Raw genomic sequence first — 144,179 nt, forward strand, 5'->3', positions numbered from 1 at the left:
TATCTGAGATCTTTCTTCCTTCTTTAGGAAGGACTGGATTACTGTATACTTTCCTCTTATGACCGCCTTTGCTGCGTCCCAGAGGTTTTGGGTTGTGGTGCTTTCATTTTCATTGGCTTCCATATACTTTTTAATTTCCTCTTTAACCGCTTGCTTATTAGCCCATTCATTCTTTAGTAGGATGTTCTTCAGTCTCCAAGTATTTGTTACCTTTCCAAATTTTTTCTTGTGGTTGATTTCAAGTTTCATAGCATTGTGGTCTGAGAATATGCATGGTATGATCTCGATCTTTTTGTACTTACTTAGGGCTGATTTGTGTCCCAGTACATGGTGTTTTCTGGAGAGTGTTCCATGTGCACTGGAGGAGAATGTATATTCTGCTGCTTTAGGATGAAATGTTCTGAATATATCTGTTAAGTCCATATGGGCCAATGTGTCATTCAAAGCCATTGTTTCCTTGTTGATTTTTTGATTAGATGATCTGTCCATTGCTGTGAATGGGGTGTTGAAGTCCCCTACTATTATGGTATTACTATCGATGAGTTTCTTCGTGTTTGTGATTAACTGATTTATATATTTGGGTGCTGCTACATATGGCTCATCAATGTTTACAATTGTTAGGTCTTCTTGGTCTATAGACCCCTTGATTATGATATAATGCCCTTCTGCATCTCTTGATACAGTCTTCAGTTTAAAGTCTAGATTGTCTGATATAAGTATGGTTACTCCGGCTTTCTTTTGTTGACCATTAGCATGATAGATGGTTCTCCATCCCCTTATATTCAATCTGTGTCTTTAGGTCTAAAGTGGGTCTCTTATAAACAGCATATAGATGGATCTTGTTTTCTTATCCATTCTGTTACCCTATGTCTTTTGATTGGAGCATTGAGTCCATTGATATTTAGAGTGAGTACTGAAAGATATGAATTTATTGCCATTATGATGCCTGTAGAGTTGGAGTTTCTGGTGGTGTTCTCTGGTCCTTTCTAATCTTTTGTTGCTTTTGGTATATATATATTAAGGGGGGACTCTGAGGAGAGAAAAGATGAAAATATATTTGTAAATATATAAATTAAAAATATATAAATAAATAAATTTAAAATATATAAATATATTTTCATCTTTTCTCTCCTCAGAGAGTCCCCTTTAAAATTTCTTGCAGGGCTGGTTTAGTGGTCACAAACTCCTTTAATTTTTGTTTGTCTGGGAAACTTTTAATCTCTTTTCTATTTTGAATGACAGCCTTGCTGGATAAAGAATTCTTGGCTGTGTATTTTTCTGATTTAGCACACTGAATATATCCTGCCACTCCTTTCTGGCCTGCCAAGTTTCTGTGGATAGGTCTGCTGCAAACCTGATCTGTCTGCCCTTGTATGTTAGGGACTTTTTTTTCCCCTTGCTGCTTTCATGATTCTCTCCTTGCTGGAGTATTTTGTGAATTTGACTACGATATGCCTTCTTGATGGTCGGTTTTTGTTGAATCTAATGGGAGTCCTCTGTGCTTTCTGGATTTTGATGTCTGTGTCTTTCCCCAGGTTAGGAAAGTTTTCCACTATGATTTGCTCACATAACCCTTCTACCCCTATTTCTCTCTCTTCCTCCTCTGGGACCCCTATGATTCTGATGTTGTTCCTTTTTAATAAGTCACTGATTTCTCTAATTCTTAAGTCATGCTCTTTTGCCTTAATCTCCCTCTTTTTTTCTGCTTCATTATTCTCTGTAAGTTTTTCCTCTATATCACTGATTCTCTGTTCTGCTGCATCCATCACTGCTGCTACTGCATCCATCCGTGATTGCAGCTCAGTTATAGCATTTTTAATGTCGTTCTGGCTATTTTTTACTTCTTTTATCTCTGCAGAAAGGGATTCTAACCTATTTTTGGCTCCAGCTAGTATTCTTATTATCGTGATTCTAAATTCTGGTTCAGACGTCTTGCTTGTATCTGTGTTGGTTAAATCCCTGGCTGTCGTTTCTTCGTGCTCTTTCTTTTGCGGTGAATTCCTTCGTTTTGTCATTTTGAAGGGAGAAAAGGAATTAATGAGGTAGAAAAATTGAAATTAAAAAAAATTAAAATTAAAAAAATACTAAAATTGAAAATTAAAAACACACAAACACAAAAATCAAATAGATGATGCTAGATCCTAGGTGTGTTTTGGTCTGGGTGTTGAAAGTGGCTTGACAGATTAGAGAAACGAAAAAAAAAGGGGGGAGGAACAAAAAAGGAAATCGTTTGAGGATTTGAAAAAATGAATACAGTAAAGTAGACTAAAATGAGATGATGTGGGTAAAATAGAATTTGAAAAAAATATACACAAAAGTAGACAGTAGAAAAAATTAAAGAAAAATATTTTTAATAAAATTAAAAAGAAATATGAATTTTTTCATTTTCTGTATTTAAGAAAAAAATGAAAAAGAAAAAAAATAAATGAAAAAAGAAAAGAAAAAAGAAATCGTTTGAAAATTTGAAAAAGTGAATGTAGTAGACTGAAATAAAATGATGGGAGTAAGATAGAATTTGAAAAAATTTACATAAAAGCAAAAAATATATCAATAAAAATTAAATAAAAATATTTTTAAAAGAAATTGAAAGTAAAAATGAAGTTATTCTTTCTGTATTCAAGAAAAAAAAGAAATTAAAAAGAGAAAAAAAAGGAAATTGTTTGAAAAATTGAAAAAGTAAGTACACTGAAGTAGACTAAAACAAAATGATGGAAGTAAAGTAGAATTTGAAAAAATTTACACAAAAGTGAAAAATACAGTAATAAAAATTAAAGACAGATATTTTTAATAAAAATTGAAAATAAAAATGAATTTTTTCTCTTTCTGTATTCAAGAAAAAGAAAATAATTATAAAAGAGAAAAAGGAAAAAGAGAAAAAAAATGAGTAGATGAACCTGCTAACAGATTGAAATAGGACTGAAATTGCTTCATTTTCCCTTAGAAGTCAGTCCATGTAGCACTTTATAGTCCATAAATTACGCCGGTGGTGAGGTTTGTGTTCTTGAAGAGCCAATTTGGCCCAGTTGGGCGGGGCTCAGTGTAACAGCTCTGCTCTCCACTAGGTGGCGCTGCTAGCCTACTGGGGTGGATTGTTGGGGTTCTCGTGCGCATGCCCGGGAGCGGTGAAAATGGCGCCACCCAGCCACCCAGTCTGTTCTCCCTGATCAGCAATCGCGCACTGGTCCTCCGTCTTCAGCTCTCATCCACTCCCTGCTTTTCCACTCTCCGTGACCAGGCCCCAGGCAGCACCTCTCTCCTGATTTTTGTCTCAGATGCGGCTGTTTTCCCCGGCCCCTTACTTCCGAAGGACTGCGGCTTTGACCCGTTCCACCCCTCTGTGGGAGGGTCTCACTGAGCAATGGCTGAGTGAGCAATGGCTGAATGTTGGCTGCACCCAGGATTGCCCGCTGGACCCTGCTGTTGCCTGTGCCCGAGACTGCGGCCAGGTGCCAGCCTGCCCCCGAAAAACATCGCAAGACAGTGTCGCATCAGCATTTCAGGGATTATGGTAAATCGCAACACAGCTGGCACCAGGCTTCACCCTTAACAACCTTGTTCCAGCACCAGCGAATGTGGCTGGCTTCTGGGGTCTGCTGGGACCAGGTGGCTTCAACAGTCTCTACCAATCGGCCTTCCAGCAGTGGAACCACTTTTCCCCGTGTGGCCTGAGAATCTCTCAGACCCCACTCAGTGTCTGGGGATTCACCTTTCCCACCAGAGCACCGCCAGGTATCGAGCTGCTGAGTTGCAGCCTTTGCACTCCCCTTGTTTACAGTCTTAATGGAATGTAAACCCTCTCCTTTCTCCTTTCTCCCTTTTTAGTTTAGTCCCTGTGGCTGTTTCCCATTTCCCACTTTCTCTCCAGCTGCTTTTGGGGAGGGGTGTTTTTCCTGTATTCTCACCCCACCCCTGCCCCAGTCTCTGTCCTCTCTCTGCTCACAAAAGCACCTCCCTTCCTGCGCCCTCTCGCTCCCCAAGTTCATCTCTCCACACCGCCTACCTGCTGAATTCTGTGGTTCAGGTTGTGCAGATTGTTGTGTGAATCATCCAATCAGTTTTCTAGGTGTGTAAGATGGTTTAGTGTTGGCCTGGCTGTATTTCATGGAGGCGAGACATACAAAAAGCTTCCATGCTGTTCAGCCATCTTGGCTCCTCTGAGAGAGAGAATCCCAAGCAGGTTCTGTGCTTACAGCATGGGGCTCAAACCCACTAACCATGAAACTATGACCTGAGCTGAAATGAAGAGTTGGACGTCTAAATTAACAATTTAGAAACAAAAATTTTATGTCATGTTATACATCTGAATAAATGCCATAATTGGTGAACAGATACACATAAAAATTAGATACTTAAACTTTTTTTAAATGTTTGTTTATTTTTGAGAGGGAGAGAGTGCACATGTGAGCAGGTGAGGGACAGGAAAGAGGGAGACACAGAATCGGAAACAGGCTCCAGGCTCCAAGCTGTCAGCACAGAGCCCGACGTGGGGCTCAAACTCACAGTCCCTGAGATCATGACCTGAGCTGAAGTCAGATTCTTAACCAACTGAGCCACTGAGGTGCCCCCAAAATTAGTTACTTTTGATCAAAAGGCATTTAATGTTGATTCAAACTCTGAAAGAGGGAAAAATATCTCAAAAGCTCTGTAGCAAAGACTGGAGTGAAAGATCTATTTCAAAACAAATAAGTTAAACAGTAAACATTATCATGGGAAAGTTTTACAGTAAATGTATCAAAAATAAATTATAAAAAATAATAGATTATCCTGTATTACCTATTCTATTCCAGTAAATGTTTCTAAACCATCTTATTTGACACTCAGTACTTTCACAATGTTGATTTTAGCATGCTATTGTATAAGTAAAGAATGTTTGTAAGCAAGGGATCTCACATCTCCTGTGTCTCACATAAGCAAGGAGTTTGATGGGATAGCCTGGTTCTATGGGACCATCTGCCTCAGTGGTCTGTCTCATTAGGATGCCATCCGAGGCTTGGTTGATGGCCATGGTGTGAATGCACTTCAGAGGCCTTTGTTTATTGGTGAGGAATCTTACCTTTCTGCTGCTGAATTCTTTGCAGCTGGCTCTGGAAATCTGAAAACGAGTCACCACTTCTTGGAAACCCTCCCAGGAAGAGAAGCTTGAGGGGTTGGGTGTCGGGAGATGTCCACAGGATCATAGCTGTGGTTCTGATCTCAGCCCTCAGATGTGCCTCCCACCACATCTTTCTACAAATACATATTCATACACGTACTTGGCTATCCTCATGGGCTCTCCTAGAGTTTCACAGCTTAAAAGTGAAACAAGGAAGAAGCAAACTTGGACTCATCTGGCTCTAGATTTCATATCCTTTACTATTGTACCTTGTATAAAACATTTACTAAATAGAATGCTACAGATAGTAAATAAAAATAGAAGAACATTTCATGAACAGTTACACAAGAAATGTCAGAAAAAATACATTTGAGTGGGCACACATACGTTATGTCATTAGTAACAGAGTAAACAAGATGTTTCTTTATTGAATAAATCTGACAGGTAACATTATGCAAATTTAAGGTGTATGTTGCTCTACTTTGATATCATACGTTATAATATGGTTGTGGTTGTAATGATATTTTATCACATTACATATTTATTACAACTTAGTACAAAATAGTACAATATTACTGGCCATGTTCAGTAAATGTGCATGAAATCTCTACAGCTATTTTAAGTTTATTTATTTTGAGAGAGAGTGTGTGTGTGCACAAGTGGGGGAGGGGCAGAGAGAATGGGAGGGAGAGAATCCCAAGCAGGCTCTGCACTGTCAGCGCTGATCCCAATGCCGGGCTCCATCTCATGAACTGCCAGATCATGGCCTGAGCCAAAATCAAGCCCAATTTATTGAGTCTTAATGGACTGAGCCACTCAAATGCCCTACAGCTATCCTAATACTTGTTACACCATTGTACCCTTAAGCACCACAAGTCTTATATCCCCACCCCATCTCCTGGTAACTACCATTTTATTCTTCATCTTTTTTTTTTTACATGTTTGATTTTTTTTATTCCACATATGAACAATATCATACTGTACTCATCTTTGACTGTTTTCATTTAGCATAATGTGCGTACGATCCATCCATGTTGTCATAAAAAGTAGGATATACTCCTTTCTCATGGGTAACTTACATTCCACTGTGTATCTATACCACATCTTTTTATCCATTGATGGGTATTTGGGTTATTTCTTCATTATGGCTACTGTGAACAGTTGCAATAAACAAAGGTGTGTGTGTATCTTATACTCAAAGGATATAAAAATAGGAATTTGACATTCCCACAAGTGAAATTGATGAATTGTATGGGAGGTCTATTTTTTAGCTTTTGAGGAACCTCCATAATGCTTGCCATGGTGGTTGGACTAATTTACATCACCACCACCGTGTAGAAGGGTTCCCTTTTCATCACATCCTCACTAGCACCTGTTGTGTCTTGTTTTCTTGATGATAGCCATGTGAGGTAACATCTCACTGTGGTTTTTATTTGTAGGTCCTTGATGATTAGTGATGAGCACTTTTTTAAAAATTTTTAAATTTTTTTTTTTTTTTGAGAGAGAGAGAGAGAGCGAGAGAGACACAGAGTGTTAGTGGAGGAGGGGCATAGAGAGAGAGGCAGACACAGAATCAGAGGCAGTCTCCAGGCTCTGAACTGTCAGCACAGAGCCTGATGCTGGGCTCAAACTCATGAACTGTGAGACCATGACCTGAGCTTGAAGTCTGACGCCTAACCAACTGAGCCACCCACCCAGGCACCCCAAGCGTTTTCTCATGTTCCTGTTGACCATTTTTATGTTCTTTTTGAAAAAATGTCTCTTTAGTTCTGCCTATTTTAAAAATCTGACTGTTGGATTTTTTGTTGTCATGGTCATTGTTCTTATTATGTTAGCCCTTAATATATTTTGGATATTAACCCCTTGTCTGATGTATGGCTTGCAAAATTTTTTCCCATTCCGTAGGCTCATTTTTCATTTTGTTCGTTCTTTCTTTTGCTGTGCAGAAGCTTCTGAGTTTGATGTAGCTTCACGTGTTGGTTTTTGCTTTTGTTGTTTGTGCTTTTGGTATTATGCCCCAAATATTGCCAAGGCCAATTTCAGTGAGCTGCTTCCGGAGATTTATAGTATCAAGTCTTAGGTCTACATCTTTGATGCATTTTGAGTTAATTTTTCTGAGTGGTGTGAGTTAGGGATCCAGTTTCATTTATTTGCTGTGCTTCTCCACACTGGCTATACGAAGCATATAGTTTGTAATTAGGAAGTGTGATACCTCTGGTTTTGTTCTTCTTTTTCTCAGAATTGCTTTAGGTATTTGGGGTCTTCAGTGGCTCCACACAACTTTTCTTCCATTTCCATCAAGAATCCTGTTGTTGTTTTGTTGGATATTGTATTGAATCTATAGATGGCTTCTGGTAGTATGGCCATTTTAACAGTATTCTTCCAACCCATGAACATGAAATGTTCTTTCCATTTGTTTGTGTTTTCATTGATTTCTTACAGCAAAGTCTTGTGATTTTCATTGTGCAGATGTTTCATTTCCCTGGTTAAATTTATTTCTAAGCATTCTATTGTTTTTATACTATTGTGAATGGAATATTTTTCTTTATTTGTAGTCTGATTCTTCATTATTAGTGTCAGTGTTGCTGGTTTCTGTAAGTTGATTTTATAACCTAATATATTGGAATAATTTCAACAATTTTTTTATTGATTCTGGGATTTTATGTATAAGATCATGTCATCAGCAAAGAGTGACAATTTTTCTTCCTTTTTTGGATGTCTTCTATTTCTTTGTCTTGCCTAATTGCTCTGACTAGGACTTTCAGTACTATATATTGAATGGGAGTGGTAAGAGGGGGTGACCCTGTCTTGTTCCTGATTTCAGGGGATATCTTTCTATTTTTCTCCATTGAGTATAATGTTAGCTGGGGGTTTAATGTTAGCTGTGGGTTTGTCTTATATGGCCTTTATTATGTTGAAATATGTTCCTTTTATATATTATCTGTTAAGGGTTTTTATCATAAAAGGATGCTGTATTTTTTTTTTTCAAATGCCATTACTGTGTCTGTTGGGACAATCATATAATTTCTAACTTTCATTTTGTTGATTTGATGAATTATATTTATTGAGTTGTGTATCTTTGAATCATCCTTTCATCCTAGAAATAAATTCCACGTGCTCATGGTGTATATGGTCTTTTTAATGTGTTCTTAAATTTGTTTTCTTGAGATTTTTTTGCATCTATATTCATCAGGGGTATTGGCCTACGGTTTTCTTGCCATATTCTTACTGGTTTTGGTATCAAGGTAATGCTGGCTTTGTGTGAGTTTGGAAGTGTGTGCTCAAGAATTTGAGGGAGATTGGTGTTAATTCTTTATTTGGTAGCATTTACCAGTTAAGTTGTCAGGCCCTAGTGTTTTCTGTCTTGGGAGATTTTTAATTACTGATTCAATCTCTTGACTCATTATTGGTCTGTTCAGATTTTCTATTTCTCCCAGTCTTGGTAGGTTGTATATTCCTAGAAATGTACCCATTTCTTCTAGCTTATATAATTTGTTGGCATGTAACTGTTCATAGTGGTCTTTTAAAATTCTCTGTATTTTTGTAGTATCAGTTTAATGTCACCTTTTTCATTTAAAATTTTATTTATCTGAGCCATCTTTTCTCTTAGTCTAGCTAAAGATTACTCAATTTTGTTTCATTTTTTAATCATTTTTTATATTGTGGTCTTATTTATCTCTATTATGATTTTTATTATTTGCTTTCTTCTGCTACCTTTGAGCTTATTCTTTCTAATTTCTTGAGGGGTTAAGAGGTATAAAGTTAGGTCGTTTGAGATCTAATTTAGTAATATATGACTTATTTCAATAAACTTTGCTCTCAGAACTGCTTTTGCTGTATTCCACAATATTCGATATGTTTTATTCTCCTTTTCTTTTGTTTTAAGATAATTTTTTAGGGGCGCCTGGGTGGCTCAGTTGGTTAAGCATCTGACTTTGGCTCAGATCATGATCTCATGGGTTCGTGGGTTCAAGCCTCGCATAGGGCTGTGTGCTGGCAGCTCAGAGCCTGGAACTTGCTTCAGATTCTGTGTCTCCTTCCCTCACTGCCCCTCCACTGCTCGCACTCTGTCTGTCTGTCTCTCTCAAAACAATAAGTCAATATTAAAAAAATTTTTTAAGATAATTTTTTATTTCCCTTATTATTTCTTCTTTGATCTTTTTGGTTTAGAAATGTGTTGTTTATTTTCCACGTATTTGTGGATTTATTCACTTTCCTCTTGATGTTGATTACTAATATCATAGCATTGTGGTTGATTGGTATGATCAATCATTGTGGTTGATTGGTTGAGTTGGTATGATTTTAATTTGCCTAAATTTGCTAATACTTATTTTGTGGCCTGTCATATGACCTATTCCAGAGGACGTTCTGTGTGCACTTAAAGAATTTGTATTCTGCTGTCGGATGGAATATTCTATAAATATCAAGTGTTTGTTCTGAAGTGTGGGTTCATTTCCAACATTTCCATGTTGATTTTCTGTCTTGGTGATCTACTCATTGCTGATAACGGGTTATTGAATTCCCTTGCTATTATTGTATTTTTGTCTATTTTCCCCTTAATATGTTAGTATTTGCTTAGTATACTTAAGTACTCAGATATATTGATATATCTTCTTGATGTGTTGATCTCATTATCATTATATAGTTACCTTTTTGTTTCATGTTACCATTTTTAGCTTGAAATGTATTTTCTCTGATAAAAGTGTGGCTACACACGCTTTGGTTTGCTTAAAGTATCTTCTACCCTTTTATTTTGAGCCTACATGTGTCTTAAGGCTGAAATGAGTTTCCTGAAGGCAGCATGTAGTTGGGTCTTGTTTTTTAATCCGTGCAGCCATGTGGTGCCTTTTGGTTGATGAGTGTAATCTATTTACACTTACATTTATTAATATGTGAGGACTTACTGCTAACATTTTATCTTTTGTGGTTGTTTTATATCTCCATTGTTTGTTTTTCTTATTGTTTCTGTCTGCTTTTTAAAGTTAGTTGTTTTTTATGATGATTTGCTCAGTTTTCCTTTTTTTTTTGTCTGGTGTCTCTGCTTTAAATTTTTGTTTTGTGGTTACCATGGGTTTTGCATAAGATGTTTCATAGATATAAGAATCTTTTTTTTTTTCTGATAGCAACTGATTCTCATTTGCCTATGCAGTTTCCATTGTTTCCTTCCTCCCCTTTTATATTTTCGTTTTCACAAATTATCCATTTTTATGCTGTCAGTTCATTACCAGATTGTAGTAGCTATAGTTTAATGTTTCTTTTTCCTTTAACCTTGGTGCCCTAAATGTTTAACAGTATATTCTAAAATAGTTACACTTTTCTGATTCTAATTATCACCTTACTCAGAGTTTTGTGTACTTTTGTCTCTTCATTTTAGGTAAAAGAGCTCCTTTTTTAAAACTTTATTTATTCTGAGAGAGAGAGAGAGAGAGAGAGAGAGAGAGAGAGAAGGTAGGGGAGGGGCAGAGAGACAGAGAGAAGGAGAGCAAGAATCCCCAGCTGGTTCTGTGCTGTTAGTACAGAGCCCAACACAGGGCTCCATCTCACAACCATGAGATCATGACCTGAGCTAAATCAAGTGTAGGATGCTCAACCAACTAAGCCACTCAGGCACCCCTGGAAGACTTCCTTTCTTATAACATTTCTTAGAAAGTGGGTCTAGTGCTGGTGAGCTACCTCAGCTTTTGTTTTCTAAAAAAGCCTGTATTTCTCCTTCATAACTGCAGGATAACTTAGCTGGATACTGTATTCTTGGCTGAAAATTTTTGTATTTTTAAATATTTTCAATGTGTCATTCTACTGTCTCCTGGCCTGTAGAGTTTTTGCTGAGAAATCTGCTGATAATCTCATGGAGGTTTCTTTGTAGGCTACTTACTTTTCTCCCCTGGCTGCCCTTACTACTTCTTTATCATTGCCTTCTGACAACTTCATTATAATGTGTCTTAGAGAAGGTCTTTTTGCATTAAGATAGTAAGATGATCTAGTAGTTTTATAGACTTCCATGTCCAGTTCTTTCTTCAGGTTTGGGAAATTCTCAGCTGAATTCTTTAAGCTCCCTTGCCCCCCTCTCTTTTCATTCTCCTATACCCATTATTATGTTGGCTTTTCCAATGGAGTCTCATAGCTCTTGTCAGATTTCTTTACTTTTTTACTTTTTTTTAAGTCTTAGTTTTCTCTATTCCTCCTAAATGATTTTTAGATTTTTAACTCTAGATTGCTTATTCTCTCTTCCCTTTGGTCTGCTGTATTACTACTGACTTCTATGCATTCTTCTTCATCTCAATTAACTGAGTTCTTAGGCCCTAGGATTTATGAGTTCTTTTTTTTTTTCTTTAAAATTTCTATTTCTTTGGTAAAGTATTCCTTCAGTAACTTTGTGAACTCAATGAACTGCTTTCCTGAGTTTTCTTGTAGCTCGTTGAACTTTTTTATAATAGCTATTTTGAATTCTCTGTCAGACGGCAATCTTCCATGAGTTTGAGTGGTTTCTGGAGGATTTTTTTTCCTCTTTCTTTCTTTCTTTCTTTCTTTCTTTCTTTCTTTCTTTCGCTACCATGTTACCATGATTTTTCGTGGTGTTTGAGATGTGCCTCTGCTGGAACATTTGAGTAGTGAACACGCCTTTCTTACTTAGGTGGAGTTTTATTGACTGATTCTAGCAGCCCAACAGGTTGTCAATTAGAGTCTGTTCTTTTGTTTTACAGCAGGTGGCTCTGTACCACAAGTTTTGGGTTTCTTTTCACTGAACTGCTTCATGGTAATATTTGGGAGCTCACATGAAGAAAAAGAAAAAAAATGGGGGGCAGATAGGTGGCAACAGAGTAGGGAACAGTGTGCGCAACAGGGTGTGCTTGACTTTTGGGGCTTTGAGTGTGCCCGTGCCCTGGTAGGGAAATCCTTTAGTGAGGGAGTCCTGGGTGGTCCTCTTGGTGAACTCCAGGGGCAGGCAGCAGGTAATGTTTCTCCCTGTCTCCTTCTCTTTCTTTTCCCTCCCCTTCTGCTGATGTCTCTGCTCAAAGCACCGGGCAGGGCTGAAGTGCGACAGGACCCTCCAGCTGCTGCCTGCGGAACTGCATAGACGTTTCCTTACCACTTTCCACCCCCCACCCCTCTGCCAGAGGGGTGCTAGTGCCTCTGCTGCCCCGTCCCCCGCAGGCCAGCAGCCTCCCCCTACTCCCACATCGCCAGCCTCCCCCCAGGTTGGCTTTAGTTGTACACGTGTGTGTATATCTCTGGTGTCCTGATGTGCTGTACAGAGGACCTTTGTTGGGTTATGGATATCTACTAATTATAAATGGAAGGGGATGTACAAAGGGAATGATTCACACCATCATGATGTTCAAGATAATGTTTCTTTTCAATACAGTTAAGTGACAGCATGTGTTCTCAAAATTCTGTCAATTATTTTTTGGAATTTGAATTACTTTTTAAATGTTAGAAGTATACTATTAAATATCTTCCTATTGATTGGCACTTTGATTCTTGGAATCAACCACAAAGGAAGAATAATACCAGATTTTCCCCTTGAATTTGTTAGTGATGACCTTCCTGAACTTACAATTGTATATAATTCAGCCATTTGAGACCATGTGGAAAATAGTAAGACTAGGGAACCCCATGGAAAATGTAAACAATAAAAGTACTTTCTTCTCCTTTCCAACGCTGAGGGAAATAAGTAAATAGATTGCAGAATAATTGCATCATAATTAAGGAATTAAATCCAGTATTTTCCGTTTACTACTGTCCCTTGCTACCTATAGTCGTTTTTGTTTAATGAAGATAATAGGCATATGAAGAGTTATTTTTCTGCCTGATCCTTCTAATAGAATTAGAAGAGAAGCCTTTGTATTGTATCTATACATGTCCATTTCTATGGCTCAGGCAGGGTGATCTAACAGTTTAATAGGCTGTGTGCATTTCGGATCTCTTCCTGGAATCCAGGTTTCAAATCTGACTTCATTTGACATAGTTTCTCCTAGAATATCTTAATCTTTTTTTGGTTCACAAATACCTTTGAGAATTTGAGAAATTCTTACTTCTTTGTCCACCAAACTAATATCTTACTATGGATAATGAATGGCCATGGCATGAGCTAAGGAATAGCTATGTCTATGAAACAGTTGTGTTATTGGACATAGTGTCAGAAGAACCATTGTTCTGTTTAGTGATGGTGCGAATTGGGCTGACTCACATATGGATCGTCCCACGGAAATTCCCATGGAATTTTTTTTTTTTTTTTACTGATTCTAATTTGTTAATTATATCAGCTAGGATAAGATAGGCTGTGTGTCAGGAAAAGAAGGCCAGTTACAGACTGTTGCAGGCAGGTGGCCTACATATGGAGACTCCTCATTCAGAGCTATTAAACTTACTGCAACACTGTAGCACCATGTTACAACAACTAGGAAGTGGAAGAAGGGAAGAAGATTATGTTCCGGCTCTTACACAGTTCAGCACAGAAATGAATAATGCCACTTCTCACATTTTGCTGGCCAGAGTCAGATACTTGGCCATGTCCAAATTCTAGAAGTTCAACTCTCACACTTAATGTTAGTAACACAGCTGCTTAAGTGCCAGTTACGGGAAATCTGATCAACAGAGCAGTGGTTTGTAGGAAAGCAAAGGAAGACAAAAGCTTAGTGGGTCATTTAAACATATTCGATATGAGTCAACAAGGCCTACTTAAAAACAGTAGAGAGGGGCACCTGGCTGGCTCAGTTGGTTCAGTGTCTAACTCCTGATTTTGGCTCAGGTCATGATCTTACACTTTGTGAGATCGAGCCCCACATCGGGCTGCACACTGACAACGTGGAGGCTGCTCTGGATTTCTCTCTCCAACTTTCTTTACCCCTCCCCCTTCTCTCTCTCAAAATAAATAAATAAGCATTAAAAAATAATAGGCAATTAGCTTCTATACAAGTAAAAGTGAATTATGAATAGTGCCATAATATTTTTAAAAGAATAAATAACAAAAGCTTGAGAAATACAACAAGAGTCTACCAGCAATATAACATAGTAATAGGTTAAATTAAAACCAAAAGCATGGGGCGCCTGGGTGGCTCAGTTGGTTAAGTGTCCGACTTCGGCTTAGGTCATGATCTCACAGTTCGTGAGTTCGAGCCCCTCGTCGGGCTCTGTGCTGACAGCTCAGAGCCTGGAACCTGCTTCACATTCTGTGTGTCCCTCTCTCTCTGCCCCTTCCCTGCTCATGCTGTGTCTCTCTCTGTCTCAAAAATAAATAAACATTAAAAATAGTAAAACTTAGAAGATATCTCTCACCAAAAATAGGCAATGAGGAAGCAACTTACCCTGAGTGGCACAAAATAGTTTGATTAAGACTGAGAAATGGAAGTTACATTAGCCTGAAATAAAGAAAAGGTGTCCAACAAAAGGATCAGGCATCTAGAAAAAGAAATTCTCTTTTCCAGTTTATTCCAGGAGGGACTCGGTGACTGTCAAGGAGCCTGCAGAAATGATCCTTACATCAGATGACTCTGTGAACCTCAAACACTTCTGTTAGCTCTAAATTATGCCATGCAGCCCTATGCCATCATTTTAAGTTATTCTCAGGGCCATATTATTTCTTGAGTGAATTGTTTTATTTACCTTTAAACATTTCATCCTGCCAGTGTCTTGTAGAATAAAATCTTTTCCCTTAACTCAGTTTATGGTTGTTAGTATTTATTTAACCTGAGTTCTCTGTTCCTCCCTTTTATTTCCTCTCAATCCTCTGCCTCCCCGGACCATCTGTCATTTGTCTTTTCCAAAGGAAAACACATTTTCATTTTGTGGATATAAAGATTTGGGGGTATAACTGGACTATGAAAGTGAAGGAGACAGATATTGTTTAATAGCTGTTTCTAGACCAGAAAAAGGACTCGGTTACTCTCCTTCTCCCTATAGATGTTTCTTCACTTAACTGACTTGATATTGTATATATATTTCATCTGAGGCAAAATTAGAAAGACCAAGAGACAGAGCAGAAATGATGCCTCTGCCAGTTCATCTTCACTTGGACTTTTTTCATCGAGCCTGTCAGATGCTACAGGGGAAAAGAGACAAAGCTCCAGTGTGACAAATAGGCCCCGTGATTATTTTCAACAAGCCACAGAAAAGTAGGACAAAATATCTTAATGTTTTCCTCTTTCCTTTCATCTTTCACTCAACAGAGATTTGCTGTCATTTATAAAGGTCATTGGGCCTGTAAGGAGTCAGACAGAGAAAAAGTTGGGTCCATTCCTCAAGTACACTTTAAATAGTGACTCTACTGAAATACTGTAAAGTAAGGGATTGGAGCCAGAGAGTATCTACATCTTTAAGGGGAATAGATTTTGTTAGGCCACCCACATTCTTCTCTCTACTTGGGGTTATTGTGAACATCAGATAATACAGCATTTTCATGTGGAAGAGATGGAAATGTTTAAAAACTCATTCTTCCTCTTGTTTGTCTGTAGAAATAGTAGATTGGTTTTGCACATGAAGTCCTAAAGAAAAAAAAAAGTTCACATGGGATACTATTTGGCACTTAATATATATATATATATATACTGATTTATTTAGTAACTTTTTTCTCCTCTTGGGAGGCATCTGGAAGTAATAGACTCCTCACACTATAAATGTGACTACAGCTAACATGAATAAAAGATGGACTAAAATGAATATCTATAGTCACTTAGCCACACTCACTTTGGTCTTGGAAATGGGCATCGTACCTGAAGGATTTATACTAATAGAAGAACTTTTAGAGCATGTATTCGATGCAGTGCCTCCAATTACTCCTGGGATAAGCCAGCACTGTACTTATACTAGGGAACTTGTCACTATAAATCTTATACAACAACAAGATGCAGCAGTGACAAAAAGAGACGGCTAATGACTGTTGATTGAATGCCTACTCTGTGAACGGCACTGAGGAGGGGGTGGCAGGGGGTCAGAAAACTGAAACTATTCCAGGAACCTGGAGCCATCAGTATTTCCATTAGTCATGATCTCAACTGATGCAGCGACGTTCGAAACTATTCCATACTTCTGGAAAACGTTCACTGGGCTTCCTTCCTACACAGCTCTCTTCATGCTTCTGTACTTCACTAGCTTCTCTTTCTCAGTTTCCTTGACTGGTTCTCTCTAACTGTTGGAGTTGCTCAAAGGATCCGTCTGGGATCTTGTTTTCTTTGCCCCTGCCTATTCTCCTCTGCCTACTGACGTCTCCCAAGTTCCTGTTTCCAGCCACGACCTCTGCCTTCAGCTCCATGTGTATGGCAGCCTGACTGATCCTCACTCCCTCGTAGAGGTAGAATAGGAATAGCCACGTAAACATTTTCAAAATGATTTGCCATTTGTCCCCCAAATCACTGCCCTTTCTTTCAGTCTCCCCCACTCCCTTTATAACTGGGTCTTCATCCTACTACTTTCTCAAATAATAACCTGGAAATAGCTTTGAAACTTTCCTTTACCCTCCTACTCTAATCCATTCCATCCAAAGGTTAGAACTTTGCCTTCAAATGATGTCAAAAGCCTTGGCCTTGATTCCCCTCTCCAGTACTGCTCTCAGTTGAGGTCTTCATCTGTTCTTGCCTGGTTACCTGCACAGCTGGATGGCTCCTGTCCTTCAGATTTCATCTCAGATATCCTTCCTCCCCTTAACTGTATGTTGCTGTATTAAATTTTTTTTAATGTTTATTTATTTTTTGATAGAGACAGCGTGAGCAGGGGAGGGGCAGAGAGACAGGGAGAAACAGAATCCAAAGCAGACTCCAGGCTCTGAGCTGTCAGCACAGAGCTCGATGCGGGGCTCGAACTCCCAAGCCACGAGCGCATGACCTGGGCTGAAGTCGGACACTCCACCGACTGAGCCACCCAAGCGCCCCTCCGTTGCTGTATTTAATATAGAGGGCTTCGTTAGTACTATTTGGCTCTGTTAATACAAGTTCCGTGAGGATAGGACCTTTTCTGTTTCATTCACTATTCTATTTCAATACACAAAGTAGGCCTTACATATTTCTGTTGAAGGAAAAGTTGAGTGATTTAATGAGAGCGTTATAACCATCAACTACTGGTGTAATACATGATCCAGGGATAGTGGTGCCAGAGTAGACAGGATCTTGATGGTGTTTCCCTTGATACAGGTGTGCCTCCTACTAAATGTTACACACAGGCCAAGGAGGAAACAGGCATTCTAAGAAGGGATGTGAAGAAAACCCGAGTTACAGAGGCTTAAAGTGCAAGGGCATTTGAGAATAGTGGATGGACGATTACAGTGTATTGAAGAGAGGAAATTAATGTCAGAATGTAAGTCAGGGTCAAATCATGGATAGCCTTAAAATCAAGCAGCATGAATTTTATTGTCTCAAAAGGCTTTAGGAAAAGTTTTAAACCAGAAGGCATTATGAAAGCCATATTTTAAGCTGTTTAATCTGGCTAGATGAGAGTGAGTCTGCTTTCAGTGAAACAAGCCAGTGCAAGCTAGGTCATAGTTGAGTGGGAAGTGGAAAGATACTAATCTGCGTATTGGTAGAGTAAAATGAAAAGGATGCAGGAGGCATTACAAACTAACAAATGAGTGTTTATCTAATAGGACTTCTAACAATTGGATGTAGCAAATAAAGGAAAGAGGCAATGCTTACAGTAAAATTTTAGACAACTAGACTTGGGAAGATGGCAGTCTGGTTAACAGAAGACAGGAACTGTGTGGGCAGTGGGCCTCGAACATGACTTCGAATTTTACGTGCTTTGAACTTGGGTAATTACAGAAAATAAGAAAATCTAGTCTCTGGCCCCTGAGTTAGAATGAATAAGCCTCAGATTGCTAATAGAAATAATGCTTTAAATACTGAGAATACATAAATTCTTTAGTAGAAGATTTAGAAAGCCAAGATTTGACTTATAACATCCCAGTTTTGAATGCTAAATCTATCGGGTTAACTAAATACAAAAAGGAAATGAGAAAAAGAGTGGTCAAAAAAAAAAAAGAAAAAAAAAAAAAGGATGGTTTGTGTAATGCCACAAAAAGTTGGAAAAGATTTTCAGGGAGGAAATGAAGAATACTACCAAATGGTGAAACATGAGCAAAGAATAAATGCTTTACAGAAAGTTTTTGTATTTGGAGTCTGTGGATCATAGCTAATATCCTGGTTTTTGGTATGCTATTCAGTGTTAGAGGAAATCAGTTTGATATAAGATCCTAAAAGCGAGAAAGTCATGACAAAACAAATGCAATAGATCTGATAAAATTTGCTAGAGAAATTTGTCAGTGAAAAGGACAGAATTAGGTGAGCTCAAGATACTTATCCAAAATTTGGAAATGGGAAAAAATAGGGATGACTTTTTAATTTAATCTTGTGCGTTATCTAACAAATCCTACTATAGGGCAACCCACATATAGGTCACCTGAGCCTAGAGATAAATAAATTTATTTGACTTGCTGTTTATTGTTGATTATACATATTTTCTTCTAATAGTCTTAGAAAATACATATTGTTGATACTTTGCAACTCTACAGAATTAGAGGTAAATTTATAAATAACTGATAAAATAGCTATTTTCTTTAACCTGATAGAAAAAATAATTCCCAAGAAGTATGTCTTTTTTTTTTTCCTCCCTGTAGGACATTAACCAGTTTTGTCTATCATAGTTATCTTACTTAAACATTTTCCCCCCACTGAATGTAAAATACAGCTTTTCTAAATTTCTGTTTGGACTGCATTTGTTTCTCTGCTATGCTCTCATTCATGAGTTACGTAAAAGTTGACTACATCTTTACTGCTCATTGACATGAAAATTATGTCTTGAAAATTCTACCATGACAGTATCAGGGTTTTAATTCTTATTTGATTCCTTTTTTTTTTTTTATTAATAAAGGGGGAACACCGTTTCACATTGAAATATGAGGGGGAAGCCAGGAGATGGCGGGAAGTTCTGTCTGGAACTGAGACCGCCTTGCCTTGTCATTGGCAGGAGGGTGAGTTGTGTTCTGTGAGGAGGTATTAAAGGTTGATGGTCCAAAAACAGGCCCACGAAAAGGTGTTCCATGGTTTAATGTTATTAAACAACTGAAGGAAGTCCAGGAGAAGTCGGAACCCTACATTTCAGGGTTTAGAAAGAAAAGTTACATTAGGGGTTCGCAAAACTTATGCAGGCATTGATTAAAAAAAAAGAATATAACCCTTTAAAACTCTTCCTATTCCCTATCTCCTGGTTTTTTACTCTTCCTTATTAGTTTGATTTCAGAATATTTGGACAAAGAAAAATCAGGAAGAAAGCAGAAAAATAATGGAACAAAGTATTAGAAGAACCCAGAGAAGATAAGATAAAGATTTCAGTGTGAAGGTTCTTTCTCTGTGGCAAAGACATGCATTCAGGAAGTAAGTCAGCAGATCAAAAACCTTGGCCTCAGTTTCCTCTTATATCAAATAAGGGCATTGGCATTACTATAATACTTTTGCCACTGTAAATTCAGTTTACTATCTTAACATGGTAGTAAGAACCTATGTATGGTTTTTGTTAAAAAATGTTTTTTATTTATTTTTGAGAAAGCGCAAGCAGGCAAGCAGCAGAGAGAGGGAGACAGAGGATATGAAATGGGTTCTGGGCTGGCAGTAAGCAGCAAACCTGATATGGGGCTTGAACTCACAAACCACGAGACCGTGACTTGAGCTGAAGTCGGACGCTCAACTGACTGAGCCACCCATGTGCCCCAATGTATGCTTTTTTAAATTCATCAAATACATATATTGCATCTAATATTGTATCCACCTTAAGAAATAGTACATATAAAAGATAGTCTCCAGAATTTGAGAAATCTACATTTATACATGAGAGAGTTTATTTAAGAATTGCCTTATCACTTAATGAATGGTTGTGAACCTCTCTACTCCGGCAAAGATGAGAGTCTGGAGCACTGTGGATAAAATCTGACAGTGTTTCTGTGTTTAATGAGCTTTTCTTTATCTAAACTGATATGAAACAGTGCTGGCACCTGGTAGGCACTCAGTACAGACCAGTTGAGTGAATGATTACCCAGATGAACAAATGGGTGAATAAAGTTAGGAGTAAATATTTATTGTGCACCCCATATTCCCAATTGAGAAAACATCAAATAGGTAAGCAAAAAAAGAAGTGGAAAAAAATACAGATACGGTAAGTGCTATGAAGGAGATAAACTGATGAGTTAGACTCACTGGAGGACTCCCCCAAATACACACCATCAACTATGACACATATATATATTACACGTGGTCAGAAAGCCAAGGAGATGGGGGCTCTTAACTTCTGCTTCATTCTGTTACTGGTTGAGGGCCTCTAGGGTGCGGGCAACAGATGTAAACTCCCAGGCGCTTCCAGGTCTCAGTCCACAGACAAAGAAACTCCTGTAGCCCATGGGAATTCTTCACAAGAAGCCTGTCAACTGCAGGGTTTGGGAGACAAAAGCTTTGTGACGCCAGGAAGAGGTACACAGAGTTAGTAAAGGGATCCGAGGGAATTTGGGCTGACGTTATCCATCCAAACGGGCAAACTTGTCCGTGAGTATCCTTTGTTGTCAGTTACTGCTAAGAGGATCCTGATAACTTGGTGAGATATTTTGGAAACACCATGACAGCCAAAGCTGTCCTTGGAATTTAATCACCAATAGAAAATTTCAAGAACTGGTCCAAATATTTAATCTGATCGTGAAATGAAAATAACTTTTTCTCTCCTGATTGAAGGCTGCTCTTCTGCACTGCAAAGTACTCTTTAAATCTTTTTTTTTTTTTCCCTTCGTGTTTATTTTTGAGAGAGAGACAGAGTGCAAGCTGGGGAGGGACAGAGAGACAGGGAGACACAGAATCCGAAGCAGGCTCCAGGCTCCGAGCTGTCAGTACAGAGCCCGACACAGGGCTTGAACTCAGAAACTGTGAGATCTTGATCTGAGCTGAAGTTGGGCACTTAACCGACTTAGCCACCCAGGCGCCCCTAGAGGTGGCATTTTTAAAGATGTTTAAAATGGGATATTTTGTGGGATTTTTTATATCTGTGGAGTTTTCTTCAGTGTTTTTGCTTTACCTTTGTTTTTCACTATAAAATACAGAGCCCTTAAAATTAAGATCACATCAAGTAAAATTTATGTTAATAAAAGTCACTTTAGTCTTAAGATGTAAGTTAGCATTTGGGTATATTTACTTTCTGAAGGTCTCTGGGTTTTAACTTCAATCGGGATAATTATATGTAAAGAGAATTATGAATCTGTTTGCCAGTGCTGCCTTAAGCAGACACTTTCCAAAGGTATTTCTTGAGTCTAATTACAAGGTAACATAATAAAGTTTTAAAAATCACTGGAAAATATGTTGATTTTAATCTTCTGTCCATGTGGAAGACTTACAAGATACTGAGTAAGATGCTAAAAATCTTGAATCATGGTTGAGATTTCTATAAAATGGAGATAATAGTGATAGCCTGATGAGCTTGTGAGCATTAACTGTGTAAGGCACATCACAATGCATGAGAACATAGGGAATACTTTATAAATGGTAATTATATCATTAGGAACAGTGTCAGCAGCAGCAGGAACAGTAGTGATAATGATTATAGTAATACTAATGGTAGCAGAAGTATGAGGAGGTAATCCCAGCAGTAATGACTAATAATAGTTTAAACTCTTTCTTTACCTGTACATCCCTGTGTGTTCAAATAGTTTTTGGTCTATTGCTACTTACATTGCAATTGACCCACCTCCACATTTTCTGACATATACCCTTCACTTTTTCTATTTCATTGTTCTCGTAACACCCATTACTCTAACATATCACATAGTTTGCTTATCTTTTTTATGTCTACTGCTTACTTTTTGTGTTTTTTCTACACCCATCCCACTGAGTATGCCAACCAATGCCCGCATGGTGCAGGCAGTGAGAAACTACACTTTTTGAGGCTGTCAGTGAATGAATGAGGTTTGACAGCATGCTGTTGGTTTCAGGGTGTATTTCTGATGGCCCTATAGGAAACGAAACAAGTATTTTAAGTGAGTTGTTTTGTCAGTTGGTTTTTATTTGAGGGAGGGAGGGAGAGAGCACAGGGCAGAGGGAGAGAGAATCTTAAGCAGGCTCCACACTCAGTGCAGAGCCCAATGTGGGCAGGGCTCGATCCCAGGACCCTGGGATCATGACCTGAGTTGAAACCAGGAGTCGGTCGCTCAACCCACTGAGCCACCCAGGCGCCCTGAAACAAATATTTAAAACATTTTTACAATTATGACTTTGCTTATTTTGAATTATATTTCAGATGTCTTATAATACATGTCTTCAAAAAATTTTCTCCAAGAGGGAACAGGACACATTTTGGGGGATCTTCCAGATAGGAAGATATTTTTGCTGCTTTTACATTGTCACTAGTGGACTACAGAACAAGCTGGGTCTAAAATTACTGGTCACCAAATTTTTCCTAAAAAGCTATAGGCGTTTGTTATATTGCCATCTGTAATTTAGTTTTGCTGAGAGGTCTAAGGCTAGTCAGTAAATCTATATATAGTGATACATATAGGATATATATAGTAATGTATATAAAATATTATAGATTTTATAAAATTATATATTATATATAATATATTCACATATAATAAATTATATATATTTTATATATAATAAATATATGATATATATTTATATATATTTATATATAATATATAAATATATAAATATATAAATTTATATTTATATAATTTATTTTTACATATTTATTATATATAAATTATATATTACATGAAAAATTATGCACCTTGATAAATAGAACTTAAATGTATTACATTTTGATTTAGGAGATGTTATTTTTTGACAATTGTGTTTAATAAGCCAGTTATGTAAACATACATAAACTATATATCTCTTGAAAAAGATAGATCTGTCTAGAAAGGTATTTGTTAACAAGTCAACCATATAGATTCCCTTGACTTGCTATTTCTTCACTGTAAAGATTTGGAGCTACACGCTGGGTCAATGTGCATAGGTATTACTTTTATTCCCAGAGAATGGCAGCCTTTAGTTGACTGGGGTTCTAGTCAGTTGAATCGTTTCTTAGACCACTTCCTGGCTTTTTGATACTCAAAAACAAACAAACAAACAACATTAAAACTTGTCTCTAGTATGCATTTCCACCAGGCATCTCTTCTGTCTTGACACTCTTACTGTGCTCTGTACTTGTGGGGATTAAATTGCAAGTATGTGGGGTGTCTGGATGGCTCAGTTGGTTAAATATCTGACTCTTGATTTCATCTCAGGTCAGGCTCAGGTCATGATCTCATGAACCTTGTGATCAAGCCCCTGTCAGGCTCTCCATGGTATCAAGCTTGCTCAGGTTTCTCTCTCTCTCTCTCTCTCTCTCTGTCGCTCCCCACTCATGCTTTTGTGCACACTCTCCCTCTCTCTCAAAATAAATAAATCAACTTAAAAAAAAAACCTGCAAGTATGTAACAATACATAGGTGCCCATTTATTTTGAGACAGATTGTATATGTGTGAAGGGGGTGGTGGTTGTCTTTTTCTGGATGTTGAAAAAGAGATATCATTATCAGATATAGAGGTATGTGGAAATAATTAGGCTGCCTTAAACCATAGCACCAGTATCATGGGTGGTGATTACTCAATTTTCTGATGTGAAGAAAAACCCCAGGTTGGCAAACCCAGGTAAGAGTGATAAACTATATTCCTTTATAGTATCGCGTACGTTCATCAGCAGTTACATTTCTTAATTTTGTTACAATAGGCCATATTTCAGAGAAAACCTTCCATATTTGAAAGGTAATGACTACATTTGTAATGGTGTTACAGGTTTTCATCTTTTCTTTGCCTTTATGTTTATTTTACTGTGATGTTGTGACAATTGCATCAAGCCAATGTTGCCAAATCAATTCAGAGGCTATATTTATCTTTTGATGTGATTCAAAAGATTCATGAAAAACTAGCTAACTATTTGAAGGTTGGAAACTGGTTTAAAAAAGAGACTAAGAAAAATCGGATGAATATTTTATTGCTTCTTTCTGTATAAAGTCCTTTTTTAAAGGTGATAAAAATGGGGCTCCTGGGTGGCTCATTCAGTTAAGCATCAGACTTCAGCTCAGGTCCTGATCTCATGGTTTGTGGGTTTGAGTCCCGTTTCTTGTGCTGACAGTGCAGAGCCTGCTTGGGATTCTCTCTCTCTGTCTTCGCCCCTTCTCTCTCCCTTTCTTTCAAAATAAATAAAATAAACTTTAAAAAAGAAGTGGTAAAAGTGTTTTACATTTTTACAGTAAGCAAATCATAAAGACTTATAAAAATAATAAAACAGTAAATAAAGACTGCTCAGCTATCGAGCCTGTTTGAAACTCAACTACATTAGTTGTTAGGACTTACAGTAGTACTAATAACAAATCAAAGAAAATAATTAAATAGAAAAAAAACAACAGGAAAAATAACTGATTATGGAAAGTAACCAATATCCATTTTGCTTATTGTTTTCCTAAGTATGAGGTCAAAATAGAGCATGGTGCTTTTAAAAATAATTTGTATTAAAGGTTTATGCCCACAGTGGATTTTCTTAAGTACTCATTTTATAAAAGGAGAAATGCATATTCATAACGAATTAGGAAGTGAAGTCTACAAGTCAGATATTCAAATAGCTCTTTTCACTGGAAACTCCCTCAGGCCATTGTGATTGATTACTCCTAATTTCCTTTTGGAGGAAAATGTCAGGCATAGATGCTTAACAGAATTTGAGCTTTAAGTGTTTTGAGAGATCAGTGACTAGAGCTAAAATAAAATCTCTAGAGTTTGCTACAGAAAAACATTTTAGGACCAGCTAAATTTTTTACCCAACGCTTCAGAAAATATTATAATAAAAATTATTTATTGGCAGCTTAAATGGCTTAAGGTTAAGTGTGTATTGGTAAGTTTGTGATTGTGTATAGGGGGAGGAGGAGAAAGGAAGGAGAAGTGAACTCTCCCAATTTATGGCTGATTTTCTGTGCTATCACATTGTGAAGAGCTGGTACATCACTAAGTGCTCCTTGGGAAAATAGACTTAAATAACGAAATTTCGATTTCAGTAGCCAATCTTCATTGAAAATCGTTTTGCATAAAAATGACAAAAATAGCATTTTTTCCATAAAAATAAGATGAAATGAAAGTTTTTTAAGGGTTGTTTAGAAGTCAAAAATCACATAAGAAGAATTCTGGCTTTGTGAGCTAACCACCCCCGTCCAGATTTAATAGTTTTATTTTTGCCTTCAGTGGAAATTAGCTCATGAATCTTTCATTTGAGTCTACTTCCTCAGATCTGTGTTCCATGCTGGTTCCCGATGAACTTGTCAATTCTCTGAACTTTTCTTTCCCTCTGCTTCTGGCCTCCCTGCCCCACTGCCCCCCTTTCATGACTGGCACTGCATATCCAACTCAGCCATTCTTGAAAGTTTCATTGCCTCTGCCTTTTATGTACTGACATTTTTCAAAAGTTGTGTCCTCGCATTAAATCCCCCAAATCTTACCATTAGGCCTCTGTAAGTACTTCAGCGTGAGGACTCCAGTTAGTACTGACAGTAGGACATCATCATCATCATCTTCATCATTATCTTTGTCAAAAAAAAACTTATCTGACTAAATTTTAAAGATCTTACTAGCTTTATTCAAGGACTCATGCATTGGCCAGCATCCGATCTAGCAGATACAATGAAGCTTCAAAAAGCTGTACAACACAAGAGATTTTGTAGGCAGAAAGGAGCAGGGACAAGGCAGTTAGACTAGGCTAAAAAGTGGTTGGGTTATTGCAAGGTTATTTTCCTTGTCCTGGGTGGAGGCATCGAGCAGGCAGATTAATAATGCAGATCAGGTGGTTCCCGAGAGTCTGTTTAAAATTCCATTTCTGGGGGAACTAAGCAGAAAGTAAGTTAAATCTCAGTTTGCCGGCATAGGCCTTAAAATAAGTGATTCCATTTAGGGCCTGATAACATCATCAGTGTTATCATTCCTATAATTTAGTGAGCTTAATATATGGCCAGCACCTTCTAAAATACTTTATATGTATTATTTAATTTAATGCTTAAAACACCCTAGGGAGGATTATTCTCATTTCACATATGAATGAAGATATTAAAGGGTGTTATTGCCCAGATAGGTAGAAAGCTGAAGTCAAATCTGAGCCTCTCTGTTGCAGAGCACAGACTTATCTGTGAGCATTGTGCTGTAGTTTCATGGCTTTTAAAAGTAATCGCTAATGTAAATGCTGAATTGGGATAAAAAGTGAAAATAGTAAAAATTTTAATCCTTAGTTTACCAGTGAATGAGTACCCAATTCTTTGCTAATAGTCGCTCAAGTAGGTTTTTCAGTATTTCGTCTTCTAGCTTACATTTTGCAAAAGCTATGTATTCCTTTTTTTAAAAAAATTTTTGAAATGTTTTTATTTATTTTTGAGACAGAGAGAGACAGAGCATGAGCAGGGGAGGGGCAGAGAGAGAGGGAGACACAGAATCTGAAGCAGGCTCCAGGCTCTGAGCGGTCAGCACAGAGCCCAACACGAGGCTCCAACTCACAGAGTATGAGATCATGACCTGAGCTGAAGTTGGACGCTTAACCAACTGAGCCACCCAGGTGCCCCAAAAGCTATGTATTCCAAAATAGTTTCCTATTCATAAGTTATAGAAACAAAATTTTAAAATAATCAAATAACAAACTATTAAATTAACTGATAGTTTCCTCTTACTTCTGTAACAAATTACCACAACCATAAAACACATATTATTGTATGGTTTTAGAAGTCAAATGCTTACAGTCAAGGTGCTGGCAGGGCTATATTCCTTCTGGAAGCTTCATGAAAGAATCCCTCTTCTTGTCTTTTTTAGCTTCTCGAGGCCACGTGATTGTTTGGCTTGTGATCCCTCCTTTCCTCTTCAAAGCCAGCAGCATGTAGCGTCTTCTATCTTCTCTGACCTTCTGCTTCCCTTTTATAAAGATGCTTGTAATTATACTGGGTCATTTTGGATAATCCAGGATAATCCCTCATCTCAAGATAATTATTAATCACATCTGAAAAGTTATTTTAAATTTAAGGCACTATGTGATGTGAAATGTTGGGTTTCGGGAGCGAATGTCCAAGAAAGAATTCTTGAGATGTCTTTGGTGCAAAAAAGGTGGTTTTATTAAAGCATGGGGACAAGACTCGTGGCCAGAGCTGTTGTGAGGTGTGATTGATTATATACCTTAAGTTGGGAGGGGGTTAGGGATAGTGAAAGTCTTTAAGGAATTTATTTGGAAGCAAGGTTTCCAGGACCTTCAGGGACTAGTAACACCTGTCTAGGTCTAGTAAACTGTTAGTCATGAGCCCCCTCAGATGTGTATCAGTGGTCCACGTGTTTAGAAGATGATTGCTAACATCGTATCTTGGGGGGGGAGGAGGGTAGAGATAAAGGAAGTTTCCAAAGGGATTTTTACATGTTAAAGCAGACTTACAGGATCCTGGAAGTCAGGCTAATGTCAAGCTAAGGTTGTCTTTTGCCTGTAGCAAAGTACTAACATCGAGGCAGTTGAGCTCCCTGAAGAAGGTCACTCTGCCTATCCCAAGTACTCGTCAATGGGCTTTAAGTTACAAGGAAGTTTAATTTTTTTCTGTCTTTCTTTTGTTTTCTTTGTTCTCCATGTCACTATGTTCACATGTTCCGGGGATTAGGATGCAGACCTCTTTGGAGACAGGCCCCCTACAAAAACATGATATAAACAATCCTTTAAAAAGATGATTTTGTTTTTATCACGTATGGTGTTGATGGTTGCTATTGTCTAAATCCCTCTTTGCATACCAGATAACAAGGTAACTGTATTTATGCCCATCATGAATGAATGAAGACTGAGGCACACTATAGAAAAATAAAGAATTCTGATATATTTGTCTTTTCTCTCTGCTACCTTATTGAATTTGAAAAATAAATCTAAAATATTTATAAGATTTCATATTTGCATTTAATTTTGAATTAGGCTGAGAATGTACTTGAAATAATATCAGCCATGCCAAATACTTTAATAAGTTCCCTCTTTCATTTAGTTTGTTATAGACATCTCAGAAGTATTTTTTCCCAAGAAACATATTCATGAATTAGTACCAATTATCCTGATGCATATTAAGATATATTTAACAGATTTTTTAGATATATTTAACAGATTTTTTTTAAGTTGGGAGAAGACAAATTACTGTGTGATAACCTGGAGGAGTAATATTAATAAAAGTAATATTAAAGTGTTCTGAAACTAATAAAATAATATTTTGTACATACCCAATATGGGCAGTAAAAAAAAAAAAGCAAAAATTAGTTTCTTCGTGCTTTTACTCTGCAAAGATTTGGAGATTATTTTTCTAGTACCTTAGACTGCTTATAAGGACAGTGTTGTTTCTGTTACAATAAGCTTTGTCACTGTTTCATAAAGAATATTGTTGTTTTATGTTTAGAAAAAAACCACTGAGTGGTTGGGAATGCAAATCAGATAACCTGCTTAGAAAAGTGTGGACATTCCAAATATTCTTCTCTGGAGAAAGTGAAGACAGTTTTCAAAGCTTTCAACATGGTATTTTCCTTGACACTAAAACTTAAAAATCCTACATTGTAAAGTAGGAACCATATAAAAGAATGTATAAATATTATCATAACTTCAGTAAATGATAGTGTTCTTATATGTTGTCTTAGTGAGACTAGACACTCTATTTCCATTATATTTAAAAATAAATTTTCTTTGGAGATAAATTCATTCACACAATAAGTCTACAACTGGAACTTTAAAGCACATTTTTTAAAAGCTCTTATTTCTGAATGGAATGTGTTTATTTTAAAAATAAGCCATTTTTATTTCTCTTAATCTTTATTCTTTCAAGATTATTTATAAAAGATATTTGTGTTTGTATATGTGATTATAAGAACCCAAAATTCGTTTCAAACTAGTTTTACTTTGAACAGTTGAAGAACAATTTCTTCAACAAAGTAAAATTTTCTCTAAATTGAGACTATGTCTGATGCTTAATTGAGAAAGGCATGGAAAATACCAACTATCATCTCACATGTCCAGGATTACAACTATGAAATCAATGCTAACAGAGTTCAGATTTATTCCTATCTGCTTACAAGCATTATTTTTTATTATCATTATTTTTTAAGCTTTTAATTTTAATTCTAATAGAGTTAAAATACAGCATTATTTTAGTTTCAGGCATACAGTATAGTGATTCAACAATTCTATACATTACTCAATGCTCATCATAAATGTACTGTTAATCCCCATTACCTATTTCACCCATTCCCCCATCCACCAACCCTGCTGGTAAACGTCAGTTCGTTCTTTATAGTTAAGCATCTGTTGTTTCATTACTGGTGTATAGAAATGCAACAGAATTCTGTAGACTGGTTTTATATCCTGCGACTTTACTAAATTTGTATATCAGTTCTAGCATATTTTTGGTGGAATCTTTCAGGTTTTCTTTCTTGCTATCTATCTATTTGTCTATTTATTTTAGAGAGAGTGGGGGAGGGGGGAAGAGAGAGGGAGAGAAGGAGAATCCCAAGCAGTCTCTACAGTGTCAGCATAGAGCCCAACGTGGTGCTCGAACCCATGAACCATGAGATCATGACCTGGGCTGAAATCAAGAGTTAGATGCTTAACCAACTAAGCTATCCAGGTGCCCTTGTGGTTCATGGGTTAGAGCCCCACATTGGGCTCTGCACTGACAGCTTGGAGCCTAGAGCCTTCTTTGGGTTCTGTCTCCCTCTCTCTCTGCCTCTTGCCCACTCATGCTCTGTTTGTCTCTCTCTCAAAGATAAATGAATAATAAAAAAAAATAAAAATAGAACTCTCTTACCCAGTAATTGGGCTACTAGGTGTTCACCCAAAGGATACAAAAATACTGAATTGAAGAGACACATGCACCCCAGTGTTTATAACAGCACTATCAGCAATAGCCAAGTTAAGTAAGGGCCCAAATGTCCCTCAACTAATGAATGAATAAAGAAGATATGACATATATATGTATATATATATATATATATATATATATATGTATATGTGTATGATATATAGTGTATATGTATATGATATGTATATGTATATTATATATATATGGGTGTATATATGCATATACATATGGGTGGATATATATATACACATATATACATATATATAATGGAATATTAGCCATGAAAAAATGAAATCTTTCCATTTGCAATGATGTGAGTGGAGGTAGAGTGTATTATTTTAATGGAAATAAGTCAGTCAGCAAAAGAAAAATACCATATGATTTCTCTCATACATGGAATTTAAGAGACAAAGCAGATGAACATAGGGGAAAGAAAAAAAAGATGGAGGCAAACCATTAGAGGCTCTTAACTATAGAGAACATATAGAGAGAGGGTTGCTGGACGGGAGATGGGTGGGAGGATGGGCTAAATGGGTGTGGGCATTAAGGAGGGCACTTGTGATGAGCACTGGGTGTTTTATGTAAGTGGTGAATCGCTAAATTCTCCCAAAACTAATATTACACTGTATGTTAACTATAATTTAAATAAAAACTTAGAACATAAAAAATAGAGTAAATATGAAAATTCCAATACTGTACTAATCAGTGTATTTGCTACTCTTTAGGTATACAAAATAAACTTGAAATGGTTTTAAAAAGAGCCCATTTCTTGGTTTGTCTGTCTCTTTTTTCCTTTTTTTTTTTTAAAAATTCTTAAATTCTACATATGAGTAAAATCATAAGGTATTTGTCATTCTCTGAATGACTTATTTTGCTTAGCATTGTATTCTCTAGCTCCATCCATGTTGTAGCTTTGGCAAGATTTCATTCTTTTTTATGGGTGAATAATATTCCATTGTATATATACCACTTACTCTTCATACATTCATATATAGATGGACATTTATGCTGATTCCATAATTTGCTATTGTAAATAATGCTGCAGTAAATATAAGGGTGCATGTATTCCTTTGAATCCATGTTTTGGTATTTTGGGGGTAAATACCTTGTAGTATGATTCCTAGGTCATAGGGTAGTTCTATTTTTAACTTTTTGAGGAACCTCCATAGTGTTTTCCAGAGTGGCTGCACCAGTTTGCATTCCCACCAACAGTGCAAGAGGGTTCCTTTTTCTTCACATCCTCACCAACATTTGTTGTTTCTTGTGGTTTTTATTTTAGCCATTCTGATAGATATGAGATAATATCTAATCTTTGATAGTTTCCTTTCCCGTGCTGAAGCTTTTTATTTTGATGTAGTCCCAATAGTTTATTTTTGCTTTTGTTTCCATAGCCTCATGATACCTATCTAGAAAAATGTTGCTATGGGTGATGTCAGAGAAATTACTGCATGTTTGCTCTTCAAGGATTTTTTATGGTTTCAGTTCTCACATTAGGTCCTTAATCCATTTTTTAGAATTTATTTATTTATCTTTTTTAGTAACCTCTAAACCCAACATGGGACTCGAAATCACAACCCCAAGATCAAGAGTCTCAGGCTCTTCTGACTGAGGCAGCCAGGCACGCCTAGGTCCTTAATCCATTTTGACTTTATTTTTGTGTATGATACAAGAAACTAGTACAGTTTCTTTTTTTTGTTGTTGGTTTTTGTTTTTTGCACGTAGCTGTCCACTTTTCCCACACCATTTGTTGAAGAGATTGTCTTTTTCCCATTGTATATTCTTTCCTGCTTTGTTGAAGATTAATTGGCCCTATAATTGTGGATTTTTTTATGGGTTTTCTGTTTCATTGATTTATATGTCTATTTTTGTGCCAGTACCATGCCGCTTTGATTACTACAGCCTTGTAATATAACTTGAAATCTGGAGTTGTGATACCTCCAGTTTTGTTTTTCTTTTCAAGATTGCTTTGGCTCTTTGTGGTTTTTTGCTGTTCCATACAAATTTTATGATTGTTCTAGTTCTGTGAGAAATGTTATTGACATTTATTAGGGATTGCATTAGATCCGTACATTAGTTTTGGTAGTAGGGACATTTTAACAATATTTGTTTTTCCAATCCATGAGCACTGAATAGCTTTCCATTTGTTTGTGTTGTCTTCAGTTTCTTTCATCAGTGTTTTATAGTTTTCAGAGTAAAGGTCTTTCACCTCCTTGGTTACGTTTATTCCTAAGTATTTTATTCTTTTTGGTGAAATTATAAATGGGATCATTCTCTGAATTTCTTTCTGCTGCTTCATTATTTGTATATAGAAATGCAACCAATTTCTTTACATAGATTTTGTATTCTGCAACGTTACCAAATTCACTTATCTCATGGTCTTTCTTTTCTGAGTCCCCTTTGATATTTCTTGTAGGACTGGTTTAGTGGTCATAAACCCCTTCAGTTTTTGTTTGTCTGAGAAACTCTTTATCCCTATCATTCTCTTTAGCGAATGATAGCCTCGCTAAATAGTTTTTGGCTGCATATTTTTCTTATTCAGCCCTTTGTGTCATGTCACTCCCTTCTGACTTGCCAAGTTTCTGCTGAAAAATCCACTTATGGCCCTATGGGGTTTCCCTTGCATGTAATTGTCTTCTTTTCTATTGCCACTTTAAATGTTTTATTTGTTTATCAGTACTTTGCCTTTTAATTACTATGTGTTGGTGTGGACTTGTTTTGGTTGATTTTGCTGGAAGATCTCTGTGTCTCCTTGATCTGAATATCTGTTTCCTTCCCCAGATGCAGGAAGTTTTCAGCTATTTCTTTAAATACGTTTTCTACCCCTTTTTCTCTTCTTCTTCTGGGGTCCCTATATTGCAAATACTCTTATGCTTGATGGAGTCACTGAGTTCCCTGAGTCTATTCTCATTATGCATAATTCTTTTTTTTTTTTCTCTGATTTGCTCACCTTGATTACCTTACATTACTCTGTCTTCCAGATCATTAACTGATTCCTCTGCTTACTCTAGCCTGCTACTGATTCCATGAAGAATATTTTTATTTCATTTATTGTGTTCTTGATCTCTGATTTGTTCTTTTTTTTAATCTTTTTGTTAAGGGTTTTACTGATATCCTCCAGTCCTTTCTCAAGTCAAATGACTATATTTATGTTCATTACTTTAAATTCTGTATCAGACATGTTATTTATATTAATTGTGTCTAGGTCTCTTGCTGTGATTTTGTTCTGTTCTTTCATTTGGGACATATTCTTCTGTCTCCTCACTTTATCTAACTCTCCATGTCTGTTTCTATGTGTTAGGAAAGTCAATTATATCTCTTGTTCTTGAAGGTAATGACCTTATGAAAAAGTTTCTGTGTTTCCAGCATAGGATCTTGCACTTCAGGAAGTGTTTCCTAGGTGTGTTGTGTTTGCTCTACTGTTTAGTCCTGGCCATTTTTTCCATCAGCCCCATGGTCTGCGGAGGGTTTTTTTTTTTTTTTTTTTTTTGCCTGTTGTGGGCAGTATTTCATCCTTGGCTGGGTGGGGCACATTTTAACATGGTATGAGACCACCCACTGCTGGCAGAATTGAGGCCCTGCAAACCATATGGGTCAGGGATGTGGTGTTGGTGCGATTTGTACCAGTTTTCTTGGGGAGGGGGCCCACAGCGCTGGGACTGAAGCACATGTGACGAGAAAGGTTGTATCTACCGAAGTGTAAGGGGGTAGGACTTGGGATAAGCAAGTTAGGTAGCAAGTGTTGGTGCTTTGCTGGTTCCTGCAGGTGGCTGTGAGTTTATGCTGGGAGGCAGGGAGGGAAATGGCGTATGCCAGCTTCTTTTTTTTCCAGGAGATCTCCCTGTGATCCCTGTCTCTCCAGAACACACTCTGAGGTAAGTAAATAACTCTCCCTCCCATTTGCCCCCAGTGTTTTACAAACTACTGTTTCCAGGCTGTATCTCTATCCAGATATCCATCTCTATCAGATGTTTGTCATTTCGTCTCTTTAAGGATAATGATCTTGCTTCTTAAGTCTTCCAGGCGCTCTGAGAGCTGAGCCTGCTGATTTTTGAAAGTCCAGAATTTAAATCCTGATGACTGTAAGAACTCATGAATTTTGGCCCTCTTGCTTTCAAAGCCAAATGTTACGGCATTCGTTTTACCCATGTGGGCTATCCAGTGCGAGTCTATTTCTTGCCCTTCTCTGCAACACTGCTTTCCTCCTGACCATGGATGGGTTTGTCTGTTTCACTCACAAACCACGTCTTTGCCCTTCCTACCTTCTTCATTGTGGTCTCTTCTCTAGCTTTAGTTGCGAAATTTGTTCTGCCAGACTTTGGATCATTTTCTGGGTTATTTACACTGATGTTACTTAGTTGTATCCATGGGGCTAGGTGAGCTCAGAGTTCTCTTACTCTGTCATCTTCCCAGAATCCTGATACAAGGATTATTTTAACATTATATAATCAGGTGGATATAAGAAGAAAGTAAAAAATGGTTCTTTGTTGGTGGAAACATTAATGTATTTTCTATTTAAATTTTCACCACCTAATCAGAAATTATTTAGCATTTCCCATTTTATACATTAGAAGAGCAAGGTACAGTGTTTAAGTTTGCAGAAGTAATAAGTGATAGGGCTGGTATTCAAAGTCTTACCCACTCAGTTGAAACTATTTTCACCACTCTGTAGTGACACAAACAAAAGCTTCAGTTTTGATTCCAGCCCTCCATTATACAAATAGACAAAAAAGAAAACAAAATGTCTAACAAGGCTGTGTGTCATATAATAGTTGGGTAAGTTGTTGGAACATCAGGGGTTTAGAGAAGTACTACTTTGGTATTTAATAGGTGAAAGTGTGAAGGGAAGATTCTTTTGACATCATTGGTTCTTGAGATGATCTCTAGGAGTTAGAGAGGAGTTGGATAGTCATTGAGGATGGTGGAAAGCATTATGGGAAAAGGGAATAGCTGAAACACAGTAAAATTGAGACCTGGATGTTTGAAATTAGAGGAAGCACCAATCTAACCACAGAAGATATTTGTTGAATTTAACTCTGGAAAGGAAAAATGGGCTCAGGCATGGTCAGTTACAGATGGAATAAAAATATAGGTAAACAGCCAAACTATTTATTACAGTAGAACTCTGACCCCAGTCTGCAGCAGTCACCTCTAGAAGCCACAACACAACCTCTGCAGCAATCAGCCCCAAAAGGCCAGGACTTGATCAATAACATCTCCCTAATTGTTGCCCCTGTTCTAACTCTGCGTCAACCAGAGAAGGCCAAATATCTTTCCCTAACCAATCACATAGGAGTCTCTACTTCTGGTTAACCCATGTCCACCTTCGCTATAGCAACGACCTGAATGAAGTCTTTCCTTTTTTCCTCTACAAAGTTTCCCCCCTTTGCATGATTTTGAGTCTCTTTCAAACACAAGTGATGGTGGCTGATTCTCTTGCTGTAGGAAGCTCTGAATAAATAGTTCTTGCCTGATCTCATTTGTGTGATCTTTGTTTCCACACCAGTTATGTTGGGTTGTAGGTAGTAGACAAAGGCATACTTTAGAAATACAGTGACCTGCAAGATTGTTATTATGGAAGGACGAATGCAAGGAGAGTGAAAAGTTTAGACTTAAGTGAAAACTGAACGATTGAAAAGCTATTGCAAAGTTTATGTATGAGATGAGAATCTGTGACTAGAGCAAAGAAATGGAAATAAAATAAAACAGAAAAATAAAATAGAATCATCAACAATCCATTCATTCATTAAAATTCATTCATTCATTAAAAAGGAACTATAACTGAATGAAGAACTTCAGATAGAAACTTTCTCTCTTAGTCCTGATCACAACTAAGAAGTCAAGATATCTGAGAACGAGTTCTAGGATATCACGGGTTGAATCATATCCTCCACAAGAAAAAAATGTCTTTAAAAAATGGGGGAGTTGTAGCTAATTTAAGACAATGTATACAAACTCTGGGAGCTATATGGTGCCTATATGCCAGGCTGGTGACTGGTTCTTTGACAATGAAGATGAATACTATAGTGTAATGGAAGTTAAGAGATTATAAGTCAGGACTGTGAAATGCAGTGATAAGAAGGGTCCTGAAAATTTCTCCAGTTAATAGTAAGTGGAGAAAAACATATGGATAAAGTGTTTGTCATTTTGGAAATATGTACTGAGCAGCAAATATTATTGGAGAATTCTTTCTCTCCAATGTGAGGGTCATATGTTAAATTTTTCACAAGAGAGGTCATTTGGAGAGGAGTTAAGATGTATTTAAGGCTCTTTGATTTAAAAAAAAAAGGGATAAAAGGAAAATTTGTTTAGGTTAGATGGAAATCTTCTCCCCAAAACTGTAGTGCTGTTCCACAAACCAAACAGAAGAAAGGAATAAATTGCAATATTTAGCAGAACAGAAAGAAAAAACCAGGAGAGGAAAATGGATGACTAAGGGATTTGAATTACTTTGTAGTAATTATGGGTGAAGGATAGAGCCTCCACTCTGTCTCATATCCACTATTAGTGAATCAACCCAAATACGCCATTTTACTTATAGAGTATTGACATGTGTGTAATCTTTATCTGTTGGACATGAAAAGAGGTACTCCTAGGTTAGAATAAGGAAATGAAATATTTCTGAAGATACAGTCAATAAACAGGCTTTAAGGAAAATGGATTAGTTCTCTTTATACCCATTTTTAAAAACTCATTTCTCTCTGCAATGATGATTTCCTTTTGAATATTTCTAATAGTATTGAATCTTTACTTGGGATTATAAGTACTTATTGCAAAAATATTGATGTTAAACTGAATATTATTAAGATATTTTGGATTCTTCTCCATTTTGTCTTCTTCTCTTAAGGAGTTTTTCTTTTTACTCACTTTCACTCAGTATCAGACTCCCTGTCATTTATCATGCTACATTTACTGTGAACTGAATTCTACCAGCCGGTTCTTGATGACTCCTTCTACCTGCAAGACAGTGCAATAAATCACAAGGAAAGCACTCTTATTAAATATATATTTTCTAGGGAATTTTGGAAAACCATAAATTAAGTTTTTTTAAGTTTTAAGGTTTATGGGCACAGGAGTTCCATTCCCAGATATCTCCCACTGAAAGAAACTTGACATAATGCATCGAACAGCTGTTTGAAGACACAGCATCACCAAGCTTGCTGTGAGTTTAGCATCACTTTTCCTTCCAGTATACCTTGTTCTGGACTCAAGCTCACCCAAAATCGGGAAGTTGGCATTGGCAGGACAGAAAGAGTTCCAGGAGAAGCCATCTAGTTCTGGCTCAGAAAAAAGGGGGGTGGGGGGTTCCACAGAAGGTGGGAAGATTCTCCCATATTTTACAGCTTTCAGCCAAAGAGAAATGATACCAATGAAAACGTTGGATGTCAAAGTGAAGAAGCAACTCAATTGTAAATATCTAGGTATGTTTCCACTTCTGCTGTAATCAAATCACTACAAACTTTGTGATTTAAACAACAGAAGTTTATTATCTCGTAGTTTCTATAGGTCAGAAGTCTGGCACAAAGTGGCATAGTCAAGACTGTTCAGAGTCTCACCAGGCTGTGATCAAGCTGTCACCTTTTGTTGTGACTCTGACCCTGAGGTTGGATCCTTCTCCTCCAAGTTCAGTGGTTGTGGACTGAACTCATTGCCTTCTCTTGTTTTCCATGTGGCCTCTTACATCTTCAAGTCAACAGTGTGTTAAGGTCTTGTGGTTCAAATCCCTCTGCTTCCCCTTTCAGAGAAAGACTTCTGCTTTTCAAGACCCATATGATTACACTGGGCTCACCTGGATAATCTCCTTATTAAGAATTTATTACCAACTTTGGGGTGCCTGGGTGGCTCAGTCGGTTGAGAGTCTGACTCTTGATTTTGGCTCATATCATGATCTCATGGTTTGTCAGTTTGAGTCCCGTGTTGGGCTCTGCAGTGACAGCACAGAGCCTGCTTGGGATTCTCTTTCTCTCCCTCTCCCTCTGCTCCTACCCCACTTGTGCTTGTGCTCTCTCTCTCTCTCAAAATAAATAAACTGTAAAAATATTAAAAAAGAGAATTTATCATTAACCTTAATCACATCTGAAAAGTCCCTTTGCCATGTAACACAACGTAAACATAGAAGTGACACCTGAGAGCCAAAATTATGAAGGCTAAAAGCCTGCTTACCACACTGGGTAAATAGGATAGATTATTCACCTTTTGAGTTATTAAAAATATATTTAAGAGTTGAAAACCAAGTATAGACAAAGTTTTGTGCCTCCTTTTATAGCAACTGCCTTTTATTCCTCATTGGAAATTGCCAATGGCTGAAGTTTCTCAGGATATTCACCTAGTATTGATCAGGACTCTTTATTACTTAATTGTAGTCATGAACGTATATAAAGGCTATTAATTCAGATTTTGTGTGTGGGGGGAGAGGGGAGAGGATGTAGCAGAAAACTGAGTAAAAAATGCGGTATGGAATATGAACATATATTTCACATGGCAATAGTTCAGGAGGTACATTATTTTAGGGTGAAATAATTCTGTGATTTAACTAAGACACCACACACTGGTGTGTATCTTTCTTCCCTTTGATGACCACACTATGATAATTATGTATGACAGTTGTTTTATATATTATTGTGTGGGTGGGTTATTAGACTCTTATTAGAAAATAGACTGTGAGGAAAGAGACTATGCCCGTCTTTTTTATCCTTGAATCTATGGTGCTTAGTATAATAGTGGCCTGCAGTAGTCATTAAATATATTTTTAACATCTATTTTTTAGATTTGTTGAATTAATGAATAACTGAATCTCTTCACTTTAATTCTGACAAATAGAAACTGAGAATTCTGTAAATATAGGTTTCTATCCTCTGATTTTAAAGACTAAGATGCTTATAACCAATGTAGATAATTTATTTTGCTCTTTCTCCTTTGGCCTGTTTTTATGTAAGAGGTTTATAATGCTCAGATCCTGGTGCTAGTTAGTGTTGGTAGGTTTCAGATTCATCAAATAATCGTAACTTGGATTCATGACTCTTAGTGATTTCTCTGTGCCACATACTCTATCTTAACTAAAAATAGGGATAAACATATATAGATATCAGGATACTAAGGGGATGAACAAATACAGATACTGAATAATAAGTGTTAAATAAAAGTACTCCCATGAAGAAGAATCAGTTAAGGAGTCATGAAAGGCTTCTGGGAGGAAGTAATATCTGAATTAAATTCAAAGAAGTAAAGTGGGGAAATAAACGTTTTAAATGGGAATGTTTTCTGTGTGCAGGTATGGAGGTATGACATATTCTTGTAAAATCATCCACTTAAATATGACTTGTTGGGTTCTAGGCAGGAGATATATAAATGACAAGATTTTAGGACGCTTTAGATTTTATTTTAAGTTAATATATGTAACATAATTTTCCTATACAAATTTCCTGCTTTTCCCTTCTCCAATGCCATTCTTTTCTTCTCTCCCCAGGTATTTTCATTCCCATGTCTGTTTTTATGTTATAAATGTGTTTATATTTACTATATATGTGTATACAGTGTATATAAAATGTATACATATATATTTAAAATAGTTTTGCACATTTAAAAATTGTATATCATCCTATATCATACTTATAATTTCCTAATTTTCTAATTCATGAGATCTATGTATTTTCATAAGTATTTTTATATTTTCTTTTAGTGCTTTATATAATACCATTAAATGAATATAGTATAATTTAATCTAATATCAGTGAAATTTTAGGCTTTTTTTTCTATTTTTATTCTTTTAAAACAGTACTTCTCTGTATATGTTTTAATGTGCATATGAACAGGATTTCTTTAGCAAACATGACTAGGAATGTAACTGAATGACTGATAGCCGCGATATGAACATGTCTTAATTCCCTAGACCTAAATGATATGTTTCTCAAATGTGTTGTTACAATTTCCATGCCTACTTACAGTTGCCATTTTCTTCATACTCTTGCCAAGAACTTCTATTTTCAGAGTTAAAAAAATTTTAAGTCAGGTATGAAACACTGTATCATTGGTCTTAAACTTGTACTTTTCATGCACTTTTCTGGTTATTAACCAGGGTTCAATAATTTGACTAGGGGGTATTTAGTATAAAAACCACTTTATCTAGGTAAAATGTGTTTAACAATAAAAAGGTAGGAAGGAGTTTGCTCCAGAGTGGCTATTCACCCTTGGATTGTGGGGGAAAGTTAACAAGAAAGGAACCCCGAAACTCAAAGGAGAGAGAACAACAAAACCGAGATTCACACCCCTAAAGGGAATATGGTTGCCACAGAAACATTCTTGCCACTGCTATGCCACAAGAGCAAGACCCACTGCAAATGTTGTGATGATAAAACCATTGGAAGAGTTTCAACTATTGAGCTGTGAGAGCCAGGAGTACCTGTCAGTGTGGTAACAAAGAAACTAACTTGTTGAGTGGACTTTCACACTAAAGTGCAAAATCAGCCTGCCACTATGGTAATCTTGCTGGGACTTTGGCATGCCTAGTCACTCAAAGTCACATGTGAAAATAGAATACTTAAAAGTCTGTTCTTCATTTTCTAGTTTGGCAATGTCCTTCTAGAGTTCTCTCTTGTGGAGCCAATATTGATCCAGCTGGAAAAAGGGTAATGTCGTTTCTAGCCCAATTCCAGTATCACAAAGCATGATACAGAAGAGTAGGTTTGAGGCTGAAAGGAAATGAACTATAATGGGCACAGTCCACCCCTTTGACTACTCAGCATTACCACATTGCATCATATATGAATATGGACTTCTCTACAACAACAAAACAACTGATTCCACCTAACAAGGTATACCTCTTCTTTATAGGAGTGATGGACTCAGCCTTTCCCCAAGATGAGAAGACACGTAGTTTCAAAATTTTTGTTGATGGCTGCCTCAAATGTAGTTACAGTCCCATCAAATATTTTCTTACCTAAAGACTAAATTGTCAAGTTAGCCACCCACAAATTTGTATAAAATAATAAATGTGTACTTTGCCTTAAAATGAAACCTAAACTGGTCAGGGTTTTCTACATAGTGGGTAATCCAAACATTCATTCTTGAAGAGTCAAAACCTTCAATGGTTCCTTCCTATTTTGACTACTAAAGTTTTCTGTGATACTTAACTAATGAGAAGGAACTGCTAGGAGTCACCCAGAGAGCCCTCTGGGCTCCAGACACAGTCTTTCTTCTCCTCTGTGTTAGTAGCAACCCAGTGTCTTCTCTTTTCCAGTTGGTTCACTGGAAAAAGGAAGCCCAGGATATTCAACCAACAGTGTTGAATGAAACCATTGTTGTATCCTTTGGTGAAAGCATTCTTCCCTTGGTAATAAAGATCTGTAACTGGGCATAGTTGAAAGTTGCTAGGGCCTGAAGTAAAAATTCTACAAATGACTTACTAGGTAATATTGTTAGAAATCACTTCCACTTCCATGCCTTGATTTTCAGACTCTTGTATTTCTGCTAGAGGGCAGATAGCATCTTAACATTGTCTCTGATGGGAAGCATATACCTCATCCTATAGGATGTCTGTCTTATCCCACTTTCATAGGTACTTTAACTGGTATCGTGACTCTATCTTCATTAAGTCATCTCATCTTGCAATTAGGACTGGAATTTCTTTGTGAGGGGTTATGTGGTAAGGCCATTTAATTACATAGCCGAGAGCCCATAATTGCACTTTCCTGAAATTGAATTCCCTGATCAGAATAAATGTATCAGTACTGTGGCATATATTCTGGGATATGAATTCTGGGATATTCTGGATATATTCTGGGATATGAATTTACCTTTCCTGTCTGTAATGTTCTGTCACTTCCACCATCCAGGGACTCATGGCATGCTCTATCTATCATCATGTATTATCCTTCCGTTAGGCTTTCTGGGCTACCCCTTGAGTGGAGAAGTCACACCCAAACTGTCCACTTTCAGGAGGCACCCGTATATCTTGCAGAACCAAGAATTTAGAAAATCAGAGGAAGGGGTGTCTCCATGCTGACAGTCACATCTCTGCGAAGAGAGTAAGCACGCATGCGTTGACTATTGATGAGATGAAGAACTTGGCCACCCTGTGCCACGAGAGCCCGGTCACCACCAGTGTGGCAAACATACTGGCTGGAAGGGTGCCAGTGACTACGCTGCAGTACATGGCGCCAGTGTCACACCCCCAGTCGGATTACTGCAGTCTAAAGGAATGAGGTGCAAGAAAAAGGAGTTCCTCTTCAGCTTCTGTCTTCATAGAGTCCCTCCGGTACCTGCTACGGGGGGTGTCAAACCAGCCAGCTTGCAAAGGAGATACACAGCCTACAGCTTCATGTTTCAGTATCTCTACTCAAGGGTCAAGAGGGTTGGTCTGTAGCTGAAAAGTAATAACTTAATAACTGGCACATCTGGATTATGACTTAAAACACCTTCATGATTTTCTTCTTGGATTTTCAACTTGCTTCTTTTTATTAGCTTTTCCCATTATCCGTTCTTTTCTTTTTCTTAATGATTTTTATTTCTCTGAAAACATGAATATTAGTCCTTCACCTGTTACATGAGTTGTGAGTATTTTCTCCCGAGTCTGTGTCTCGTTTCCTCATGGTTGGTAGGTATTTTTACTTATTTCCTTCTCTCAAATTACGGATACTAATTCTTCATCTGTAATAAAGTTTGCAAATATCCTTGTGTCTGTCTTGTATTTTTGTTCATATATGTGGCTCAGACATTAGAAATTTAATGTAGAATAAAGTTATTCTTTTGTGTTTTTTTAAATGAATGTTTTATTTTGGAATAATTTTAGATTCGCAGAGATTTGCACAGACAGTTTAGACAGTTTCAGTATAATACCTACCCAGTTTCTCCCATTGTTAATATCTTATTACCCAGGGGCATCTGTCAAAATTAAGAAATCAGCTCTGGTATATCGTTATAAACTAAACTTCAAACTTCATTTGGATTTAATCTATTAATGTCCTCATTCTGGTTCAAGATCTGACTCTGAGGACTACATTGCATTTAGTTTCCATGTTTCTTCAGTGCGCTCTGGTTGACAGTAGTTTTTACTTTATTCTTTTTTTTTTTAATAATTTTGATGACCTTCAAGAGTATCGGCCAGGTATCCTGTGGAATGTCCCCCAATCTGGGTTTTGTGTGATTTCTATCAGAATGAGTCTGCGATTACAGGGTTTTGGAGATAATATCACAGAGTTTAAATGTTCTTCTCTTTATATCATATCAGAAAGCACATCCTATCCATATGCCATTATCGGTGATTATTTTCCTCACTTGAGTAAGGCAACTTTAGCCAATTTCCTCAATGTAAAATAACCATTTTTTCCCTTTCCTTACTCTGTTCTTGAGAAATGAGTAAGCCTAACTCACCCACAAAAGGAAGGAAGGGCCAGGGATTTAACTTCACTGTTGGAATATTTACATGGGTTATTTGGAATTATTCTGTAAAGAAACTCTTTCCCCTTATTTGTTTGTTTTTTCAGTCATTATTCACATTAGTATGATTTAGGGGTATTTATTTTAGAATTTGGATGATAATCCTTTGCCACTTTATTATGTTGATAAACTTGTTCCAGCTTTGGACATTAGGACCTTCTGAGGTTAGTTCCTGTGTCCCTTTGGATTGCCTTTATTCATTCATTCATTAATTCATTCATTCATTCATTCAGCTTTGCTTTACTTCCTGATAAAATGTGATACTCAAGACTCATCTTGTGTTTTCCATGTCCTAGCCCTAGAATCAGCAGTCTATAAGGATTCCCATTCCTTCTATTTAAGAATAGTATTTGGAAACTAAGGTCTGGACTCTGGGTATGCTCATTGCTCTAGGGCCTTTCTGCAGTCAGTGCTAAGTAATATATGTATGAATACCAATCTGTATCTATAACTGCCTATTGGACTACCCTCTGTATTTATATTTTTGCACACACAAATATTTCATGTATGTATGCAGTTGAATGAATTCATTCTTTCTCCTATTATTACTAATGATCCTCTTTTTATATACTCAGATCTCATGCAGATATAACAAATATTTCACGTATGTATGCAGTTGAATGAATTCATTCTTTCTCCTATTATTACTAATGATCCTCTTTTTATATACTCAGATCTCATGCAGATATAGATATAGACAGATATAGAAATAGATGATGGTCTATTTTTATGCTTGCTTTTGAGTCCATTTATCTATTTGATTTTTCATGTACTGGTCCACAATCATAATTATTACATCTATGCAAAAATTAAGTATACAGCAATTAAAATTGCCACATACTATTATTCTAAATTTCAGAAAAGTCTTCTTGATCCTTTGCTCTTTCATATGAATTCTAGGATACGCTTTTTGAAGAAAACAAAAAACCAAATCTGTGGGACTCAATCAATTGAAATTCTGTTTACTTAGGGATTAATTTGAGGACAATAGCATTTCAATGTTCAGCATTCCCATCCATATTTCCATTCATCCAGGTCTTTTTAAGGTAATTTAAAAATACCTGTAATTGTCACAGTAAAGATCTTATACATGTTTTACGTAGAATCAAGATGCCATCCACTCAATTTATAATAGTAAGAAAAAATATAAGGAGATCCTTGACTTTTTTTTTTATTACTACTTTCTCATAAACAGATTATGATAATAATTGGGTCTCAAGGTTTAATTTTCCTTCATCTGCTTATATTTTTGAACTTATGAAATAAAATTGTCACCTGTTTGCAGATGTTAACAGTAAGTTTTGGTGTTGCTATCTCAGCTCTTTGTGTATTTTTATAGCACAATTTGGGAAGATTTAAAAATGATAGTAATAACTCCATTGTCACTGGTTCTACTGTGTTGGGTTAAGTGGGGCAGTATAAATATTAGTGCAGAAAATCCAGGTCATATTCTCTACACAGTGCTCGTGGTCAGTGATTTTGTCAAAGTTTTTAGACCTTCAAAGGAAAGCCTGCATGAAGTAGCATTGAAGAAACTATAGACTGACATGGTTCATGTCTGTAAAAGCCTGCCCTCCCTCACACTAGGATCCATTGTTTACCTCCGTGGTTTCAAAGGGGCAAAAGGTTGATTTTTTGCTACTCGCCTGGTAGCATCAACTTCTGCAGCCCTGTGAGAAATTTAAGAGGCGACTTCTTGAAAAAAAAAATCCCCTTAATTAAAATTAGACACCATCATTTTTTGATTTTTGCCAAAAAGAAAAATATCTTAGTTTTCTGCCTTTATTTCCTCACGCTAAAAGCCCTGTCTCTTATTGCACATCAATAATGATCACAGTGCCTGATAACTTAAGTAAAATTTGATCTCACGCATTTGTTGGTAATATTTAATTACATACTAGATACTTTGCAAAGTGCTTTGGATATAATAAGGAATAAGGAATAACATGCTACCTCTTATTTGATCAAAGAAAATATTAGGAGATAAATTACAAAAACCTATAAAGCATCAGGCCTGTAGTCACCGACATGCTTTTGCAAGTCTTTGCTCACTACTGATTTATTATGCAATGTCATGGGTTCCAAGTCTAACTTATGTCTGTGTTCAATGTCTGTACCTCTTACCCTAACCCAATAAATTGTAAGCTACATGAATCAGGGACTTAGTTATCTTTGTCTTTTACTAGTCCTAGCACAGGACTCAAGTATTCAGCGTCGGCTGGACTGTTCAATTAACGTAAAGGAAGCAGCAACATACAGGAGGAAAGATGACGGGGAACCAGAAGCAATGGGTCTTAATGTTAATTCTACCGTTAACTTTTTCTTAGGTTAACTCGTGTAGCACCTCTGAGGCTAAGCTTATATATCCATTAAAAAAAAACCCACAAAACTGTCTCTGAGAACCTTCTGTTACCATTATTTGACTTGCGTCATTACTGTTTTTTCATACTTGGGGAAACCTGGATGAAGTCACCAAAATCATCTTCATTTGATTGCTAAAATGAATTAGGAGAGAGAGTTAATAAAATAAATAAAAGCAATAATTAAGATAATTCAATTTTAGTTTTAGTGAAATAGCGAAATTATATATGTTTGAAATGTACAACATGATGATTTGATACATGTATATACTGGAAAATTACCAAATGAAGTTAATTAATATCACCTCACAAAGTTACTTTTTTTTTCCTGTGGTGAGAATGCTTAAGATCTACTCTCAAGATGCAGTGAATTTCAAGTAAACAATATAGTATTATCAACTATAGTCAGCATACTGTAAAAATAAATAGGATAAAATGTATTTGTGTAGTTTGATCCACATAAAAAAAAACCACATTTTACAAATATGGGTTCTGGGACAGATTAGAATTGCCAAAATTTTATGCTATAAAGAACATTTAATTATAAGGGACTGCAGACCTGTGTAACTCCAGAATTTGACTTTGCAGCTGAAAGTATTTCTTAGCCCCTATAATGAAGTAGGCACTTGCGAGGTGTTGAAGCACAACATTAGAAATCTGACATTCAAACAAGGGAAAAGAATGACTTACCTTGAAGTTTTTCTTTACTATTTTGGAAGGAGAGGGTTGTATTGACAAACTAAAAGTATGCTTCCTGGAAGGAATTGCTGGATGTATTTTTTATATATAAAACAAACAGATGAAGAATGGTAAGAAGAGAGGCAAAGTTTAAGTGAGGATTTAATTTAAGTCTTATTATTTGAGAGAGAGAGAGAGAGGGAGAGCGCCAGTGAGGGAAGGTCAGAGAGAGAGGAGAGAGCGAGAATCCCAAGCAGACTCCACCCCACCAGCATGGAGCCTGACATGGGACTGGAACCCACAACCGTGAGACCATGACCTGAGCTGAAGTCAGTCACTAACCTGACTGAGCCACCCAGGCACTGCAGTATTTAGTATTTTTAAATAATGTGTCATATAGAGGGAGAATAATTTGGTGTATTAATATTCTAGTAAGAAAGCTGTTCAGTGAATGCATCTTTAGGAAATCCTATTTCCACTATTGAGGATACAAAAAATAGAAAAGGGTGTATAATGAAATTTATCTTAATTAAATGTTTCTGGCAGGGTTTTAACAGCCATCTTGTATGAAAGGCTGCACTGTTGGTGATGACTCAGGTTCTCTCTGAAGTCCCTTTTATATTTCAGTCTCAATGATTATAGAATATCATCAATTTTTATTCTGCATACTTCTCTGACATTAAATGTTGCTTCATACATGAAAAGCCCATTAACAAATATATCTTCCAGGACAAAGAATATACATGGTAATATAGTATCCTTAATGCATAAAGTGGCCTTAATGTAGAGAGAACCTCACTAAAAATAGAAGAAAATTGCTGATTTTGTCTCCGAATGACATAAATACCAACACACATACAAGCACACAAACATGCACATATGGTTTCAATATTTTTCCCTCTGAAAACATCAGGAGACTATCTTCTCACTGTATTAGCTGGAGCTGTAGCACCATGGCTATACTTAAAGAATAGCGATAATTAATAATGACCTGGAAAGATATAACTTATTTTTATGAGGGTACACACAAGAGTAGCATCACATTACGTTTTTGTGCATTCCATGTTGATCACATTCAATCATCCTGAATAGGATTAACATATGCACACATTTCTATTAAAATTATTTTAACTTTCCAGCCAGGGATTATAGCTTACATACTCTTACAAGATATTTTGGCTATTTTTATTTCACTTGAGTAACTTTACGTTCTGTAAAATATTAAAAAGAACTTTAAGATAGCCATTGTTTATAGGAAGAAAAAATATAGAAGAAGATAAATGGAAGTTTAGAAAAACAATCAGATACATACAAGGAACACAGGACAAAGAATAATCTAGACTGTCAGAAAGCCAAGATATTGCCTTTTTGTTTCTCCTTGAGGATGAATACATTATCAAGGATTAGTAATGCTATAGAAATTAAATACGAGGGAAAATGTCACCAGTTCTTTGGCAATAACTACCTTTCAGAGCTGAACAATGTGAAATCTGGATTCTGTGTATATGTTGAAATGAGCTGTGGAAGGGGTATCACATCATTTGCTTTCTTTTTTGTGACTTAGTAAATTGACTCTGCCTGTAGTAACTGACTGTTGTTTTTAATTGAAAGAGGTATTCACTTGTGTTCATAAAACAGAGTAAATGTACATCTTGATTTTGTTAGCGTTGGACATCTCAAAAAAAATCTATTTTTAGTAATGGTTCCTGTTTACCTAAACATCTGCCAGGAAAGCTATAATTACTGCCCCCCAAAGCTTTAGCAAAACTGATTAACAAAACACTATCCCAGGTAGTTTAGTATGTCTTTAAATATCAACATAGTATCTGTCTTATGTTTTAAAAATATTTAGCATCCAACAATATACTTTTCTCTAAAACAATCTATTTGGAAAGAAAGAGCAGGAGAAAAAAACTGACAAGAAATAGCAGGTGTTGATGAGGATGTGGAAAAATTGGAAACTTTGCGCACTGTTTGTGGGAGTGTAAACTGGTGCAGCCATTTTGGAAAACAATATTGAGGTTCCCCAAAGAACTAAAGCTAGAGCGCTATGATCCAGCAATCTCACTTACGGGTATCTACCTTGGAGAGATACATGCATCTTATGTTCATTGTAGCATTACTTACAATAGGCAGGCTAGTAAAGCAACCTGTTTATCTGTTAATGGATGAATAGATTTAAAAAAATGTGTGTGTGTGTATATGTATGTGTATATGCATGTATATATATATATGTGTATATATATATGTGTGTGTGTGAATATTATTCAGCCTTTACAAGATAGAAATCCTGCCATTTGTAATAACATGGATGAATCTGGAGAACATTATATTAAGTGAAATAAGGCAGATGGAACGATAAATATTCCTTGATCTCATTTATATGAGAAATCTGAAATGTTCAAAATCATAGAAGAGACTGGAATGGTGGGTAACAGAGTTGGGTTGAGAGAAATGGGGAAATGTTGGAATTGTGTGGGATGAATAAATTCTGGAGATCTTACATACAGCATAGAGACTATAGTTAATAATACTGTATTGTATACTTCAAATATGCGCAGCAGTAGTTCTTTGGCATTCTCATCACACACACAAAAACATTGGTAACTATGTGATGTGATGGGTATGTTAATTAACTTGATTGTGGTGAACATTTCATAATTTATATGTATATGAAACATCAAGTTGTATATCTTAAATATGTACCATGTTCACCAATTATACCTCAGTAAAACTAAAAAATAAGTGTTAGGTGCAGCAGCTTACTCTATTTTAGGTATATATCAAATGTCAATATTGCATGTAGTTTTCATGTCTGTCTAATATTGCTATAAAATAATTTTTTTCATTGAATACTATTTTGCATGTTTTATTCAGCTGAAATTCATTTATAAAATTTATTATGGTAAGAATACTTAACATGACATCTGCCTTTAAAATTTTTAAGTGTATAATATTTTTAACTATAGGCATTGTGTTTTATAGCATATCTCGAGGATTAAATTTATTAAATAAGTTTTTATTTTTAACTGATACTACTTTTATGAAGTAATAGTACAGTTCAGAGTTGATTCATTTGATGAGACTGTGAATTGTCCCTTGAGTTTTCCAAGTGAACATAAATTCCATAGTTTCATAGATTTCATGCATTTAAAATTTTGAATAAGTATAAGATTTGTTAGGAACAATATAAAATATAAGAAAAATGACTTACTCTAGACTTATATAGGAGAGTTCATCTTCTTGCTTATGTCATCGTCTCCTGATTAAAAGAAAAACAAAACTTTTGCGCCAGAATCAGGTCTATCTTGCCACCCTGCATTTCATCTCCCCTTGGGATTCTTCGCTCTAATTACTCCTGCCTTCATCACATTGGTACCCAGAGGCTTGTTCATACTTTCAAAAAGTCTGAATTCAGGGTGGACACAAATATCTTACATTAGTTCTGTTAGAACAACTGAGTTGAAAATATGCTTTTCAATAAATTTAAATAGTAAGGAACAATAGGAAGAAAGTAAAGAAAATGCAAGAAACATTTAAACCATATACTTGGGCTTTTCAGTTTCCAGCCTGACTCTCAGAGAAAGATCAATCTTTCTACTTGTCTTGGAGAATTCCCTTCCTCTCCATCTGGGGCTCCATCTGCAACCTCAACACTGACCGAAGGCAAATGTTATTTCCAATACTGTTTATATAGGCTTCCTGACTCCAGTCTTAGAATCCCCTTGAATTCAGACCTGTTTGATAGCTCCATGCTAGAGCATATTTCTCTGTTTGGAAAGCCCTTTACCTCTGGTCTTCTTTGCTAAGTCCTACTCGCTCATCTTCAGTGTCGTTTTATTTTCACCTTCTGTGAGACCTTTTCTGAACCTGACGTAAGTCAGGATTATTTATTTTTCCATCCTTTATGTATCCAACATACGTTGAACACACTCTCTTATAGACTACATAGGCCAGTGACATAATATTTCTGCATTTTAGTTTTTCTCAGAGATTAAATGTGGATGCTAATAAAATCCATCTTATTGGGTTGTTTTAAAGATTGAACCATGAGAAGTCACATAAAGTGTTTCCACTTCTTTTTTTTTAATGTTTATCTTATTTTTGAGAGAGACAGACAGAGCTTGAGTGGGAGAGGGGAGGAGAGAGAGAGGGAGACATAGAATCTGAAGCAGGCTCCAGGCTCTGAGCTGTCAGCACAGAGCCCAATGTGGGGCTCAAACCCACGATCTGTGAGATCATGCCCTGAGCCAAAGTCAGCCGCTTAACTGACTGAGCCACCTAGGCACACCAAGTGTTTCCACGTCTTATTGCTGCTTATCTTACCTTTAAGGAAAAACCCATTAAAACCAAACCTAAGACACCTATACATAACAAAACCAAACCTAAGACACCTATACATATCAAACACATACAGGGATAAATTTAGTAGTCTTACACATGGAACGATTATGTTGCCCTCTACCCATGAAATCTAGCAAAAACAAAATATGTCAAGTTGTTAAGAGATTCTGATGGTTTATGAGGACAAGCACTGCATTTTTTTGTTGTTATTGTTGAGTGTGTCTTTTAAAATACCAAATAAGAGGTAATATGTAAAAGTTTCTCTTGCTTTTTTTCTCTCTTAAAATGTTGATGCCCGAGTGCCCTTTTGATCTATCTTTGGGGTATTTAAATACTGTATATTTCCATAAAAATACTAGGAGATTTATATATATAAAAGGTTTTAGCACACCTCTTCCCCATTGTCCAAGTAATGAAGGCCCACAATGTTCTTCATAATTTGATGGTATTGATAAATAGTAGAATGTGTATTTTGTGCAAGATTGAAGTACCAGGTGCCCTCTTCCTCTTCTTTTCAAGAACAAAACTGCTAATGGGAAGCAGGGGGATGTGATCACAGAGGCCAAAAGGAAGAAACGCCCTGAGGAAGAGAGAGGTCAGATTACCATGTGTGTATGTGAAGAGAAGCAAAACCAGAAAAAACCCATCTTCTTTACTCTGTTACTGAAGGTTGTGGCCAATTATTGTGTATCCAGCTCCTTCCCAAAGTGGAGGAGGCTTACGTGTGACATCACATTGCCTTGGGGGTATGGATGCTGCCCAGATGGTAGCCTTCCTATCACTTAGGATAAAGTTGTTTTAGGGATTGAGGACACCCATTAGTCATGGTAGACTAGACTGGGGAATGTCAGGAAAATTTTTTCTGATTTGAAAAGAGAAATTGGGCAGGGTCGAGGCTCAGATAACTGTATAATGTTTTGGTTTTGGTTTTTTTTAACCTTACTGACCTATAATCGATACACAAAACTGCACATATTTAATGTCTACACTTTGTTGAGTTTAGGTATGTGCATACACCCATGAAACCATTACCACAAGGCAGTAGACATACCCATCACATTCGGGAGTTTCTCTTTGTTGTTGTTGTTTTGTGTGACAAGAGGTTTAACATGAGATCTATTCTCCTAAGAGATTTTAAGTGTGCAATTCAGTATTGTTACCATTAGGCACTGTATCTGCACTCCCACATTTACTGCAGCATTATTCACAATTGCCAAGACCCAGAAACAACCTAAATGTCCATCAGTAGATGAATGAGAAAGAAAATGTGGTATATGCATATCATAGAATATTATTCAGCCTTTAAAAGGAGGAAGTCCTGCCATATGCACCAATATGGATAAATCTTGAGGACACTCTGCTAAGTGAAGTAATACAGTTATAGGAAGACAAATACTACATTACTTCCATTATTCAAGGTAACTGTAAACTTTTCAAATATTCTGGATCGTATTCTTAGATGAGTGGTTTTCTGATGCATCTACTAAATTTAATATATGCAAGAGTCTTGAGTTTTCATAGCACAAAAACAAATGAAGTGAATCAGTATAACAACCCTATTTATCTCAGATTTTTAAACAAAACTTCATTTGACACACTCCAGGGAGAATTTTTTTTTTTAATGGTGTCTCTGTCATCTTACTCAGGACTGCCAGCTATAATAAAGCCGCATTCAGTGGAAAGAATGTCTACAGACAGTTTCCTAAAACCAGATTTCATTCATTAATGAATATTCTATTTCTTGAGAAGGTTAGAATGACTCTGAAGCTCGGGTCAGAGCACATCCAGTCAGTGCCTGGTGACCAGCACACATGAAGCAAATCCTGATGTGCTGAACTTGCACAAGCCAGATGTAAGCTATTAGACACAATTAGTGATTCAGATTCCAAGGAGCTGCTTTCCATGCCCATGGCAAAAATGGAAGATATTAATTGCAACGCTTATAGTTTCAGCCTCTTCAGCTGAATGAGATGTTTTGTGATTTCCCCAGGAGCATAAGGCTTGAAGCTGAAATATATTTCGTGACAGATTGACAAATAGGGCAACTTTTTAAAACGTATTTTAGATTCTGGACTCTAAAACATGAACAAATAATTTTTAAAAAGGGCTTTATTTATTTTCTCTCCCCAATCCAACTAAATTATTTTCAAAGGTTTACTTTCCTCTTTTAACATTTCCATATTTTTTTTGCAAAAAAAGGGAATTTATTTTTCCTCTATTTTGCTTATCTATGGAAATACATTAATATATTCTATGAGAGTTGAGGCAATCAGCTATAAATTATACTTTGAGGGTATTCAGATGGAGGTAAGTATGGTAAATAGCCAAGTATTTTAGTTTATATGTTACTGTGTCTCCTCTCACCCCCCAAAAGATATCCACAAGCTAATCAGTGGAACCTGCGAAGGTGTTACATTTTGTGGCAAAAGGGACTTTGCAGATGTAATTAAGGTTATGGACCTTTAGATAGATTATCCTAGTTTATCTAGGAGGGCATGACCTAATCACATGAGCCCTTTAAAGCAAAGAAATTTCTTCGGCTGGAGGCAGAAGAGATGTGGTAGAGGAAGTCAGAAAGATTTCAAGAGTAGTAACAGTCGGAAAGACCATTGTTGTCTTTAGGAAGTAGAGGTCCAGGTGGCAGGACCACAGCTTGGCCTCTAGAGATTAAGTGTGACCCTCCCAGATGACAGCTGGCAAAGTAGTTTCTGCCAACAATATGCATGGGCTTGGAAGCTGATTTTTCTAGAGTCTCTTATAACAGCCCAGTGGTGTGGATGCCTTGATTTCCTATAACCTGTGTAACCACAAGTAGAGAAAACCAGCACAGCCACCCCTGGCTTCTGCCTCTAGGGCTGGGAACTAACGAATTAATGTTGTTTTGAGGTGTCAATATATTAACCTTGGAAAACTAATATACTAATTTATGTCCTAACTACTGTCAAAAAAATGATTTGAGGTAAATTTTAATATAAACAGAAGTACTAATATGTTATAATGAAATGTTTTAATAATTTAAGACTACTAGAATATTTAACATCTATGTAGTAAGGATTAATTTATTTAATGTAGAGTCGGCAATAAATCCGGATAACTGGAAGCATACCAGTTTTTCAGAAGAATATATTTTTTTCCTAGTTTGAAATTCCAAAAGGATAGATTTTATTAATTTTAATTATTTAATTTAATTAATTAATTTTAATACAGTTGTCAAAGAGCATCATAATGGGCTTTTCCTGTTTGTAAAATAACAGAAAATTCATAAAATGGTTGCTTCTTATAGTTTCTCAGTAAATTTAAGGAATGATAACCAAATTTTCAAAGATATTTCTTCATGATATGTAAAATAAATGAGTATGATGTGTATACTTTCCTAGAGACCCAGAAAAAGATAATAATGTAGAAACTGTTACCGAGTGCTTTTATCCAGAGTTTCCTATATAAACTGAACCAATTTAATAATTAAAAAATTCATAATTAAATAGGGAAACATACATACGATTATCATTTTTAGTGAAATAAGATGGTAAAAACAAGTTTTCATTGACTATAATTTTTCATGAACAAAAGAGATATTTTTAGCCCCAAAATGTAGAAAGGATATCCTAACATAAAGGTTAGTACTTTAATTTTCATAACTTTAAAATATTTGAATGTATATATTCTATTTATTTGTTTGTTTGTTTTTTGTTTAGGTAATATAAGCACATGATTAAAAAAAATAATATGACCTAAAAAGGTATAAACTGAAAGGTCTTCTCCCTCTCCTATATCCATACACCCCACTGTCCCTTTTCTTAGGGTGTAACCTCTTCACTGTTTTTCTGTGCAGACTGAGACAAGTACAAATATGCCACACGTACCTTCGTTTCCTCCTCTCCCATCTCTCACAGAAGACAGAACTCTAGAAACCTTCTGTACCTTGCCTTTTTCAGTTATCATTTATTTGTTTCATATAAGTATGCTATAGCTTTCTCAGGGGTGCTTGGGCAACACAGTTGGTTAAGCATCCAACTCTTGCTTTCGGCTCAGGTCACGATCTCAAGGTTTGTGGGTTTGAGCCCTGCATTTGGCTGTATGCTGACAGTGTGGAATCTGCTCAGGATTCTTGCTCTTCTTCTCTCTCTGCCCCTCCCCACTTCTCAAAATAAGTAAATAAATATTAAAAAAAACCAGCTTTCTCGGGTCTTTTCTAGAGCTGCATAGTATTTTACTATGTGGATGTACCTTAGTAATGAACAGGAGTTATTTTTAATCTTTTATCATTATAATCAAAACTAGAGCAACTATTTTGTATATATGTTAAGTTTTTTGTTTTTTTACTCATACTAGTATATCTGAAAGTTAAAGCCTTAGAATCAGGACTGGTGGGTCAAAAGATAATTGGATTTGTAATTTTGATACCAGCTTCTCCAGTTACCTCCAGAGGTGTTTATGTAGAAATGGTGCACTTCTACCAGCATTGCAATAGAGCATCTGACACACTTTATGTTGATATTGTCAAACTTACACAGTTTTCCCTCAGACTTGCGAGAAATAGTATCTCAGTTTTGTTTTAATTTCCGGTTTTCTCTATTATCAGTGAAGTTAATCAACCTTTCATATGTGAGAGAACTGTGCATTTTATAGTTTCTCTGTGATTTAAAAATTTTTTTGTTGAATTTTTTTATATTCAGAATACAAGTCCCTTCATATATGTGTATGTATATGTGTGTGTGTGTGTGTTAACATATACATATATATACAACGTAAATATGTCTATGTACATGTATATACATGTAAATATGTACATAATATATACAATATATATTCAAAACAAATAACATCTTCTCTGTGGCTTGTGTGTTGCGTAATTAACTTTTTTTTGTGGGTGGCTGAAATTTTTCTTCTAAATATCTAGGACGCTTTAAAAATTTACAATGCCACCATCCATGTACGAGAATTTTAATTGCTCCACAGCTTCACCAACACTTGTCATAGTTTTTTATCACTTTTTCTTATTTAGCTATTCTGTTGGGTATGTAGTGATGTCTCATTGTGGTTCTTATTGGCCTTCTTGTGATTAATAAAATTGAGATTCTTTCTTTATATGGTCAGTGACCATGTGGAAATTCTTTGTTATGAAGTACATCTTTCATCTATTTCTGTATCAGGTTGCTGGTCTTTTTCTCACTGGTTTGTAAGTGTTGTAAATGCAAAGACTTTGTCGGATTTAAGTACTACAAATATCTTCTTTCAGTTTGTAGCTTGACTTTTCACACTCTTAATACTGTCTTTTGGTCAACGGATGTTTTTCTAATGAGGCCCAACTTTTCAGTTTTCTTACCTATAATGTTAGCATATTTTCTGTGTATTGTTTCTACATAGAAATATAAAAGAATTTTGAATATTGACCATATATCCAAAGGTCTTGAACCCTTTTAGGTTTTTAATATTTATTTTCATTTGTTTTATCCTTTGTATGCACATAAGGTATACTGTATCAGAGAGATTTCTTATTAAATATCTAACATTGCATAAGTGTGTCAGTCTTCTTTTGTCTTAGAATTCACTCTTAGTGTGATGGGATGAAAGCCAGATCAATTTTTCTAACTGAGGAACTGGATACCCCATAATTAAGCAATTAAGGATAAGTGATTTTTCTCTCCTATAAAGGCAGTTGTCCCTATCCCCTTTGGTATGCAAATAAAATCTCTCCAGGAGTCAGTTAGCTCACCTTGTCTCAGTTTTTACAACTTAAAGATGTCTTCAAATTCTGGGTTTCATCTCTTTGACATGTGAATATCCAGGGAGATAGTATTGGAGTCTTCTACCACTATGGGGCTTCTGGTAGAGACGATATCAGGGTGTAACCATTTAGCCCTCTCAAAAAATAAGGTAAGTTTTATGATCCCTTAGATCAGAGCAATTAACTAACCAAAGGAGTGTATATCTTATTATCTTGGTATGTGAAGAGATTTAGGTGACTAGGACTTTTTGCCAGAGCACTAAGAAATCCAGGGAGATTTTCTTTTTCTACAGATTCAAGTATAAATTCTAAAAGTTTGTCTGTGGAAACTTAGCCTTTTTAGGAATTCAGTTATACTCTCTGTGTGAATAATTTCTATTTCAATCTTTCCAGTCCTATGTCTGATTTCTCTTCCTTGCTTTATTGTAACTTGTATTTAAAGTACAATATTGAATAAAAATGGTGACAGTGGTCATAATTTTCCTGATCACAGAAAACTTTCTGACAGTGCGTTGGAACTATTCTGTATCAATTTGAGAGTTTCCTTATTTTGCTAGTTTGCCGCAATTTATTGACCATTAATGAGTGTTGACGTTCATAAAAATTTTTACATCTATTGAGGCGAATCTATTTTATTTCTTCCTCTTCCTCCTCTTCTTTTTCTTCTCCTCCTTCTCCTTCTTTCTTCTTTCTTCTTCCTTTTTCTTTCTTCTTCTTTTCTCCTCCTTCTTGTTAATGTGGTGAATACTACAAATCAATTTTCAAATGTTAAATCTGGCATTACTGAAATAGAACCCATTGAATCAGATGTATTAGCATTGTTGCATTTCCCAAATTTAGTATAATATTTTTGAAGGAGTTATTATATCCACATTCATGAGCTAGATTGCTCTGTAATGTTCTTTTATTTCTGTCAAGTATTGGTGTAAGACACCAGTCTTCTGAAACACTTTGGAATTGGTCTCTGTTTTCTACATTATAAAACAGTTTGTGTATAATGTGTTATTTATTTTTTTAAATATTTGTAAGAAATCACTGGGTAAAGTCATATAGAATTTTCTCTTTATGAAAATATTAAAGAAATTCCATTTTTATTTTTATTTTTTTAATTTTTTTTTTTCAACGTTTATTTATTTTTGGGACAGAAAGAGACAGAGCATGAACGGGGGAGGGGCAGAGAGAGAGGGAGACAACAGAATCAGAAACAGGCTCCAAGCTCTGAGCCATCAGCCCAGAGCCCGACGCGGGGCTCGAACTCACGGACCGCGAGATCGTGACCTGGCTGAAGTCGGACGCTTAACCGACTGCGCCACCCAGGCGCCCCGAAATTCCATTTTTAAAGTAGGTATTGTACAATTCATTTTGGGAAAACTGTTCTAAAAAATTTGGACATTTCATGCAGTTTTTCAAGTAATTTAACACAAGTTGCTCACAGTATTTTCTTATTAACTGTATGATATTTAGGAACAATAGTGACATCCTTATTTTCATTCTCAATATTGGTAAATTATATTCACTTCTTTCTTGCTATAAAATCTTCAAGGATTGGGGCGCCTGGGTGGCGCAGTCGGTTAAGCGTCCGACTTCAGCCAGGTCATGATCTCGCGGTCCGTGAGTTCGAGCCCCGCGTCAGGCTCTGGGCTGATGGCTCAGGGCCTGGAGCCTGTTTCCGATTCTGTGTCTCCCTCTCTCTCTGTCCCTCCCTCCCCCGTTCATGCTCTGTCTCTCTCTGTCCCAAAAATAAATAAACGTTGAAAAAAAAAAAAAAATTTAAAATCTTCAAGGATTAATTGACTTTTTAAGAATAAACTATTTTTTCTCTTATATCTTTGATTTTCCTCCTATAATCTTAAAATAGGTCTCTACTGTTTAGCTTTTTATTTTCTAACATGCATTTAAAAAGACTTGTTTTCTTATTTCCTAGTTTTAGCAAGATCCATGAAGTGCAAATTGTTTATTTCTTAAGTTGTGATTTATTTTCCTATTTGACAAACATCCTTTACATTCTTTTACTTTCTTGCCTTCTTTTGGACTAATCAATGTCTTAATATTCTATTTTTCTCCTCTATTAGCTTGATGTTACTTATCTCATATGTTATTTTAGAGGCTTCTTAGAGATTCGAACATTAATCTTAGACTTCTTACAATCTAATACAAATTACTTCATTTGGCACAACTTTTCTATTTCCTGATGACAGTAGAGTTAGAAGACTACTTAATTATCGCCCTTTTTGGGAATAATTATGTATTTTTTAGTGTTCCATTTTATATTCACTCGTGGAAATTTAACTGTTTTTTTTTCTTTGTTGCTCCAGGGTTAAAATAAATATCTAATAATTTGTCATGGTCTAACTTCAAATTATATCACTTCATATAAAGTTAAACTCTTACAATAGTCATTTTATGATTCCTACCTCCTGTGCTTTGTGCTGCGTTTGTCATACTCCATATGCTCTAATTGTTATGTTATTAACATTTTTGCTTTAAATAGTCAATTATCTTCTGAGGAAATTTATGTGGGAACTCTTTTATTTACCACATTTGTCACTTTTCATTCCTTTGTATAGATCCAAGTTTTTTTTTGCAATATCTTTTTTCTAACCACAGGTCTATTGCTGATAAATTCTTTTAGTTATCTATGTCTAAAGAAGTCTTATTTGGTACTCATTTTTGGAGGATATTTTTCCTGGATAGAATTGCTGTCTGATTTGTTTTCTTCTTTCAATATAAAATTATTCTATTGATTTCTGGATTGCTTTTTTTCTGAAGAGTAGTCTGAGGTTTTTCTTCTTTCTTCCCTCAGATGAAATGAATCTTTTTTTTTTTCTCTTGTTGCTGTTTAGATGTCCTCTTTTTCACTGGTTTTTCTAATATACTTATCTTGTGCTTTAGTGTGTTTTTCTTTCTTTCTTTCTTTCTTTCTTTCTTTCTTTCTTTCTTTCTTTTTTGTGTGTGTGTTTTTCTCTGTGCTTATTTTGCTTAGGTATCCTTATCTTTCCCAAATTATGGGATGATAGTTTTAATTAAACTTGGTAATATTTTGTCCATTATTTCATCAGATTTTTTTCCTTCCTCTTTACTTTGGGACTTCAGTTTTAATGACATTACATCAGTTAACTTTTCCTACAGTTATTTGGGGCTTTTGTTTTGTTTTGCTTTGTTTTTGTTTTTGTTGTTGCAGAGCAGAGCCTGATGCAGGCCTCAAACTCACAGACCATGAAATCATGACCTGAGCTGAAATCAAGAGTAGGTTGCTTAACCAACTGAGCCACCCAGGTGCCCAGTGTTGTTGGTTTTGTTGTTGTTGTTGTTGTTTTCCTCTTATTCTCAGTTTGCACATATGCTGCTGTCTTTACAAATTTACTGAATTTTCCTTTCATGCATCATCAATTGTTAAGACCATTCAGTGAACTTGTCATTTTTGTTTATGTATTTTTAAGCTGTAGACTTTTCATTATATCATTTTCACATGATAATTCCATATTCAGATGATAATTCCATCATCTCTGATTTTTCAGAAATACTCAGAGTATGTTTTGTTGATTGTTTGCCTCGAGACATAGTTTTCTGCTTCACATATTTTGTGATTTTTTTTTTAATGCTGGCTATTATGAAGGTTATATTGTTGAATATTGGGATTTTGTTGTTGAGTTGGAAAAACTCTCCTGTGTTTCTCCTTTACTTCACATTACTGTAACAGTTCACATCTGATTACCAAATGTGTGGGTAGGACACCAGTTGGGCGTCCTACAATTTACCTTATTTCTGACTATTTCTCTGGAAATAGAATCAGATCCCACAGGTTAAAGGGCTCTGTTGCAGAAGAATTTACCCTGCCCCCACTCTAGATGGCATCCAGATTGTCACCTGGACTTCTGGATGACCAGCTATAAACTGGGGTTCCCACAACTTCCTCCTTGGGTTTGATAATTTGCTAGAATGGCTCACAGAACTCAGAGAAACAGTGACATTTACCAGTTATTACATAATAGAGGGTATGATCATGGATGCAGATAAACAGACACATAAAGAGATACGTAGGCTGAGGTCCAGAAAAGTCCCAAGTATAGGAGATTCTGGTCCATGGAGTTGGGATGTGCCATCGTCTCAGCACATAGATGTGTCCACCCATCTCAAAGCTCTTCTAACCCTGTACTTTTGGGATTTTATGGAGGGTTAGTAAACTAGATATGATCAATCATTCTAAGCCCTCTCCATTTCTCAGAGGATGGGGGTGGGGCCAAAAGTTCTAAGCTTCTAATTATGGTGTATTCATCCTGTCACTAGCCCTAATTTTAAAGGTATCCAGGAGCCAATCAAGGGTAGTTTCATTAGAACAAACACAGACCCACCACCCAGGACATTCCAAGGTATCAGAAACCTTGTGTCTCAGGAGCTAACACCAAAGACCAAATATTAAAACAAAAGATGATATTTGTGCTCTTATCACTTAGGAAATTACAAGGCTTTAGAAGCTCTGTAGTCAGAAATGGAGGCAGAGACCAATATATAGAATATATTTTGATTGTTTAAGGAGGTTTCTTAAAAGCATAGAACCCAAATGGACTGGCAGTTAAGATGGTTTACTAGTGGGTCAGTTTTATATTTTTCAGGCTTTTTATTAGTTTTGCTTTTTAAAGTTATGATGAGTCTGAGGTTACCTTTACTTTAGGACTTATTTAACCATACTACTCTCAAATAAAAAGAAAAAAAACCCAATAAGATTGTATTCAAAAAGAATAATGCAATGGGAGAGCACTCTCACCTCAGGATCTGTAAGCATCAGAAAATAAAATGGAGAAAGTATTTTCTTTTATAAAGGAGGTCTGCATTAGTTTCCTAGGGCTGCCATAAAAAAATTATCACACACTTGGTTGCTTAAAACTACAGAATTTTATGTTCAAAGTTTTGAAGCACAGAAGTTTGAAACCTAGCTTTTCAACCAGTATGTGCTCCCTCTGAAGGCTCCAGAGAAGATCTATCCTTTTCTCTTCCAGCTTCTGGTAACTGCAGGCATTCTTTGGCGTAGGTCTCTGCCCCTCTCCTAACATGGGCTTCTCCTCCTCTTTGTATCTTCTCTTCTGTTTCTTCTGAGGATGCGTGTCATTAGATTTAGGGTGTAACCGGATAATCCATGATGGATTAATCTCAAGATCCTGGATGTAATTACATCTGCAAAGACCCTTTTTCCAAAAAGGTAGCACTCACAGGTTCTGGAGGTTAAAACATGGGCTTATCTTTTGGGGAAGGGCAACATTCAACCCACTATAAGGAGTTAACAAGAGTAGAGGGACTGAGACAAGCAACTGGGAGTGAACAGAGAGCATCACTGAAGCGGATCCGCAGGACATGTTCTTTGTAGTCAGCCAATTTCCAGAATGATCTGATAAGGAGAGATGTTCTGCATGTTAGTACTTGCTTAAGCTTGAGGGTGAACCAAAGTTCAGGGGGTCTGTGGAAGAAGTTAGGTCAAGCCAAGTCATTGGATACATTGTGGGCAATTGTGGGCACATGGTGACTGCTAGACTATAGCACTTCTGGAGTCTCTCGCTGAATGCTCCGGATGTTCAGTAAGGTCTCTAGTTTGTCTGGTAAGAACTCAGCTATCTCCTGGTGTTGTGTGAGTTCTGGGGATTATTTTTTACATCTCCCTAGCAGTTTGTTCTCTGGCACCTTTCATCCTAAATATGTATAGCTTATTATTCGATAACACACTGAAGGGGAGCCTTTTGTAGGTTTTGGGATCTTTTTTTGTATGGTTCCTTTTTTTTTTCACAATTTTTCCCATCAGTTCTAGACACTTTCTCCTCTTTTAATTTGAGGATTGGGTTCCTCCACTCAGTCAAACACTATGTCTGTCTGTTTCTCTTCTACCTGTGCTACATTCTAAAAGTGCCTCTATGAAGAAATCCAGTGATCATAAATCTCACCTCATTTCTTTTGTATCATGGATCAAAATTGTGCAGTACCTCTCATCCAATGCCTTAAATAGTTTTTCCGTAAAGTTTTCCAGTTGATGAATTGTTTTGTTTTTTTTTACTATGTAATAAAATCATGTTTTTATTTTTTTTTTAATGAAATTTATTGACCAATTGGTTTCCATACAACACCCAGTGCTCATCCCAAAAGGTGCCCTCCTCAATACCCATCACCCACCCTCCCCTCCCTCCCACCCCCCATCAACCCTCAGTTTGTTCTCAGTTTTTAACAGTCTCTTATGCTTTGGCTCTCTCCCATTCTAACCTCTTTATTTTTTTTCCTTCCCCTCTGTGGGGGCTTCCCCTTCTGCCATGATGTGGTAATGACTACAGAACTTTCCCACCCACAGTAAACAATTCATCAACTGGATGAATTGTTTACTGTGGGTGGGAAAGTTCTGTAGTCATTACCACATCATGGCAGAAGGGGAAGCCCCCACAGCAGGGTAATTTTTAATTGGCACTTTCCACAGTTTCTTCACTGAAATCATTTTTACATCATCATACCCATCATACCCGCTACATCATACCCAGGACTTTGTTCGTGCTGTTGCCTTTTCCAAGGATGAAAAATGATGAATAGACTAGTTTTTGACATTTATATACACCTTTCCAAAATCTTGACAAACACATTCTTGAAGTAGCCAAAATATTTTATTGCCGTCATGATTAAAGTGTTCCATTGTCTACTGGGTAGAACAGAGACTTAGGTTCAATGGAATCGTGATGGCAAATGTTTTGACTATAAACATGAGGAAATAAGGAAATGTGGAAGAAATGGAAGCATTATATATCAACTATTGCTTTTATAAAATTTTTTACAAAAATGAAGGAGGGTGGTTCATCTTTATGGGATATTTGAAGTAACAGGATTGAAGAAAAAATGGTTTTGTTTGAGGTGAGAGGACGTGTATATGCTTTTAGACGGAGAGAATACATCATATGGAAGAAAGAGGTGAAGAAAATATTTGACAGAAAAGAACCCAGTAGAGTTAAAAAAAAAAAGATGGAATTACAGGAATAGGGGTTATGGGCGAAACTCACTTTGAAAGGAATAGGAATAGTGTTTTATCTAATTCAAGAGAAAGAAACACAGAAAAGGAAATATTTGTTGCCAAGATCTTATTATGTGTCAGACATGCTTACTAATTCATTCAATGCTCATGGGACGAACTAGGTAAACATTATTATTCCTATTTCAAATGTGAGAAATTGAGAGTTGGGAGTTTAAATAACTTGCACGTTCTCCAACAGCGGCCAGTGTGAGCCTTTTACAGCAAAATTATATTCAGGTCATTTTCTACTCAGTGTCTCCAGTGATTCCCCGTCCTCCACAATCTCACAGCGTGCTCTGGCTTACAAGGCCTGCGGTACCCAGCTTCCACGTACGAGTTTGCACTACTCTCCTGCCTCGTTTGCATGGCACACCCTGCTTCAGCCCCTTGACCAGTGCTTTCTTCTCTAAAGTCCCAGAGCTCACTCCCATTCCAGAGCCTTTGCATTCGTATTTCCCATACTAGGAATTACCATTAGCTTTCTTATGCTGTTATCTCAATCATGCCTCTGTTCACATGTTTTCAGAGAGCTTCTTTCTGCCCATTCTACTGAATATTATGCTTCTATTCTACCATGATACTCCAGTGCATACCTCTGTAGCTGCCCATCTAATGGCTTTGTTTAATTTGTCATATCCACTAGAATGTATATTCCATAGGCAAGGCACTCTGCTCTGTTTATTACTATTGTAGCCCCAGAATCTAGATGGGTACCTGTCACATGGTAGCTCCTTAATGAAAATTTGTTGGATGAATAAATGAATGAGAGAAGAACCATACGCCTAATAAATCACAAGAACCTTAGTTCCATTTTTCTCTGCTTATTTCAGATAAATAAGAGAAGATGAGGATTCTTATATCACATGGTTTTAAAGTTCGAAGTGGAGAGCAAAGTCAGGCGGAGAAGTTACTAAGGCAGATCTTGATGTCTTGACTTTTTAAAAATTTTTTGTGGTAATGAGAGTCACAGTGAAAGCTAAGCTTGATTGAAGTTCTCGTGTAGTGTGACCTTTAAAATGATAATTAATAGATACTCAAGAAAATATTAGCTTTAGGACTGGAAAAGAAGTAAATGAAGAGTAGAATCTAGTCTTCTAAATATAAAGGCTGTATTCTAAATTAATGCTGTGTAACATACAAAAATTATTTAGAATTTAATTAAAAACAATCAAAGCTTTTGTTTCAATAAACATATTTTTCAATTTGGTTAATTTGTGGTATTCTGAAGTCTATCTAGATTGCTTCATGCTTTTTTTTCTTTTTTCAGACATTTCTTTACACAGGAAGATACTGCTTTGCAGCATAATGTATTTTCCTAGATAGTGTTTATTACATTATTTGAGGGTTTATAGAGGACAGGTTAGGATTGACGAATAGAGGAGCTGGACTAGATTATACATTGGAAGAAATCAATACATGCATAAACAAAATCACCTTTAGAAACTAAGCAGATGCGTTGAACACTTTACCACTTAATTTACATTACAGCTTTTGTATGATGAAGTTTACCCTGTGGCACCAATTGTTTCAATAATCTTTTCTACTTCAGAAACAAAGAATTTGCTTGGCGGATGAAATAAAATTGTTTTACTTTTCATGTGCTGTGAATTTTTTTGAATTTGGGTCTTATTGATTATAGTAGATAAACATTGAGTCACAAAGCAGTTTATACACGGGCACAGTAATTCCTCATCCTGTTTATTGAGGGCAGGTTTGAAATTGAAATGCCATCCGCCATTATGAGGAACCGGTAGTTTATGCATGAGGGCAGCTTAGAATAGTTTGCTGGAACTAATGTCATGGAAACTCTTGGAAAAGCAAATGAAACTCTGAGGTTATTTGTAATTTTTCTCCTTACCGTTATTCTATATGCATTTTAAATCTTGATTTTTAAAATTTAAACTTAGGGTTAATCATAAATATGGTAATATTAGATTAATGGTAATTCCTGTTATTTCATAAAGTTAGCAAGATAAAGTTAACGCTCTATCTGTTGACTTCTTGGGCTCATAAAAAGTGATATTCATATAGCCATATAATCACCATAGATATCAGAAAAAGTTAAGTAAATCAAAAATGGGACTGAAGTCAATGCGATTTGATGGAAATTTTCCTTTGAAGTTTCAAAGGGTTTTTGATTTTACCTGACCTGGTTTACCAAAAAAGCTGATATGTTTCTCCATGCATAGGAGATTTGACATACATATGTATACATAAGACACCAAACTTCGGGAGGAAAATGTTGTTTCTAAATAATGTTCTTGTTTCTGGGATGCCTGGGTGACTCGGCCAGTTAAGCGCCTGACTTCAGCTCAGGTCATGATCTCACGGCTTGTGGGTTCGAGCCCTGCATTGGGCTCTGTGCTGACAGCAAGGAGCCTGCATGGGATTCTTTCTCCATCTCTCTTTGCTTTCCCTCCCCCACTCTCTCTCAAAATAAATAAATAACCTTTAAACAAACAAAAGTTTTTTCTTCAAGTAAATGACTATCCAAACTTAAGGAAAGGAGAGCAGGAATATGTGTTCATTAACATTAAGCTGAAAAGGAATCTTAGGTATTTAATTCCATCTGAGAAACAAAAAATTGTTAAAATTGAAATATAAACTCTAGTTTTCACTTGTTCAGGTCAAATTTGGTTTCTTCAGTGCTAGTCATCCTTTATTGAATCCACACTCAAAAAATTCTTTAAATTATTTTTTTAATGTTTATTTATTTTTTGAGAGAAAGAGAGAGTGTGTGAGCAAGAGAGAGGCAAAGAGAGAGGGAGACACGGAACCTGAAGCAGGCTCCATTCTCTGAACTGTCAGCACAGAGTCTGATGTGGGGCTTGAACCCACAAACTATGAGATCATGACCTGAACCCAAGTCGGACGCTTAACTGACTGAGCCTCCCAGCTGCCCCTCAAAAACATTTCTGAAACATAAAAGTGTATTCTATCTGCTTATGAATTGATTCTGACATCATATAGGTATTCTAAAAAGTTATATTAATTGGATTACGAGTGATAAGTCATAGGTATAAGCTTTATCAATAAATCCAGAGATAAGAGTTAGGAGACCAGGGATATAACCTCCTTTTATTTTTTTATTTCTGAGAATTACTTATTTTTCAATTTTAAGTATAATTGACATATAATATTATATTAGTTTCAGGTATATAACAGTGATTCAGCATTTATATACACTATGAAATGCTCACTGTGATAAGTGTATAACATTTTAAAAAATACTTGATTCCCTTTTCAAGAGCTTAGAAAAAAGTACTAAATGTCTCTATACCAGTGACCTCGTTTGAAAAATGTGTACAATAATATTTTTTCCATTTCAGTGAGATTTGTAGGAGAATAAAATGAACTTTTTCAGAAGTTGTAAGTGAATGATGAGTCTTGGAATGAGGACATAGCTAGAGCAATGCTGATACTGTGTGTAGTTTTGAAGGTGTTATTGCAGTGACAGCAGACAGACCTGTGGTCTTGAAAGAGAAGTTCCTGAAAGAGAACATGCTTCTAGAACAATGTCTGTTAGCCATGAGGAGGAAATGCGAACCTGAAAGGGTCAAAGCAGAAGAGAGAGAATTTAGTCAGGATGGAGGAAAGGAAGAAAACAGGAATGGGACAGTGGCTAGCAAATAAAAGAAGATCGTCCTTCTGAGGATGGTTGACTGAGGGAGAAGTGGGAAATAGAGCTCACACTTGGCAATGTTGATGAGCAACCAAGAGTCTGGGATCAGTTTTCTGAAAGAACTATGGTTGGTCTATGACCGTGATAAACTTGCCTTGTTTTGCATGATTCAGGCCACCACCGGCTTCTGCAGATCTTAAGTTGTTTCAGTGTCGGTAATGTCTGGATTACATCCCAACACACTGCAAATTAACATATTGAAATGGGCTTATAGACCCTAGGGTAAATCCAGGTGGTAGAAATAGTCTCAGGAGAAAAAGGGTCGAACTACAGACCTATGTTTTGTGGTAGAGTCCTAAGGGCAGACGGGGTGGAAGTGGGAAACTGTTATGTTTTGTCCTGGTTTTTGCATATATTACCTACTCTTTTGCATAAACACCTTAATCTCACTGAACCTCAGTCTTGCCATGTGTAAAATGAGATCGTGCTTTATGTGTTCTTTATAGGCAAAAAACATGACGTGTAGGCAAGTCCTTTGTAATCTATGGAACCCTAAATGCATATAAAATGACATCGCTTTTCCTGAAGGAACTTTGTGGTGCTTCTATGCAGAGGCCATACTAAAAAGATTTTCTTGATCTCTCCAGCATGAACTAGTTGCTATAGGACATTCATATAATGCCTTGAAAAAACAAAAGTGATGTTCTGATACTGTAGGAATTCCAGAGAAAAGATAAGAGTTTGAGATTTGAAATGGAGATTATATAGAGGAAAAGAGAATTCTGGAAAGTGGAGGAGGGAGTTAATCACCTGCCAGGTACAGTTCACATAAGCAGAGAAGGATTATAACTCTGTAGGGGACAAAGACATGCTGGAAGTGTGAGTCAAGAAATCATTTGAGTGTGAACGAACAGTCGAAAAAAGGTGTGGTGTGGAGGTCAAGGGCACAGCTGTGCTTTCAGTAAGAGAGACTTGCCTAACCTCTCTGAGAAAGGAGGAAGAGCATAAACAAAGTATTCAAAACTTTATTATAATTACCCTTTCTCTGAAAACGTCTCGTGTAATGGATTTCACTTCTCGAAGACCCTGTTTTAATTTACATTGGGCGGTATTAGCTATTAAACTAGGGGGCACCTTTCACTGAATTGCAAATTGGCCAACCAAATTGTAAGTGCCAACGACAATTTAATGTATTCGTCTTCGACTCTTAGTATCTGTTTCCACTGTGGGATACTTTAGGGCCATGAGTGCCAGGCCTGTGCAGAATTTAGGCAAGGCAATAGTCAGATGCGTATACCAACTTTTCCTCTGTTCTCTGTTCGATAAGAGTATAGGTGATGCCTTGTTTACATTTAGTGGGATCTCCAAGTATTTCTGTAATCTGAGTCTCAGTATTAATGCCATGAAGGTCAGCCAATTGATCTATTTTGGCAGATGTTAAAGTTAAGTCTGAACCTGTGTTTTAAAGATCCTTTTAAACTTTCATTGTATAACTTCTTTTAGTAAATTTTGGATATCTTAAACTGAATTGTGGCTCTCTCACGTTGTAATTTTCTGTTTGTTTTCTCCCTCTATACCCAGATTTCACGTCCTCCCACCCCACCCTGCCTTCTCTCTCTGTCTCTGTCCCTCCCTCTCTCTCTTCCTCTCTCTCTCTCTCTCACTCACTTTTTTTTTCTTTCTCTGTTGTGGTAATTAGATATACCTTAGGGGTGGGGATAGAGGTTCTCTGTAACCTGCTTACATTTAAATATTTATCCAGAGAGCTCCAAGTCAGTACCATCAGGGTTAGGGACCTCATGGCAATGGTAGTATTAACTCCTAGGGTGTTTTTTTTCCTAGAACTTTAAAAATCAGAATCTTCACTTTGACCAAGACATCAGCAGCATCAGTAGCAATGAGGACATTTTGTAGGGTCTACATACCAACCAGCAACCCTACTCTGATGTTTTCCACATGAAGAAGGTGAAAATATTGGTTCGCCTAAACATTTCTGTGCAAGTATTCTTCAGTATTTATATTAATAAAAAAGAAACTAGAAACACTGCAAATGTCCTTTAACTAGCAAAGGGACAAGCAAATTTGGCAAATGGGTATATTGCTACTATGGAATATTACTCAGCAAGAAAAGAGAAAATATTAGCCTTCACAAGAGTATGTCTAAGTTTTTAAACATTATGATAAATGGAAGTAATCACATGAAAGACCATGTCTTGTGTGATTCATTCATATGAACTTCTAGAAAACATTTGCTGAGGCAGAAAGCACATTGGTGGTTGACTGAGGCTGAGAGTTGAGAGAGGACATTATCTGCAAAAGACCATGAGAAAACTGGTAAGAACAATGGAACTGTTCACGTTTGCATGCTCTCTCTCTCTCTCTCTCTCTCTCTCTCTGTGTGTGTGTGTGTGTGTGTGTGTGTGTGTGTGTGTGTGTGTGAGATGGCAAGAGTTAAGCGTCAGGAACAATTACCAAAATTCTGCAAACTGTACTAAAATGGGGGAATACAATACAATTTAAACAGTTCAAAAATAGGGATAGAATCAGGTTCTAATTTTGACTTGGCTAGTGTTTACTCTTGTGGCTTCAAGCGAGTTCTGTACCTTTTCTGGTTTTTCTGTGTAAAATGGAGAATAACACCTACTTGGCACGGTTGTTGTTATGATTAGTGTAACAGATACAACACGCTCAGACTTGCTCAGGTCACATAGTTTATGGCGTAAGAGAAAATGAGACTGATTATTTTTATTAGTAGCAAAAAGACATCTTGAGTTAGAGGAGAAGACATTAAATTGTTTTGCATATCAAATTATTTGGTCATAAAATCCAAAGAATTTCCATATTCATGAATTAAATATGAAGATTGTTTAAATGCTCTTTAAAGTGTAATTATTTTTAAAAACTTAAATTCGACTGGGAGTTTTTTTAGACCAAATGCATTTGATGATTACCTATAAATTCATGGAGTATTTAAACTCCACGTGTAGTTGGGATGAGCACTGGGTATTGTATGGAAACCAATTTGACAATAAATTTTATAAAAAAAAAACCCTCCAAGTTTTTTGTTTGTTTCAACAAACAAAAGGTACAACTGAACGCTACCCAACAGAAAATTTGACGACACAGGAGTGCACAAATATGGGAGAGGTCATTTAGGCTGGTTTTCCATGGAAGCACCATCTCTAAGACAGTGATGGCAAAGCTTTTCAGTTTGTTTTTTTAGGTGCAGGATCTTAGAGTGGTTCTGTTTGTTAGATTATTTATCCAGGGGGCGCCTGGGTGGCTCAGTCGGTTAAGCCTCCGACCTCGGCTCAGGTCACGATCTCACAGTTCGTGAGTTCGAGCCCCACGTAGGGCTCTGTGCTGACAGCTCAGAGCCTGGCGCCTGCTTCACATTCTGTGTCTCCCTCTCTCTCTGCCCCTTCCCTGCTCATGCTGTGTCTCTCTCTGTCTCAAAAATAAACATTAAAAAAAATTTAGATTATTTTATCCAGGATTTTTTAACTCCAGTTCCAGGGGGAAAAAAAAATGTGTCTAATTGCATCACTCGGAAAGAATGTATCTTTGGCTAGATGTATCTGAAGGTAAATGATCAGTAACTTACAGAAAAGAGAAAATCGATGATCAAGAGAGAATAATAGTGATAAAGTAAGTAAGGGAAAGGGAAAAAGAATGAAGACATAGGGGATTACAAATGGAAATAAATGATACCATTAAAATGTGCTCAATTACTTGTTCTGTAATTAGTAGTGTTTCAATACTTTAAAAATAAGCCCTATAGCAGCCTTAATAATATATGTCTTGTCACAATTGATTATTTAAATGGACCTTATTACTTAGTATATGTGAATAACATAATATTTTCTGGTAGTTAAGGGGAAATCTCCATAAAATCCCTTACGATTACCCTCTTGTATGGAAGTGTTTTCCCTCTTTTTAGACAATGGAGCAAACTTTTTTTTTAAATATTAATATTACTACCCTTAATTTATCTCAGCTGCACGCTGGATAGGATTTTTTTTTTTCAATTCTGTGCTCACTCACAGATGCTGCAGTAAACTGTTAGTCATTCTGAAATCTTTTCTTTGCAAACATCTGCCTCTGCCCTTAATGCCTTCTTTTTCTTTCTGCTTTCTTGTCACTCTTTCTCTGGATGCCCCAGTAATTTTGAAGTTTTATTTTCTTAATTAAAAAAAATAAAGCTACTGTCTTCTTCCTTTGTTACTCCTTCTTTCCCCATAGCATAGTGTAGAATGGAGGGGAAAGAGTGGAAGTTATGGGGAAAATAGTTTATTTTTCACAGAAAATTCGTCCAATTTGGTGTTTGACTAAATAAAAAAATCACCCCATTCCCAAAACATATTATTCTACTTCCTGGGAAATAGACTTGGTTTGGGTCAGTGTTTGTTTTGAACAGTGTGTTTTTCTTTCTCATCAGTCACACAGTGATTTGGTGAAACTCCGTATTCCATAAACGCCAATTAAATGAAACTCTGTTTCTCATCAAAGCAATGGCAAATTATAAAATTCAGTGCTGGCAAGGGGGAGATGAGGTTTGCTCACTCATCTGCGGCTGTTAGAGACATAAAACATATAATAACGGTCCTATTGTTAATCCCAATTTATGGATACAAAATGGATGAGTGTGTTCTTTTTCCTGTTTCCCCTGCAATGTTATATTCATCTTTTAAAGTCTGCTAGTCAGATAAGTATAAAATGTAACTCATTATTTTAATTTATATTTCTTTCAGTCTTTTGTTTAAGTTTTCAGTTTTTATTTGCATTTACTCTTATACAAGTCACTCATTCATATATTCTAAACTTTCTTTTGTCTTTTTTTTTATGAAGTAATGAGGTTCTTCATATATTCTAGTCTTCAGCTTTTTGTTGGTCAAATTTACTACAAGTTTTTTTTCCGCACCCAGAATATCATTTACTGTGACCTCATTTATTGTGATTTGTGTATTCTGCCAAACTGTTGCACCAGAAAACACAAACAGCTATACTTTCTACAATTTCCTGGGCTACTGCTTTTTTAAGATACATTACAGACTGTGTCTGAGCTCTAACGAGTACAAAATGTAAACTCACCACACATGTAAATAGGTGCAGAGGAGGAGAAAGGAAAGTGATTGCCGTAGTTTCACAACAAAATTTGGGCCCTGGAGGACAAATAAAAAAACTTCGAAATATAAGTTAACGAATATACATACAAACAAATGTATATGTATATTTTATAGGTCTACGTATATATATATGCACATGTGCATAAAACACTTAGGGATTATCATATATGGCATGAATCTGAATTTCTGAAGTTAAAATTACTCTGTAATTTCCAAATGTAACACCTTGAAGTTTGAATAGAAATATCCTTTTATAATGAGCAAAAAATAGCAAATGATGAAAATCTTGTGCATAAGTTCAGAAGGCTTACACATGTATTCATTTGGGGAGAGAGTAAGAGAATAAAAAATGCATTCTCATGTGTGAGATATGTTTTTCCTTTTTATCAAATAGTAATTTGGTGAAACTCAGTATTCAACAAAGAAATACCAATTTAAAAAAGGAAACACTGTTTCTCATCAAAACAATAGGAAATTGTCAAATTCATTGCTGGCAAGGGTGAAATGGGGAGTGTTGGCCAATTTATATCTGTTAGGTACACACGGGAGAAGGAAATTCTATATGTATTTATGTCTCTAGAATTTTGTATCAAATTAATATATTGTTTAGCCAAAGGAATACAATGAAATTTAAGTCAAAAGCACTAGGTAAATCCATATGAATTCACACTCACGTTCAACCTAACTGAAAAGAGAGTGAAATCTTGCCATTGACAACAATGTAGATGAAGCTGGAGTGTGTTATGCTAAGTGAAATAAGTCAGTCAGAGAAGAGCAGATACCATATGATTTCACTCATATGTGGAATTGAAGAAATAAAACAGATGAGCGAAGGCGGGGGGGGGGGGGTGAAGAGAGAGGCAAACCAGGAAACAGACTCCTAATTACAGAGAACAAACTGATGGTTGCCAGAGAGGAGGTAGTGGTGGGAGGCGGGGAATGCATTAAACAGGTGATGGGGATGAAGGTTTGCACTTGTGATGAGCACCCGGTGTTGTATGGAAATGTTAAATTACTATATTGTACACCTGAAACTACTATTATATTGTATGTCAACTAACTTGAATTCAAATAAACTCTTAAAAAAACCAGCATGAGTAGATAATCTCAATATTGATAAACTAAACTCAATCATGTCAACATTTCCAAATGAGCATCCATTTAAATTCTCTTCAGATGAGAATATGCTTGAGAATTTTTCTTCAACTTGAACAGCACTTGGTGTGAGAGACTTTTGCTTTTTGACAGATGGGAAGGTTTGTAATATATCATTCATGGTTAGGCTTTGATATTTCTGCTTAATAATGTTAAGTACATTATCATATAACTATTAACCAATTGGATCCCTTGGTGAAATAGATGCTAGCTAATCATTGATTTTCTCTTTTATTACACCTATGTCTTACACTACTAGTCAAGGAAGCACTATATAATAATGTGACCCTACTGTGTAATCCAGAACTACACTCATAAAAACTCAACTTAGCAAAATCTGTGCCATCATATGTACCTTACAAGATGGTGGTGGCTGGGGACATAGGGTGAGTGGCAGATGGTGAGAAGTTGTTTGGTACTGGGTATATTTTGAGATAGTAGGTCAAGATTTGCTAAAGAAATTACATACATAATTTGAAAGCAAGCAGAATCTGTGATGAGTTCAAGATTTTGGACTGAGGGACTGAGTAATTGGAAGAATATGGTTGCTGAAATGGAGAATAAAGTTAACTGAAATGGAGAGGAACAAGCAGCATGTATGGAGTGAGAGCGGAAGAGGAGGAGTTCAGTTTTACAGATGTTAATTCTGAGATATTTATTAAACAATGTGATAGAGGCAGTTGCATATAGGAGACTGGTAATCGGTGGAAGGATATCAGCTGGACAAATAAATTTGAGAGTCCTCAGTGAGTGGATATAAAAATACACAATACCTGCTTTATGGATAAGTGTTTAGAACATTGTCTGAATTATTTTAGTGTGTGCTCTCATATATTAAGTAATTTCCTTAAGATTGTGGAGTTTTTATGAAGTGCTAGGACAAAATTCACTTCATTATAAAATGGAAAAACTATTTGCTTATATATAAAAATGGCATGGCTTTTATGGGGCGCCTGGGTGGCGCAGTCGGTTAAGCGTCCGACTTCAGCCAGGTCACGATCTCGCGGTCTGTGAGTTCGAGCCCCGCGTCGGGCTCTGGGCCTGGAGCCTGTTTCCGATTCTGTGTCTCCCTCTCTCTCTGCCCCTCCCCCGTTCATGCTCTGTCTCTCTCTGTCCCCAAAATAAATAAACATTGGGAAAAAAAATTTTAAAAAAATGGCATGGCTTTTAGAATGCTTTGATTGTTAAGATCTTATTGTGATCAAGAACAACCTAAAATTTTAGAAATTTATGAAGACTCTGTTACTTTCATTGAATTTAAAATTTCAGTTGTATTCAATTGAGTTACCAAAATTCATTTGGAAGCATTAGGCATTTGGCAGAGAAACTAATATTTACCAACTTAAAATACTGAAAATATAAGATACCTAACTAGATAGCCCATGAAAGCATTTTTTTAAAACTGTGTTTTATAATAGCTCATGCACCGGGAGTTTTTATAGGAATTTCAGTGCCTGTGAAAAACTCTAAGAGGAAGTTATAAATAAGAATGGCACTGAGTACAACTAAAGGGAGTGGGGCAGATTGAGCCCTGATAATACTTCATTTACTGTGTGACTGGGAATCCAGGGGATTCCACATATTACTTCTCTGTCTCAACAGTTTATAAAACAGGCTGTTACAACTCCAGTTAGTCTCCTACTTTCCAGAGCACATCTCTGAAGAAATTGTCAAATAAGAAGCTGCTTGTTTTGCTTGCCAAACACTGTGTGTTCATTTTTTTCCTACATGTAACATTAGAAAAGAGTAAAATTGACGTTTCGTATAATAATTGGGTTTGTAGAACTTGGAAAAGAAAGCTCATTTCTTAGTAATAATTTTAAATCACATTGGACACAGTTATACATCTAAAACAGTAGCTTCTCAGTTCCACTCGTGTCTAGCTATGACATCTGTCTATTTGAAATTCAAATCCTTATGAACACACATTTATATACTTAAAAATTTTTTTTAATGTTTGTTTATTTTTGAGAGAAAAAGAGAGCATGAGCAGGGGAGGGTCAGAGAGAGAGGGAGACAAGGAATCCAGAGCAGTCTTCAGGCTCCAAGCTGTCAGCACAGAGACCAATGCAGGGCTCAAGTGCACAAACCATGAGATCATGACCTGAGCCAAAGTCAGATGCTCAACCAACTCAGCCACCCAGGTGTCCCTATATACTTGTAAACATAGAACAATCTACTGTGTTTAGAGAAATAAAGAAGTTGACTTTATGGTTTTCACAAAGAGTTTGTAGTGTTTATGAACCAGTAGAAAGTAAATAAGAAAAGATGAACATGACAGTAGGAAGATATTGAGTATCATGAGCGTGATTAGGCAATGAAAAAAGAAGTCATTACTAAAATTTGAAAAATATTTGTGTAACATTTGAAATTGCTCATAGAGAATGAATTGCAACTTAATAGACAGGGTCAAAAGTTCTGAGAATATTCCACATGGGGGGAGAATCATGCATAAAAGTATGTGCATTAAATTGAATGTGGAACAACCAATAAACCAATTTGTCTGAAATGTAGTGTTATACAAGAATATAATGGTAAATAAGGATAAATGTAGGGTTTAATTGTGATTGACCTTGATTGCCAGTTTTTGTTGTTGTTTGTTTTTGTTTTTATCTTATGTTATATGTGTTGAGGAAGCACTGAAGTTTTTTTGGAACAAGAATGTAATGCCTATAAAGCAGGCTGAGGTAGTTTTATCTGGTATAAATTATAATCAGTGAGGTAGTAATTAGAGGCAAAAAAAAAATTAGAGACTTCTGGCAGAGGGTCTCCTGGGGAAATAAAGCCAACATTCAACTTGAATGGTCATGAAAATGCAGAGGGAGGGAACAAACAAAAATAGATTTAATATTGATAAGTGAGTGATTGAATGTGGAGAGAGGCATATCAGAGGTGAATCCAAGAGTATGACCCGGAGCAAAATGCCAATCTGACCACAAGAAATAGGCATTTGCAAACTTTACAAAATAACTAGTAATGAAAGGTTACTGCAGGTGTACATGGGAATGGGGGATAGCAAATGATGGCTCCTGTTGTCATGTTTATCTGGGACTATGTGCTGCTAGGATTGTGATGTATTGTGAACTTCATGGAAAACCAGAATGATTACACCTCATCTTCTGGAATACAACTTAAATTCCCTTGGTTTTAGCCAGATTTAGATGAAGCTAAAGAAAGTTGAGTTTCAGTGTCTCATATTTAAGCTCCTCTTTCATGAACCCTGCATCTAATTTCATGAGCCCACACCCTTCCCTCCCCACAGGATATTACCAATATTTGTGTTCACTCTTAGAAATTAAACTCTTTCCTCTCTGTTGACTTCTTAATAAAGCATTTAAAGATGTCAGTATATTCCTCACATACCCAAAAATTACTTTCGTTGTTTGTTCCACTAGCTACTTCCTTATGTTCCTTCTCTCCTAAGTCTTTTCTGAGGTTCACACCAGAGACCTCAAGGAAAGATTAATAGTTGCCACCTCAATTTCTGCACCTCCTGCTTCTAAACTCCCATCAATTGCTTTCAGGCTTAAGTCACTACCACTCCAGTGGACCACGCCATCCGGTGCTATTGATGACGTTACTATATACCAACTCCATTGGGAGTCTTTCCATGGCTCATCTTCTTTTAAGATCTGATCTGCATTGGTCAACAGTATTGACTTTTTTTTTCTCAACTACTTATTCTTTTGACTTTTGTAGATTGTTTAAAACAGGTTTCCTTTTTACTCTTACAATTGTTATTTGACAGTATTTTTGTAGGTCATTCATCCTCTGCCCACTGTTAGAAGTTGTGGTCTTCAAATTTCTCTTTTTATTTAAACTTTTTCCTTATTCTCCATATGTATTCAAACTGGGTGATCAGATTCAATAGCATGGAATTTTATTATAAAAATCTAAAAAGCTGTCCTTGACACGTGTCTCTTTGTATCGGCCTCACTTGAGATTGGCTTTCTTGTCCTTCATCCCAGATCCAGTTATGTCTACTGGTAACTCAGTTTTATTGATCTCTTTCCAAAATATTTTACCTATGGTTTTCCTCTGCTTTCTTACATGATACCCTCATTGTTTTCCGTGTAAAATAGCTTCATTTTATTTATCGTTGCCTTCAGTTATTTATCCCTTATACCATCTGTGTTGTAGCCATCTTTATCCCTGTGCTTGAAAAGCTTTTTTAAGTGTCCATGTCAGTTACACAATATGTCTTTAATATGATCCGGCAGTTTATACCCTTCACAGTTTGGTCCTAACATAAATTCGAAGATAGATTTGTGTGTGTTTCTGTAAATATAAATATAATACCCCCAACACACATAATCATTAATGCAATTTTGTGGTGTTAAGAACTCATTCAGGATAGATTCACAGAGTCATAGAATCTTACAGTGATAGAACATTAGGTCAGATGTTGAATACAATCAAGATGAAACACTAATGCTCAGAAATGTAACTTGGGTTGTCTAGGGCATGGAATTTGTTATTGACAGAACAGGAACAAAAATGTTAGTCTATCTCATTTGGATATTAGTCTCTTATTTGGCAGTGCAAATATCCTACTAGCCTATGGAACCATGGCATCACTGAGTAGCTATAGATATTCTAGGCAACAGAAACACAAATGTATATTGTTATCCTGGTTATATTGATCCGCTTGTTGCTCCTTGGCAATTGCTAACTCTGTTTTGTATGTCTGGCTTTGATCTAGATCCTCTCTGGGAATATGTGTAGTTAAAAATTCTCATGGATAGCAGCTTAGTTTTCAACTTTTAATGGAAAATGAGGTGTTTATATGATTGCAGTTTCATAGAAGGCACTGAATATTGACCAATATTAATATTTTAAGTAAGGGCAGTAAACAGAGAAATTCATGCTAATTATAAAATGTTTTAATATTAAAACAGAGTGAGGAAAAAAAGACAGAGATATTGTTTCTTCCTTCTCACCATTCTCTTCCAGCAAAGGACATAATGTCTTCAAGACAGAATTACCATAAATGTTCATATATTTTCCAAATGTGTTTACGTTTGTTCCCTTGTTTACTAGATAAGGGTTATGTGGTTGTGTTAACACAGAAAACCAAACTCATTAAGGCTTCTGGACATAAGAACCATTAGATACCTGATGACATGATCCTTTGGTTATAATGATAGAAGGAAGCATAGCTTAAAGATTTCTTAAGACTTTGTGATTGCTTTCTTATTTTGAATCAAGTTTGGGCAAGAGCCATCTCCTTATTTCCTTGGCCAAATAAATGGCATATGGCCAATACTATTTCCTAGTCTTATTCAAAACAATGTAATCCATTTGTAAAGTTATCTGTAGTTAATAGGTTTGGGGGGAAAGGCATATCCAGTCATCAGCGATAAACCATTCATCCATTTGAAAGACTTTTAAAAAATAGTTCTAGTAAACCCCATATTGAGTTTTGAAGCATCTCACAAAAAATAACTTCTCTTCCATCTCTCCTACTCGACTAAATCCTTTCTGATGTTCACGTCAGGGGCTTCTAGGAAAGATCAATAGTTGCTACCCCAATTTCTGCACCTCCTGCTTCTGAATTGCCATCAATTGCTCTGGCTTAAGTCACTATCACTCCAGTGGGACCACACCATCCAGTGCCACTGATGACTTGACTACTAATGCCATTGGCTTCTTTCCAGGACTTATTTCGTTTTCAGAGAAATAACCCCTCCCTCTCAGTTGCTTAGAGGGAGGGAAATTAGAATCTTTGTGCTTTGGATATTGGTATGTACCATAAGATTTGGTTAACAAAGCATTGGGAGTTAAAGAGTTCATTCTTTCTTCTGAATCAGTTAATAACTGATAGACATAGACTCAATGTGCTATTTTCCTTGCATGGATTATGCATTTTGGAACTCTTTGCTCTTTAATTTAGCATTCTAAATTAACTCGTATCATAGCTATTATCGAGGAAGATGACCACCTGCCACCCCCATATGTTCACCTTAATTATAAATATTTCCATTTGAAAGTCACAAAATTCCACACAATCTTCTGTTCTGTATAAGTTCAAACAAGGAGGACCACAATTTCATAAAATAATATCTTATTATAAGGATCCTCACATCAAAAAAAAAAAAAGAAGATAACCTATGAAAAAAGTAATGTCACAAACTAACAGATGGCTTTTGGTAAGAGATTTGTTAATCCAGTTACATGAAGCTTCAAAAATCTTTGACAACTAATAACATATGGGGTTGCTTTGTTTTGTTTTGTTTTTTGTTTTTGTTTTTTGTTTTGTTGTTCCTGCTGCTCACAGTAGCTCTAATATAGAGTTGCATTTCTGTTAGCTTAGCTTGGTTTGGGGTGATTCCTCCCCTCCCTTCCTTCTTGCTTTGCATGTTATATCAAGCAACAAATAGCCTTAAATAAAAGTTAGTTTTACACAAATTCTCTACATAAATTTATGATTGGCACTGGAATTTCTGGTTCCTTGTCAGCAACTATCAAGAAGCAACTATTTGCCTTCTGGTTCATTCTAGAGCAAGCATTTATTCTCCTTTTATGTTCCAGATATGTCATAGTTGCCATATATACAAAGCATATTGGAACATGGTGTTTTCGTTAATGACCTCTCAGGGTAGGACTGGGACAGACAAGTCAACATGTGATAAGTGTACAAATAACCTATATTGTTATCACTAGTGGGAAGAATTTCCCTACCTGGAAATAACAGGAAATTATTTTTAGCATGGATAATGTATGGGCAGCAATTTGCAGGATCCGTAAGAATTTACTAGGAGGAGTCATCCTGGTAGAGATGGGGAAGCGAAGGAAGAATTGTCAATTTCCTGAAGCTGACACTTCCCTGCATAACTTATCTCTGCCCCATTTTATGGGAAATCATTGTCATTTTTCTCAACTTAAATCTTAGCTAAGAAGCTTTTCTTAATCTTCCTCAAACGTATTTTTGTATACAGTGTCTTTCTTTGAAAACCGTAAGTCATCATATAAAAGAAAAATAGTTTCAGGGGTTGTAGAAAACAACATGTTAAAAAACTTACTAAAGTGTAAGCATTTTTCTTGTGCTATTTTATTTAAGCCTTTCTATACAATTATTATAGGTATTTGTTATAAATGAGTAAACTGAGAGGTCGGTCTAGCATGGCCCACATAAAGTAAGAGATTATGTCAGAGTTTGAAATTAAACCTCTATTACCTGCTTTACTAGAATGGAAGAACACAGTAGTGCATTGGCCTTTGATTCTGTTTTTTGTTGTTGTTGTTCTTTCATTCTTATTAAAATTCATCAGAACCTCCCAATTCTCTTTTTTATGTATGCTGTTCTCCCATCTCTGTCACTCAAATTGCTTCCGATACTTCAAGGCTCTGATCAAATGCTTTTTCTCTCTGAAATCTTTTCTGATTACTTACTACAAAATGTGAGTTTCTAAACGATTTGCCTCCTTTGCCTCATAACCATTATCAGGGCCTTGATTAGATGAATACTTTCGTGAATTCTAATTCCACAAATAAAAAAACTTGGAAATGTGGTTGTTATCTAATTTCAGTCAGTGTTTTCTGCACATTACAAATCCATAGCATTGCCTCCTTCATGGAACTGGAGACATCCAGCGTTCAAAGACATGACTTGTGTCGCCATATAGCTCGATGGACCTGGCTTCCTTAAGATAGCACTTGGCAGCAAATCTCCCGAACAACATCCAGTTCTCTTCGGAACAATCTTGGTTGCAGTTTCTAACATTGAGGTAGCCTCCACTCCTACTCATTTAAATTTGATAATCAGTTCTTTGTCCCACCCTCTCAACTAAGGCAACATGGCCCTTCTTGTACTAAGTATATGCTGCTATAGCTGATTCTCTACTTGACTGAATATCCTTTCATATTCCAATTCCAAAAGGAGTTGAGAACTGAAAAATTTCCACTGCTGATCATCACATCGAAATACCTTCTTGACTAACCTATCCTTGGATGCCTGCCTTGTATCAGTGTGATCCCGGTTAAGCATTACATCAACCACAGCTTAGTGGCAGGAAATCGAAACCTCTTTATTTTAAACATAAATGGATGTGGGAGTCTGCCACTGAAATTACTGTCATAGCTATAATCCAGGATCTGCGACTGCTCCTTCACACCCTTGTTATATCGACTGGATACTTAACAGTGACAAAATTTTTTCGCTGGCATGTTGGTCTGCAGTTCTCACAGGAATACGGCATTGTTTTTGCTTTACTCTTTTGCTAGGGAGAGACAATTTCAGAAACTTCCACTTGGATCTTTCTATCAAATTATCCATGGATCAGGGTTCTGATATTTACCCAAGTATGTCTTTTTACAACTAAACTTTCAGGAGCTGGGAAACGAATTGCAGAATAAGTTTGTGGACCCATTGTTTCAACGCGTTCTTACTTCTTCGCCTTTGAGACACGAGACTTAAATGGAGGAAACTCACATACAAAATTATGTCCTTTTAGTCCCACAGAAAGCTGAGGACCTTTCACATTCTTTTTTATTTTTTTGTTTGGCAACTCTTTATTGAGATATAATTGGCATATTAGTTTCAGATGTACAACACGACATGGTATGTGTACGTGTTACAAAATGATCACAGTAAATCTAATTAACAGCCATCACCATGCACAGTGAAAACTGTTTTTCTAATGATGAGAAATTTTAAGATTTACCCTCTTAGAAACTTTCAGATATGCAATACTGTATTATTAACTACAGTCACCAGTCTGTACATTACATTCCCAGGATTTATTTATGACAGGAAATTTGTACATTTTGACAAGTTTGATCCATTTCACATCCCCAACCCTCCCTTTAGCAACCACCAATCTGCTCTCCGTATCTATGAATTTGCTTTGGTTTTAAAAATTGTTTAGATCTTTTCAATTTATTTTTGAGAGAGACAGAGTGCGAGCAGGTGAGGAACAGAGGGAGGGAGGCACAGAATACAAAGCAAGCTCCAGACTCTGAGCTGCCAGCACAGAGCCTGATGCAGGGCTCAACCCAAGAACCATGACATCATGACCTGCGCCAAAGACAGATGATTAAGCAACTGAGCTACCCAGGCACCTCTGAATTTGTTTTTAAATTCAACATAAGTGTTATCACAAAGTATGTGTCTTTCTTTGTCTGACTTATTTCACTTAGCATAGTACCCTCAAAGTCCATCCATGTTGTTGCAAGAGATAAGATTTCCTTCCTTTTTATGGCTGAATTATAATCCATTGTGTGTATATATACCCTCTTTTCCTTTCCCAATTTCATTGAGATCTAATTGACATATAGCATTGTGTAAGGTTAAGGTTACAGCATCATAATTTGACTTACATATATTGTGAAATGATCAACAGCATTTAGTTAACATCCAGCATCTCATACAGTTCCAAAAAAAAGGAAAAGAAAAAGAAATAAGCGTTTTCTCCTTGTGATGAGACTTCTGTGGACCCCTCTCTTAACACCTGTCAGCTATGTCAGAAAGTGGTGTTAACTTTAATCATCATGTCATACATTACATTCCTAGTACTTATTTATCTTAAAATTGCAAGTTTGTACCTTTTGCCACCTTCATCCAATTCCCCCACCTTCTACTCTGATAACCACAAATCTGATCACTTTTTCTGTGAGTGTTGTTACATTTTTTATTCCACGTATTAGTGATACATAGCATTTGTGTTTCTGTGTCTGGCTTATTTTCTTAGCAAAATATTACCCCAGTCCATCCATGTTGTTGCAAATGGTTGAATTTCCTTTTTTTTATGGCTCAGTAATATTCACCTATTTGTCTCATAACTTCTTTATCCATTCATTTGTCAATGGACACTTAAGTTGTTTCTATGTCTTAGCTATTGTAAATAATGTGCTATGTACGTGGAGGTGAAGATATTTCTTTGACATGGTGTTTTTTATTCCTTTATATATAGTCCCTACGGTGGAATTGTTGGTTCATCTAAAAGTTCTGTTTTTAAATTTTTGAGAAACCTCTATCCTGTTGTCTATAGTGGCTATGCCAGTTTGAAATCTTACCAGTGTGCAAGGAACCCCTTTCTCCATGTTCTTACTAGCATTTGTTATCTCTTGTCTTTGTGATGATAGCTATTCTAACAGGCATAAGGTGCTATCTTGTGGTTTTGATTTGGATTTCCCTTATGATTAGTAATGGTGAGCATTTTTTTCATGTGCCTGTTGACTATATTTCTTCTTTGGGAAAACATCCATTCAGGTCCTTTGTCCATTTTTTAATTGAATTGTTTGGTTGGTTGGTTTTCTTTTGTTTTGCATTTGTTTGTGGGGTTTTTTTCCTGTTGCGTGAGTTCTTTATAATATTAACCCCTTATTAGATATATCATTTGTAAATATTTTTCCCAGCTCATAGGTTGCATTTCATTATGTTGATTATTTTGTTTGATGTAGTCCAACTTGTTTACTTTTTATTTTATTGCTGTGCTTTAAGTGTCATATCCAAAAAAATCATTGCCAGAAGTCATGACAAGGAGTTTTTTTTCTTGTTTTCATCTAGGGCTTTTGTAGTTTTTGGTGTTATATAAGCCCTTAATCCATTTTGAGTTAATTTTTATGAGTGGTATATGAGTCTAGTTAGATTCTTTTACATATAAATATTCAGTTTTCTCAATACCATTTATTAAAGAAATTTTCTTTTTTTTTTTTCAACGTTTATTTATTTTTGGGACAGAGAGAGACAGAGCATGAATGGGGGAGGGGCAGAGAGAGAGGGAGACACAGAATCGGAAACAGGCTCCAGGCTCTGAGCCATCAGCCCAGAGCCTGATGCGGGGCTCGAACTCACGGACGGTGAGATCGCGACCTGGCTGAAGTCGGACGCTTAACCGACTGCGCCACCCAGGCGCCCCAAAACTGTCTTTTTTAATTGAGTATTTTTGGCCCCCTTATCAAATATTAAATATATATATATATATATATATATATATATATATATATATATATGGATTTACTTTTGGGATCTTGATTCCGTTTCATTGGTCTATGTGTCTGTTTTTATGCTAATACTATACTGCTTTGATTACTATCACTTTGTAATATAGCTTGAAATCAGGAGATGTAACGTTTCTGCTTTGTTCTTCTTTCCCAGGATTGCTTTGTCTATTCAGGATCTTCTGTGGTTCCATAATAAAATTTAGGATTTTTAGAAAAAAATATTCTATGAAAATGCCATTGGAATCTTTATAGGAATTTCATTAAGTCTCTTTGGACATTTTCACAATATTATCTAATCCATAAACATGGGATACCTTTTCATTTATCTGAGTCTTTAAAATCTGTCATCATTGTCTTGTAGTTTTCAGAGACTTTTTGCCTCTTTGGTTAAATTTATTTCTAAGTGCTGTATTGTTTTTGATGTTATTGTAAATGGGATCATTTCTTTTATTTCTCAGGGAATTCAGTGTTATTTTATTAAAATATTACTAAATTGTGTACATTAATTTTGTATCCTGCAACTTTATTGAGTTTCTTAATTATATCTGACAGATTTTTAGTGGAGTCTTTAGGAATTTCTGTATATAAAAGCATGTAATCTGCGAATAAAGACAATTTTACTTTTTCCTTTTAGATTCCTTTTAGGTAGTGTTTTTTCTTTCATTTATATTAAAAAAATTTTTTTTTTGCCTGATTGCTTTTGACTGTATTTCCAATACATGTTGAATAGGAGTGGTACAATGGGTACCCTTGTCTTGTTCCTGATCTTAGAGGAAAAGCTTTCAATATTGAGTATGATGTTAGTTGTGGGCTTATCATCTATGGCTTTTTTATGTTGCAGTACGTTCCTTCTAATTTCTTAAGAGTCATTATGAATAGATAATGGAATTTTGTTGAATTCTTTTTCTTTGTCCATTGAGATAATCATATAATTTCTTTTCTTATATTCTATTAATCTCTTAACACATTTTTTGATTGGCATGTTGACCTATGCTTGCATCCCAGAGATGAATCCAACTTGATCATGGTCAATGATCCATTTAATGTGCTACTGAATTTGGTTTGCTAGTACTTTATTGAGAATTTTTACCTGTATATTCATCAGGAATATTAGCCTGTAGTTTTCTTGTAGTGTACTTTTCTGGCTTTGGTATTAGGGTAATATTTTTCTCATAAAATGACGTTTAGAGTTTTACTTCCTCTGTAATTTTTGGGAAGAGTTTGAGAAGAATTAGTATTCTTCTTTATATGTTTGGTAAAAATTCACCAGTGAAGCTATTTGAGCTTGTCTTCATTGGGATAATTTTGATTACTGACTTGATCTTTTTACTAATAACTGGTGTATTCACATTCTATTTCTTCCTGATTCAGTGTTGATAGGTTGTATGTTTCTAAAAATTTTCCCATCTCTTCTAGAATTTCTAGGGTTTTTTTTTGGGGGGGGGATCAATAGTTGTTCATAGTAGCCTCTTACAATTCTTTGTATTTCCATGGTGTCAGTGTAATGTTTCCTTTTTCGTTTATATGTTTGTTGATTTAGGTCCTCTTTTTTCCTTCTTTGTTAGTCTAGCCAAGGACATGTCAATATTTTTATCTTTTCAAAGAACCAACTCTTGTTTTTGCTTTCTATTTCACTTTTGCTGTTATCATCATTATTTGTTTTCTTCTTCTAACTTTGGGATTAGTTTGTTCTTTTTCAAGTTCCTTAAGGCATAGAGTTAGGTTGTTTATTTGAGATCTTTCTCATTTTTTGATGTAAGCCTTTATTGCTATGAACTTTCCTCAGGACTCCTTTTGCTGTGTCCATACAATTTAGTATGTCATGTTTCCATTTTTATTTGTCTCAAGATACTTTTTATGCCCCCTTTAGTCCTTTGGTTGTTCAGGAGAGTGTTGTTCAATTTCCATGTATATGTGAATTTTCCAGGTTTCCTCTTGTTAATGATTTCTAGTTTCATCCCATTGTGGTCAGACAAAATGTCTGATAATGTCATCTTAAATTTAATAATACTTGTTTTGTGGCCTAACATAGGATCTATTCTAGAAAATGTTTCACATGTGCTAGAGAAATGTGTATTCTGCTGTTGTCAGAATGTTCTGTATATGTTTGTTAAGACAATTTGGTCTATATTTTTTTGCACTATTTTCTTATTTATTCTATAGGGGTCTATCCATAGTTATGAGTGAAATATTAAAGTCCCCAACTATTAGTGCACTGCTGTTTCTTTTTCTTTTCTTTTCTTTTTCTTTTTTTTTTTTAGTTATTTTAATTTTTGCTTCATATATTTAGGTGCTCTGATGTCAGGCACATCAATATTTATAATTGTTATATCTTCCTAATGTATCAACCTTTTATCATTATATAGTGACTTTCTTTGCCTCATTTTTAATTTAAAGTCTACTTTTTCTAATATAAGTCCTCTTATATTAGCAAACCTGATTTGTGTCATTATTGTTACCATGTGCTTGAAATATCTTTTTCTGTTCTTTTACTCTATGTGTGTCTTTCAGGCTAATGTGAGTCTTTTGTAGGTAACAAATTGTTGCATTTTATTTTTGTTCAGGCATTTTATATTTTGACTGGAGAATTTAGTCCATTTACATTTAATATAATTATTGATAGATAATGACTTACTAGTGCCATTTTGTTAATTGTTTTCTGGCAGTTTTGTAGATCCATTGTTCCTCATTTCTTACCTTGATGTCTCTTTTTCTATTATGATATCTTTTGGTATCACTATTCTTTGGCTTCTTCATCGTGTTATTTTATAGATTTACTGTGTGTTTTCCCTTATGATTTCCATGAGTTTTATTTACATAAAACATCTTAAAATTATTACACCCTATTTTAAACTAATAACAACTTAACTTAAAATTTTTTTAATGTTTTATTTATTATTGAGAGAGAGAGAGAGAGAGAGAGAGAGAGAGCGAGCAGGGGAGGGGCAGAGAGAGAGGTAGACACTGAATCTGAAGCAGGCTCCAGACTCTGAGCTGTCAGCATAGAGCTTGAGACAGGTTCAAACTCACGAACTGTGAGATCATGACCTGAGCTGAAGTCAGACGCTTTACCCTCTGAGCCACCCAGGTGCCCCAATAACTTAACTTTGATAGCATTCCTAAACTTTAAATTTTTACTCTTCCTCCTCCTTCATATTTTAGGTTATTGATATTACAGTGCATGTGTTTTTTTATATTTGTATCCAGTAACAGATTTTCATTGCTAAGGTTACTTTATGTTGTATTTTAACTTTTTAGTTTTTAAACTAGAGTTGTAAATTGATTATAAACCATCATTACCTTCCTATACAATCCTAACTTAGATTGTATATTTATCATCACCAGTTTTATGCTACCTTCTTATGTTCTTACAATAAATTAATGTACTTTTACTTCCACTCAAAGAACTCCCTTTAGTATTTCCTTTAAATCAGCTCTAGTAGTGACAAACTACCTCAGATTTTGTTCTGTAAAGCCTCTTTTCTAGTTGATTTCTGAAGGAAAGCTTTACCGGTTATAGAACTTTTGGTTGGAAGTGTTGTTCTTTAAATATTTTGAATGTATCATTTCATTATCTCCTGGCCTGAAAACTTACTATTGAGTAATGGGTGTTTCCTTGTACATAACTTCTCCCTTTTATCTAGCTACTTGAAATGTCATTATTTGAGTTTGATTTTTACACTTTTATATGTATCTTGATTTAACCTTATTCAAGTTCCATCTGTTTGAGGTTCTTTAGATTTCATGGATCTGGATTTCTATTTTTCTTTCCAGGTTTACATTTTCAGCCACTATTGTTTTAAATATACTTTTTGTTTCTTTCTCTTTCTGGAATACCCCTAATACAGATGTTCTTTCATTTGGTTGTGGACCATAGCTCCTGTTGCTTTCTTAACTCTTTTTCACTTTATTTTTTCTTTTCATTCCTCTTACTAGATAATTTTAAATGTTCTGTCTTCTTGGTCATTGATTCTTTATTCTGTTTGATTAAGTCTGCTTTGAATCTCTCCACTGAGTTTTTCCAGCTCAGTTATGTATTTTTCAACTTTAGAATTTTTTATGTTTTCTGTTTCATTATTGAACTTCTTTGCTTTGTTCATGCATTGGTTTCTTAATTTCATTCAGTTGTGTGTGTGTTCTTGAGTTCACTTAACTTCCTTAAGAGAATTACTTTGAATTCTTTGATAGTTAATAGATCTCCATTTCTTTTTTTAAAAAAAATTTTTAATGTTTATTTTTGAGGAAGGGAGATAGAGTGTGAGTGGGGAGGGGCAGAGAGAGAGAGGGAGACAGAGAATCTGAAGCAGGCTCTAGGCTCTGAGCTGTCAGCACAGAGCCCAATGTGGGGTTCAAACTCCTGGACCAGGAGATCATGACCTGAGCTGAAGTCAGACGCCCAACTGACTGAACCACTCAGGTGCCCCGTAGATCTCCATTTCTTAAGTGTCAGTTAATATTGGAATTTTATTCATTTCCTTTGGTGGTGTCATGTTTACCTGACTTTTCATGATCCTTGGGTCCTTATGTTGGCATTTACACATTTGAGTAAGCAGTCTCCTCTTCTAGACCTGACAGGTTTGCTTAGGCAGACACAGCTCTTCATCACTAAGCTCAGTTTGGCTTTCTGGATATCCACTGGTAATATCTTTGGGCAAGGGGGGCTTGCTGTCATAGTCTGTTTTTGAGAGATGTCCCTGCCTGAGCTCTGAGGTCAGAAGGGGGTTGTTGCTGTCTGAGAACAGTTGGATAGGACTGCTGGCTTGGTTCCCTAGACAAGTGAGGCTGTAGGATGGGCTCTACAGTTGCCTGGGTTCTTTGGTCAGGCTTACCAGATGGTTGGGACTGGGTACTACACTCAGTATTAGGAGGGGCTTTGAAATAGTTTTCCTACTCTGGTAGGGCAGTAGATCAGGGCCTGCACAGCTCATTGTTTGGGACCTAAATCATAAAAGATTATGCACTGAATTTCCTGGCCAGATGGGGCCATCAGTTTTGCTCTGTAGACAGAGAAATCCACAGGCTGTGCTTCTGTTTAAGTGCCACTGTAAGCAGGACTGTTGGATAGGCTACAAAACTTCCTGTGTAATCTGGTTAGGTTCCCAGGTCAAGAGGGTTGAAAGCTGTATTCAGTAATGGGCAAACTATAAATTAGTTTCCCTGCCAGAAAAGATCAGAAAGACTGTGTTTTTTTAAAGTTTGTTTTATGTTTATTTATTTTGAGAGAGAGAGAGAGAGAGAGAGAGAGAGCGAGCACAAGCAGGGTAGGGGCAGAGAGAGAGAGGGAGACAGAATCCCAAGCAGGCCCACAGTGTCAGCATAGAGCCCAATGTAGGGCTCAAACTCACAAACTGTGAGATAATGACCTGAGCCAAAATCAAGAATTGGGCGCTTAACCAACTGAGCCATCCAGGCAACCCCAACTGTTTGTGGTTTTGATTCAAGCTGACCATGTGACCATGGCACAAGTTCCCTGGACAAATAGTGCCACTGATGACTCAAATAATTGACTCTGGCTGCTGTACTCTCTGCTTGAGCATCGTTGAGCTACTACTAATCTTTCAGCTGTCTGGCCAATCTTTTTGTTCACATAGGGCTGAGAGCTACAGTCAACAAGAGGCAAGGTGTGCTTCAGTTCCCTTGCCATGGTGGGGTTAGATCAGGTTCCAGTGCTAGAAAGGCACTTTTCATTGGAGACCCACACCCCACCAACTTCCTCTGTCAGGTTGTGCTACCATCTTGGCTCTGTGCATAAGCAAACCCATGGTTTGAATTATCACTTGAGCCCTTCAGGTAGGAAATCTGTCTGCCAAGATCGAGGTGCTGGTGTTGCAACCCCATACCCACTTTTCTTTCACACTCAGATTCCCTCTGGTCAATCCCTGTAGGATGAAGCCAGAGTGGAGACTCCCAAGAAGTTACCCACAACAATTACATGAACTGGATGTCCACCATGGGACCTTAGGCTCAAGGGAGAGTTCTGGCCTCTTGGCATGGTGCTCTGGCCAGAAATGAGGTGGGGACAATTCAGTCAGTAAATAGCTCCCCATCTTATCCTTCTAAGGTTTTGTGTCTTGGCCTTGGTACAGGCCTGGGGGCGGGAGCTTCAGCCTCACCTCCATTTTATAAGATTTTCTCAGTGGTATCTTGTCCATGAATAGTTGTTAATTATTGTTCTTCTGAGAGAGTAAAGTCAGAAAATGACCTATGTCACCATCTTGATGATGTGGCTTTCAGTTTTGGTTTTCTTTTGCTCTAACAATAAAACCTTTGTCACTTTGATTAAGTCCTTGACATTTCTCCTCTTCTAATGTCTCATATATAGAGTAAGGGAAGTGATCTGGATGACCTCTGATGTTCCTTCTAACTTGAACATGATGCTCTCTCTTCTTATATTTACTTCTCAGTGCATCCTCACATTAAATTAACATACTTTGTCCAGTTTTCCCTGCACAGGCCTATTCTTTCCCCATTATAATATAGGCTCCATGAAGATAAAGAAGATAAATGTTTTGCTTGTTGATAAATATCCACAATGCTTTTTAACAAATATTTATTATGTAAAATGATTAATACTTGATTATGCATTCACACTATTCTGCTATATTTTCTTTTCATTCATTCATCCATTCATCATGTACAAGTTCCTTAGCAAATATTTATGATCATCTTCTTTTTGATTCTCTCAATCCTTTTTGCCTCCCAAGCCAACTGAGCTTCAGTTTGTCCACTAAACTCTGCTAAACTTTTCATCTATAACCAATCTCTATTTTACTTGAATTCCTACCACATACACAGTGTTTATCATATTATAATGAACCTGAAAATATAATCTCTAGAGACTTATTAACATGGTATTTGTTGATACTATGCTACATATTAACATACTGTCCTTGAATGGTTCTGACTTGCTAGGTCTGTGATATTTCCAAGACAGGGATGTTATGTTTTCTAAAATTTATCCATGGCATGTAATACCATCTAAATATAGAATCTGAAAACTGTAATTTAACATATTATCTCCCCCTGCCCCTTTTCTCTATCCAGTAACACATGTGCAAACACACACATATACACACAAAATCCTGAATGGCCCTTCACTATCCATGTATGTATTCTGGTAGAAATTGAAATAGGAAAAAGGGGTGGAAGTGATACATCCTCCAGGAAATGGCCACTGAATTTTGTCTCATTTATGGGGATAATGCTCAATCCATAATTACTTGAAGTGTAAGTGTATCATCCCACTTCCTAGTTGTGCCCATGAGGTGGAAATGCTCTTTCTTTTCTTGTCTTTGTCACCATTTCTTGTTTTGTTATGAGAGAAGCCAAGTAGTCTGAAGTTATGCTGGTGCACAAAGCATTCTAAAATAGCCTTCATTTATGAGCAATCATCTATGAAGGACTAACATTTAGGGAACCTTGCTGTGTCCTTTTTTGAGATTATAGCTTCTGTATAAGTGACAAATATATTTAGATGGAGCATGAAGTGTTCTCTGTACAGTTTTCGATTTGTAGAGTTAGCATTTGTATCTTTTAGGATAAAATGCCCAATGGGAAAATGTTGAAGAATACTAATAACTACTAATAAATAACTAAAATAGATGTTGTCCCAGAAGGGCAACAGCAGGCTATACTTCAAGGGAATAAATTTGGGTAAATGATTTATGATTCTTTTCTGAGGATATATTGTTAATAGTTTTTCTGATTGTACGTTTCCCTTATTCATGCCAAAAATTCAGAAAGAGATGACAGAGGAGAGAAAAAGAAAAAGAGAGAGATATTTCTAATTGTTAGGCTTATATTTACTTCTATGTGTGAGAGATCTCACAAGAAAAATAAATTTATGGTAATCCATCAATAATTCCTTATTTTATATATTTCTTCTGGCCAAAGCCCCACTGATCCAATAAACCTCTGATAAAAAGAACATTACATAAATTATTCCTAATTAAGAGGGTTACAAATACAGAATTATGTACAATATATATAGTTTCTTGTCTAGGAGAAAGTGTCTTGTTTAAAAGTCTGCTATATGACATCTGTTAAAAATGTAGACCAATGGCAAAACTAGAAATAATAATTATTGCCTTAAGCATAAGAGATTGCTGAATATTGAAGATGGAGCATGAGAAAAAACGATTAGTGCTAAATAGAGACTTAGAAATCATCCTGTGACTCATTTTATTGGTGATGATACTGAAACCCAGGCAGGTGCCAGCCGGAGACAACGACCTAAGAATCTAGAATCCAGATTTCCTCATTCTGAGGATTTACAGTGTCCTTTTCTTTGTATGTTTAAATTGATAAGTTGAAGTACAGTAGGTATTTAAAAGTATGGATATTTTTCTTAATAAAAATATTATATTCCTTTTTTAAAACAATTGAAAAGTAAATTAAATGGTAAATTTAGTGCACCCGCTCAAAGTTCACCAAAAATAAACTCCTGATACAGCTTTTGTCTTGTGTTTTATTGGTGGTGTTGTAATAAAATATACATAACAGAAAATCTTCCATTTTAGCCATTTTCATGTGTACAGTTCTGAGATATGGAGTACATTCACATCGCTGTGCAGCCATCACCACAGTCTCCAGAACTTTCTCATCTTCCCAATTGAAACGTTGTACTCATGACACCAGCTTCCCATTTGTATCTCCTCCCAGTCACTGGAAACCATAATTCTTTCTATTTCTATAAATTTAACTGCTCCAGGAACCCTACATAAGTGGAATCATACAACCTCAGTCCTTTTGTGACTGGCTTATTTCACATAACATAATGTATTCAAGATTCATCCCTGTTGTAGCCAATATATATATATATATATATATATATATATATATATATATATATATATTCATTTACATAATATATAAATATAAAAATTATATAAATATATATATATATAAATAACACATCTCTTGATTTCCCACCTTTCAGAAGGATAACTGACAGATGAAAACTGTATATATTTAAGGTATACAACTCCATGTTTTGATATATGTATACATTGTAAAATAATCACTATGAACAAGATAATTAAAATAGCCATCACCTTGCATGGGTTACCATTTTCTTTTCTCTTTCTTTTTTGTTTTTGTAGTGGCAACACTTAAGATCTATCCTCTTAGCAAATTTTAAGTATTTTTTGCTGTAGTCCTATTGCTGTACATTAGATATCCAGAACTTACAAATCTTGCATAACTGAAACTTTGTACTCCTTCACCAGTATCTCCTCATTTCATTTCTTTTGGATATATATCCAGAAGTGGGATTGCGGGGTCATTTGAGAAGTCTATTTTTAGTTTTGTGAGAAATGCCCATACTCTTTTACCATAATGGCTATACCAGATTACATTCCTATCAACAGTATCAAGGGTTCTTTACTCCACATCTTTGCCAACATTGTTGTTTTCTTTTTGATAATTGTCATGCTAATAGGTGTGAAGTGCTAGGTAATTGTGATTTGATTTGCATTCCTCTAATGATTAGTGATGTTGAATTCTTTTCATATGTATTAGCCATTTGTATGTCCTCTTTGAAGAAATGTCTATTCAGATCATTTGCCCATTTTTTCACTTAGATTATTTGGCTATTGAGATTTTTTTGCTATGGAGTTGTATGAGTTCCTTGTTTATTTTTGGATGTTAACTTCTTTTTTTTTTCCATATGGAAGTAATGTACTGAGATTTTATTTTATTATTTTTTTCAATATATGAAATTTATTGTCAAATTGGTTTCTATACAACACCCAGTGCTCATCCCAAAAGGTGCCCTCCTCAATACCCATCACCCACCCTCCCCACCCTCCCACCCCCATCAACCCTCAGTTTGTTCTCAGTTTTTAAGAGTCTCTTCTGCTTTGGCTCTCTCCCACTCTAACCTCTTTTTTTTTTTTCCTTCCCCTCCCCCATGGGTTTCTGTTAAGTTTCTCAGGATCCACATAAGAGTGACTATATGGTATCTGTCTTTCTCTGTATGGCTTATTTCATTTAATATCACACTCTCGAGTTCCATCCACATTGCTACAAAGAGCCATAATTCGTTCTTTCTCATTGCCATGTAGTACTCCATTGTGTATATAAACCACAATTTCTTTATCCATTTGTCAGTGGATGGACACTTAGGCTCTTTCCATAATTTGGCTATTGTTGAGAGTGCTGCTATAAACATTGGGGTACAAGTGCCCCTATGCATCAGCACTCCTGTATCCCTTGGGTAAATTCCTAGCAGTGCTATTGCTGGGTCATAGGGTAGGTCTATTTTTAATTTTCTGAGGAACCTCCACACTGTTTTCCAGAGTGGCTGCACTAGTTTGCATTCCCACCAACAGTGCAAGAGGGTTCCCGTTTCTCCACATCCTCTCCAACATCTATAGTCTCCTGATTTGTTCATTTTGGCCACTCTGACTGGCGTGAGGTGATATCTGAGTGTGGTTTTGATTTGTATTTCCCTGATAAGGAGCGACGTTGAGCATCTTTTCATGTGCCTATTGGCCATCCGGATGTCTTCTTTAGAGAAGTGTCTATTCATGTTTTCTGCCCATTTCTTCACTGGGTTATTTGTTTTTCGGGTGTGGAGTTTGGTGAGCTCTTTATAGACTTTGGATACTAGCCCTTTGTCTGATATGTCATTGGCAATTATCTTTTCCCATTCCGTTGGTTGCCTTTTAGTTTTGTTGGTTGTTTCCTTTGCTGTGCAGAAGCTTTTTATCTTCATAAGGTCCCAGTAATTCATTTTTGCTTTTAATTCCCTTGCCTTTGGGGATGTGTCAAGTAAGAGATTGCTACGGCTGAGGTCAGAGAGGTCTTTTCCTGCTTTCTCCTCTAAATTTGATGGTTTCCTGTCTCACATTCAGGTCCTTTGTCCATTTTGAGTTGATTTTTGTGAATGGTGTGAGAAAGTGGTCTAGTTTCAACCTTCTGCATGTTGCTGTCCAGTTCTCTCAGCACCATCTGTTAAAGAGACTGTCTTTTTTCCATTGGATGTTCTTTCCTGCTTTCTCAAAGATGAGTTGGCCATACGTTTGTGGGTCTAGTTCTGGGGTTTCTATTCTATTCCATTGGTCTATGTGTCTGTTTTTGTGCCAATACCATGCTGTCTTGATGATTACAGCTTTGTAGTAGAGGCTCAAGTCTGGGATTGTGATGCCTCCTGCTTTGGTCTTCTTCTTCAAAATTACTTTGGCTATTCGGGGCCTTTTGTGGTTCCATATGAATTTTAGAATTGCTTGTTCTAGTTTCCCAGAAGAATGCTGGTGCAATTTTGATTGGGATTGCATTGAATGTGTAGATAGCTTTGGGTAGTATTGACATTTTGACAATATTTATTCTTCCAATCCATGAGCATGGAATGTTTTTCCATTTCTTTGTGTGTTCTTCAATTTCCTTCATAAGCTTTCTATAGTTTTCAGCATACAGATCTTTTACATCTTTGGTTAGATTTATTCCTAGGTATTTTATGCTTCTTGGTGCAATTGTGAATGGGATCAGTTTCTTTATTTGTCTTTCTGTTGCTTCATTGTTAGTGTATAAGAATGCAACTGATTTCTGTACATTGGTTTTGTATCCTGCAACTTTGCTGAATTCATGTATCGGTTCTAGCAGACTTTTGGTGGAGTCTATCGGATTTTCCATGTATAATATCATGTCATCTGCAAAAAGCGAAAGCTTGACTTCATCTTTGCCAATTTTGATGCCTTTGATTTCCTTTTGTTGTCTGATTGCTGATGCTAGAACTTCCAACACTATGTTAAACAACAGCGGTGAGAGTGGGCATCCCTGTCGTGTTCCTGATCTCAGGGAAAAAGCTCTCAGTTTTTCCCCATTGAGGATGATGTTAGCTGTGGGCTTTTCTAAAATGGCTTTGATGATGTTTAAGTATGTTCCTTCTATCCCGACTTTCTCAAGGGTTTTTATTAAGAAAGGGTGCTGGATTTTGTCAAAGGCCTTTTCTGCATCGATTGACAGGATCATATGGTTCTTTTCTTTTCTTTTATTAATGTGATGTATCACGTTGATTGATTTGTGAATGTTGAACCACGCCTGCATCCCAGGAATGAATCCCACTTGATCATGGTGAATAATTCTTTTTATATGCTGTTGAATTCGATTTGCTAGTATCTTATTGAGAATTTTTGCATCCATATTCATCAGGGATATTGGCCTGTAGTTCTCTTTTTTTACTGGGTCTCTGTCTGGTTTAGGAATCAAAGTAATACTGGCTTCATAGAATGAGTCTGGAAGTTTTCCTTCCCTTTTGATTTTTTGGAATAGGTTGAGAAGGATAGGTATTATCTCTGCTTTAAACGTCTGGTAGAACTCCCCTGGGAAGCCATCTGGTCCTGGACTCTTATTTGTTGGGAGATTTTTGATGACTGATTCAATTTCTTCGCTGGTTATGGGTCTGTTCAAGCTTTCTATATCCTCCTGATTGAGTTTTGGAAGCGTGTGGGTGTTTAGGAATTTGTCCATTTCTTCCAGGTTGTCCAATTTGTTGGCGTATAATTTTTCATAGTATTCCCTGATAATTGTTTGTATCTCTGAGGGATTGGTTGTAATAATTCCATTTTCATTCATGATTTTATCTATTTGGGCCATCTCCCTTTTCTTTTTGAGAAGCCTGGCTAGAGGTTTGTCAATTTTGTTTATTTTTTCAAGAAACCAACTCTTGGTTTCGTTGATCTGCTCTACCGTTTTTTTAGATTCTGTATTGTTTATTTCTGCTCTGATCTTTATTATTTCTCTTCTTCTGCTGGGTTTAGGCTGCCTTTGCTGTTCTGCTTCTATTTCCTTTAGGTGTGCTGTTAGATTTTGTATTTGGGATTTTTCTTGTTTCTTGAGATAGGCCTGGATTGCAATGTATTTTCCCCTCAGGACTGCCTTTGCTGTGTCCCAAAGCGTTTGGATTGTTGTATTTTCATTTTCGTTTGTTTCCATATATTTTTTAATTTCTTCTCGAATTGCCTGGTTGACCCACTCATTCTTTCGTAGGGTGTTCTTCAACCTCCATGCTTTTGGAGGTTTTCCAGACTTTTTCCTGTGGTTGATTTCAAGCTTCATACCATTGTGGTCTGAAAGTATGCATGGTATAATTTCAATTCTTGTATACTTATGAAGGGCTGTTTTGTGACCCAGTATATGATCTATCTTGGAGAATGTTCCATGTGCACTCGAGAAGAAAGTATATTCTGTTGCTTTGCGATGCAGAGTTCTAAATATATCTGTCAAGTCCATCTGATCCAATGTCTCATTCAGGGCCCTTGTTTCTTTATGGACCGTGTGTCTAGATGATCTATCCATTTCTGTAAGTGGGGTGTTAAAGTCCCCTGCAATTACCACATTCTTATCAATAAGGTTGCTTGTGTTTATGAGTAATTGTTTTATATATTTGGGGGCTCCGGCATTCGGCGCATAGACATTTATAATTGTTAGCTCTTCCTGATGGATAGACCCTGTAATTATTATATAATGCCCTTCTTTATCTCTTGTTACAGACTTTAATTTAAAGTCTAGTTTGTCTGATATAAGTATGGCTACTCCAGCTTTCTTTTGGCTTCCAGTCACATGATAAATAGTTCTCCATCCCCTCACTCTCAATCTAAAGGTGTCCTCAGATCTAAAATGAGTCTCTTGTAGACAGCAAATAGATGGGTCTTGTTTTTTTATCCATTCTGATACCCTATGTCTTTTGGTTGGCGCATTTAATCCATTTACATTCAGTGTTATTATAGAAAGATACGGGTTTAGAGTCATTGTGATGTCTGTATGTTTTATGCTTGTAGCGATGTCTCTGGTACTTTGTCTCACAGGATTCCCCTTAGGATCTCTTGTAGGGCTGGTTTGGTGGTGACAAATTCCTTCAGTTTTTGTTTGTTCGGGAAGACCTTTATCTCTCCTTCTCTTCTAAATGACAGACTTGCTGGATAAAGGATTCTCGGCTGCATATTTTTTCTGTTCAACACATTGAAGATCTCGTGCCAATCCTTTCTGGCCTGCCAAGTTTCAAAAGAGAGATCAGTCACGAGTCTTATAGGTCTCCCTTTATATGTTAGGGCACGTTTATCCCTCGCTGCTTTCAGAATTTTCTCTTTATCCTTGTATTTTGCCAGTTTCACTATGATATGTCGTGCAGAAGATCGATTCAAGTTACGTCTGAAGGGAGTTCTCTGTGCCTCTTGGATTTCAATGCCTTTTTCCTTCCCCAGTTCAGGGAAGTTCTCAGCTATTATTTCTTCAAGTACCCCTTCAGCACCTTTCCCTCTCTCTTCCTCCTCTGGGATACCAATTATGCGTATATTATTTCTTTTTAGTGTATCACTTAGTTCTCTAATTTTCCCCTCATACTCCTGGATTTTTTTGTCTCTCTTTTTCTCAGCTTCCTCTTTTTCCATAACTTTATCTTCTAGTTCACCTGTTCTCTCCTCTGCCTCTTCAATCCGAGCTGTCGTCATTTCCATTTTGTTTTGCATTTAGTTTAAAGCGTTTTTCAGCTCCTCGTGACTGTTCCTTTGTCCCTTGATCTCTGAAGCAAGAGATTCTCTGCTGTCCTCTATACTGTTTTCAAGCCCAGCGATTAATTTTTTTACTATTATTTTAAATTCACTTTGTGTTATATTATTTAAATCCTTTTGATCAGTTCATTAGCTGTTGTTATTTCCTGGAGATTCTTCTGAGGGGAATTCTTCCATTTCGTCATTTTGGATAGTCCCTGGAGTGGTGCGGGACTGCGGGGCACTTCCCCTGTGCTGTCTTGAATAACTTGCGTTGGTGGGCGGGGCCGCAGTCAGACCTGATGTCTGCCCCAACCCACCGCTGGGGCCACAGTCAGTCTGGTGTGTGCCTTCTCTTCCCCTCTCCTAGGGGCGGGATTCACTGTGGGGTGGCGTGGCCCGTCTGGGCTACTTGCACATTGCCAGGCTTGTGGTGCTGGGGATCTGGCCTATGAGCTGGGGTGGGTGGGCAAGGTGCACAGGGGCAGACGGGGCAGGCTTAGCTCACTTCTCCTTAGGTTATCCACTTCAGGAGGGGCCCTTGGCAGCGGGAGGGAGTCAGACCTGCTGCTGGAGGGTTGGCCCCGCAGAAGCACAGCATTGGGTGTTTGCGCGGAGGGAGCAAGTTCCCTGGCAGGGACTGGTTCCCTTTGGGATTTTGGCTGGGGGATGGGCGAGAGAGATGGCACTGGCGAGCACCTTTGTTCCCCAACAAACTGAGCTCTGTCCTCCCGGGGCTCAGCAACTCTCCCTCCCTTTGTCCTCCAGCCTTCCCGCTTTCTGAGCAGAGCTGTTAACTTATGACCTCCCAGATGCTAAGTCCCGCTTGCTGTCGGAATACCCTCCGTCTGGCCCCTCCGCTTTTGCCAGCCAGACTCAGCCAGCTCTGTTTGGCCGGCAGGCTGCCCCTCCGCCCTGGCTCCCTCCCGCCAGTCAGTGCAGCACGCACTGCCTTTCCACCCTTCCTACTCTTTTCCGTGGGCCTCTCGTCTGCACTTGGCTGCGGAGACTCCATTCTGCTAGTCTTCTGGTGGTTTTCTGGGTTAGTTAGGCAGGTGTAGGTGGAATCTAAGTGATCAGCAGGACACGCGGTGAGCCCAGCATCCTCCTACGCCACCATCTTGGAAGTTAACTTCTTATCAGATAGGTGGTTTGCAAATATTTTCCTCCATGTTTCCATGATTTTCTCCATTTCTCCCATGGATTGTCTTTTCACCCTGTTGATTATTTCCTTTGCTTTGCAGAGAGTTTTTAGTTTGATGCAAGCTCACTTTTCTATTTTGTCTTTTGTTGCCTGTGCCTTTGGTGTTTATCTGAAAAAGCAAGTCTAGACCAATGTCAAGAATCCTTTTCCCTATGTTGTTTTCTAGTAATTTTAAGGTTTCAGGCTTGTGTGTAAGTCTTTAATCCATTTTGTGTTGAATTTCGTGTATGAGAGATAAGGGTCCAGCTTCATTCTTCCACATATAAATATCCAGTTTTGCTAACACCATTTACTGAAAAGACTGTCCTTTTACTGATGTCCTAAAGAGTCTGAGGTTTTATATTGCTTAGAAGCTAACAAGCTGGTTTGTTAAAGTCACAGGGATGTTGGTGGAAGACACTAGAATCCTGAGATGGAGATAAAGGAACTGCAGAACTGCTTACTCTTGGCACAGTAGGCACATGAGTATCATGTTTGCAGCACCCTTGCCTCTCAAGACCCACAAATTCAATGTGAAGGTATAGATGTATTGCATGCACATGGTTATGCATTACAGCGGAGGAACCCTGAACTTAGGAAATCCAAACTTTTTTTCCTGACGGCCCACAAGCAAACTTGCTTATTGCCCTGAAAGGAGATACCTTGTTTTACTGGACTGTAAGTAAATCTGTCCTTTGTTTTTCTGAGATCTCAATTTTCCAAGACTATTCAATATACAAACATCCTTAAGAAGATAGTAGAAAAAGAGGGGTAAGGGGCATTCAGTGTTTCACTCACAAGACATGCAGCAGTGGGATAGAAATGGAAACTGTACCCAAAAACCTTTTATTAATTGATTTTTTTCTTCACTTACTAATGCAATTATTCATTTAGTCATTCATTCTTCTATTTACTTTTTCTACTATTTATTCAGTGAACATCCCATCTCTTTGCAAGAGACTGTTCTAGTCTTCCATAACTCTCCATTTCAATCAAATGGCATAGATCTTTCTACTTTCAATCAATCAGTCAATCAGTCAATCAACCAATCAATCCATGGACTTTCCTAACACAGTGACATTTTTTTAATGCTCTTCCTTCTACTCAGAAAATTGTCTAACTTATTTCTACTAATTGAAATCCTTTGTTTCCCTCAAGAAAAAACCATATTCTTTATCATTATTTTCTGATTCCTAGGATTACAACTAAAGCATCTACTTTGGTTGAGCCCTTTTACAATGGCAGCTTATATTTGTATGACTCTTTTTGAATTCTTGATTTCTTTGACATTTGCTAGAGTTACTCACATTTAGTTCTAACTCCCTATCTTGGGGTGCAAGTTCCAAGGAAAGAGAGTCTCCTTCAGCCTCACTTTTTTGTTATACCTATAGTGCCTTTTCACTCTCTTGCTTATAGTTACAAACTGCATATTAATTAAAATTGACATTTTTAAAACTTGGTCTGTGTTGCAGCTGGGCTTTTATTTGGTATGCAAAATTATAGTGATTAACAAAGTAGTTACATCATTTAATCCACTTTTTTTCAATGCATTTGTACTTACATAGAATGAATATATATACATATATATGTATATGTATGTATATATATTTATATGTATATAAAATCACCATATGAAGCACATATGAGGCATACACATAAAATTCAGAGACCAAGTTTTGCCTACTATCTATTGATTGGTTACAGTTAGAAAAACAGGTATATTGCCTCACAAGAAAAACAAAACCTCACAACAACATGTTAGAAATGAGGCTCAGAGGCAAAGTGACTAAAAGTATAATAACTAAAAATGCCAAGTATTTTCAAAGATGTTGAGCAGCTGGAACTCACATTGTTGGAGAGAGTCAATCAGGGCTAAATATACATATTTCTGTGACCAGCAATTACTCTCTTAGCTATATACCACCTCCCACTACATAAATGCATATGCCCACCAAAAAGCATGTACAAGAATGTCCATAGCATGTTTATCTGTAATAAAAATACCAATGGAAATCAAACATACACCAACAGAATTGATGGACTATAATATTCATACAATGGAATACTCTACAGAAATTAAATTTTGCTACACATAACAGTATTGATGGATTTTATAACACAGATTGTTGAGTGAAGAAGCCAGATTCAAAGAGTGTTTCGTATCATTAGTATCTTTCCATTATGAGAAATTCAAAACCAAGCAAATAGAAATAAGAATAGCATTTATGTTTGTGGAGTATTAACTATTAAGGGGGCTGCTGGCATGTGATAAATTTTCTGTACTTTGATAATGTGGTATTTGTGTGTGTATGTGTTCATATGTGTACACATATATAGCATGTGTATATTGCGTGCTTACGGTGTGTATGTACATTGTGTATATATAGTATGTATATATGTGTGTGTGTGTATGTATATATATATATATGTATACATTCGCACTGCACAGTTAAGATTACCGTTTTTCATAGATAACGTTTTGAAGGAGGAGGATCAGGAAATGAAATTATGTTATTGGTAAAATAAAGAAGGCCTGATATCTGGGACTTAGAGAATGAAAAAAAATCTATGTTTATAGAACATATTTTTGCTTGTTGCCCAAGGTAACAGGTGGGATACAGAATGGGAAAGTACCGGAGAGCTATGATTTACATTATAAATGGTAGAGAGCTATTCACAGGAAAATAGAATATATCCTAACTCTAAGGGTGATAAAAGATATAAGGTAAAAAATACTGGAATATATTTTTGTGCAATTCAGGGAAATAGATGTGTGTGCTAAAATAATGGAATAAAAATTCTCATATGAATCTCTGAGTTTAGACTAAAAATAGAACTCTCATTAGCAAAAATGAAAACCAGCAGATAAAGGACTAGTATCTTCAATAATTAGATAATGCAAGTCAACCTAGAATTTCATATGGAATAAAATTACCAAGATATTTTCAGAAAACAAACGGTAATTAAGTTTACCATTAATTGTTCATTTAAAAAATACAAAGAATACATTAAGAAATGAGATCATAAATGGAAAATCAGAGACACAAAAAATGGCGAGCAAAAGAAATGATAAACAAGTAAAAAGTCTGAGCAAGTATTAATGAATTTTGGTTATATAAAATAATAAATTATGTCTAAATCATGGTATTGATAACAGCAGACATAAAACATAGTTTGAAAGTAGGAAGGACTATAATAAAATTTAAAGCATTCTAAATTTCTTGTATTTTTAAGGAGGAGAGTAAAAGGTTGATTAACATTTCATCATATGTAATGTGAATATTAAACTGAAATAAAATAACCATTTAATAGATTAAGTTCCAGTGATGGTGTAGACATTTAATAATACAAGAAAAATAATTTTACCCTAAACAAAGTAAAATGAAAATGAAATGAGAAACAGGATAAAATAGGACAAAAAGAAACATATATCATAAGAGATATAGGTTTCAATATATTACCAATCACAATAAATGTAAATAGATAAAACTCTCCCATTAAAAAATCTATTCAGGTTGGTTCAATAAAAAGCACACAAATTTCTAAACACCTCATGAATCAAAGATGAAACATAATTGTCAATAGAAAATACTTAGAAATAAATATATATAAATGATCATTTATTAAATCTCATAGATAAAGCCAAACCATTTTATACAGGGAAATATTTAGCATTAAATACTTACCCTTAAAATGGCTTATAGTTAATCAGGTGATATGTCATATTATGATATTAGGGGAACAGATAGGAAAAAACGGTCTAAAATGGAAAATACAAATAATAGGAATAAAAAAAAAACAGCATAGAGAAAACCAACCAAATGTTATGCTAGTACTTTGAAAAGATTAATAAAAGAGGTGAAAATACTAATAAATAAAAAAGAGAGAAAGAACATAGCTACATTTTATTCTGTAAAAGATAGTAGCTACAGATGTTGAAGAGAGAGAAAAGTCAAAAAAGTTACAATGTATACCAATAAATGTAATTATGAGAAAAAAATTAAAGCCTTGTAAAATAAAACTTGTCTAAACTGATTCTAGATAAAATAGAAAACACACAATCTCTAGCTACCAATAAAATTTATTATTTCAAAATGTTATCTCAAGAAAATCATAAGGCTAAGAAATGTTATTTCTATGAGCCATTCTTGAAAGTTAAAATTAAAATCCTAAATAAGTTATTCCAGATGGTAGAAAAGGGGGAAACATTCTCCAATTTGTTTTAAAAAGCTAAGATAACCTTGAGCAAAATTTAAATAGGACAGTACAATAAAGGAACAAAATGGATGAGTTACAAAAACCTAAACCAAAAAAGTAAATAAACCAAATTACCTACCATAAAAAAAGGAAGTACCTCTTGACCACTTTGGGTTAACTTTGATTTAGTACTGGATAATCAATTTATGTAATCAACCACATTAAATGATTAGGTGAAAAAGTCAAATGATCATACTAAAATAGAGAAGTGTTCAACAAATTCAAAATGAATTTAAAAGTTAAAAATTTAGCAATTTAATAAAACAAGGGAAGTTTCTCAGTCTGATAAAAGGAATCTATAACAAATTAGAGCAAATATGATATCTAATGGGAAAATATAGCAGCCTCCTTTTGGTCATCAAGAAGACAAATAATGCATCGACCCACTTCTATTTAACATTGTATTGACTTAAAGAGGAAAACAATAATGGCATAGAGAAAATATAACATGATACAATCAAATATGGCTTCAGAGAGAAGAATCTAATGAATTATATGCAAGTGATATAATTGTTGATGGAGAAACGCAAAGAGATTGAAATATTTTTTAATTAGTAAAAGCTCACCATGATAGCTGGGTGCAAAATCAATATACTAAAAATTGAATTTTTATGTAGAAGAAAAAAAAAAGCGAAGCCAGAAACTCTAATGAAAAAGGTGCCGTTTAAAATAATAGATTGTGGGGGTGGGGACATCAAATGGGAAACCCAGTTGTGTTTTGTTTTGTTTTTTCCATTTCAGAAACTCAAATGCCCACCCCCCAAAAAAGTAAAATAAAAGCACTAAGAAGTTTGTTTGGGTTAATGGCCTCTGGTGGACTTTCCCCCACAAACGGGGAAGGAACAAGTGATAGGTAGACATTTCTCTTTGGACAGAATGCCGTTGGAATAATAAATCTTATGTGGTGAAAAAAAATAATAGATGATTTAAATTACCTGAAAAAAATTTTTGACAAAAGATGTTAATACCTTTATAGAAAATCTAAAATTCTATTTTATGAAAAAGACTTTAATAGATTAAGAAACAGAAGGTCATACATAGATGGGTATATTCCATATCATGACAATATAATTCTCCCCAAGTTCATCTACAGATACTGCATTTTATTTAATGTCCCAATTTTATTTGTGATTTTGAGGCTGACAAGGGTGCTGAAAATTCACATGTTCATTCCTAGATCTATGTAGAAAAGCAAACAGCCAAGTATCTGAGGAACCCATAGGATAAAAACAAAATTTGGGGGATTTCTCTTAAAGACTACAAAAGTTTTCAGAGGTTTTAGTAAATAAGACAGATGTCGTTAGGGGAATTGACAAATAGACTACTGAAACAGATTTGAGAGCAGGGAAACAGATCACACAATGAGAGTCCAGGAATAATTGATAACAGAGCTAGATCACATGGCCAATCAATGAAGTAATGGGCTTTTCAATAATAGATGGTCCTGGGTCAAAAGACTATGTACATATGCAAATATGCACGCAGTTTCAATTTCATAAGATGAAAGGAGTTTGGGAATTGTTGGCACAACATGAATGAGCTTAACCTTACTGAACTGTGCACTTAAATGGGTCAAGTTGGTAAATCTTATGTGTAGTTTACCACAATTAAACATTCTTTTTAATTTAAAAATCAAGAAAATCATTAATATTAAATTCAGGACAGCACTTACCTTGAGGAGGGGCATGTTCCAAAGTAAAGATAATTTTCTATTTCCTAATCATCTATGACTATTATTATTCATTAAACTGTGGAAATCTATCATGTGAAATATTACATAATAGAGGTTTTTTAAAAATTTTTTTAAATGTTTATTTATTTTTGAGACAGAGCCAGAGCATGAGCCGAGGAGGGGTAGAGACAGAGAGGGAGACACAGAATCCAAAGCAGGCTCCAGGCTCTGAGCTGTCAGCACAGAGCCCGATGCAGGGCTCGAACTCACGAGCTGTGAGATCATGACCTGAGCCGAAGTTGGACACCTAACCCACTGAGCCACCCAGGCACCCCTAATTAATAGAGTCTTAAAAATAGTTGAAGATGAGGTGTCTCGGTGGCTCAGGGGGTTAAGTGTCTGACTTCAGCTCAGGCCATGGTCTCCTGGTCCGTGGTTTTGAGCCCTGTGTCAAGCTCTGTGCTGACAGGTCAGAGCCTGGAGCCTCCTTTGGATTCTGTGTCTTCCTCCCCATCTGCCCCTCCCTAACTCACGCTGTGTCTCTCTCCATCTCTCAAAAATGAATAAATGTTTAAAAAATTAAAAATAAATAGTTGAAGATAGAAATTGGTAAGCTGCACCTGCCTCCCTGGAATTTGCTCCAGGTAATTTTTGGCTACTTTTTTGAGATGTTTATTTACATTGTTTCTGGAACAGTCATACCATACTGAAAGGGACTCTGCAGTTGGATATACCTGGATCAGTTTACCTCATTTTCTAGTCATGCAATCTGGAAAAGTTACTTAATCTCTTTGTACCGCAGGTTTTTCAAAAGCGGAATGAGAAAAATAATACCCATTCTTACATGACTGATTTCATAACAGTCACTTAAGAGGACTGACAAGAACTGTAGTAACTTTAGGTGTGAGGGAGTTGCCACGCGTATCTCAAATATCTGTATTGCTTGTATTCCCTTCCCTTTATGACTTTGGAATATCATGTTTACTAGTGCTTCATATTTTCTTATAATATCCAGAATTCTCTTTCCTGCAGCACGTTTATATGGTCTCCTGTCTTCATGGGGTATTATCTACCTGCTTGTTAAGCAGCAGATCACTGACTTTAGTGCCTGTGACTAGTGATGGTTCCACATGGTTCTGAGCTCAGGGCTTCTGGCTACCTTGATCCGTATTGAAGCATCGGAGACTTCGTGGCCAGAGATGCTATGAAAGCACCAATGGTAAATGCTCTGAGGGAGGGATGATGGTGATGTGTGGGGCAAATCTCTAGACGTGTTCCCTCATCTCTCCAGAGACACGGTTGACCCTCTTGGGGTGGTTAGGGTTCTCATAGTACTGAGAGGTCGGTGAACTGCGGAAAATGGCAGAAGTTAGAGGAGTTTGGTGAGAGGCTTAACCTGTGGACGTTTTTGTGGAATCACACTTCTATGGGAAGTGCTGGAGATTTTATATTTTCTCCTCACAGAAGCTAGAATCTTAGATCAATAAAGTCACTGGAGGTTCTGCAAGAGAAGCCACACGTGTTCATTATCTTTCCCATGCAACTCCGCAGAGCTCACTCCTGCTAAAGAAATCTTGATAATAAGAACTTTCCCAGTGTTGGGAGAGTCAGATAAGATAAAACACGCGAAGATCGCTCTCAGAGCCGTCTTGCACTCGGTACTCATTTTCCCTTGTTATAAGATGAAATCCAATTATTTTAACCTAATGTATGATCTATGGAAACAGAATGCTGAGCTATTGGCAAAACACTTTTATTTTTCCCTTTCAGTCCTCACAAAGCCCCATGACATGGCCACACATTCCTTGTGTCTGGAGAGGGCAGAAGTTAGTGATTATAAGTGGCTCAGCGAAGTCATTATAAAAAATAGGAAAAAAAATCAAAGCTCCTAATGCTGCAATCTTTTGTAATCTTATAGTTGTATTAAGGGATGGAGACTATACAGGTGCAATGCACATCCTGATAAGATGCAATAATGCATTTGCACACACACACAAAACATTTTTGTCATTGAAGGAAATAAATCCAACATACTTTGGCTTTCTTGAAATCTTTATATTCTCTAGCCCCCCAAATGGTTTTCAGCCGAAGATCATTTGACTCTGAAATCCCATCCATCAGTCATCTCCCTCTGCTTAGAATTACACCAGGGGTGGGTAGTACCATGCAACTGTTCAGAGATCAGTGTCTGGACAAAGACTCACCAGGTCGCCTGGGTCATGCTCTGTGTTCTAGTAGCATATGACACGGGGTGAACCCCTTTACCTCTGTCTTCAGCCCATCATCTGTAAAATAATAATGATAAGAGCAACTTCTGCACAGGGCAGTCTTGAGAACAAAGAGACAGTGTGAATAGAGCCCACGGTGTGTGTTCCATCCATTTCCCTATTCCTATTACTCGGTGCACAGAAACGTTGGGCAAGCTCTAGGAAGAGCCTTTCTCATTACAGCTGCAATCTTGTTCCCATAACTTCTCTAGTTCCTCAAGTCACTTCGGTTGAGGGTATTAATCTATTTCAATTGATTGACAATTGCACAGTAGTCAGTTAGTTGATTTATAATTTGCACCAGGTTATTGAATTTATAATTTGGACTGAGCTCTAAATGCGTTTTTGATTTATGTGTGTCCCCCACGCAGTTACAACAAATCATTGATGGTTGAGCAACATTTACTGTAAGACACACACATTTGGCAGTTGGATTTTAAAGGGCAAAGAAATTTATATTTCTTCATGTAAATGTAGAGAATCAATGCTTCAAATAATTGCAAAAGAAGCCATGTGATCAAGTGAGGAAAGCCATACCACTTAATAACCAGAAGAAAAAAAAAACACATTCTGTTTATAATGTTGTCTCTGTCTGGGCTGCATTACAGACTGAGAGTTATGTCAGACATCAGTGAACATCTACTTCAGCAGTTTACTTTCCACACAAGAGGGCTAAAGTGCTCGAGGCCATCAAGTTGTTAGTGGCTAAGCTGGAAATTTAACCAGCTTTCCTGACTCTTGTCTAGGCAACTTTCCACTGTATCTTACAGTTTTTCTGTGATTCATTTCTTTCTCTAAAAATGCAAGGATAATAATATAATGTTTGCTTCTCAGTGGAGTATGTTTTTCCTTAAATACATGAGACAATAGACTTGAAAGACATTTACAGCATAAAAGTATTGTACAAACTTCCACCTACATCCCAGCCTTGGTTTCTTAGGCATGGAGTAAACATAAGAGTCAAGTGTACCCATTTATCAAGGGGCCACTGTGAGCAGAGGGACTCTATCACCCACATATTTTTAGCTTTAATCCTCAATAACCCCTGTTATTTTCAGATGATAAAACTGAGGGTCAGAGCAGTTAAAGAAATATTCGAGCCAGGATTTCAAATACCCACGGCCTGTGTATGTGTCACTGCTGCTGGGCACACTAAAATAGGATCTCCCAGGTTCCTTAATGCAAGACTGTGAATTTAATATTTTCTGGCAAAGGAAAAACACCTGCCTCTTTAAGATTTGACCCTAATTGTAAAACAGTTTTCTTCTTGCTGCAGTATTAGGTGTCATATTAATCTTTCTTTCTGACCTCATTCTGGCAAATCGTCTTGGAGAGAGGAATAAATAATGTTCTTGTAAATTGATTTATATGAACTCTAGAGATATAGCACTAGCAAAAAATACCAGGCCACGTCTGGGCCCCAGTCAGTAGATCAAAGGTGTCTCTGCCTTATTATTTGCTCCATATCAAGTTCAGAATGATTACTGAAATGCCCATTTTCCTAATGTCACACCTCCCGTCAAGTATTCTGAACTTTGACCTCCACTGATCTAGTCTCAAACGTAATGCAATAACTTCTTGCAATGGCCAGGAAACTGGTTGTAGGAATCTGAACCTGCAGTGGAGGGTCAGGCCGGTGCTAAAAAGATGAGCAATCAGAACAAAGAGGAGATACCATTAGACTTCCAAGCACTAAAATGAACCCTGCAAAAATACTGTTTTAGAGCATCTCAGGGCCTTATCCTTTTCACTCTGAGCTGGATGATTAAATCCTGATGATTTGTTTTCACTTTTAAACTCCCCTTTGATTATTACGGAATGCAACTTTCATTCAGCACAGCAGATACGCAAAGCAGGGGAAATGGCTGTGCCCATACCCTCCCACACTAGTTCAATCGTTTCCTTCTCAGTGGAAATTGACACAGTTTATTCTAAGAGGTCATTATCATTCAATTCCAAACATGCTTATTGAATGCCTGCAATTTGATTAGCACTCAAAAAAAAAAACAAACCAGGACCTATTTACTGACCTCAAAAATATTCATATTTTCATTGCTTTAAAAAATGAAATGCTGTATATGATTGCATCTTAAAGTGGTTGTAAACAGGGTAACTCCGATAGAAGAGTAATTGCAAAGAGGATGAGAAAGTACAGGAGAGCATCCAAGAGATGAACTTTGCGTGAGAGCTTGACAGGGTAATCACAGCAGAAGAGGAAAGATATATAAGACACAGAAGTAGCATGGCCAAAGTGACGGAGATAAACATATTTGGAGTGAGGCACTAACTTGGAGAATCAGTGGAACAGCAGTTGAACAGAAACATATCCCCTGGTGACAAGGTGCCTGGAAATTAAGCTGAGAAATTTGGACTTGATCATGAGTGGACTGGAGAGCAACAGAAAATTCCAGAGTTCCAGAGGACACGATAAAAGGCTTCAGAGGACAAGCACAAATATGTCCAGTGACAAACCGGAGACAGGGAGCGTATGTACCAAAGGCACTGCAGGGGTGACAATATAAATAGAAAGGACCAAGCAAAGTAGCAAAGGGAAGGATGTGAGGGAAAGAGGACAGAAGAAAAACATGAAGCAGAAACCTTTGGGGAAGCCTAATGCAGCCTTGGGAATAGTTTTCTGGTTGTTCCATCAAACATAGCATGGAAAAATACCAGAGGCCCAGTTGCCTTTGATTTCCAAGTAAATGATTAATATAGTTTCCATACAGGTATGACCCACATATGTATAATTACACTAAAAGTTATTCATTATTTATTTGAAATTCAAATTTATCTATGTATCTAGTAATTTTTTCTTTTTTCTGTCAGCCCTATCTGGGACATGTACCTGTACCAATATTTACCTTACATTTTGGAAACAAAGAACATTTGTTCTTGTGCTACAGAAATATGTGGATTCCTAATATTTGTGTAATGTCAGAAGTACAGACATGTTTCCGTGAAAAAAATGTTACTTAGATAATAAATACTGTGTCTTGAGACTAAATTTAGTTCGGGAAAGTTGTAGCATTAATCTGGGTAGGACTTTCATGAAAAACACACATTTGACCAGGAGTTCTGAGGGGAAAAAAGTGAAAACTGTAGAGTTTTAAAGGGAGAATATGCAATTACCTAGAACTTGTAGTTTCAAAATTATAATGAAACATTTTAGTGTTTTGAGGAGACTATATGAATTAGAGCAAACAGCATACTTGGATGAATTGCTATACCATATGATGCCAATTTGATGAAAATTTAAAGCTGGCCAAGTAAGGAAGAAAATAATTTGTCATACAGTTCTCCTATTTTTGGAAAAGGAATGATGATTAAATACAGGCATTAGGGTAACAGGTACTTAAGACTCGCTTGAAAACTAAGATTACACTAACACATCTAAGAAGCTCAAGAATTTATGTCAAATGTTAAAAAGTGGTCATAGAAGCAAACAAAAGCATTGAACTACTTTTTTTTAACCTTCAGAAAGTTTTACTTTATTTATTTATTTTTGAGAGAGAGAGAGAGAGAGAGAGAGAGAGACAGAGACAGAGACAGAGAGACAGAGCACAAGTGGGGGAGGGGCAGAGAGAGAAGGAGACACAGAATCCGAAGCAGGCTCCAGGCTCCGAGCCGTCAGCACAGAGCCCGATGGGCTCGAACTCACAAACCGTGAAATCATAGACCTGAGCTGAAGGCGGATGCTTAACCGACTGAGCCACCCAGGCTCCCCAAAAGCATTGAACTTCTGATCAAAGCGCTGGATAGAAGAAGAAAAAGATTACATAGATTTTGTATGATTTATATAAAATCGAGGAACAGAGGAAAACCAATAAAATACGACATGTAGAAGATGCACGATGAGAAGAGTGGCTGGTGGCAGAATGTATGGTTGGTATTAGGGGTTCGCTTAGAAGGGCTTGAAAAGTCCTTGACAGATTTGGTTGTACCTATGAAATGTCAACATCTGTATTTCCTTACCCCCTTCAGCATAACCAAATTCTACTCACTCAAAGCACCATCTTCTCATCATGTAGACTTTCTAGATTGCTCTCACTACCGTTTCTCCCTCCTTCAAAAACCCTTGTAACCTATTTGAATCATTTTTTTCCTCATGACGATACACGAGTGTGGAGGCTTCGTTTTTTCTACATCTTCTCCCACCTTCATGAGAACAGATGTAATGACTTTATTTTCTGTATGTGTTTCTAAACACATAACAGGTGCTCAGTAAATACTCCATAAATTCAACGGAAACATGTAAAAGAAAACATCATACAGCCTTGAATAGGAAGACAGTTCTGATTGACAGACTAAATACAAAGCTCATTTGTTGGCTGGCTTGCAACATGGAGGCTTGATTTGGCCGCAGATTGTCCACGTAGACTTCTTAGAGTACAAAGCATTCGGGGGGTTCATGAAGAAAGGGTCTCACCTAGTGAAAAGCAATATGAAACAAATGGTTTGAGATCCTACTCCTTGTCTCTTTGTCAAGGCAGTTTTTAAAAATCTAGAATGACTGCCATATCTGAAGTTCAAATGAAGGACATTTCACCTTGATTGTTGTCAATTATTTAATATCTATCACTTTCATAAAAGGAAACAATAGACTAGTGGTAGCAGTTAGAGCTTTATGTGAAATAAAGTCTGTTACCAGGAAGAACCCAATCGTTCTTTTATATCTCTAATATTCAGAATCATTTGAAACAGACAAAAACGACAGATTTCCAGGATCTGCTGGTCATAACATGTGTGAGTGTGTGTGTGTGTGTGTGTGTGTGTGTGTGTGTGTGTGTATGTTTAAAATCTCACTGTTCCTACCTAGGAATGTAATATAACTTAATGTAACTTCCCTAATTGCATTTTAGTCTCAATACACAGTATTTTATTTATATGTATTATTTTTCATTCAACTCTATATTTTTGATATTAGGTAAACATTAAGAATTCCTATTTTTCGGGGCGCCTGGGTGGCGCAGTCGGTTAAGCGTCCGACTTCAGCCAGGTCACGATCTCGCGGTCCGGGAGTTCGAGCCCCGCGTCAGGCTCTGGGCTGATGGCTCAGAGCCTGGAGCCTGTTTCTGATTCTGTGTCTCCCTCTCTCTCTGCCCCTCCCCCATTCATGCTCTGTCTCTCTCTGTCCCAAAAATAAATAAACGTTGAAAAAAAATTAAAAAAAAAAAAAGAATTCCTATTTTTCTGTAGCACCAAGCTACTTGTTCCTTGGCTGTCTCTATTTTGTAAAGTAATCGTTGGCATAAGGAAATTCCCTAGATGTGGTTGCCAGATTCATTAAGTCTGGGGTGGAGTCCAGGAATCTAAAATTAAAAGAAAAAAAAAACTGAAGGTGATTCTGTTCATCAGTTTTATTTGGGAATCACAAATCTATTCTATTGTCATGACTTCATATTTAAACAGATTGAGGTCTCAGAAGGTTAAAAGAGGCTTCTGGGTGTCATAAAGCTTTTTATTGTTGAAACAGGAAGAGCTCAGATGTGCAATTTCAGTGTACTGGACGTTGTGTGTCTACACTTCTATTGTGGTCATCTCCTTGACAGTCCAGGTCCCTTTTATGTAAGTATGCCTGGGACTTAATTTGAGGAAAACCATGGCAATCTGCCCCTGGAAACTATATTTTTGAAAACTGAGAAATTCAAAGGAATACTGGAAATCAGGCATCAAAGAGAGTCATTTAAGTGTGAGATGAATATTAACCTCTTTCAACAATTTTATAGAAGAGAAATGGGCAATATTTTCTCACAATGTCAGATCAAAATCCTGTACCCCGACTAAGGGTTCACTTTATAAAGCTAAAAGCATTGATAATAAACTAATATAAACTAATATATATATAAAACTAATATATATACAAGACATAGATATTAATATATATTAAACTAATATATATATAACTAATATATATATTAAACTAATATATATATATTAAACTAACATATATATACATACATATATATATATTCATTCATTCTCAGTGGAGTATTTTTTATCATTGATTAATTCCAGAATGTAATAGAACCCTATGATTAAAAAATATCCCCCCAAAACAAAAAAGATTGTTCCTACAACACTATGGTGTATCATGTTCATTTCACAGACAGGGAAATTCAAGGGCAGGGATAGGTAGCACAGTGAGTAATAGATCCAAGAGTAAAATTTATTTTTGTGTCTTGCTATCTCTAATATTTTACTTGTTGCTTCATTTTGTGTTTTCTTCTTTAACAAAATTGGGTAAACTCATATATATGTGAATATAGAAATGAATATATATATATATATATATATGTTCTGAAAAGTCTAAAGTATGTACATGCAAATTTTAAAAATCCGGTTTAGGTGGCCAGTATTTGACTACAAAGTGCACTAAGTGTTTTGTCTGGGCTGGAGCTGATAATCAAAATACACCATTAAAAGAGATAGGTAACCTAAGCATGGTTCCTTCCGATATTCTGTACCAAATCAACCAAAGCAAAAACAAACAGACCAAAATATAACAGCAAAAAAGCAAACAAAGGAGGGGGAACCCTTCTTAATTTTCACATAGGAAGACAGATGTTTCATTATATTTTCTTATGGAGGGCTCAGAAATCCCGAGGAAGAGAACTTGATTGTATCCAAGATACAGATTCAGACATATACACAAATAATTGACGAACCTGACATAGAGATTAACATGGGAAAAAAATTATTTCTCTTAGACCAACATTTGCACATAGAAGGAAGGAGTTCTGTATAGTGGGCAACTTTGTTTTAAGTTTTTATTTAAATTCCACTGAAGTTAACATACTCTGTAATATTAGTTTCAGGTGCGCAATATAATGATTCAACACTTCCATGTATCACCTGCTGCTTATCACAAGTGTACTCCTTAATCCCGGTCACTTAGTTAACCCATACCCCCACCCACCTCCCCTTTGGTGCACATCAGTGTTCTCTATAGCTTGGCATCTGTTTCTTGGTTGATGTCTCTCTCTCTCTCTCTCCCCCCCGCCCTCTCTCTTTTTCCTCCATTTCTCATTTATTTTGTTTCTTAAGTTCCATATGAGTAAAATCATATGGTATTTGTTTTTCTCTGATTTATTACACTTAGCAAAACACTCTCTAGCTCCATTTATATCATTGCAAATGGCAAGATTTCATTTTTTTATGGCTGAATAATTGTTCCATTGTATATATACACCACTGCTTCTCTATCCATTCATCAGTTGATGAACACTTGGGCTGTTTCCGTAATTTGGTTATTGTGGATAATGCTGCTATAAGTATTGGAGTACATGTATCCCTTTGAATTAGTATTTTTGTATCCTTTGGGTAAATACCTAGTATTGCAATTGCTGGATTATAGGGTAATTCTATTTTTAACTTTTTGAGGAAACTTCATACTGTTTTCCAGAATGGCTGCACCAGTTTGCATTGCCACCAGCAGTATAAGAGAGTTTCCCTTTCTCTAAATCTTCATCCACACCTGTTGTTTCTTGTGTTGTTGATTTTAGCCATTCTGACTGGTGTGAGTTGACATATCCTTATACTTTTGATTTGTATTTCCTGGATCATTGATGTTGAGCGCTATTTCATTATAGTGGGCAAATTTACAGACAGGAAGTAAGTATTGGGTAGAACAATGCTTCTGAGTTGTACTAATTCTTCCTAAATATACTTCACACCTATCACTGCCATCATCCACACACCCACTCCTGGAAAGGAGAGAGCTATATGGTAAAAGGAATAATTCTTTTTTCTAAGTTATACCACCCCTAAAGAAGTGAAAAGAGAAATGAATGTTTATTGATATTAGAGACAGAAGCACAGAAGAGCAAGAGGAAAATTGATGATAAAGAATTGCTAACTGTAGAAGCTGACTCAGGGAGGTACTCACTCAGCTGCAGACTGAAGGCCTGAGCCATGGAGAGTGCCACCCAGAGGCAGAGGATACCGGTGAAGAAGGGACCCAAGTGATTGCAGAGCTAGAGTCAAACAGAATTATTTGCAATGCAAGTCCCTTTTGCATACCTTCACCTTTGCAAAGGTGAGAAGGCCACCTGGAACAGACCTAGAGATCTAAGAGTTGGCAAATAAGATTACCCTGTTAAATTTCAATTTTATATAAACAGCTTTTAAAAGAATTCCATTATAGTTAGCATACAGTGTCAAATTAGTTTTGGCTTACTATATAGTGATTCATCAATTTGATAAATTACTTGGTGCTCATCAGGATAAATATACTCTGAATTCCCCTTCACCTATTTCATCCGTTCCCCCTACCCACCTCCCCTCTGGTAAGCATCAGTTTGTTCTCTATAGTATAGAGTCTGTTTTTTCATTTGTCCCTTTCCCCCCTTTGTTTTGTTTCTTAAATTCCACATATAAGTGAAATCATATGGTATTTGTCTCTCTATGTTTTTCTTAACCTTATACTCTCTAGTGCCATCCATGTTGTTGCAAATAGCAAGATTTCATTGTTTTTTTATGGAAGAATATTATTCCATTGCGCACACACACACACACACATATAATTCCATTGCATGCATATATCTCTATACATTTATTTGTTGATGGACACTGGGCTACTTGTATAAACTGACTTTTGTAAATAATGCTGCAGTAAACATAGGGTTGTATATATACTTTTGCATTAATGTTTTCATATTCTTTGGGTAAATATCCAGTAGTGCAATTCCTGGATTATAGGGTAGTTCTATTTTTAATTTTTTAAGGAGCCTCCATAGTGTTTTGCACAGTGACTGCAATAGTTTGCATTTACACTCACAGTGCACATGGGTTCTTTTTTCTCCACATCCTCACCACCCCTTTTTGTTTCTTGTGTTTTTAATTTTGGCCATTTTGACAGGTGTGAGGTGATATCTGATTGTAGTTTTGATTTGCATTTCCCTGATGGTGAGTGATGAGCATCTTTTCATGTGTCTGTTGGCAATCCGTATGTCTTCTTTGGAGAAATGTCTGTTCATGTCTTCTGCCCATTTTTAAATAGGATTATTTGTCTTTTGGTGTGTGTTGAGTTGTATCAGTTCTTTATATATTTTGAATTCTAACCTTTTATCATATATGTTATTTACAAATATCATCTCCCATTTAGTAGGTTGTCTTTTAGTTTTATTGTTTCCATTGCTGTGCGTATGCTTTTTATTTTAATGTAGTCTCAGTAGTTTATTTTTGGTTTTGTTTCCCCTGTCTCAGGAGATATATCTGGAAATATGTTGCTATCTCCGGTACCAAGGAAATTACTGTGTGTGCTCTCTTCTAGTATTTTTATGGTTTAAGATCTCACATTTAGGTCCTTAATCCATTTTGAGTTTATTTTTGTGTATGGAGTGAAAAAGTGGTCAAGTTTGATATTTTACATGTAGCTGTCCAGTTTTCCCAACACCATATGTTAAAGAGATTATCTTTTTCCCATTGCATATTCTTGCCCTATTCATCAAGACCATAAAATCTTTAATTGACCATAAAATCTTGGTTTATTTCTGAACTCTCTTTTCTGTTCTTTAGATCTACATGTCTATTTTTTTGCCAGTATCATACTGTTTTGATGACTACAGCTTTGTAATATAACTTCAGATCTGGAATTGTGATCCCTCTAGCTTTGTTTTTCTTTCTGAAGATTGCTTTGGCTCTTCAGGGTTTTTTTTTTAGGATTATTTGTTCTAATTCTGTAAGAAATGCTATTGGTATTGTGATAGGGACTGCATTATATGTGTAGATTGCTCTGGGTAGTATATACATTTCAATGATATTTGTTCTCCCAGTCCATGAGCATGGAATATTTTTCCATTTGTTTGTGTCATCTTCAGTGTCTTTCATCATTGTCTTATAGTTTTTAGTGCATAGGTCTTTTACCTCCTTGGCTAAGTTTATTCCTAAGTATTATATTAGTTTTGGCACAGTTTTATGGGATTATTTTCTCAGGGTTTTTTTTTTCTGCTGCTTCATTAGTAGTGTGTAAAAAAATGCATCTCATGAATAAATTTCACTTCATCATGGTGAATCATTTTTATAATGTATTGTTGGATTTGTTTTGCTAATATAGTGTTGGGGATTTTTGCATCTAAGTTCATCAGAGATACTGGTCTGTAGCTCTTTTTTTTTGTACTATTTATCTAGTTTTGGTATCAGTGTAATGCTGGTCTCATAGAATGAATTTGGAAGCCTACTTTTCTCTTCCATTGTTTTGGAATAGTTTCAGAAGAAGAGGTATATTAACTCTTTAAATGTTTGGTAGAATTTGTGAAGCCATCTGGTTTTGGACTTTGTTGGAAGTTTTTGATTACTGATTCAACTTTTTTGCTAGTAATTGATCTGTTCAAATTTTCTATTCCTTCCTGATTCTGTTTTGGGAGGTTATCTCTTTCTAGGAATTTATCCATTTCTTCTAGATTGTCCAATTTGTTGGCATATAATTTTTCACACTATTTTCTTACAATCCTTTGGTTGTTATTTCTCCTCTTTCATTTCTGATTTTGTTTGAGCCCTGTTTGTCTCTCTTTTTATTTATTTATATATTTTTTAGAAAAATCTTTTAGAGTTTATTTATTTTGTGAAACCGAGAAAGAGAGAGCACGAGCAGGGGAGGGGCAAAGAGAGAGGGACAGAGAGAATCCCAACCAGGCTCCATGCTGTCAGCACAGAGCCCAATGTGGTGCTCAATCTCATGAACTGTGACATCCTGACCTGGAAATCAAGGCTGGCCACTCAACCAACTGAGCCACCCAGGCGGCTCGCTCTATCTATCTATTTATCTATATCTATCTATCTAAAGTCTGGCTAAAGGTTTGACAATTTTGTTGATCATTTCAAAGAACCAGATCCTGGTTTCATTGATTTGATTTGTTCTATTGCCCCCCCCCGCCCTTTTTTTTGGTCCCTTTGTTTTCCATATCATTTCTTTCTGCTCTAATCTTTATTATTTCCTTCCTTCTGCTGTTTTTTTTTCCTTATTATAATTCCTTAAGATTAAAGTTAGGTTTTTTATTTGGGATTGTTCTTGCTTCTTGAGGTAGGCCTGTTTTTCTGTGAAATTCCCTCATGGGACAGCTTCCATATCTCAAAGATTTTGGACTATTATATTTTAATTTTCATTTGTCTCCATGTATTTTCTTGGATTTCTTCTGATTTCCTGGTTGACCCATTCATGGTCTAGTAGCATGTTATTTAACCTTCATGTATTTGTGTTCTTTCCAGAATTTTCCTTGTGGTTTATTTCTAGTTTCATAGTGTTGTGGTCAGAAAAGATGCATGGTATGACTTGGATCTTTTTGAATTTGTTGACACTTGTTTTGTGACCTGATATGTGATCTGTGCTGGAGAATGCTACATGTGTACTTGATAAGAATATGTATTCTGCTGTTTTAGGATGGAATGTTCTAAATAAATCTGTTGAATCCATCTGGTCCAATGTGTCATTCAAAGCCATTGTTTCCTTGTTGATTTTCTGTTTAGATGATCTATTGATATAAGTGAAGTGTTAACATCCCTACTATTATTGTATTACTATTGATCACTTCCTTTATGTTTATTATTAACTGCTTTATATATTTGAGTGCTCTCAGATTTGGAGCATAAATATTTACTATTTGTTATATCTTCTTATTGGATTTTTCCATTTGTGACATACAGTGTCCTTCTTTGTCTCTTGTTGCAGCCTTTGTTTTAAAGTCTATTTTGTCAGATGTAATTACTGCTACCCTGGTTTTCTTTTCACTTCCATTTGCATGATATATGCATCTCCATCCCTTCACTTTCAATCTGTATGTGTGTTTAGGTCTGAAATGAATCTCTTGTAAGCATATGGATAGGTCTTGGGTTTTTTTGTATCCATTCTGTCACAGTATGTCTTTTGATTAGAGCATTCAGTCCATTTACATTCAAGGTAATTATTGGTAGGTGTGTATTTATTACCATGTTGTTACTTGCTTTATGGTTGTTTTTTCGTTCTTCTCTGTTCCTTTCTTGTTTTGTTTTCTTTTCTCATGGTTTGCTGACTTTCTTTAGTGATATACTTAGATTCCTGTCTATTTTTGCATATATTACTGGTTTTTGATTTGTGGTTACCATTAGTTTTGTATATAATATCTTCTGCATATAACATTTTATATTAAGTTGATGGTCACTTAAGTTTGAACCCATTCTCTACTCCTATCCCCACTCCAACCTGTGTTTTAGGTATATGGTGTCATTCTCTACATCCTTATATTTTCTAAGTCCCTTGACTGATTTTTACAGATATACTTACTTCCTTCCTTATTTATTTTCACTGATTTTGTGCTTCCTACTTTTCTTACTCTTATTAATGTTCCTTTTTTTACACTCCAAGAGTCCCTTTAACATTTTTTGTAGGGCTGGTTTAGTGGTCATGAATTCCTTTAACTTTTGTTTTTCTGAGGAACTCTATCTCTCCTATTCTTTTTTTTTTTTTTTTTTTAATTTTTTTTTTCAACGTTTATTTATTTTTGGGACAGAGAGAGACTGAGCATGAACGGGGGAGGGGCAGAGAGAGAGGGAGACACAGAATTGGAAACAGGCTCCAGGCTCTGAGCCATCAGCCCAGAGCCCGACGCGGGGCTCGAACTCACGGACCGCGAGATCGTGACCTGGCTGAAGTCGGACGCTCAACCGACTGCGCCACCCAGGCGCCCTCTCCTATTCTTAATAATAGCCTTGCTGTGTATAGAGTGTTCTTACCTACAGATTTGTTTCCATTGTGTACTTTGAATATACCATACCACTCCCTTGCGGCCTGCAAAGTTTCTGCTGAAAAATCAGCTTATAGCCTTAGGAGATTTTCCTTGTATGTAACTTTTTTTTCCCCTTGCTTTTAAAATTCTCTCTTTACACTGATTTTTGGCATTTTAATTACTATGTGTTGGTGTGAACCTCCTTTGGTTGCTTTTGTTTTGGGATGCCTGTGCCTCCTGGCTCTAGGTTTCTGTTTCCTTTCCCAGATTCAGGAGCTTTTTAGGTATTATTTCTGCAGAGAATAAATTTTTCTGCTCCCTTTTCTTTCTCTTCTCCTCCGGAGGTTTCTAGAACGTAAATGTTATTGTGCTTGATGATGTCACTGAGTTTCCTGAGGTTATTCTCTTTTTGCATTATTTTTTGCTCACCTGTTCAGCTTGATTACTTTCCATTACACTGTCCTTCAGGTTGCTGATTCAATCTTCTGCTTCCCCTAGTCTACTATTTATTTCCTCTAGTTTATTTTTAATTTTATTTATTATGTTCTTCATCTCAATTGGTTCTTTTTAATCTATTTCTTAAGGGTCTCACCGATGTCCCCCACTCTTGAATCAAGTCCAGTGAGTATCTGTATGATCATTATTCTCTATAAGACACATTACTTATGTCCAGTTTGTTTAGCTCTCTTGCTTTGATTTTGTCCTGTTCTTTCATTTGGGACATACTCTTTTGTCTCCGCATTTTGTCTCATTCTCTGTGACTGTTTCTCTGTATTAGGAAAGTTAGCTTCTTCTCCCGCTCTTGCAAGTAGTGGCCTTATGAAAACAAAGAGTTCCTGTCGTGTCCTGCAGTGCAGTGTTTCCTTTTCACCGTAACCTGGCTTTATGGCAGTTTCTCCTACATGTGTTGTGTGTACCCTGCTATTGTTGCTGAGCCACTCTTTCCCTCAGTAGTAGTGTCTCTCTTTGCCTGCTGTGGGTGGTGTTTGGTCCCCGTGATGTAGTGGGCCAGTCTGGGACTGTGTTGGTCTTGAGTCAGACCGCATGTTTGCAAGATGCAGTAGCATCCGGCCACAGGGCACTTTCCCTGGGCTGTCCCGTGAGACACCTGCATTGGTGGTCGGGGCCTGCCGTCAGACCAGTTGTCTGCCCCTAGCCCACTGCTGGGGCTGTAGTCTGGATGACCGGCATGTGTTTATCAATCCCTCCCTCCAGCAAAAGAGTCTTTTTGGATTGGTGTTTGCCCCTGCTTCCACACTGTCAAGCTCATGGTATTGGCTTTGAATGGGCTTCAGCCAAGAGAGTATCGGAGTGGGTGGATCTGCAATGTGTGAGGGGTGGAGTGTGCAATGTTGGCATGATCATCACTGGTCCTCTGTGAAATGATTCCTGCAGGGCTGGGACTGGGGCACGCCTGGCTGGACGGAGCAGAGCCATCAAAGTTGGGGGGGGCACACCAGCAGTGTTAGCAAGTTAGTTAGTGAATGTCAGCTCTGTGCTGGTTCCTGCAAGTGGCCATGTGTTCAGGGGCTGTGGGTGGGGCAGGGGTGGGGTAGGAAAATGGCATCTGCCAACTGTTTTGTTGGAGGAGTCCCCCAAAGACCATGTCCGTCCAAGACATGTTCTGAGATGAGTAAACAACTCTCCCTCTAGTATGCCCCAGGCAGTTTTCAAACTGCTACTTCTATGCTTTATCTCTGTGGGCTATTAGCTGGGCTGTCTTTTTAGGGGATGGGGCCTCAGTTTTCTCTCCCAGGGAGGAGCCTGCTGATTTTTTAAATTCCTGTTGGTTGTAATAACTGTGAAATTCACCCCATGTGGTTTCCAAAGCACACGTCATGAGGATTTGTCTTCCCAGTGAGGGTTCTGGGGCTTGAGGGTTTTTTTCTCTCCCCTCTCCCTGCCCACAGCATCCCTCCCTTCTATGGACAATCCAGTGGGTTCATTTAGCTCCCATAATATACCCAACTTTCCTCTTCTCTTCTATGTAGCCTCTTCTCTACATTTAGTTGTGGAGTTTATTCTGTCAGTTTTTGCATTGATTTGTGGGTTACTTACCCCGACGTGACTGTTATCTAGTAGTAACCATGTGACGAGTTGAGCCTAGGGTCTTCCTATCCACCATCTTCCTAGAAATCTCTATCTGGGACACTATTATATTAAAGTATTATTTGTTTATATGAAGTTAAAATAGGTGTACCATATTTGTATTTGCTTATCTGGTAACCCTACCCTAGGGACATGCCAAGAGTCAAGCTTGACAGAGGATGAGATACTAAATTGATTCTTCTAAGATAGTGACTGTGAGTTTCCTTTGAAATAAAAATATGTAAGTGAATCATAGAAACTCTACTTTATCTAGTCATATCAGGCAGTAGTGGGTACAAATGGAGCTACATAAAGAATAATCATCATCATTTCTGTGGCTTATGCCCCCCCCCTTTTTTTGGCTTATGCCCTTAATGATAAACTTCCAGGTTTATGAAGAACAACAACCCTCCTCCATTAGCACCTTTCCACACACACCACATGCTGGTTGACTGGTACTTAGAGCTTTTTTCTCACCCGATGTCCTGATGCTGTTCCTCACTTGCTCTCAATGTCACTAATTTTCACCACCCATGAAAGTCGCCTCATCACCACCACTGCTGCTGGTGCTCACGTACTGACATCTAAGACAAAACCCTCACGATGTCAAAGCAATACTGCATGTCCTAGAGGCTCTATTGTACCACAACAATAAAAAAAAATGCCTCACACATTCCAGATACGAGGAGAAATTTTCTGCCTCTTCAGATTCCCACATTGCCCTATGGCCATCTAAACAGCCCTCTTGCTGCCCCATGATTTACAAAGCAAGGACTTTGTTCTGCTTCAAGCCCTCAAGTATCTCTCCAGGCATAATCTGTGATGCCAGTCCCTTAGGGAGATTCCATGATGCCTTTTCAACATGGCCGTCCATACGCGCTCCTTTGCGCTTTTTTCACACACATCCCTAGCTCCCTCTAAGCCTTCGTAAAAATCACCTCACCAAAATTACTCCACTAATTTTTGCAGCAGCTCATTTGAAGGCTGGGAACACTTTTATAAACAGAAATAAATTTCAAGCAATTTCTAACCAGTTGCTATACTTTTGAATATTCAACAACAAAAGATTAACATTCTTTAACATGCTGAATTTATATGAGCGCCAGCTGAAGCAATAGTCTCTCAAGGGTCACAGCTGCCTAATATCATTTTCTGGAATTGGAAGGTGTCCTGGTCACCTCAGATTTTACATACAGACATAGTTCATTCCAGGTCATTCATTCACTCGCCAAATGTTTAATGAGGACTTTTGTATGAAAGGTTCTACCAGCAAAGCAAGGAAATACATGACAGTTTTTTTTCCTTTAAAGCTCTTGTCTCTGTCTACTCGTCCCACCTTACCCTAAGTTACTCAGTCATTATACTTTGTTTCAGAGGAGAAATATGATTGCATGACAGCAAAGAAGTGGGAGACTTTTTTTCTGGCCTTTTAAAGTTCCCAAATCTGTTCACACTAGGGAGCTAAGATGAATACACATTTTTAAGGAGGGTTTAAAGATGGTAAAACTGGGTAGGGTTAGATAGCATTCCCTCCCTCCCCAGTTCCGTCCCCTAAATATTTGCTGTGTTAAGAGTATAAATTAAGCAAAAAGAAATAATAAAATGTAGTTTAGACGTTGTTGGGTCCCAAAAGAGAAGATCTGGCAAAAAGAAAATACATAAATTTCTACCTAAAATTCATCTTGCTACTTATGATGATCATAAAATGTGGCATATAAATTTTGGCAATTTTGAGTGACGGATGACTTTAACAAGATTTGATGTCAGGACAACGGGATTAAATTCTGTCAGAATCTATGCCAGAATCTATGATCAGCTCACTTATAACTTTTTTTTTTTGTCCTGGAATCCTTACCTCTGCTGTGACTGGATCAGAAAACTTAGAGAGGATATATTCCTTTATTGTATAATTTCTTCAGTTATTGGCCTTTCCTATCTTGGTCCATCTTAAGATATTTTATTTCCCCGTGAAACATTTTGAGAGGACAAGAGATTGAAAGTTGCCTATCTAGGGAAAAAACAGTGACCACTGGGAAAATTTAGAAAACCTTGATACTTCAGGAAAGAATTAAGAATTAAGGACGTTTCAGTGAGGAGAATTAAAGAGGAAAATGTTGGGCTGACCACTCCGTCCAGTCTAAAATTCTGTTATTTTTGTGGCAAAATCACGAGATTTACAGTGATTATCAGAATATGTCAGCAACTACAAATTGGGGATACAACACAACTGTGAATCCACTATTTCTGGTAAGATTTAAGCATATATGTATTTCCCATTATTACATTTCTCATTATATTCCTTAATAAGAATGGCACAAGTGAACGTCTATTATTTGTGGTCCTCCCACCTCTACTCCTTTGTCAAGAATCTGTCTAGGAGTCAAGAGATTTTCATATTCCCGGTGAATTTCTCTTTGTGCTTTTCATATCATTAGAAATTACCAGAAGTTCCCACTAGCTGATATTAAGGCACTTATCTGAAACTATTCAAGTGATAAATGGCAGGTCATTGTTAACACAGAAGAGGTTTCGAAATCCATCTTCTCAAGTGCTACGTTAATCAAATTGCTTATCCTCATGTGAACCTAAGATCAATCCTCTAGACGCTCTCCTCCTTCAAAGAGAGAAGGATAACTCTGAATGTATGGCGCCAGGGATGAATGTGCCTGGCGAGAAAGAGCAGTAGAGAGGAATATGGGAAAGGAATTAAGGACACAGTTACCACAGCCAACGACAGTTGTCTCACTTCGGGAAAGTCACTCCTAGTATTTGGGTGGTTGATGTGTCTTTAGCATACCAAAAGGAAGATTTGACCGCATCACAGGCTTGCTTAAAATCCTTCATGGGCTCTTGGATAATGTCAAATGAGTAACAGATAAAATTAAACTCTTTAGTGGAATTTTCCTCTCTGCGTTCATTTTGTAACATTTTTTTTTCTTAGGATTTCCTTTATGGTCTACCTAATTTACATTTTAATCTTTATTTCGCACTACTCTCTTCTAGTCTACAGTTCTGCCATGTCTTGGCGGTTCTCAGATTTTCCACAAGCCCAAAATCACTTAGAAGAAAAGTTGTTTCATAGGACAAAGTAATGCTAGTGAATGAGGTAGAATTAAAGGAGGAAACCAAATTATTCTCTTGCCATTTAGGTCCAACAACCAACACTGCTTAAGTTGTATCTGCTAATAGAGGCCCTAAACCATCTGCAATGAAGTCTGTTCCACTAGATGGCAACACAGTAACTAAAGGAATAATTTTTTTATTAGGTATGGTCTTCAAAAGATTAAAGAAGAAGTAAAGTCAATGCCTAGGTATTAATTAGTGATTTAATTAACACAGTTTGTAAGAATCCATACACATGTCCTGGTAGGAGCTACACAAGTAAAAGAAGCTTACTGATAGAAGACTCTTCTAGGGGACAAAGGATTAAAGGCTATGTCCTGCCAATGAATTGCAACCCTTAAAAACATGTTATTAAAAATATTAAGTTAATGATAACTCATTTTCATACTGTCCCAAAAGCATGAATCCTAGGTTTTTGAAAACATTTGGTGGATAAACTTAGCAGATGTAAATTTAATAATGGACAGAAATTCATTCAAAGATGAATAAAACTATAAAGATAGCTACAGAAAGAATCCAGTGCAATTTGAATTCTGAACATATTCATCTTAGAATCTTGCAGGGAAAATGCTGCGGAAAAAAGTACATGAATTTTTAAAGTATGTTTATTTCAAGTTGATTCCTCTTTAATTGATGCTTATACTTTAAAAACTCTGTGGTTCAGAGATGATGTTATACCATTAAACACAAACCACTGAAAACAACCACTTCGTGTTTTCTGAACACTTGTCTAGAAACCACATTGGAAATACTCTAGATATATTTTAAAAGTCTACAGAAATGGGCAAAATATGTCAATAAGTAATCCCCAGTGACCTCTAACAAAACTCTCATTTTACACGGAAGAACAGTGGGAAAATAAGATTCAGTATACACTAAAATTCTAAAGTGCAATGGTGAAGGTTGAAGTTATTTATAATCGTTTTATAAATAAAAAAAATACTTCAACTTACTTTCTAGAGTTCTTTTTTCCATCTAGCTTTCAGGCCAGACTAGCCCTCCCACTGTAAATGCTGAGAAAATTAAAACAAATATGTGCGTGTATATGCATTTAGATACGTATAAGTGTATGGGCTGTGTTACAGCATTGGACAGCAGCCAATGCAAGAACTTTATTCTTGAGAAAATGGACATGCACGATGGAAGTCCCACTTTCAGCACTACTCTTGCTATGGGGACAGAATTCTCACCAGTACACAGTAGAGTCCAAACCATGTGATCACGCTGAGTGGAGAAGGCAAAAATCAGGGTTTGGGACAGATGAAGCAGCTATAATCTACACAAGAGAGCAGTATACAATAGAGAAGTCCCAAGAAGTCAGGGGAAGTTACCCAAAGTACTTAGGCGTATAGGGCTGCCTATACTCAGAATGAAACTATACAGCCTTACCAGAAAGCAGCAGCTATGAGATTCATAGTGAAGAAAGAATACTAGAGGCTGTGACATGGACATTGGAGTTTTGACAGATCCCTACTACACTGAATATCTAACAGGGATTCCTGTGAGGCCATGCTTTAGGAATTACATCCTCATTCTAGAAAAAGACTTCTACAGACTGATCATAACGCAGTCTAAAACCTTGTAGAGAGGTCTGAGAAACACAGTGGGCTTTCTCCAGGCATAAAGGACATAAAATCAAGCCTATCCAAGTTCACAATGATCAACCAGTAATGGAACTGCCCACTAAACTAGAAACAAACACTTTTAGAGGACAGTAGAAGAACCTAGAACCTACACAATGTATAAGCCACGGTGTTCAATATAAAATTAAAAAGAAATTACTAGTCACTCAAATATGAAAATGTGTTCCATACTAAAAAACATGTAGTCACTAGATGCCAACCCAGTGATGGCACAAATGTTGGATTTATCAATTGCCTCTATTATAAAATATTGAAATAATTATGATAATATATTAAAAGGAAATATGGTCCTAATGAGTAAATAGACCATTTGAAAGGAACAATTAGAAACTATAAATGAGAACCAAATGGGAATTTTTTATCTTAAAATTATACTAATTGAAATAAAAAGTTAACTGGATGGCAAACGTAGTATTAGATTATAATCAAAAATATAAAATTAATATCCATTACATGATACTAAAAATATTTTTGAGAAAGGAATAGACAAAAATTCATTTGTTAAACCTCTGAATGTTACAGAGTAGAGTATATCAAGGTTGAGTCTTTCCCTCTTAGAAAGTATTTGGGAATTTATTCAGTAGGGTGGGAATTATTGATAACACTAGGCATCCTAATATTGGATTAATTATGGGACATGGAGTACCATGGTATACATAAATCTTACCAAGTATTATAAAGCTGTTAGTTATAAATGCTAATTGAAGCAAAGTAGCCGAGGCTATAATTTAAAAGTAGATGTGGGGAAGAGTATTAGGTTATTGGATTCATGATGAAAAAAATGAAGGATTATTAAGGCAGGTGAAGCACCTATTTCATTATTGTCTGTCACAGGCATATAGTTAAGAACTAATAAGCTATGGTTTTGTTCAGCCATTGAGATGATCTCCAGAGAAGTGATCGAAACTTGTTTTTTCCTATATTATGTACTAAGACACTATAGAAATGATTCAACCTTTATCATTATCTCTTTTCTATTAATACTCATCTATTTACCATGTACACTTGTTGAAAAAACTTAAGAATTCAATGGTTCCCGGATGACACCAGCTTGACGTTTATATTTCCCAGTATTCATAGAAAGCTCATACTATCTTTAAGTGCTTCACTGAGGCAGCAATGCCCTATTATTATAAATTGCTCAACTCCTTGATAGATTTGTAGGAAAGGGCAGCAACATTCAGAAACCTTCTCAGTGGCATATTTTCTCCCCTCCCCCAACAGACAGTCTAGGGTGGAAGAAATCCTTTTAGTATATACTTCTGCTGCCAAATAGCTGGAAGTTGGAGAAGGCTCTGTCTGCACTATCCTGGGCTTTTTAAAAATATGTTAATTTTCCATAAGGTTTCCATTCCTCATTTTCCCAGCTGGTTGAGTGGCTGCTTGTTACCTCTGGCACTAACCCTGAAAGCTGATCCATTCACATTATAAAATAAAAAAATACAGTCTCTTTTTAATCATCTTATTTAATACCGCTTCACCCAGAAAGGATTCAATCATTCTGGGAACCAAGCTGCAATCCAATCTTTTTTCCATTTACAATAAGCAAATTCAATTTCCCACATCTCTGTTTTAAAGGACATTTAATTGTTAATGAAGCTGAGGAGCTCGTAGTTTGACACTTGGATGTTGCCTCCAGTGGACTAAAGATGACGAATCAGTATTGATTTCCATTGAACTGGAAAAAATGTGAATGTTTCATCAGGGATCAAACATTTTCAAATCATTCAATGACAGCATATGAAGATATGGTTCTAATTTTAGCCATCTCTTATTTACCAAAAATTAACAAAATCAATAAAATTATATAATCTCTATTACTAGGATATGAATTATTTATATTTATTACTTAGAAAACCATATTATGAGTTAAGCAGGTGAATAGTAAAAACATATACATTTTCCCCATTCAGTTACTAATAATCTAATTGAAGCTTCCAGTATCTTTGCTCCAAAGCAGAGAGGTAATTAAAATCAATGTAATAAGATTGCTTTTGATTATGTCACTGCTATTTTTAAACCTAAAAATCTTTAATAAAATAATGTTTGGCTCAGTCATTGTAAAGTGTGAATAAATGTTTAAGTCTTAGCTCTGGCATTGGAATCACATATGGATTATAATGTCAGTCCTGTTCCTTACCAGCTTAGTTTACATATCTCTACCTCATTTTTCTTCATTTGGAAATTGGAAAGCTTGCCTTAAAGAATTTTGCCAATGTCAAGTGGAAAATATACATGTGCATCTTGTGTTTCTTTGTGTGTGGGGTGTGTTTACATGCACAAATCCTATTGTCTGCTCAGTAGGTCTTATAAATATGTTCTCTGAAATATTTTCCTCTTTTCCATTTGAGTTATCTTTTTTGGATAGTTTGATGAGTATAATATTAACACCATTTTTGGATGTCACAAGCCCCAATTTTGACAGATGTTGAATGATGGTACTTAGAAAAGGAATTTTTCCTTGACAATTAAAATAATACCTCATTTGGATTTACTTGAGTGCTTTACCATCCAGTGAATCTTTCTATGCTATAATCTTGAAGGCCCCCAATGACTGTGGAATATTGACATCCTTGTGCTTAAATACCTTTATTTCACATAGTAAAAGTAACTGATCATTGAGAATATACCAATTTGACTACAGTTATCAGATACTAAGTGATGGATCTTAGAATAGAGACTACCTTTTCAACATAAATTGAAAGTTGCTTGGAAAGGCATCAGGCAACTATGTTTGGTATGCACTAGTAATTGTGAACCTTTGTCAGTCCTCTTCTTACTTTTATTTAAAATTTTTTATGTTTATTCATTTTTGGAAGACAGAGAGAGAGAGAGAGAGCACAAGCAGGGGTGGGCAGAGAGAGAGGGAGACACAGAATCTAAAGCAGGATCCAGGCTCCGAGCTGTCAGCACAGAGCCTGACACAGGGCTCAAACTCACAAACCGGGAGATCATCACCTGAGCCGAAGTCGGATGCTCAACTGACTGAGCCACCCAGGAGCCCCAATCCCCTTCTTACTTTTAATGGGTACCTAGACACCCAGTCAGGGACTATATTACCGAGACTCCTTGAAATACCAGATACTTCCATAACTAAATCCAGGGAAATAAAATGTAATCAGACTTGATATGAGCAACTTCTGATTCATGCTGCGAACAGAAATGGGGTGTACTATCTCTTTTTCACTTTTCTATTTTTTAGCTATTTATTATATTTGTTTATGATAAAAACTGAAGAGTGTATTTCTAAATATTGAAAGCTTTTCCAAGTGAAGTAGAAGTACCACCTTGAAACTGTGTAGGCTTACGGTGGTCTTACTGATGCAAAGGCTTTGCTTTCAGATTCTAAAAGAATGAAAGCTTAGTAGATCTCAGATTAATTAACTCAGCAATACTGAAGGGAACTGACTCAGCAGTGAGATTTTGCTGGAGAGAACATGAGGATTTTATTAAAACTAGATATAGAGGTGAAAAGTTGGCTTTTAGTTTAAAAACATGAGGCAACAGATTTGTATCTTTGCCCAAATAGCCTTTCAACTCTTCATGAAGTAGACTGTAGAGTTAAAATTTTCTCTGGGAAACATCTTTGAACCTGCTCATGGGCCAAAATCTACTGTATTATATTTTTATTATTTTCTATTGGGGCCATGTCCCCTCTAGAGATGCAAAAAAGAAAAATGCTTCAAATACTAGAGAGGTTTAGATTTACATTCTACCTTCTATCTACACCAACTCTCACACACCAAAACAATAGCTGAAACATTTCACACCTTACCTACTTAAAGTGTAAAATAAATAAAAGTATTACCTGATTAGGCATTTGGGAGTTTTTGATAAACTGAAAGTCATCAGAAATAATAAATGTCACTCACTGAGAGCAAGATTGTATGCATTTTGATATTTATATCATAAGCGTCCCAACTCTAATATTAACATAATGTAAGTTACATGTATAATTTAAAATTTTTATTAGACCTATTTTTTTTATTTATTTAAAAAAAATTTTTTTTTCAACGTTTATTTATTTTTGGGACAGAGAGAGACAGAGCATGAATGGGGGAGGGGCAGAGAGAGAGGGAGACACATATTCCGAAACAGGCTCCAGGCTCTGAGCCATCAGCCCAGAGCCTGACGCAGGGCTCGAACTCACGGACCGTGAGATCGTGACCTGGCTGAAGTCGGACGCTTAACCGACTGTGCCACCCAGGCGCCCCAGACCTATTTTTTTTTTAAACAAAACACAAAGTTAATAGGGCACCTGGGTGGCTCAGTCAGTTAAGCATCCAACTTCCGCTCAGGTCATGATCTTGAGATTAACAAGTTGGAGCCCTGCGTCGGGCTCTGTGCTGACAGCTCAGAGCCTGGAGCCTGCTTTGGATTCTGTGTCTCCTTCTCTCTCTCTGGCCCTCCCTTGCTTGCTCTCTCTCTCTCTCTCTCTCTCTCTCTCAAAAATAAACAAAACCATTAAAAAATCCCCCACAAAGTTAATATAATACTCTCTGTAACCCAGTATATCCGATGATCATTTCAACATGAAATCAACATAAAAATTATTAGCGATATATTTTACGTTCTGTGTTCTTTCTCCCAAGTCTTTGGAAAAAGTTATATTATACTTAGAGTACATTCAGGCTGTACTGGCCACATCCTAAGTGTTCAGTAGTTGCATGTGACTAATGCCTGCTGGATTGGACAATCCCACCACACATGGTTTAATATAGTTTTTCAAGGTATGTTTTCATTGAATAATGACCAAAGTTACAGATGAAGTAGAGGATGGTGAGATCAAAGCTATTTCTCTTGGCCAGTACTTTATTTTACAGGACATGATACATAATTGAAGTGGAATATAACAACGAGCAGTATGTAATTTATTGATAATGGATAAATGCTTTACTATTTTGAACATGATCTTAATCAAAATGGATTTTAAAGTATACATTATTAACTACATATAAGTAGGCTAACATGTCATTCTCTTAGAGCATACATTGGAGGACCAGATCTTGAGTGAACCAATCAAATGGTTTTCTAAACCTCATAAGTTAACTATAAAATGTTAAGCTCCAGAGGTATTTCTTTTATTCTGTTCATTTCCATGCTCCCTTTGGTCTATTTTTATTACTTAGAGTAGGGGCATATTGATGACAATACACATTTATCATTTCATTTACAGATCTGAGAATTCTCTAACTTCTATAAATTCAGACTATCCCTGTGCGTAACGTGCAACTTTCAAGCGTGTACGTTTGGGGAGCCTGGGTGGCTTAGTCGGTTAAACGTCTGACTTCAGGTCATGATCTCATGGTTGGTGAATTCAAGCCCCACATCAGGCTCTGGGCTCTCAGCTGTCAGCACAAAACCAGCTTTAGATACTCTGTCCACCCCCCTCTCTGCTTCTCCCCTTCTCACACCCTTTCCCCCTCTCTCTCAAAAATAAATAAACATCACAAATAAAATAAGTAAAGCATGCATGCTTTAATTGCAAGGTAAATGAAAGATTTTCTCCATCAGGCAGCTACAAAATTGCTTCTCGCTGTAAACAATCCCAGATTAAAGACGAAATGAATCTTAAAACATTGTCAGTGGAAGTATCTATTACCCCTGAGGGGTAAAAAATGGCATAACATTTGTTCAGATTTCTAGGAGATTACATATATTTTATCTTGCTCTGGAGCTTTAGTAAATTCATTAAAACCTAAAACACAAGTAAGACATAATAATTACTTGTGCACTATTTTATGAGAGGAATCAGAAGCCGAAATTAAGTGAAAAAAATTAGATTGATGAGATGTTCCCATAAATTAGCCTGTTTGAAATAAAAATATAAAATAAATGTATTAGCTAAATACCATCAAAATAGTTTAGAAAATAAAAGAAAAACATTCTATTAACAAAAATCAGTGGCAAAATATAAGTATCTATGAATTACTTTATGGTATTTCATGAATAAAGCCACAAACCAAAAAAAAGAAAAAAAACCCCAAGATGATATATATATTTAATAAGAGAAGATCACATTCTGTTCTTAGATGAGGCACTAAATATTAGAGATTTTCATTATTTTTGAATTATTTTGAATATTTATTTCAAAATGACTTAAAAATAATAGAGGTTTCTGAAGTTCCTTGTGAAAATAGCTAAGAATATATGGAAAAAAATGTTAAGGGAGAAATTAATCTACCACAAATTGAAAAATTATAAAGCTATAATAATTAATAGTGTCATATTTGTCCCAAAATTCCAAGAAATATTGCTGAATTTGTATAGTCCAGTGCCTACCGAACATATTTTAGGTAAAGCTGATATTTTCAGTGGAGAAAGGAAGGAATATTCCATATGCAGTGCTAGAATAGAATAACAGTGTTTTCAAATTATTTTTCACCTCTGAGCCTACTCTTTAAAGAGACCTTAGGTCAAAGTTTAATGCATAAAAGTAAGGGTAGCAGTGGAAGGCCTGGAGACCTGCTAATTGCTCTCTCTTTTTTTTTTTTTTTAATTGTTTTACATTTTTTCCTCCCTATCCGTCCTGAAGCTACTCAGAATAACTAAGTGTTAGAAAAGCACAGTAAATATTGTCTGGGCAAGTTACTTGAGGAAGTTTGGTCAATAAATTGTTAACGGCCCTGATACAAGAAGAGGCTTGATATGTGCTTGCCCTGTGTGTTTGCTCATTTGTGTGTCTTTTTTTTTTTAAGTTTATTTCAAGAGACAGAGAGAGTGCATGCATGCATGTGTGAGCAGGGGAGGGGAAGAAAGAGAGGGAGAGAAAAAAATCCCAAGTAGGCTGTGTTTTGTTAGTGTGGAGCTCCACATGGGGCTAGATCTCACGAACCCTGAGATCATGACCTGAGCCGAAATCAAGAGTCAGACGCTTAACCGACTGACCCACCCGGGTGCCCCATGTGTTCCTACATTTTATCGGGAGAAAAACATGCTTTGGAGAATTGAAGTTACAGCTGTACGTTTAGTTTTCTACATTAAAAAAAAAAAAGATTGGCAACAAAATTTTATCAGGTACATTTTTCTGCATCTTTCAGGGGACATAATATTTTTTTCTTTTTCAATCTGGTAATCAGATGAAATACATTGATTCTACCTGCCCTGTATTTCTGTAATAAACTCCACTTGATTGTGTTTATATTCACTGGCTTCCATCTACTATATTTATTTAATAAGTTTTACATCCATATCTGTGAGAGACATTGGTTTGTCATTTTCTATTCTATTTCCTTTGTCACATACTGGTAAAAAAAATATTCTTCCTCATAAAATGAGTTGTAATGGACTCTTTATTTCTTTCTCTCCTTAAGAGTTTGTTGAATATTTCTATTATTTCTTCCTTAAGTGTTTGGAAGAAACTTCTGATGAAACCCGAGTTAAGTTTTCTTTGTGGGAAGTTTTGTAATAACATTTTCAACCTCTTGAATTGACATCAGTGTATTCATATTGTCTATTTCTGCTTCTGTGAACTTTAGAAAATTGTACTTCATTCAAGGATTTTTTTTCCCATAAGATTCATATTGTTGATTTTTTGTAATTAATTCTTTAGTGTTTGTGAAATCGGTGGTGATACCCTTTTTGTGTTTTTGGTATTGATAGTTTTTATTTCTCCTTTTTTCTTATCAGCTGTGCTAGGAATTAATTAATGTTTAAATTCTTTTCAAAGAAATAGCTTTCAGTTTTTTTGTTCTTATTTGCAATTCTATTGATGTCTATTTTATATTTATCCTTTTACTTAAAATTTTGTCAGTTTTTATTATAGCTTCTTTTGATGAAAGTTTATTAAATCACTGATTTTTTTTTGCCTTTCTTGTCTAATATATGCCTTTAAGGCTATATATTTCTAAGCACTGCATTAGCTCTTGTAAGTTTTGATATGTCATATGCAACATATTTTAATTATAATTTAAATTATTCTCTGATTTTTTTAATGTTTTATTTATTTATTTTGAGAGAGAGAGAGAGAGAGCAAGAGCAGGGCTGGGGCAGGGAGAGAGAGAGAGAGAGAGAGAGAGAGAGAGAGAGAGAGAGAATCCCAAGCAGGCTCCACACTGCCAGCGCAGAACATGATGTGGGGCTGAATCCCACGAACTATGAGATCATGACCTGAGCTGCAATCAAGAGTCAGATGCTTAATCAGTTGAGCCACTTAGGTGCCCCTATTTTCTGATTGTGATTTCACCTTTCACTTTTTATAATGTAGAACACTTACTCAAATTCAGACTTGTGGGATTTTTCTTGTTATTTTAAAGTTATTAAATGCTATTTAACTTTATTAAATCTCTTGTGATCAGAACCCTATTTACTCTCAGGATTTCACTTATTTGAAATTTATTGCAGCTTCCTTTATATCCCAACATATTGATGACAGTAAATTTTCAAAATCATATTATGTGTAAATAGAGATATTTAATTTTTTCAATTCTAAATGGAGCACCTTAAAAAAAATTTCTTGCTGAACTATTCTGTGTAGAACTCCCAGAACTGTGGTGAATGACAGTGTGGAGAACACATACCTTTATTCTATTCCTGATCTTAGGGGGAAACATATAACCTTACTTATACCATTAAATAAGATGTTAGCTGGAATTTTTGATAAATAGACTTTTTGGGTTAAAGAAATTCTCTTTATTCCTAGTAACTTTTCTCATGGAAGGATATTAGATATTCATGAAATGATTCAAATCCATGAGAATCAATTGAGATGATATGTTGTTTCTGTCTTTATCTTATTAATATTATATGTTACTTGAATTTATTTTCAGGTACTAAGTCAGCCTTGAATTTCTGAAATAACCCATTTGATGATGAGGTATATTCCTTTTTATATGTTGCTGAATTTAGTTAGCCTTGAACCAACAAATCTCTCAGCCACAGCTGAGAGGTGAGAGGTTCTGTATATGGGTGTGGGGACATGCTTTCATTACAATATACAACTCTGCCTTAGCCTTCACTTCTTGCTTCTACAGAGCCTTAAGATAAACCAGAAATGAGAGATTAGGACCGTCCGACATCTTTCCTGGGCATATTCACAGTTCTGCATATCTTTTCAGATAACCAGAAATGTGTGACCAATGTTCAAACCTCTATGAACACATTAGTCCCTAGATTTTCCTTTTAAGTTTTCCAGTCAGCCTCCTATTTGCCCAAAATTATGTTGACACCTTTGGCAGATGCCCTGTTGAACAACCGGTGCTATTTGTTTCCTTTTTTTTTTTAATGTTTATATTTTTGAGAGAGAGAGAGAGAGAGAGAGAGAGAGAGAGAGCGCACAAGAGAAGGAGACACAGAATCCAAAGCACGCTCCAGGCTCTGAGCTGTCAGCACAGAGCCTGATGTGGGCTCCTCACTCATGAATGGCGAGATCGTGACCTGAGCCAAAGTTGGATGCTTAACTGACTGAGCCAGTCAGGTGCCGCTAATTGTTTCTGATAAATACCCTGGGGTAAGTCCTCAGTGACCTCTGAGTTAGGTTAAATAAAGACAAACTGTGAAGAGGGAGCAAACAGATTAAAAGTAACATTTGTCTGGGAATGGGGCTTTGAGCGAGCTCTGATTAGCTATGTGTCAGACCGTATGACCAACGGTCTAAATCGTTTATGCTGTGTTCTGTCTTGTCCTTCTTCCTGCTTTCTGTACCTCAGTATGGTCATCTTTTATTGATGTGACTCTTGCTTCATCAATGCTGTGTCATGCTGTAAACAATCTGCTATTAAAACCATCCACTGAGTTGTTAATTTCGAATACTTCCCTTTTCAGTTCTAAAATATTTATATGAGGATGATGATAATTTAGATTCTATTAGCTGGTGAAAATTTCCATTCTTTTCTCTCAGTTGATTATTTTTTTCTCTATTTTGAACGTATCAGTTATAACTTGTAAGCTCTTCATCTACTACTCATCATTACACTAGAATTCTGTAGTCCTTCAGGACTTTTAATTGAGCATCTTATGGGTCTTTGTCTGTATTAAAGATTGTGAGGGTGTAGTTCTTGAGATAATTTTTTAAAGGTTTTTCTCTGTAGCTTCTGCCCAATAATATTTCAAAATTTGGCAAGTGTCTTGAGGGGAATTTGCTCCTTGGTTTTGACAGGCTCCTCTATCCTCTGACCTGATCACACTTGCACACATGGAAGATAAAATCTTTGATGGTTTCTCTATTCTACAGAAGCAACCTTCTGACACCATACTTGTAACCTTCATTGAGTCCTGAATCAGTGCTCCTACGTAATATTGGCTGTAAATTCTCAGTGTGAATTCATCACTCATTCCAGCATCTTAATCGCTGCCTTATTTTGTTTTGACTTAAATCCAATTTATTTTTGACAGGAGAAGCTCTTAAACTCCCCAACAGTGAAAGTCTATAGGAGAGTTCACTTTCCATTTCAGAGCTCTCCTCCTAACTCCTGAGACCAGCACTCAGTCAAGGTTGTGCAGGGGAATCCAAGATGATAGACCAGTCCTCAAAACACTTCACATGTGGTCATTCCAATCCCACACACCAATTAAAAGCTTTGCACGTTTCCCCTTCTCTCACAACGGTCCACTGTCTCATCCTAAACCTGTGCCCCAAATCTGTAAATGCATTCATCCTGAAAAGCAGCTGATTATCTATCAACTTGCTTCTGAATGGTTCTTCCCTCTCTGTGATTTTAGCCTAACTAGTCTTCTTAGCTTCAACAGGTTGTCTCATGCCTTGAAAAGTACAATTTGTCTGTTTCTTATTATTAGCAATATTAGAAAACAGAAAATTTCCAAAGGAAAAAAGCTGCATAACACACAAAAGAAATACAAATAGCATATACTCCAATGAAAAAATAACAAATCTCACTGTAAAAAAAGAAATGCAAATAAATCAGTAATGTATCATCCTTCATCTATTAAACTAGCAAAATAAAATTAAAAGGAAAGAATGTTTCTTGCTGCTATGTGTGAAAATCCATAAAACTTAAAATAATAAAGCAGTATGTTTTAAGAGCTAAAAAGATTTGTATTCAAGTCAGTAATTGTCTCTCAAAAAGTCTTAGAAGTAATCTGATAACCATGAAAATATTTTCTTATAAGGATTATCATTATGTAGTTATTTAAATTACAGAAAAATTGATAAGAACTTAAATGGACAAAAACAGGAGAATGTTTATATAAATTATGCAAATTTATAAAGTGATTATCCTAGTAGTAAGATGGTGTTTTCAAGATATTTTTGTTGTCATGGAAAAATACTTGCTGTACAATCCTTACTTTAAAATATGTTACCTAATTAGCTCTATAATAATTTCAGTAAAAAAATGCAATAGCATCTTAAATCTAAAATCAAGCTGCCTAAGGAAAACAATAAGCTATAAATATGCTAATATACTAACAGTGTTTGCTTTTTCATCATGAGATTGTAGATTATTCTCTATACTTTTTCTCTGATTTTTGAGTTTTCTATAGTAAGGTATGTGTTGATCTTGAAATCTGGCAAACAATAAAAATTATATTAAAATACCTCGGAAGATTTTAATATAAATTAGACAGTTTATGATCTATATAGGAGGCCAATTATATATACTTATGTCTAATGCTTTTGGTAGGGGCCTTCATTTTGAAAAACTATGCAACTGACAGAAATGAACAGATATATTTTTATATCCTACACAATTTTTCATTTTTATAATAGCTATTATCTTGATTTTGGTTAAACTTAAACTATGAAACTTTCCTTTCAAAAGAAGGCATCTACTCTAGTATAATATTTAAAACAAGATAAAAAATTGATGCGGCTGTGGTTGTGAACCTTGAATCCTACCCACTGAATTCCCTGATACCTGCTTCAAGCAGTTCCCAAGGAACCTCCCACGCAAGTCTAGTATCTGTGAGGATAGAATAAATAACACTAGTTTAGAGTAACATTTTTATAGAGAGAAGTTTAGTGAATGCCTTATTTATTTATAATCTACCTCTACTTGTTAGAATTGTTCTTACTCCACGAGAGTATATTCAATGAAGGCAGTAGAAATACTAAAAATTACGGGCTACATTTAGACAGTTAAAAAATATATATTTTTAATATAATGACTCAGGGCATGTTTTATTTTATAATGGAGTTATAATTTAAAATTACTTCAAAATATACACGCAGATTTTTTTCATCGTGTTTAAATTTGTGACGGTAATAAAAAAGAAAGTAATCTAAGCCCTAAACTGTTTGCAATGTTATCAGATGCAAATAATAAAAGTAGGAGCTACCTCTCATTGAAGGATTACCCAGTGAAAGGTGCTGTGTTGAATAGCTTACATATTTTTTTTCTATAATTCTAACATCAATAAATTTAAAAAAACCCTTAAAAGTACAGCTTTTCTACTTTTTTCAGGGAAAGGGTTTTTTTAATGTAAAAAAAATCATTTGTCTTATTTTTTTACTGCCTGTTTTCATTGGGATTTTAGCATGAAACAGATGGTACAGTTAAATTGGGATAATTCAAAGAGAGTTTTAAAAAGGGACTGTTTCTAAAGTGTGGGCAGAATGTAGGGAAACCCCAGGAGACAGTGCAATATTAAAGAGCTAACGACAACAGCTGCTGTTACCACCCCGCGACCTGAAGCAACGTGGGGAATGGTGGCTTACCCATATCTAGTAGCGCATCATGAGGGACATAGGGTCAATTTGAGGGGACTGTGACCCTTAACCCAGAGACACAGCCATGTTGAAAGGACCCTACAAAGAGGGAGTGAGGTTACATTAACCATCCTGACCTCCTATGCAGGCTGCCCAATTGGTTGAACACAAATCGAAGCCAGCAGCCTTGAGTCCGCTGCTAGAGTCCGTCAAGGTAGAAAAGGGTGGGAGGCAGTTCCACAGGAACAGACAGAAGGTATTATCTGCACACACATGCAACACAAATGAAGACAATTCTTCTATAGTAACTTCTAAATTTTGGAACGTAATATGAATTTTAAACATATCAAAATAAATTTTGCATCCTACTCTTCTTAAATAGCTTTTCAATCACAAAGTGCTGATATTTCTTAGTTTTAATTGTTTATTTCAATGAAAATTTTATGTTCAAACAGACCTAGCCTTATTATAAAAAGCATAAAGAAGATAACCTAGTAAATATTTAATTAATCTTAAGCAAAATTAGTCTAATTTACTTAGTATTAAGCAAAAATGACAGTGGAATTTTTAGCACAAAGGTTTTCACTGTGCCAGCAACATTTGAAATATAAAACTTATCAAAACAGAGGTGTCTTGGTGGCTCAGGTGGTTAAGTGTCCAATTCTTGATTTCGGGTCAGGTCATGATCTCATGGTTCGTGAGATCGAGCCCCACATTGGGCTCTCACTGTCAGCACCAAACCTGCTTGGGATTCTCTTTCTCCCTCTCTTCCCTTCCCTTGCTTGTGCTCTCTCTCAAAATAAATAAATAACCTTAAAAAAAGTTATCTGAACATTTTAATTATTCATTCACATTTTGGGTACAGTCACATAGAGGCCAACACTAATGGCTAAATGAGGTATATATCCAATACTACTGCCAGAATATTACATGCATAACAAAAATATGAAATAAATAATGATTACTGCATATAGGACACTTCCATAGCCCTTTTCATTCACCATGGCAATGCTTCCATCTCAAGTCATATTAGATACATGGTGCCATTAGCCTTGTTTTAAAAGAGAGAAATGAGGGCTTAGACTTAATGATTTGATCACATATAACTTATTCATGTCTTCCTTATTCAAAATACTGTGATACTAAACTATGAGCAACGTGAAGGCAGGGACAGTGCCTTTCATCTCTGCCTTTCCTTCTATCTGCAGTGCTTGGTACCTTAGAATGAATGGTGTTTTCCATCAAGGAATGGCTCATGCTTTTCAGAGGCAAAGAACTGCATTTTTTCTTCAAGTGTAGGATCTTCACAGGATCTAGGAAAACCTGGTCCACTTGACCGAGAAGTCTCTTGAGGTTTCTGGAGAAGCTCAGCATTTGCCCCCTGGTAAAAGTTATCTCAAAGGACTGTGGTGGAATTTTCCCAACATATGAGACTTGCTCACAGTTCCTTGACTGGAGTCCTCCCCTGTGTGAATGGCACTAAGGCCTTAGGAGGCAATGTTTCTTTCTGGCAACACTTTATTTTAACACAGACCTGTAGTCTACTTACTTGAGGGGAAATGAAACTGGACAAAAATACACAGGCCCTGTATAGAGACAGATCAAGGGTCTCTGGATCTTTCCCTGAGTGTCTGAGTTGTCAGCTGCTGAGGGTTCTTCCACAGGGCATTCAGTCATAGAACAGCTGCCGTTTTAGGAAATAAGATGGACTATCAGAGAACCCTTCCTTTTATCTGCTTGTAATTAGCACCCTACGTAATGGTGACCGAGAACATTCAGGAAGGAGAGCTAGTTCCACTTCACTTATAATTTGCAAGAACTTAAAGTAGGTTAAGAACATCACTGGCACGAGCACTGCTTTTAAAGATCAAGGCCATTCCTTAAATGCAGGGTTTATTAACACAGTGAATTAAATGCATGGACCAGGATACAGGCAGCATGGAATTAATTTAATCCTTGTTCTAAAATGGCCAATCTCTGGGGGCGCCTGGGTGGCGCAGTCGGTTGAGCGTCCGACTTCAGCCGGGTCACGATCTCACGGTCCGTGAGTTCGAGCCCCGCGTCAGGCTCTGGGCTGATGGCTCGGAGCCTGGAGCCTGTTTCCAATTCTGTGTCTCCCTCTCTCTCTGCCCCTCCCTGTTCATGCTCTGTCTCTCTCTGTCCCAAAAATAAATAAACGTTGAAAAAAAAAATTAAAAAAAAATGGCCAATCTCTGAATGGCCAAAGAGGAGAAGAAAGGACAAACATTTTTATAGTATTTATGATGGGTCACTGTCTCTTAGCATTTATTAATTTATTTCCTCTACAAAGCATGAGGTTAGTATTATCATTATCTCCTTTTAACGAATGAGGAAAATGAACACAGAGAGATTGAAGGATTTGCCCAAGATTATGCAACTGGCAAGTAGTGGGATGGATGGGATTCATACTCTGGCAAATTCTTAGTCCTTTCAAACGAGGTTAGATTGCCTCTCAAATACCTTTACCCCCATAAAGGATCCTCTGAGTCCCAGTGAAGAAATGTGTTTTGGTGTGTCCTTTATTAAATAAGACTGATACCTGCCAGTAGGAGACAATGTCTGAAGAAACTTTTTGGTGTGTAAATTACCTACAGAAATCACGAAATGACCAGTGGCCATATCCCAAGTTTTACAGAAATGTAATTAAAATTCCTTCTTTAAATTTTCAGAAGCCTCACATAAATTTCCACATATCCACTTTCTCTGGACCTGTGTCCTCATTCAGATTGATAACACCCCTGGTGTTCGGTAGCTGCCATTTAAAAATGTACCATTTAAACATTGATATGTTTATTAATATACATACATTCATTCTGTATTATGTATATGATACAAATAAGAACTTAGCCTAGTAAGTGATATAACCACTATTGGACACTAGTATATCATATGAATGAGTGATTGATGTATACATTAATGATAAAAGAGAAGACATTTTCCAGTTCTTACAGTGTGCCAGATACTCTTCTAGGCATTTAACACGAACTGACTAATCCGATCCTCTCAATAATGCTGTGGGGCATGTATTACTCAGTATCTGTCATTGAGGGGGAGAGAAATTACTCGTCTAAGACTCCCAACTGGAAAGTGGGAAAACCAAGATTTGAACTTTAACAGTGTTATTCATGAAACTTCTTACTATAACATAATTTTGATGATTTAAAATTTTCAATATTAGGGTTTATTTATTTTTTAATTAATTATTTTAGGGAGAGTGATTGGGGACAGGGGCAGAGGGAAAGAGAGAGGGAGAATCCCAAGCAGACTGCACACTTAGTGTTAAGCCTGACACAGGGCTCGATCCCAGGACTCTGGGATCATGACCTGAGCTGAAATCAAGAGGGTGACACTCAACTGACTGAGCCACCCAGGGGCTCCTATATTAGTGCATTTAAATCAGTATAAAGCACATTTCCCATGCTAGAATTTCTGAGACAACTCAGTCCTTTCAAGGAAAGAATCAAGTTCTATTAATGTCTGCCTCTCCCTTCTCTCTCAAAGTCTGATGTACAGTCATGGTTTGTTTTTTTAAAGTAAATGGCTAATTGAATGGGGGAATAAATAAAATAATTTGAAGCTGACAAACCTGAGGGATACCACATTGTTGGGAATAAGATTCACAATAAGAAAAAATGAAATGTAGGAATAAACTACGGTTGCTATGTTTTCGGAGAATTATCAAAGTCCCCTCATTAATTATTTCAGGGCTCTTTAGGAATTTTGAGTTTGTTTCCTTATTTGT

Source organism: Prionailurus viverrinus, chromosome A2, assembly GCF_022837055.1.
Source record: "Prionailurus viverrinus isolate Anna chromosome A2, UM_Priviv_1.0, whole genome shotgun sequence".
Classification (NCBI taxonomy): Eukaryota; Metazoa; Chordata; class Mammalia; order Carnivora; family Felidae; genus Prionailurus; species Prionailurus viverrinus.